The sequence below is a fragment of the Adiantum capillus-veneris genome, chromosome 9 (genome assembly GCF_014529385.1).
Source record: "Adiantum capillus-veneris isolate H3 chromosome 9, ASM1452938v2, whole genome shotgun sequence".
NCBI lineage: Eukaryota > Viridiplantae > Streptophyta > Polypodiopsida > Polypodiales > Pteridaceae > Adiantum > Adiantum capillus-veneris.
The window spans coordinates 122,732,801-122,876,979 of NC_140939.1; the positions used below are offsets into that span (position 1 = coordinate 122,732,801).

The 144,179-nt window shown below is 42.7% G+C and overlaps 2 protein-coding genes across 2 annotated transcripts; both read right to left on the reverse strand.

Moving 5' to 3' along the window:
• Positions 1-23,757: 23,757 nt before the first annotated feature.
• Positions 23,758-83,117, reverse strand: LOC147451110 (P-loop containing nucleoside triphosphate hydrolases superfamily protein). The gene is made up of 11 exons (XM_086520077.1): positions 82,801-83,117; positions 43,703-43,936; positions 43,365-43,625; positions 43,210-43,289; positions 43,026-43,131; positions 42,728-42,841; positions 42,527-42,625; positions 42,355-42,444; positions 25,092-25,198; positions 24,875-25,018; positions 23,758-24,794 (listed from the first exon to the last, which is right to left on the reverse strand). Exons 1-11 carry the CDS (start codon positions 83,065-83,067, stop codon positions 24,377-24,379), a joined length of 1,920 nt encoding a protein of 639 aa, XP_086376203.1. The 5' UTR covers positions 83,068-83,117; the 3' UTR covers positions 23,758-24,376.
• Positions 83,118-126,548: 43,431 nt separating this feature from the next.
• Positions 126,549-128,835, reverse strand: LOC147451111 (protein RER1A-like). The gene is made up of 3 exons (XM_086520079.1): positions 128,256-128,835; positions 127,086-127,266; positions 126,549-126,921 (listed from the first exon to the last, which is right to left on the reverse strand). The coding sequence occupies exons 1-3, from the start codon at positions 128,609-128,611 to the stop codon at positions 126,868-126,870; spliced, it is 591 nt and encodes a 196-aa protein (XP_086376205.1). The 5' UTR covers positions 128,612-128,835; the 3' UTR covers positions 126,549-126,867.
• Between the last annotated feature and the right edge of the window lie 15,344 nt (positions 128,836-144,179).

The window sequence follows — 144,179 nt, forward strand, 5'->3', positions numbered from 1 at the left end:
CTTAGCCTTCTTTGTATATAGACAGTGATCGAACTCACTACGTTTGTAGCCTTGAGAAAGCATAAACTTGTGGAACTTATGGTACCATGCCCTCGGTGATTGTTTTAAGCCATAAAGACTCTTTAACAATTGGCATACCAAATCTTCCTTGCCCTTCTCAACAAACCCTTCTGGCTGCTGCATGTAAATTTCCACATCTAAATCACCATGCAAGAACGCTGTCTTGACATCCATTTGGTACAACACCAAATCTAATATGGCAACCAATGCAAGAAAGCATCTCAATGTAGTCATCTTGACCACCGGAGAGAAGACTTCATCAAAGTCAATGCCTTGTTCTTGCTTAAAGCCCTTGGCAACAAGCCTTGCTTTGTACTTTGGCTGACTATCATGAGCGGTGATCTTATACCTGTAAACCCATTTACAAGGTAGAGCCTCTTTGCCCTGTGGTAATTTAACTAGCTTCCATGTCTAGTTTTTATGCAGAGCTGTCATCTCTGACTGCATGGCCAATTGCCAATTCCCGGAGTCCTTCATTTGCACTGCTTCCTTATAACATGAAGGCTCATTGCAATCAGTCAACATGACATAGTTCATAGATGGAACAAACCTATTAGGAGGTCGCGTGATACGTCCAGATCTACGCACAATAGGTGGCTCATGCTCAGCCACAACCTGTGGTTCCAATCTATCCTGTCCTTGCTCCTCTTGAGCCCTGACATTTTGTCTTGCACGTGCAGGTCCATCTTCTTAGAAGACAACTCTTCTAATCTCATCAACCCTCTCTGGTTTAGAATGATATTTGGATTCATTAAAGTGAACATCATTGCTGCGGACAACCTTTCTGGATTCGGGATCCCAAAGTCTGTACCCCATCTCACCAGAATTACCATAGCCTAGAAAGATGCACTTTCTACTCTTTGGCTCAAGTTTGTTCCTAAATTCCTTTGGAACGTGAGTATATGCCTCACAGCCAAAGACTCTGAGATGCTTGTATGAGGGCATTTTTCCTGACCATACCATCTCTGGCACTGAATCCTTCTGCAAAACCTTGCTAGGAGTCTATTTACAAGATGAACAGTTGTTGATACAGCTTCAGCCCAAAACCCATTTGGCAGCTGTGCATTAGACAACATACTTCTGACCTTCTCTTGTATGGTCCTATTCATCTTCTCAGCAACACCATTTTGAGGAGGATTGTAAGGAGCAGTAAGTTCACATTTTATACCTTTTGACTCACAAAAGTCCTGAAAGGCCTTTGAAACATACTCTCCACCATTGTCAGTGCGTAAGCATTTAAGCTTCTTGCCACTCTGATTCTCCACAAGTGTCACAAACGTTTTGAAAACACTAAACGCTTCATCCTTGTGCTTGAGAAAGTAAACCCATACTTTCCGCGAGTAATCATCTATAAATGTCATAAAGTAAGAAGCTCCCCCTAGAGATAGGTTAGGCATAGGTCCACACAAATCACTATGAACAAGTGCCAACTGCGTATCTCTTCTACTGCTTCTATGTTTATGTGGCTGCTGTGTTTGCTTACCATACAGACAATGTTCACAGAATTCAAAATCAATAAATGAAAATCCAGGCAAATAACCAGAACGAGACAAGATTTCCATTCCCTTCTTGGACATATGTCCAAACCGGCTATGCCACAAAGAAACGTTCGGCTGCTCGGTTACATTGATTACATTTTTAGAGACATTTGATACATAAATCATGTAAAGTCCTCCAGACTTTACTCCATGTGCTACTATCATAGAACCCTTGGATATCTTCCACATGTTCTGTCCAAAAGTGGTGACGTAGCCAGCATCATCAAGTAAACTTGTGCTGATCAAGCTCTTTGTAATTGCGGGAACATGTCTCACATTCTTCAGCGTGAAAGAAGAGCCATTCTGAAACTTCAATTGAACATCTCCAACACCTAAGATCTCACATGTCTGCCCATTGCCTAGCCGAACATGATCTTTAGTGGTCACATAAGAGGTAAACCACTCCTTGTTTGGAGACACATGAAGTGATGCCCCTGAGTCTATAATCCAGTCACTCAATGCATTTCCATCAGATGCTGTAAGAAGAGCTGAGTCCATTGTATTCTTCAAGAAGTAGATGTCTCCTGACACTAGACTGCCATCCTCTGCAACAGTGTTTGTCACATTTATTTCTTGAATCTTCACTGAGGACTTGTTCTTCTCACCATGGTCTTCAACTTTCTCTTTGCCTTTTTCTGCTTTCCATTCTCTGCAGTCTCTTTTCATGTGACCCTTCTTGCCACAATGGTAGCATTCTATGTCACTCTTGCCTTTAGCACTGCAGGACTTGCTACGAGAATGATTCCTCTTTCCACCTTTGTACTTTTCTTTGGTCCTTCCCCTGACAACTAAGGTTGTTCCTTTGCCTTTGTCCATTGTCTTTCTATTGGTTTCTTCAGTAAGCAGACTTCCTTCTACACCTGCTATGTTCAAACCATCTGGAGGTGCAGAATTACTCAAAGCTGTGCGAAAAGTGTCCCAACTTTCCGGCAATGTGATCAACAGGAACATAGCTCTAGCAGGTTCATCAAACTTGACACCTTAAGCTGACAATTGACTGTAGATTGTGTTGAATTCATTCAGATGATTGGACATAGGTGTCCCTTCTTTCATCTTCAAGTCAACAAGCTTCTTAAGCCAGTATACCTGTGAAGCTGCACTCTGCTTCTCATAAAGATCACTCAGCTTTAACCATGCTTGATAAGCCGACATCTCGTCTGCTACATTGAAGTAAACGCTTTCTGCCAAAGTCAGCATAATGGTAGAAAGTGCCAATTCATCCATTTCGCTCCATTCATCTTCGTCCATATCTTCTGGTTTTATCCCCTTGAGCTTTATAGGTTTTATCTGCTTCTTTTGTACCAACACGTGCCAAATCTGCTTCTTCCACAATGGGAAATTGGTTCCATCCAGCTTCTTGATATTGTAAAGAGCAGTGTCCTGTGATCCAGCCATAGGTACGCTTCACAGTAGTTTACTTTCCTGGGAAAAATTTAGCAGAGTTTCCCCTGTAAAGTGACCTCTGAACCAATATCAACCTGTCAAATGAACCAAGAAAGCTTCAAATTCTGCATAAATTTTTACAAAGTCTCCTTTGTAAAATGGCTCTCGTGTACTCAAAAAACAGACCAAAAAACAGCTCAAAAAACCACTATCTCTCTAACACTGTAAGCTGTGGGTAAACCTGTCCTGCACCTGTACTGTCTCTCACTCTCCTGTCACTATCCTGTAAGCATAGACTACAACAATGCCTCAACGGCAGTAAAGCAAAGATGCAATCCCAACTGTCTAACTCACAGTCAATACATCCTAGCTGCCTATCTAAGGGTGCTCGAGGGATCGCTCCAAGACCTGTATCACCGAAAGGATCTCAACATTCGAGAATCCCCCAGCTCAATAAAACCTCACTCGACCCTCAACAAAGGCTGCAGTAAATCTGACAGTACATAGACTTCCCACAAAGTCATACATCCACAAATTTCCCACTATATGATGTAACCGCTACGGCGGTTGTTTGCTGCGTGATGTAACCGCTACGGCGGTTGTTTGCTGCGTGACTCACAGCCAGCAAACCCTCAACAGACATACATCATCTCTGACAATACATCCCATGTGGAAGTACTTGCAATGTCAGGATGAAATCTGGAATATCAAGCACCAAACACAAGCTACCTGATGAACTAGTGAATGTCGCCTACAGTCTGTGTGTAGATGCGCCCGTGTCCTATGTGACACGCCTCCAAGAACTGTGAGCCGTCCTTCGATGTGTAGACAGCCACAAATCAACACTCTAGGAGTGCCGATATCCTCAGCACCTGTAGTCGTAGGCCGAAACCCCAAATTTGCAGAGTCGGATCTGCACCCGCTGAGACCGCGTAGTCAAAAATGGCCTGCGCAGAACTTTGTCGAAGCCGAACGGTGGCCGAGATGACCTCAGAATGAAATTCTGAGAACACCAAGCCCTTTGGCCTTACCCACAGGATTTGGGGCCGTGTCTTCGCCTGTCGAATCTCACTCCAATCTGAGCAGGTGACTCTGGCTACCTGCAGTGCTGCCCCGAGCCTCGATATGAGCTCTGATACCAGTTGAAGGAGTACGAACGGAAGTGTGACGTGAGAGAGAGTGCGAGAAGAAGAGCACGACGATATGGTGAACTCGCTCTACTGTAATGTGTAGAGCATAGTGAGTTCTTATTAGGTTTTTACAAAAGAATATGTGTACATACCTGGCGGCCCGCCCACTTACCTGGGCGACCACATTGGGCTTTATACCCCAACAGATTTACCTGATTCAAATGGAGATAGTTTGGTGGCGCTAGTGCCATTATCGCTAGCATTGATGCTCTTGGATGGGGTAGTCACAAGCGTGCAAAAACTGACTCAAGAGCTATAGAGGCGAAGAGGGGTTGTGGCACATAGGAGGGCAAAAGGGGAGAGAGGCTTGTCAGGTTAAGGAAGGTAGTGGGGATATTGAGAGAAAGATGTGATATCTCCACAGGGTAGCGATAATGGGGAAGCTCAAGACTAATGAATCAAAAGCCATGGTAGCCAACCTAAAATGATGATGTAGGGATACCTTAGAATAGATTTAGATTCCACTTTTAAATAAGTTGCAAGCTGGGCGGAAATAGACAAGGGGGGGGGGGGGGGATAGAGGTGTTTATGGACAATTATAGATAGCTAAACTATTGTGTTTTTTTGCTATGCCAATTCCTTTTATGATTTGCCTTTATATCAATCATGTTGGGCTCTGCTCTGTTTTAGGATTGCTTGAAGATTTTTCCTCGGAGTTTGAGATTCCCCTCCTATAACAAAGTATGTATATTGGAAAGAGTGGCTGACAAAGAAGCTTATAGATTCTTAGATGACTTCCCTCAATATAATAAGTTGGCAATCACTAAAGATTAACATAAGATACCCTTTTCCACTAAATGGGATATTTATGCCTATAGAGTTATGCCTTTAAAAAAACAATCCCTAAGCAAGAAGCCTTTGCATCGAACAACCCTAATAACCTTTCTCAAGACCCAATTCTTGTGACATACTGTTGAAAATTGCATTGTCAATATTAGCATGATAGGACCACATTGCATAGCCTTACATAGATACCTCTTTTTAGCCCATGCACTACACCCACTCATAGCCAACTTTTTAGCCTTACATAGATACCTCTTTTTAGCCCATGCACCACACCCACTCATAGCCAACTTTCATCAAAGAGGACTTCAAACAGGAGAGAGGAGGAAAACAAGATAAGTAATTGAATATCTCTTGGATGAATTCATGGTAGTTCATAAAAAATCCGCACCTACCATCTACAAGCACATGGATAGGTTGAGAGCACAAACAAGATCTTGTGTACATAACTTACCAAAATTGTAAGTGAATCAAGAGTGGATTGGGACCAAAAGCTACATCTAGCTTTATTGGCTTATTGAGTTGCATACAACAGTTGCACAACACCATTCAGCATGTTCTTTGGGCTTAATGCTATCCTGCCTTGGTATTAAAATTTCAACTCTATGTGCTACTAAGGAATAAGAGTGGACGAGACATGAATTATAAGAGGATATATCAGCTGGAATAGATGGATGAAATATAACTTAGAGATATATCAAGCATATACACTCAAAACATGACGCATGTAGGAATTCCAAGATCAACATGTGAAAAGCAAAGATTTATTAATAGGTGATTAGGTCATGGTGTATATATTGAAGCAACATGCAAAAAGATTTAAAAAAGAAGGAAATTGGACCCTTTGTGATTCAATCCATATCACCAAGTAGCACCATCAAACTTTCTACATTAGTGGGAGAAGAGATGCCTAATTGTATTAATGATTGCAGACTTAAGAAGTACCACCTTCCCTTTATAATAGAGATGATTGAAAAAGAACATGGTATGAAAGCATGGAAGGCAAAACATTAATGCAAATTTTGAGAAGCTCAAAAAGAATCCAAACTTTTCATTCTTAAATGAAAATCTTATTTTCAAGCATAGCATCAACAACTACAAAACTCAACCTTGTCACCAACACAAATTAATGCAATTCAAGCCACAAACGATTGGCTAGGAGGAGAAGACGTCAAAATCAATGTCCAACTACGAGATTGAATATTAAAAAGAGCATTAGTGGACACAAGATCCAATCGTAAATTTCATGAACCATTTTACTTATTGCCAAACGACTCCAAAACCTCTCAACTATGTGTAACTAAATCTACAAGTATTCAACAAGGACATCATAGTGAGTCTAGGATGTGCGCATGCCAACATAATTGTTGATGTCCATGATTGCTTGCATCAATTTCACATAATGAACGACCACAACATCATCAAATAAATCATTTTAAGAGTACTATGGATGCAAATGTTCCATGCTACAACAAATTGGTCCAATGATACTTTACAATTTTTTCACAATGGTCAACAATAGGAAGTACCATTGGCTAGTAGATCATGTATGGTCAGTACTCTAGGTGAAATCCAAATCTAAAGACTCTGGAATTGTACATCCCCCACAAACCACATGCATACAAAGAACCTAGAAAATTTAGATTTCTAAATCATTACTTCAAGACTCGCCTATTCTAAGGTTTCCACCACCCTAGGAGAGGTGGGTCTCCTTATAAAGTAAAATTATCAGGTCATTTACATCATATATAAGAAGTGTCTATTTTTAGCAGCTTTTTCCACCTCTGATGAGCTATTGATGTAAAGATTAATGTAGGCCTCTTAAAAATGAGATTTCAACATCTTTGTCATGTTTGTCCAAAACTAGTAAGTTTTGAGGAGCTTATGCCTATCTAGATGCGATCGTCACGTCTAAATCTACCACATCCTGAGTTTTCTTGAAAATAGTTGTTTGCTCCAAAAACTTTTAAATATAGTAGGTGTGTGCTTCTGCTGCATTAAATTGTCATCCTCAAGCTTGTATTTCAAAAGCAATTTTTAGAATCGAATTCTGATAAGCTAAGCTCACCTAAGTCAATTAATTCTTATCCTAATGCTAATAGACTTAATTCATAATTCAAAGGTATATATGTGTATGCATGTGCATGTGCATGTGTATGCATGTCCATGGATGTCATAAGATGACCCATAGCCATGGACCCATCTATTTTGGAAAGAATGGCTCTAAGCATGGGATTACATGAGGTGTAGCACGCAAAGTTGACATAGAAATCTTAGGGAATGGACACTTTTTACGTTTCTTGGGAAGTAAGTGAACCTAGGACACCTCTACAACTTAGAATAGCAATTGGGGGTGCCTAGGGAAGAAGGGGGCCAGCCTGGAATCAATGGGGAAGCTTAAGTGCAACCCCAGCTTACCAAAAGGCTATAAAAAGGACCCTTCTCTTACTCATTTGGACACACTCCTAGGAGAAGAAGACTCTCATGTTGTTGCTAGGAATCGATAACTCAAAGCATAAATTGGCAATGGGATCTATTGTTTTTCTTATGCTACCATCACTCTCGTCTCTCGTTCATTTGGAATACTTTCCAAATGCTACTATACTATCCTACTCTTATTTACTTATACTCAGCTAGAATCATCAAAGATTATACCTACACTATGATAATTCCTCTACATTATACTCCATGAAAGTAATGATGAACTTATTGCTCTATTTCACAACCGCTTGTGAATGACCATATATTCAAAATCTCGTTAGTGTAATCTAGATGCATGTAAACTAAACTAATCTCATTCAAATTCTTTGTTCAACTAAAGTAATGGAAGTGCTTGCAAGAAATTTATGTAATCAAAATCTATGATTAGTGTAAGTTGCATTAATGGATGGTATGGATATGAATGTCCTTTAGGCTTTACAAAATCAATTTTTTGCCTTCCATAAATTTAAATTATTGGAAAGGAAGTGTAAATTGATGTAATTATCATTGCCTAAACCTTATGATCGAATGGTTCTTATCAAAGTAGTTCTTATATAATTTCAAATTAAATAAGTAGTGGTTAGATAGCCCCAAAAAAGGACCATGCTAGCGAGAATCACAATGATGAGGCTAGCATTAGGCAAGAAGCTGACAAGGGAAAAATAATCGCAACAAAGTATTAGGATGAGAATGGGGTCTACAAGGGCCTCTTTATTTGACAGTTTAAGAACTTCAACCTTTAGTATTAAGAAAGTAATCAAAGGAAAACTTTTAAATTCAAACAGGCAAAACGGCTAGTTTATTTGAATTCAAAGTCCCCCCCCCCCTCCCCCCCCCCCCCCCCCCCCCCCAAAAAAAAAAATGGAATTTTAAATCTAGCGGGTAAAACCATATTATGTAGCATATCTATGGAAAGATATCGACGCGTAGATTGCGGATCTATGATCTCCGCTCAAATCAAAGATCATACGTAGGACTTATGGAAGGCCAAAAATCATAAAATTATTCACCTCCTTTTTGGGGGGGAAAGTGCATCCTTTGACCACTCTTACACATCTCTTATGCACCCACCATTCTTGCACAAATGGCGTACACCTATTCATCAAAATGTTAATCACCTCCATAAGCTCATGCCAAGTAAAGAGGCCCTCCTCACCCCATCCTCTTCCTAATGGGACATGCTGCCAAACTCACCAGGCACTGGTGTGCAATAGAGTAGGTAAGAATAATCTAATTAAGTATTGCATGCATTTTGTAGATGATGAGTAGGACAAGAAAGGAGAAAACAATTCTCAATTGGAACTAAACCCATTTCAAATTGCGGCATATGTTTTCATAATTTCCTTTTATAGGAAAGGCCTATTTGAAAAACAGATTGTTTGTTTGTAGGAAAGAATCGTTTACCTAGTAGGAAAACTCTCAAACCTTACTTTATTCCAAATCCTATATTGATATATTCAAAGCTCCCTTTGATATCCAGGGAGGAGGGCTTAGCAAAGTGAACACTAAAGAAGTGCATATGGGTGTTGGGTGCACCATATCTTGCGGGTTTGTGCCCAAGTTGCAAGATAAGTCCTATGGATTTGTACCCATTGTAGGACAATCTTGCGGGTTTGTGCCTAGATTGAATACAATTCGATTGTATGGCCAGCCAAAGACACCGGGGATAATAAACTCTTGCCAAGAGGAGTGAACTCTTGGGGTTTGGAAATATTATTGAATAAGGATCGTAAGTTCTTTTTCTTCTAGGAAAGAATATTTTTGTGCCAATTATGATAATGTTTTAAGGAATCTATGACAAGAATCATAAGAAAGGAACTTTGTGTTTTGAATAACCAAGTGGTACTAATTAAAAAAACAAGAATAAAATGTGAGTGTGGGGGTAGAAAGTAGGAACTAGCTCAGGTTGCCATGTATATGGATGGGTGATCTCAATTGGTCGAGGAACTCTCCGCTCCCCTTTGTTTAAGAAAACCAAAATTAGACATCATTGCACCGAGAGCCAAGAAAGTCTCAAATGTCCATGCCTCTAAAAGCTACGTGAAAAAAAACATTTGAGCTTCTCTAATTTGGAAGGTGAGATCTAGGAACGCTTAAATGCTCGTGCTAGTTCATGCTTCCCCTACAAGACAAGGTTAGGAAACCTATTTTATGGCTCATAATTGAGTTACCTTATGATGAGAGCCTATCCATTGAAATCATATCTATGAGCCTATGTAGGAAAAGAAAAAAACTCAAGAGGCTCAAAGATGGGAAAAAAAATAGGCTACCAGAAAGCTAAGGGCAAGGCTAAGGAGGTTGATGAGTGGCAAGAGCAAAGAAATCTGGCAGCCAAGATCATAGAGGATCTAGCTAAGAAGATACCAAAGCAACTAGAGTGCTCAAATGCTAGAACCATCCAAAGGTTCTCGCCGTAGCTTTTAGAAGCTCATGGGAGAAAGACCACAGAAAGTGTATCTGGAAATGAGGAAGCTGAGAAGGGAACTGAAGAGTCAGTCAAAGCCACAATGGTGTGTTTGGAAGAGGAGGTAAAAAGACTTAGACGAGACTTGGTCAAAGTTGAGAAAACAAACGTGGGGACGGGAAATGCTCAGAGGAAATTCAATAGCCCACCAAGGGGTCAATTAGCCACTAGACGCAGAAGGACAATAGAGGCATGACATTGCGAAGACAGTCAATCGGAGAGTAGCTCCTCCAGTTTAGAAATCAGCTCGGACAATGAGCAAGATGACATTTATGTTTAGGTATGCGAGAGGATTCAAATGCTAACCATAGAGTTAGAGAATATTAGGTGGAAGGCCACGAAGTTTATCAAAAAACAAAAGGAAAAAACATTAGAAGCAATGGATGTGGATTTGTTTGACATTGAAGATGATGAAGTGCCAGTAATCCAAATAGATTATAAGATAAGGAAACAATGGGAACCATTATCAAGTGTTATATTGGATGGTGGGACAAGAATAAATATAGTGGGAGAACATGTCAAATAGAAGATGGGCCGTCAGAAAATGAAGCCAACACCATTCAAAATAAGGATGGCTGACCAGAGATTTATCCAAGCCCCTGGATTAGTGGAAAACATGCATATCAAAGTTGGAAAAGAGAAGTTCAAAACCAGCTTTGTGGTATTGGGACATTCAAGGAGCATATAGTATGCTATTGGGTCGACCGTGGCTTAGGAGTGCGAGAGACATTCATGACTACACTGGCCAAACATTGACCATTCAGAGACCTAATATTCTTATTCAGGTGAAGACCAAAAACACGAGAAGCTGGATGAAAGCTATGATACCACAAGAGATGTGTAGGAAGTATGGGATGAAGAAGATCGAGTGGGTGCTCGCATCAATGAGCATATATTTTGCAGAAAAAGATTGATCTGAATGCGATGCTGATGGATAGAGATAGAGCAGAAAGACAAAGGTAACAATATCCATAAAACTTCACTGAGTCCACCTAGGAGAGAGACTAATGACTTTGGAGCAAAGGACACTAGTCGAATCAACACAGGCAATTGAAGACTTTAGATCAGAGGAGGGTAAAAGGCAGACGAGTGTAGAGAGTTCTAATCGAAGTAGTGAACGGGTGGACATGGAAGCATGTTTCGTTGAAATGGGCGACCATGCCTTTATTCCTTCACCTCTTACGTGTCTTGAGACCTGCCCTTGAGATCTCTCTCTTGCATTGCCTGCATCACTTCTGCCATCTTCAACTATGTTTGTGCCACCTTCACCCTCACCAACCACTACTGCACATCCTGACACACCCACCTACTCTTGGTTTGCATCGCCATCATCTTCAAGAAATTTTTTATTTCCACATAGAGTTTCTCTTGCAGACCTCGACCATGGGGAAAAAGGGATAGCTATTGTCATAGGCTATGCAGGCCACGATATATGACCATGCATTAAAAATTGTAGAACTACTTCAACCTCTCGAGGAGAAATTTTTTGTACCTCATTAGAACATTGAAACTTCAGGCCCCACCTCAGATGATTCAGAACACATAATGGAAGAAGACTCCATATAAGAGGAAGCACTGACATTTCAGGGAAGCTTGAGATTAGTTGCAAAAAAGCGAGTTGGAAAGAAAGTGGTGGATTTAGAATAGCCATCCATGTGGATTTAGAGTAGCCATCCATGTGGATATCAATTATTTTAGATTCACATCTGGAATTTTGGAATACGACAAAATTCAAAGAAAGGGAAGGAGGAATGTAGACGGTGAAAACCTACCTTACTCGAGCAGCACAAGTCCATAATCAAACCACTTAGTCGGATCTGGCAATTACTAAATGTATTTATCATCATAATTGTACAGTATGATGTCAATCAGAGCCCATTCCGTGTACCTATAAATGGGACCCACTACATTTTGGGGTTGTCATTCTATAGTTAATGACTCAATAGTCATTCTAGAGTCTAGAGTCAACCCTTGTTATCGATGAGCAATTGCTCTTAGAAATCATTGCCCCCTCTTGTGTAGCTTCATCTGATGCCAACTATGCTATTTTCAGTATATGAATACATCAGTTCTAGTCTCTTGTTCAATTTTTGTCTTTGCATTATCATTCCAGTTTCTATCTGATTCTTGTGTTATCTAAAGTCTGATATGAATTAATCGTTAACTCCAAGTCTTCAACTTGGAATAGCTATCAAAAGTGACTAGCTCATTCCAGTTTCATATCTCTCTCTCTCTCTCTCTCTCTCTCTCTCTCTCTCTCTCTCTCTCTCTCTCTCTCTCTCTCTCTCTCTCTCTCTCTCTGTCTCTCTCTCTCTCTCTCTCTCTCTCTCTCACCAATGGTGGGCAATAATAACAACCTTATTGACACTTAAGAGAGAGGTTTCACGTTGTAGCAAGCAGAGATTGTTCAAGCCTGTATTTTCTCTTTGCCAAAAATTGGGAAATTGGGTCTACGTTAGCCCAAGAAAGGCTCTATGCTACCCCAACCATCTTCCTCTACATCTACCTTCTCGTACTCTTCATGAAGGCTCCTCTACCTCTATCTTGCTATGTTAAAGCAACAAGCCTACAAATCTAAAATGTTAACCCTGTTAAGTGTTTCAAGCTCTCTCTCTCTCTCTCTCTCTCTCTCTCTCTCTCTCTCTCTCTCTCTCTCTCTCTCTCTCTCTCTCTCTCTCTCTCTCTCTCTCTACCATGCAAAGAGTCAAGAGGATGGAGTAATATCCAGCATTGAGAGTAGGTTGAGATTCCCTCTTGTTTCTGAGTATTTTGTGTGTGATTTCATTTTGCATGTGAACATCTTGCATAATGTATGAGTGCGTGATTTATATATCTATACGGTCGATTGCAACTAAGCTAAACTTAAGCAAACCAATGTTTCCTTCTTCCCTTGCCTACAACCAATTTCTACCCAAGGAGAGCCAAAAGATAAGTGGGATCTCCACATGCTCCCTAAAGAGGTCGTTAGAGGGCCATTCCAGACACCATCCCAATTATGTAGAGTAACATAAAATTTAAACTTTGAACCACTGCAAACTAAGATGTTCTAGTTTAGAATCAAGGAGAATCCAATGAAGGAGGGTCTCAAGGTATAGTGTTTCCAAACCCACATTTTCCCATAGCTTAACCACCAATGGAAATGCAACAAGTAGAAGAGCAAGAAAACCAGCCCCAAAAAAAATGAAAATGAAAGATGCAAGGTGCTAGTCACCAAAGACTTTGAATCTAGCATGAAGAACCTATAAAGTAAACTAATTTCCAAGAGGAGAAACTAAATTTTTTATCAGAGGAGCAAACAAATGAAGATGCCCCTTAGAAGGTTCTATAGATGATAGTACCATATACAAAGACAATGATAAGCATGCATATGGCTAGGCATTTTCCTATTCATGGATTATTCTACATCTTTGTTTGCATCAATGAGAGACTATAAAGGATGCAATTGGTATGCCATATGTTAGTTTCTATTTTCCTCACACTAAAATGCAAATATATCTTTGTGGCCACCACCAAAGTAGAGGCCTTGCCTAACTAAATGATAGATTTCAAGCATATCATACCATGAAGACATGTAGTTTTCAAACAAAAAGCTCTTCATGATACTATATTTTGACTCACAAGCTTGTAGTCCCAAGTCTCCAAATGTGGTAAGCAACCTTAGTATTTTATATTGTTTGTATAAGCTTATTAATACCTAATCATGGAGGTCTGATATTCAACTGGCGGATAAGATACATTAGGCCTACTTTCCCATGAGAAAGGAAAAATTCCTACAAAAAACAACACGCTTTTTTGGCAACAATATCAATCTTACCAAGAGCGATCTGGAATGGATTCTAAACCCCTTTGATGATACATTGCAGTAATTTCCCAAAATTCCTATGCAAACTATACACATAAAGTATGTGATTAAGTTTTGGCATTTCGTGCTCTTAACAAACCTCATTTCAACAACTATCTCATTATACATATAAATGCATCCAACAACATGGATAGAGCCAAAGCAACATGCATCATCAAATGTGACTAGAGAAATCAAATGCTGATCTAATGACTCTTACAAAACAAATAAACCGATGCCCATTTGCATATTCAAGCCCCATTTTTTTTAAATATTTGACTCGTTTATCATGGTTACTAAAAAAAAATCTATTAATAAAATATATACCTATACGGATCCAAAAACTCCTAGTGTCCCACCTATGAAAGGAAAGCAAACTTGGCTTACATAGCTATTATTACCTATTTAACAAAAGCCAATATACTCACAATAAGTTGTTTGCATTGCATAGGAGGACACCACTTAATGTTTCTACATTCTTTATACCTATATGGATCCAAAAACTCCTAGTGTCCCACCTATGAAAGGAAAGCAAACTTGGATTACATAGCTATTATTACCAATTTAACAAAATCCAATATACTCACAATAAGTTGTTTGCATTGCATAGGAGGACACCACTTAATGTTTCTACATTCTTTATCATCAAGACAACAACGTGAAACTCAAAAGAATAAGAAAACCAGTGCTTCGTTAAAGGAACCTACTCAAAAAGCCAACCATAAGGCATCATTTGCACCAATAGGCCTTAGCAGCATACTAACGTCATGTGGCCATTCTCATTCTAATCCCTTGATAGTCCCTATAGCCATCTCTATATGTGCAAGCTAGCGAGTCCTTGATGTTGAAGGATGATCTCATTGCCCTCTTGGACCAGACCAGTGTGGGTGGCAAAGAGGAATTATAAGAAATTGTGCACCCATGCTTCCATGATGAGCCCTCGAAAACCCCTTTTGCTGCTAGATATTGTAATCTATTTTCCTCCAATGCTTCTTTAATAGTCTCTAGTGTTGTGCAAATAGTTACGGTGTCTTTTTAGGGCAACATTCAATTACGAGTAATGTTTCCTTGTAGCAAAGAAGAATGGAAAGCCGATCTACGGGCTTCAAAGTTGACAAATGGCAAAATCAATTCAACACCACTATTACTCACTCAACATGAATCCATCCTTATAAAATAGGCATGCAAGGAACCATGTAATTTTGGGTACCAAAAGATCTTCTGAAAAACAACCCTAAGTCGATTTGGGTGCCTAAGCAAAAATTGATCAAAAAATGAAAATCACGACGACCAACTCCACAACCTCGACCAAACAAAGCAATCAAACATCGCAGAAGAAGTCCCGAACCTCGCAGATCTCACCTTCCCGCAGCAGATCCTCGCCGCACGGTCAGATTCCGTAAGGTTTACAGATTCAGCCTGGAGAACGCAGATTTCAGCATCTGCGCTTTCAGCGCGTCGTCGTCGCATGGTCGCCATCGACATCGTCATTGACATAGAGTCAAAATTCACCAGATACCAGATTTGCAGATTTCAGTCCGTCTCGTCGTCCTCCTCATCGTCGTCGACATCGTCGGCAACATCCACGACAGACTAAGTAGGTGTGTGTGCTAAAGAAATAGTTTGCAAAAGTGCAACCAACCAAGTCGGTATACAAGTGGTTGCCCAAAGCTATTCCAAAATCACAGACAATCAGATAAAGTGGCCTACAATTTGGTACCAAAACTTCAACAACCACCACAACAATAACCAATTTCTCTCTCAACAGACTAACCCAATGGAAATAGATGGTTGTTTGCCAAGGACGGTCAAGGAACAGGCACATTTGCTACATGATCTACTCTTCAAGAGAGTTAACCAACAAGATGCTTCAACATCGGTAACCCTTGAGCCATCCGCTCAAGACTCTCCTATTCAACCGCATTGTGTTTTGAATTGTGGTAGAGCCAATCATGGTTGTGCATAGATACAAGTTGGTTTCTCATGCACTGCACTACCTAGGCTATACCCTGTCATCTCGAAGGACTTCAATTAGCAGGTGGGGAAGCATTTTGAATGCGGACCTACGAAAATGATATCTATCGGCTAGAAAAAGGGCAATGTTTGAAGTAGTTGTGCGTTAATGTGTGAATTTTTTGCCAAATCCATGAAAGATTCCCTCATAAGTAAAGAGAATGGGGATATTGTGATATGATAGCCTCATAGGTGTGTGTAAAAAGTATAAATATTGTCAAAAAAGCCAAAAATACTGCAATATTCACTCTTTTTACATGTTTTTTTGGTGTGATCAAAATGGAGAAATCCACAAAAATATGGCCAAGTATAGTGTTCATGTGTGCATAGCTGACATTAGGATTGATTTTTTTATTAGGCTCGTATTTTTCTTTTAAATTTTTTATTAAAAAGGGTCAAAAATAGAAAATAAATAGTAAACAGGCTCAAATGAAGAAATGAAAGATACTGATGATCAAGAAGAAGAGGCAAATGATCATGTCAAATATTGTTCAAATCTGATGACGGTGACGAAAAGCTTGAATTGGGCGCGCAAAGCCTCATTTGGGGAAATTCTGAAAAATAGGGTACTCGATGTCCAAGCAAGGAAATTTGTGAAATGAAAGTTCACTTCACAATCTAGTAGGACTAAGTGGGGAGTTTGAGAGAAAGTGAGTCGAGAAGCCCATGTAGGCCAAAAATAGTCTCATTTGTACGTTGCCTGTTTAGAGAGAGCACTCAAAGCCCTCTTCGAGCGCGTTTTTTGCTACTTCTAGCGGCCACCACACTGCACAATCTCGTACAAGGCATGAGGGACAAGTTGCTAACCTACTAATGAGCATGTTTAAATGTACTTTTAAGGTTGGGGTAGTCCAAAAAAACCCTAGGTTAGTGGAACCTTCCTAGGAGAGAACGAGATGAAGAATGATTGTAGCGGCCATATCAATGCACCAAACCCAACAACCAAACTTGAAAGGGGGAAAGGAGACATAGCAAGAACCTATAGAAAATTCCCAAAGACCCAAATGACCATTCGAGTCGGGACTGGGAGGGGGGGGGGGGGGGGGGGGGGGGGGGGGGGGGAGGAGGGGGGGGGGTTGTCTATAGATAATAAGCTTAAATTTTCATCGGACTCGGTTGCAAGTTCTGACTTTACAAAAGGCTTCCCCTTAGGTGTCATAAGCAATGTACCTAGGTGGAACCAAAAGAAAAGCTTGATTGGGGCCCCAAACACAAGAAATCAGCTTAGACAAGTATAAAGCATCATGTTTTAGCTATGGCCTCAAAACTACTCAGAAGGAGACCAAATTTGATAGGGAAACTCCTCATGACATATGGGACACTAGCACAAGCTTGGATGCAAGAGAAGTAGCCACCAGAAGTGTTGGGAGAAAAACCGCCAAAGTTATAAGACTAAGTAAGAGACCAAAATCAATGCAAATTAGGGCTAGAAGTTACTTACTAGACCTATAGGATACATGTATATCACTAAATGTTGAATTGGACCAACATTTGCAAAAAGAGATAATAAACGTGCTTATTATTCCAGGCCCAAAATCCACCCCACTTGGAATTTTCTCACCATGCACCTTGTCTACATATTGTATCAAGGCCCTAAAGCCCCTCACACATCAAAAATCACCCTTGCCATGCTCACATCATCAAAAAACACACAAAAGCTTCCAAGTTCCACAATTTAGCCCAAGGGAACCACTTCATGATCCATATTTGTACAAATCACATTCAAGGGAAGTGAACACCATGTACAACCACTATGTCAAAAAAATGCAAAAAATAGACAAAAATACCACAATTTTATGTAGTAATGTCAAATGAGCCCATATTTGCAAATTCTTGCCATCATCAATTCCAACATGTCATCACAAGCCTATACATCCATTTTGGGACAATTTGGACACTCCAAAAACTTGCACCAACACTTAATCGTTTTCAGAAGCCTTCTGGTCAAAAAGTGATCTTAACCATACCTTTTTGCATCCAAATTTCTCCAAATAACCAAATCCTATATATTTTCAATGCCTACAACCCATGTGCACAACAAAAGTCCAAATTTGAAGCCAAAATCATGCCCTAGATAATAAGCGCGCTTATTATCCCCGATGCAAAATTTTGCTAGTTTGACTAGTGATTGTATTTTGTTTTTATGGGTCAAAGTAGTAATAGTTAGGTTCAACTTTGTACTTGATTTGCTACATCTCAATTAGGGCTTCATAAGACAATATCCACTCTGAAATGCACCTAATGCCAGTTGTTGGTGCAATGGCTCCAAGATCAATGCAGAACCTGCCAGCAACCCCAATGAAGAAGACTCAAAATCGAAAGCTTTTAGAGCTCCCACAATACAATCTAGAAGAAGAATCCATCAAGGAAGCTAAGAAGACATTTGCAAGGGATCTACCAGAGAGAAACCATGTGGCCACCTTCTATCGATGTTTTAGAAGTGCAGAAAACCAAGCAGTGGAACTACAAATGATGCCAAAAGAAATCTACAATGTGGCTCAGACAACCAAACTCAGAGAAGCCCACCAAAGGCTTGGACTTTTATCATTCTACCAGATGGAACAATGCAGAGTTGATCTGCAAAGAGCATATGAACTGCTGAGTTCTATTCAAGAGGATGGCATGGCCAAAATGTCCACCTCTATCGGCCACAAAGCCCCCAAAAAGCTGCCTTGATTATTCTGTTCACTCTTTCCAGCATTACTTAACTCCAAATGTAGATATTTTCCCAACCCACAACCCAAACTAAGAACTATTTTGCATCCTTGGGAATGTAGAGATACTCGAAAAGTACAACAAACTCCGCTCTATGGGCATCCAAAAATCATACATATAGCAAAAATACTTCAAAGTCTTTAGTCAAACATGTCCCCCCTTTTGTTGATGAGGTCAAACATAGCATTTTCCAGATCAGGCGGCTGAGCATCCGTGTTATTAGGACCTTGAATCCATGAAGCTTAGAGGACACAATTAAGATCAAATTCTAATGTTGGTTGTGAGGTGATATCAAATGGCAACGATGTGATGATTTTTAAAATATAGGTTGGTGGATCTCTGATGATTATTATTTCTTTGATAGGCAATTGAAGAGTCCCCTTTTCTTTTGGTATCTCTATGAAAGACATGGTTTTACATTGAAAACAAATAGACTAAGCACTTTTTGACCAAAATAAGAGTGACAATTGCAATAAACTAAGAGACAGAGAAATGGAGGCCAATATAAAATTCTCATTTTTATTCAAAATAGAAAAAATCAAAGATTCTTGTCATTACAAGAGAGTGAAGACACGAATGTCTTCAATGTCACGGTTCTTGCAAACACGAGGCTTTGAGGGGTGGAAAATAATAATGCGATGTTGGGGAGTAATTTTTTGGGGGGACTCTTTGGAGGAGTTGGTGACTTCGGAACTTACATGCTGATGAGCATGAACATGAGCTATAGAGATGAAACTATCAGTGAGGTTGACCCTGAAAACTTTTTCTACGTGCTGAAATGCTTTTCTTGAACAAACCATGAGTAAAGGAGTCTCACCATCATTCTCATCCTCACCCTTGTTAGATTGCTCCTTTGAGCAGTTCATCTTTGATGCTCGCATCTTTTTGGACTCGCCACCTGCACCATAAAGAGGCACGTCAATAAAAATCATTCAATGCATGTAGGGAGCCAAGTCTTGTAGCCAAAGCAACTTACCATCAGCATGTTTTTTTTCTCTTTGACTTCTTCACCATATCATAAAGGATCCCCTGGGAATTGGGATCTCTTCACAATGAACTGGCATGCATTGTAGTGCTTCCACCCCTTATTGTGCTACAAAATCTGTCATCTTAACATCAACATCTTCTATTGGTTCAGTTTCCTTTGGTTTTGGTTCACCTTCTGTTTCTTCAGAGGGCTCCACCTCAGCAGCTGGGGTTTTGTCAATTGCCACATGCAAGCCTTCCTCGCAAAGCCAGAGTTTTATCACTTGCCAAGGATGAGCCTTCCCTGCTAGCTAGAGTTGATTGATCATCAAATTGCATATTTGTGTCCATGGTGTAGCTTCTAATGCTGCTAGGTCAATTAGTTCTTTCTGCACACCACTTGAAAAAATGTGACTTGAGCAGTTCATGTAGCTTATGATGCTGCCAAGTCAATTAGTTCTTTCTGCAGCACACTTGACAAGTAAATATTAGTCCATGTCAAAGAAGTACCAAGGATACACTCTAAGTACCTATGAGAGTACCAAGGCAAGCTCAAAGTACCAATCACACATGAAAAGTACTTTGCAAGAAAGGCATATGTACTTTCCCAATGTAAAAAACATGCATGGTACTTTGCAAAAAAAAAGACATGTACTTTTACAATGTACAAACACATGCATGGTACTTTGGAAACAAGGCATATGTACTTTCAAAGTATCAACTTATGAAAGGTACTTGGCGTATTATTTTTCAATGTACCTATGTTAGTTATTATAAAACCTACCAAGTAATACAATATGTACAAAGTGCCTATGTGGGTACTCTTGGTTGTACCTTGAATTTGCACTACCATATAAAAAGCTACCATATTATTTAGCTTCACGAAGTACCTTCAATCCTAGTCTAATGCTAGACTTTGTGATTTCCACCACCATCACGAAGCTTTGTGGACCATAAACTTGCATTGGTACTTACAAGAAGTACCATGATCTATTCAATCACAATAAAATGGTGTATTTTGAGAGTTGTACCTATTTGCTACCATTTATAATCTCTATGAAGCACCATCAATGTGTCATTGGTAGCTACAAATAGTACCATGGTGTATATAATCACAATCACATGGTGGAATTTGATAGTTCTACCTCATTTCTACCATCCCTAGGCTTTGTGAAGCACATATACAACTCCACTGGTACTTATATAAAGTATCATGACATATTTAATCCTTGTTAAATGGCAGACTTTGAGTAGTTCTATCTACTTGTGCCTTGTTAAGTACCAAAAATACTCCATTGGCACTTGTGAAAAGTACCATGCAAAACATAATCAAAGCCAAGTGCTGAATATTGAGAATTGTACTAGTCAGCTACTATCCCGAAACTCTAACCACCCAGAAAGTTCACATGGTACTTACACAAAGTACCATGTCATGTATAGTGTTAGGCATATTATGGGTTTCAATGAAAGTTCTACCTGTTTTCTACCACTTCAAAACTCAATGAATCACTAGTAGGAGCACATAGGTACTTTGAAAGTGCCTGTGGTAGGTAGTTTCAACTTTATAGGAACTATGATTTTTTGAACTCTCATAGGCTACAAAATGTAGTACCTAGAATCCATGGATTGTTATAAATAGACATAGAAACTACCATGCAAAGTATGCCGATTAGGTATTTCCTACATATTTAAGTACATAACTAACATGTACAAATCCTCTATCCTTTAAAATACCTACAGTGCTTAGTCATACTAAAAAACACTATGAAAGTTACATGTGCACTTAAAAACTTAAATGCAAGGTTTAGTCTCAATACACAATGTCTCGATCTTGATGCATAGTTCTATACGGTCAATGTCGTCTCTAATCTTCGAGATTCTTGCATCAACCCCAAGAGTTGTCAATGCACTTGAGAGAGAAATGATATTTGCATTAATTACCATCACCTCAGAATCATATGCACCACATGCTCCCTCCATGTTGTCTTTCAATGTTTGAAGCTTATTCAATTTCCCTTAAAGCACTGCTGCAGTCGAAGGTGTTCTGATAAATTCTCAATTACTACTCCAACACTTCTAGTAATTGCTCTCATTGAAACTGGTTCAGCTGGTGTTGTTTCAGACCCTTCTGGTTTCACACTGACTGGACATTGAGCTACAAAGTATCCATAATTCCCACAAGTGTAGCAGCTGAATTTCTCCTTCTTTGTCGGTGTTGGTACCAAGCTCGCATTCTTTTTTATGGAGGAGGCTCATTCAATTGCTTGGTAAGCTCTTTTATCATCTCGACATAGATTCTGATTTATAGCTTACCTTGCTTAATCTTATCCAGCTCACATAGGATATCTTCATTACCTCTATTATCAGTATACTCCATACAAAATGCCTTAATTAGCTTGTTGTATGTCTTGAGCTTGCAGGCTAGGCAATGATAATACCACTTCCTTGCTATGTCCTTCAAGGTCTATGGAAAGTATTCTCCCTATGCATCCTCATTGATGTCCTTGAATTGTGTGTATTGCTCGAATGCCTATATGGGGGCATCATTATCATCTTTCTTTCCACCCTTGAATATAGGAAAGCAATCTTCAAGTCATTGGAGATTATGTGGTTCATGGTCCAGGTGTGAATTTTTCCTTTTGGCTCGACTTTTTGTCTCTAGTTCTATACTTGTTGTAATGATCAGTGTCATCATCCCACCTATCGTTGTACTAATCAGCTGTCTGTGTGTCTATGCTCGCCTCAATCTTACTCTCGGATTTGATATGCATTGTTTTTCGACCTCTGCTCCCATATGTCAGATCTTTCCCTTTTCCCTTATTTTCTTTTTGAGACCGAGAACATCTCTCAACTCTAGAGAGAGAGAGAGAGTCACCCTCACCTTATGAGGCTTGAGAGGGAGAGCAAGACACAGAGCCAGAGAGTGTGCACTCCCCCGCATCACCCTCATCTTCTGAGGCGTGAGAGGGAGAGTAAGACAGAGCTAGACAGTGTACACTCCCCCGCATCACCCTTGCCTTCTAAGGCTCCGCGATGAGAGAGAGAGAGAGAGAGAGAGAGAGAGAGATGTTGCTTCGAGAAGAGCATTTGACTAATGTTGCACATTAGCACCAAGCGTCACTACTACAAATCGTGACTAAATTCAAGAGAGATACAAGAAGATTAAGGAGTGTTACCATTTGCTTGACTTGGCAATATATTCAAGAAGATCATATCACCACCATTGATACATTTAGAGATACCCCTAGGATGGGCATAGTAGGATAAGACACATGCACATTCATTACGGCAAGAGCACTTCATGTAGTGTTTGCATGATGGGGTCACCTACAGATCAACTTATGACACTTAATAGCATTGGTGGTATGTGGCACAAAATAGCCCTCATTACAATAAATAGGGACCCAAGCTCCCAAAAGGACCCTTGCTTGAAGGAACCACATACCCGCTTGTCAGCTCTTGTTGAAGGTTCCTACATCGTCATTTAATTCCATTTCGTTCTAGTCCTCTAGCCACCAAACCAAGTAGCATCTCAAGATTGACATAAAACATTCCTTTTTCCAATTGAGAGATGGGGAGGAAAGTAAAAAAGGCCTACACCATACAGCAATGTAGACGGGCATGAAGGCATCTTCAATGCTGCTCTACGACCATGCGAAAGCACCTGAGGCATGTTCATGCACACTTTCGTGCTAGCTTAACATGCAATTATGAACTCTAAAAAGCAGCTCCATGGCTTATGTATGTACACTCACTATTGAAATTCTACTCTTAACTGTACTACATTTGACAATACCTAGTAACTAATCAAAAGCCAACAAAGTTGCATAACCTTTACAGACAAAATAAAGCACACATGCATCTTGGTGTATTCATAGTTCAAAACCACTATGCAACCCTACAAGGGAATCCTCATTTCCACAAGCATGTTCCCCACTATGCAGGTGCTGGCGACACCTCCGCTTGCACAACTCTAGCAGGCAGTGGTTGTGCGGGACAAACCGAAGTATTTTAGGTGTTTCTACATCTACCAAGAGTTATAATAATTTTTTGTCTATAGAGCTGTGAATGCCATTTCCCACTCCTATCAATTCTAGACAAGAAACTCTATATAGCCCATATGAAGAGTTAATCAGCTTAAGACAAATCTACCAGCCTCTCCCTTTCTTGCTTGCTGGCCATGATTAACAATATGGGCAAACAGCTGACCATCACATAGACATACTTAGCGGTTTATATGTTGCAATCAAACACCGAGAGAGAGAGAGAGAGAGAGAGAGAGAGAGAGAGAGAGAGAGAGAGAGAGAGAGAGAGAGAGAGATCTGGCTGCTGAGTACAGCTTGATAGGGTTATGTAGAAATCACTAGACTTCTACAGCAGGGGAAGATTTAGACTTATACAGCAGGGGAAGATGTAGAAATCACTAGACTTCTACAGCAGGGGAAGATTTAGACTTCTACAGCAGGGGAAGATTTAGTATAAACACACTTCCTTAAGCTTACACCAGTAACAACGGACCAATTACATCTGACACCTGTCAACAAAAACTTCAAACTGACACCATATAGGCCTGCCATGTATGACCTTCGCTTCCTTGCACCCGAGGAAGAAAATAGAGCAATTCCCAAGGTCTCTAAAACACTCATAGCTCCTCCACCATCAATATTTGAACCACTTGGAAATTCTCTTTTAGTGAGACTCCATAGATTGTCAGCCTTGATTTTGCTCAACCACAGTATTTCAGCTGCTAATGACTCTGTATTTCCGGCTGACAAAAAGGGGTGACCGCTTAGCGGCAAAGCCCATGCTTTGATTCACCAAATGGGGTGATGGTGGAAGGTTAAGGCGCCAGTACTGTGTCTACGAGTATTGGAAGTTGGCTCAAATCAGTAATTCGTTTGTTTTCCTCGTCAAGGCAGCTCAAATCAGTTGCTAGCACCTTTCATTCTTTTCCACGGCCTTTTCCTTTTTTCTGCTTTGCATGGGAACCATGTTTCCTGGCCCCATCTTTTCCCTTCACATGCGAGAATTTTCTTACACCTGCACCCTGTGTAGACTTGTGTTCCTTCAATGGTTTTCCTGCTCTTTCATGATCTTCATCACTGCATAAGTCAGTGGCCAGATCATTCTCACTCAGTTGACCCCTTTTAATCTTTCGTAGCAGACGATACTCTCTCTCCATTTCCAAGTCGTCTTCTAAAGTTTGCGAGGCCTTCCGTTTCTTGCCAGTCTCCCGCTTCTCCTTCCTGTTAGAATCTTTGCCATTCTGCTTTTGCTGATGACTGTGCCGCAAAGGCCCAGCCGTTACTTCCTGCTTTTTAGCCAATTTCTTCTGGCGCTGCTTTTCACGGATCTTATCCCTGGAATATAAAAAATTATGTTTACACAAGTCTTATACAGTAACAAAGTGCAAGAAAGCACAATGCTTAGTAAACAATACCTGTATTTAATCGATGCCAAATCAATTCCCTCTATAGGCTCAAAATCTGCACTTGAAAGTGTGCCTCGTTTTAACTCTGGCATCGCTGGAAGCTGCAGTAGGCCATATCCCATGGCCACCTTACCAGCTTCTAATTCCTTCAACCTACAGAAAAAGCTCGCTCAAATAAGAGGATCTGGTAAACCATAATGTGAAATAAAACATCCCAAAAATCCACCTGAATATATATGCGCATTGATGCTCCCTGTAGGCCCGTATATACGAAACAAATGCTTTTAAGCCCTTCTCCATAACATCGCGATCCTTCATAGCAGCTGTGCGCAACTGGAATAGAAGATGGTCATTAGTAAAGCTTCCAAATAATTAAAAAAACAAAGTAAGAGTCAAGTGATGGGCAAAATACCTTTATAGATAGCTTGGATTTTATAAAAACAAATTTATCACATGTAAACAACATGACAGAATGGGAAGACTGGATGACTGGTTGCCGTTCCTGACTTCTCTATTTATCCTACTGTCCAACCCATTTTATTTGCTGAAACAAGGTTTGGTACAAACAGAAAACCTGTGTGAAAGTGGCACAACAGAAAGACACAGTATGCACAAAGTTGCCCGCCATGGTCGGTCGGTTTGAGGTGTCTACCATTCAGAAGCTGCTCAGAGCCCTCCCCGTCTCCCCTTCCTCAGGTTGCGACGAGCATTTTCCTCGCTCGCCTTCCACTGTAGTTTTTGGTCTCTGGCTCATTTATTTGTATCAAGTTTTACATCTCCTTCATTGTGCATGCTTACAAGCTTATTAGTTGTAGGCGGCAGCACTGAGACACAGAGAGAAAAATGAAATGAAATGTTATATTAACATCTTCTGACGGCCATATTGACCCATGAGACCTGAGAGTTACAGCATGAGATGACTCATATCGGTCGCTGCATGATCGTGGCTTCCAAGTTTTCATTTCTATCTTCAATATCAAAATGCGCTTGTTCATGAGCGCGAATTTCGCCTTGCTAGCCATTGGTGTGAGTGGGGAAGATATTCTCCTTTTCCGGTTGAGAGAGAGAGAGAGAGAGAGAGAGAGAGAGAGAGAGAGACCCTTAAAAACAGTAAAGAAACACAAGCAAATTCCATAAAAAAGAGCAACACTTTTGAAAACCTAAAAAACAGTGCAAAACCCCAAAAGACAACAAAAACCAATTTGGAAACCCTAAAAAACAGCGAAAAAAAGTTTCAAAAATCTTAAAAACAGCAAAAAACTTGACAAAACCCTAAAAAACAGTTTTGAAACCCTAAAAACGGAAAAAAGGGTGGAGAAACCCTATGAGAGAGAGAAGAAGAAGAAGAAGAAGAGAGTTTTAACGTCGTAGGAAACTATCCCAAGAGACCTTAAAGATCTAGCCGACAAGGAGTTGAACTCAAGACGTGTTATTCAAGAGGGAAATGGCATAATCAATCTACCACACAGCCTTACTAACCACATCTAAAAGCCAAAGTCAGCCTATGTACAATACGTTTGTACAGTACAGATCTGTATGTATGGATAGGATCCGTACGGATGTTTTTAATTTTTTCGTGCACTATTTTAGTTGCACAACCTCTTCTCGGAATACTTCGTAATGACTGAGTGGCGACTGATTTTTTGCCCTTGCATGAAGCTCCTGTGCAGAGACTCAAAGAGCATAGGACACTCAGAGAGACAATGTCCTCATAGACGGCATCATCATCTTCATCGTCCTCTGATGATGATGATGATGATGAGCTTTGAGTGCAGTTTGCAGTATTTATTAAAGTCAGGACTTCAGACTTCAGTCTTGGATTATCATTATGTATTTTCTTTTTATGCTCTTAGTTTTATGAGACCAAGACATCAGACATCTCACACTGTTTGGTTGTAGACATTGGCCAGCTTTGTGTTTTCATTGTTTGGTGTGGACTCTAGTATTTGGCATTTGTAATGGTCTATTGTTGATTTGGTTAGTCTTTATTCGAAGTTTTGGTGAATGCATAAGTAAATGTATGAAGTACTCTCAGCTTTAGGCTTAGTGAAAAAGAGTACAAATTTTTATGTACCTAAAAACTCAATCCAATCTGTACTACGTACCTAACCACCTTGCTGAGCACTCATCCTGGGTTATCACTATAAAACTCTTCCGCTGCACATTACATTTTCTCTCTCTAGACTCTACTGATTGTCTGTCTCTAAACCTGAATTTCGGATAATCTCTCTCTACTGCAGATTTTCTCTCTAGAATCTGCAATTTTTCTCTCTCTAGAATTTGCTGATTTTCTCTTTTGTTAAATGAGTCTTCTCTCTTTAAAACTGAATTTAAAATAGCATTGAAAAACAACATTTTCATCTCTTTTTCGGGAAAAAGCAGGGGGGGGGGGAGGGTGCTGTTTTTGGAGAGCCCTACTTTTTGGGTGCTTGCTATTGTTGTAGGTCCTTTCGGCATAACTTGCACACAAAGAACTCACAGATTGATGACGTAGGATTACATGAGCACCATCTCTCTAATTTCAACCCTTCGACTCCTTGTACGATTAGGAGTCAACTAATGAGAAATACCCAAATAAGGGCGTTGATAGTGGTAGTTTAGGGCCACCAACTGTGTATAGGGCATCCTACTCAGATCCTACTCGGACATCCTCTCCATGTTCCCCCATCCGTTTGAGCGACCCGGCCTCCCGTGGTGATCCAGTGAAGGTCCCCATATCTCGGTTCCATAGAGCAATGCTGAAGCCACCAAGGTGTCAAAGAGCCAGAGCTTCGTCCGGGGCTCCTGAAACTGAACCTGCGAACACATCCTCTCCAATCTACCCAATGCTGCGTGGGCTCTAGTAAGTCTGGTCTCTGCTGCTCTTCTGAGTGAGAATGCAGGTCCACTAAAAACCACTCCAAGGTAAGTGTAAGCGTTTGTGTACTCCACAGTCTCCTGGCCGTATGTGAATGTAGGTGCTGACCTCCTGATCCACTGTGGGGTGGTATTAAACACCATAACCTTGGTTTTTCCCAAGTTGACAGACAAACCACTTTCGTGGGCAAACGTATGCAAAGCATCCAATTGACGTTGCATTCCCTCTGGGGATTCGGAGATCAACACTTATGTCATCAGCATATAACAAAAGTGGAATCCATGTCCCTGCCAACTGAGCACCTTTATCCCCATCGCTGTCAATGTAGTCAGAAACCTCATCCACATACACACCGAAAAGAGTAGGAGAGAGCGGGCAGCCCTGCTTCACCCCAATAGTGGAGTGAACCAGTGTAGAAAGTCCCTCCGGGGTGCGTACATGCCCTACTACTGATCTGTACAATGCCATGATCCCCCAAATGAGTTCTGTGGGTACTCCCATTTCCTGTAATCTGCGCATCAGTCTAGCTCTAGGTACCGTGCCGAAAGTTTTGCGGAAGTCCACAAAGCTACAATAGATCCGTCTCCCATGAGATCTGCCTTCTTCGATGATGGCCCTGAGTGTTAGGATATGGTCAAGAGTAGAGAAGCCTCTCTTGAATCCTGCCTGTCCAGTTGCACGTATTCCTTCCCTCTCTGCCCATCTGCTCAGCTGTTGCTCCAGAATGGATGCATACAACCGTGCCAGTGTGTGCCCAATCATACTAGTGCGATAATTCCCAGGTTCCATGGGGTCTCCTGATTTGAAGATAGGTACGATCGTAGATAGGCTCCAAGTGTCCGGTAGGCCCTCACACATGGCCCGGTTAAACATAACTGCTAGAAGCTCTGCTAGTAGGTCTTTGGCATGCATGAAATGCTCAGCGACTAGGCCATCATGATCATATGCTCTCCCAATCTTCATCCTGTCAATAGCTTTCTTCACCATCTCAACGGTGAAAAAGACACATGCGTGTGGGCATGGATCGGGGGGGTTGGGGAGGGGCGGCTGTCCAGGTACTGTGTACAAAGATGATGCGTATTGCCCCCAGGTCTCTGTGAAGGAAATAGCAGGGGGGGGGGGGGGGGGGGGGGGGGGGGGGGGGGACTGCTAATGAAAGAGTCGCCACGCCTCAAGCAAGTCCTGACTCAAGAATAGCTCATATAGATCCTGCTCGAGTCGAGCCAAAAAAGCCCTCTTCTTCCGCCGCACCAGGCGTCGGAAGTCAATCTGTGACTCTCTGTGAGTGACGTCCCCCAACAGCACCTCCCTCTGAAGTCTAGCTCTAGTCTGGCGGCACTCCTCATCGTACCCGCTGTTCTCAGGCATGCTCCCTGATCGGCGGCTCTGCTCAGGCTGGGTGTGTGGGTATGCTTTTGCTGCTGCCTCATGTAATGTCCGTGTCAATATAGTAGTTAGCTCCTCCAGAGGTCTCCCCGAGTCCTCAGTGCATAGGCGTCTATAGATTCCATCCATGTATACCGAATCTGTCTCCCGTGTGAATGTGTAGCGAGTAGGGGCCGCTACTCGTGGCCTGTGTGCTACACTGAACTGGAAGGAGATGGTCATCAACACAGAGCATGATCCACTGCCACCCCGACCGGTCTGGGCTCAACTGTGAGATCCTGGATACTAGAGATGAGATTCCGTTGTGCCATGACATAGTCCACTGTGCTGGCTCCATGTCTGTGTGGGAAGCATGTAAAACCTCCCGCAGCCAGAAATCTCTGTAGGCCATTCAAGATGGCCAATCCATGTGCAATGCCCATGTCTATCAGGTGTCGCCCATACTCAGTATATTCCACATCGTGTGATAGTCTGGAAAGGCCCGTCTCTACAACATCTAGCTCTCTTAGCATCTCCTCTGAAGTATCATAAAACACTGCCTGGTGATGGGCAGTCCTAGCATTGAAGTCCCCTAGGATGATAATGTCACCGTCCCTAGAGAACTCCCATATGTCATCATCCAAAATAGAGAAAGGGGACTGTCCTCTAGGTGATGCATAAACCAATGTACTCGGGGGAAAGTAGCAAATAGCTAGATAGAGGTATCTGCCCGTCTCTGCTTTCAGTCTCACCCACATGTACCTAGCCTGCTCGTCCCTGCGGGCTATATGTATCAGTGGCTGCAGATCCTCTCTAAATAACATTGCCACTCCCCCCGAGCCCCGCCCTCTGTGCTCTGAGCGTGTCTCCTGTCTGTAGGCTGTCTCCCACCTGTATCCACTGATGTGACGCATGGATTGCCTAGGGGCTTGGTGTGTCTCAGAGTAAAAGATGATGTCTCTTCCAGTAAAGCTATCCTCAAAGGCACCCACATCAAGACGCATAGATCCATTGCAGTTCCACGCAGCTACTTTGAGTGTGGTCCCATAAGTCTCGCACCGTCATGTGGAGCGTCGCTCTAGTATTACCACTTTTCCGTCTCGGTAAGAAGCGATCTTGCCTTTTTCCCTTGCCGCTCTAATCTCCGGCATTACTTCGTGCATATGAGCGATCTGCGAGAGGGTGAGATCATCCCCGAGAAAGATGCCAGTCTCTTTAAAAGTTGGTCTTTTCTTCAAGAATGACTTCTTTGCTTCCATGGAGGGAAAACGGAGGATGAGTGCTCTTTCTTTTGAGTTCTCCACTGCTTCCATTTTTCTTTATGTTGCCCACTCTCCATGCCCTTGTGTGCGTCGGCTCATGAATCCCCATCAAGGCTGTGAGTTCTTTTACTTCTTCGTCCACATTGCCTATCTTTAAGACCGCAAATTCTCACATGTAAAGCGTGCACCCTTCTCCTCTGCTCCTCCTCTAGTGTCTGATTAATGATGTTGTTGGGTGTGGGCGTGGGCGTTATCTCCTTGCCTTTTCCTTTCTTGGCCACCTTGATCCATTTCTCGGCTTCGTCCGCCTTCTGTTGAGTTTTGGTAAGAACATCCACCCAAGAAGTCGTCATTTCTTTGTGCTGCTCTTCTCCCTCTTTGATGGCCCGTACTTGCTCCTTGATCGTGTTGATTTCTTCGATTACTAAGGGTTGCAGTTCGCCCTCCTCCAGTGTGTTTCTTGATCGTGCTTCGGCGAGCTCTTTCTTTAGTGACACGATCTCTTCCTCTTGGGTCGTCACTCGGTCTTCCATTAGAGCCAAGGCATCAGTACCACGGGCCATTATCCGAGCAGAGCTGGCAGCCCCCCAACTTGTGGTGGAGGCGCTCACCAGATCAGTCTCCTTCATAAACCGCACATGGGCACTTCCTAGAGACAGATATGCTCGCATAGCACTTGAATCCTCTCGACAGTTAGCCATACAAGGAGATACAACATGTTGGTATGGCGAGATGACATCATGGTTTCAGGCACATGGGTTCAGCATAGACAGGCTGCCACCATTCCACTACTCATTGGATGCACCATCTCTCACTCTTACACAGTCATAGATCACCAAGCTCATCCGCCAAGACCTGACCCAGCTAGACACCAGGAGGACATGGATACAACCAGCACAGGAATTGGGCACGAAGATGGCTTTTTACAGAGACCTCCTCCAGCTTACGGAAGATGGTTTTGTGGCGAGACCCAGATACATGGATGCCCACTTGTCTCATGGGATACGATGTGCTATTGGCCAGTTACGCACATCTTCTCACCAGTTGCGGATTGAGACTAGGAGATACAACGGAGTACCAGCAAAGGACAGGACATGCCCCTTGTGTAACATGGAACCTGAAACAGAGCTACACTATACATGCCACTGCCCCGTCTACTACGAGATACGAGGCCGCTTCCATTGCTTGTTCAGAGAGGGTTTTGGACCACTCTCAAGAGTCATGGGATACGAAGATCAGAGATGTCTGGGTTTGTTCTTGCTCGAGCTGCGCAGACACAGAGATAGCCTGATGAATGGCGAGGCTAGCCAGTCTCAAAGACGGATCACAGACTTCTTCAGAGCAGACACGAGACAGCCGCAAGAGCCACTCCCACAGCAGAGCTCCCCCTCGTCTCACACCAGAGGCACATTGATTGACCGAGCGATTGAATTGGGGAAATCCAGGCGCCCGCGACTGCGAAGAACTACACAGCATCGACGGAGGCTACGACAGAAAATTCGGAGCACGCTGGCCAGGCATGCACGACGCCCGGTCAGACTACTAACCATGGAGGAAATTGATGAGATTCGCCAACGACCGATGCTAGATCTCTTGTGATTCAGCTATCCCCACAAGCCGCCCATTTTTCTGATTAGTTTTTGCTTGACTCACATCGACCAACTTAGGACCCCATAGTATATATCTTTGTTTTGTATTGTTGTTAGGTTATTTTGTTACTCTGACTTTGTATCAGATCCACCACTTTGTAACTTTCAGGTCTCATAGGTCATTATGGCCTTTTGAAGACGTTAATATAACATTTCATTTCATCTCTCTCTCTCTCTCTCTCTCTCTCTCTCTCTCTCTCTCTCTCTCTCTCTCTCTCTCTCTCTCTCTCTCTCTCTCTCTCTCTCTCTCTCTCTCTCTCTCTATAGAGGTGATTTGGGGGATTATGGCTTTGTATAGATCAGTGGTGGGACATGTACGCACTCCGGAAGGGGTATCTGATTTAGTTCACTCTACTATTGGAGTGAAACAGGGCTGCCCATCGTCTCCTACTCTATTTAGTATGTATGTTGATGAGGTGTCCGATTACATTGACAAAGAGGGTGACAAAGGTGCCCAGCTGGCAGGGACGTGGATCCCATTGTTGCTATATGCTGATGATATTGTGCTGATATCTGACTCACCAGAAGGTATGCAACGACATTTGGATGCACTACGCAGTTTTGCAGAGGATAGTGGACTGTGTGTAAACCCAAGGTTATGGCGTTTAACACCATACCGCAATGGGTCAGGAGATCAGTACCTACTTTCAAATATGGTCAAATGCATACACCTACCTGGGGGTAGTCGTTATTGGGCCGAGATTTTCTTTGAGAAGAGCAGAAGAGACTAGACTAACTAGAGCTGGTGCGGCTCTAGGAGGAATGGAAAGGATGTGTTCGCAGGTTCAGTTCCAGGAACCTAGGACAAAGTTATGGCTCTTTGATACTTTGGTTGCCTCTACTTTGTTATATGGGGTGCAAGTTTGGGGACCTTCCATAGGCCAGGATGGTTGGAGGCGTACGGAGAAGCCCTTGGTATCTATGATCTCTCTCAGCTGATTAGAGCCAAGGTTTCCGTACCACATGATATCATTCGAGCGGAATTAGCTGCCCCCCCTATGGAGATTGAGGCGCTTACCAGATCAGTCTCCTTTGTACACAGTCTCTTAACGTCACAAGTTGTTGACGTGGGTACTGATACCAAATGAGTTGGGGGTTTTAACCCTAAACAATGATGAACTTGCAGATATGGTCGAGGGGCCTAAATCCTAGAAGAAAAGTCAACACTCAAAATTGTGTGAAGACTGACGTGGTAGCATTGTATGGACTTGCCCACATTTTGCGAAAACAGATGCTGACGTAGCAACGCTGTACGAACATCCTAGGTTTTGCGCTGCTAGCTTTTGGCGCCAATTTTTGAACACCAGTGCTTTTAGGGGTTTAAATAAGAACCTGGGGTCTCCTTCTGGCATTCCAAATTGCAAAGAAACAAAGGAGCTGTCACAAGACGAGCATCACGTGCCAATAGAAAAGAACACACTGAACAGACTTTTAACACTTCAATAACAACTGAACTGCAAGAGAGAGACGACACGCAACACGAAGTGGCGGAATTCCAGTATTGGCCCCAAACCTTGGCGCCCCTTTCGGTATTTCTTTAGATTGCATCAACACAGTACAAGCCGGTACTCCAAACTTTGCACCTTCTCCAGGAAGCATGCCAAAGAATGAGCCCTTAGCACATATTTAAAGGCCCTTGGCCTATGAAAAGCAGTTTACATAAAAAGCCTTCAAACTCAAAAGCTTCTGGTCCAAAATCAATACCAAAAAGCTACCAGCGCGATTTGTGGAATTCCGTACAACTGCCACGTCATCAATCAGCGCAAAACGCGGAGCGTCCGTACAGTTGCCACGTCATCAATTTTTTTTTTTTGTGTGTGTGTGTGTGTGTGTGTGTGTGTGTGTCCTGCTTTATTTTAATCCCTTTATGTCATTGGGGTCCCATCGGAGGGGGGTCCCCATAAGTTGGTAGGACTTCTTCTTTTGCTACTTGTTCTTCTTAGGGTTTAGGCCCCTCAGCCGGCATCTGTAAGTTGGCTTCATTCTTCAGGGTTTTGACATGTCAGCAGTTTGTGACATCTCCCCTTCTTGAAAGAAAGTAATCGTCCGAACTTCGCGATTACAATATATCTGCAAAACAACTCAAGTTACCTCAAAAATTTCCGAGGGTCATTCCGAGGGACATTCCGAGGGACAATCAATTTGCTCTTTTTGTTAAGGAGTTTGCTTCTCCTTTCGGCTCTTTTGATCAAGGAGTTGGCTTCTCCTTTCATCCAGAACGGAACTCTTGATATTCCGGCGTAGTAAAATTAGCCATCACACCCAGATCGCACTGATCTTCCACAGGTGTCTTGATGCACTAAAATTACATACCCAGGCAATCTCATCCAATTAGGAATATTCAGTGGTTGGCACATCACAATGCAACACAAATGCTCACATATGCATGTTACAAGACATAGAAACATAAAGTCGTCGATGAACACTCCTCCTGCATAACCTAACAAGGTCCGGGCCGGGAGATATTCAACGACTCCCTCATCGCTCCTCCCGCATAACGTAAAAAGGTCTGGGCCGGGAGATATAGAGGCCTTTTACAACAAAACGCCCCCCAGACCGCAGCCTGCGTCGTTTGGAGGTGCTGAGAGTAACCACTGCTCAGACTTCTTAATGCTCCTCCCGCATAACCATCCAGGTCCGGGCCGGGAGTCGCATTGGCCTGCATCGTTCTGAGGTTCAAACAATACCAAAACAGTATTTCTCACTTCTCCACCCGGGAGTAAAATCACCAATCAATGAAACCAGTATTAAAACCAGAGTCAAACAATTCAAATCGGCACCAAGACAGATTCAAAACAGATACCATCCATTTCAAACAAATTTCAAACAAGAACAGCAAACAAGTTCTCAAACAGAACTCAAACAAAATTCAAACTTAAACAGCAATCTCGTCGAGCTCGAAAAGTCGACTGACGTTCCATCCTAAAAACTGTAAAAATTAGGGTTAGGTTCATACCATAAGGTCGTAGCCGAGCACAGCATGGTCCATCAACTCGTGGACAAATAGTGTTTCTTTGGCGGCCATGGTAGTCCCAAGATAGCAATCGCACTAGACCTCCAAGGTCATCTGCTCGTGAAGAGACATTCACAAAGAGAAGTCAAAAAATTTCAAGTTATAATCTATTAGGGTTTCCATGGCAAGCATTTCAAGATACCCCACTCTGCTAGAAGTTGTACTCCGAAGGAAGATGCAGACATCAACATCTGCATGGCACTGCCTCTGAGAAAAACAGCAACTCGAAACAAATCTTGGATCCTTCTCTTGCAAGTGATCTTTATGGCTTATGCCCTGTAAGACATGAGCAATGAAGACGGGAGCGCGCCCGATGCACGATGAAGTAAGGGAGGAGTGGCTAATAAGTCCGGGGTCCCAACACGAGGCTAAAATTTCCATGAACTTTGGAAGTGCGATCTTGCTTTGTCTGCTCTTTGGTAGGACCAGTATGCTTTTAGAAAAGCACACGCCTGATGCTCTGATACCACTGTCACAAGACGGGCACCACATGCCAATAGAAAAGAACAAACTGAACAGACTTTTAACACTTCGATAACAACTGAACTGAAAGAGAGAGCCAACAAGCGACACGGAGTGGCGGAATTTCACCCCAGAGAGTATTGGCCCCAAACCTTGGCGCCCCTTTCGGTATTTCTTTATATTGCAACAACACAATACAAGCCAGTACTCCAGACTCTGCACCTTCTCCAGGAAGCATGCCAAAGAATGAGCCCTTAGCACATATTTAAAGGCCCTTGGCCTATGAAAAGCAGTTTATATAAAAAGCCTTCAAACTCAAAAGCTTCTGGTCCAAAAACAATGCCAAAAAGCTGCCAGCGCGATTTGCGGAATTCCGTACAACTGCCACGTCATCAATCAGCGCAAAATGCGGAGTGTCCGTACAACTGCCACGTCATCAGTTTTGAGTGTGTGTGTGTGTGTGTGTGTGTGTGTGTGTTGCTTTATTTTAATCCCTTTATGTCATTGGGGCCCCATCGGACGGGGTCCCCATAAGTTGGTAGGACTTCTTCTTCTACTACTTGTTCTTCTTAGGGTTTAGGCCTCTTGGCCGGCATCTGTAAGTTGGCTCCATTCTTCAAGGCTTTGATACATCAGCAGTTTGTGACACGAGCCCCTAGACTGTGTACCTTGTTGAAGCAATACGAAGAAATACGGAAAGGGGCTCCAAGGTTTTGGACCCAGAGCACTATGGAAGTGGAGCTCCGCCACTCTGCGTCTCGTGTGGACGCTCTCTCTCTCTCTCTCTCTCTCTCTCTCTCTCTCTCTCTCTCTCTCAAATTGTTTTCAAGTGCTAAAGTTTATTCCAGTCTGTTCTTTTCAGTTGGCACGTGGTTCCCTCCCGTTACAATGGTATTAGAGAGTCAATCGTTTGTTGTTTGACAAGCAAACCGGTCCTACATGAATCAAACAACTCCAATGACTAAATTGTAACAAAGTAGAGAGAGAAAGAGAGAGAGAGATGAAAGAAATGATTTATAAACGTCTTCATAAGGCCAAAATGACCTATGAGACCAATCCGTTACAAACTTGTGAATCTGGTACCATGTCTGAGTACAAAAAAAGAGATACTAAAATGAGAGAGAGAGAGAGAGAGAGAGAGAGAGAGAGAGAGAGAGAGAGAGAGAGAGAGAAAATGATATGAAATGAAATGTTATATTAACGTCTTCAAAAGGCCAAAATGACCTATGAGACCAATCTGTTACAAAATGGTGAATCTAATACCATGTCAGGGTACAAAAGAACTGATACTACTACTAGAATCCTTCCTCATTTGCACTCTGGATATCGAGAGATTATGGCTCGAATCCTCTGTTGTAGTCTCCGTCGATGCTGTGTAGCCCCTCTCCTCAATCGTGGTCGTCTGGATCTCCGTAGCTCCAGTGCTCGGTCGATGAGAGAGCCAGTAGTGGTCGAATGAGTGTGGGCCGAGGCTCTGCAATGATGACAGCTCGTCTGCCTGTCCCATATCTAGTGAAAAGAAATCTGTAATCTATCTCTGGGACTCTCTATCTCTCCCCAGTAAAGTGTCTAGAGAGAGAGAGAGAGAGAGAGAGAGAGAGTGTGTCACCAGCGTGTGACTACTATCTATCCTTTTTGTTGATTTCTTTCTTATTATTTATTCATTTTCACTTTTTGGAAACACCCCTCGAGAAATCTAACTACCCTGCATTGCATAGCTAGTGTGGAACTATTCAGAGGGAGTCCAGGCCTAAGGGCAAGAGAGCACTAAGGTTGAACAAGGACTATGGTTAGCCAAAGTGGGGTCATTGACTAGCCAAAGTGGAATCCTTTGCTGTAGAGGCTACATTTCAGTTCTTGGTGTGGCTGCAGTGTACAAAGAGGGTCAGATGACCTAGAAAGATACAATGGCAGCATCTCCTAAAATTTAGGAAACTGCTATTTTGGGACCTTAAAATGTGTTCGCATCATTATCTCCGGAATGACAAGGGGAACATTTTATTACTCTGCCGTGACGTCAATTGGGCAACCGGTCGGGACATTTTTAGGCGGCAATCCCGAAACGGGAAATAGGCTGTAAATGTGCCAAGTGGCACATTTCTGTCCACTTTCCTCATGCAGGAAGAAGTGGCGCTGAATTTAGAGGGGGAAAGGCTCATTTTTCAGTTTTGTCACAGGTTGAGAGCTTCAATGGAGTGCTTGCTTACCTCTTATGTCCAGTGCGGTGCCAGGAGTGATGCCCTGCACGCTACGCACTGCCCTCTCTCTCACCTATGGCAGTATGTTATGCCCCTCTAGTGGGCTTTTCAATTGACCAATGTACAGTTGTGTGGGTTCATGCGCGATTGCCGAGGCAAGAGCCTCTTGCACAGGTACTAGATTAGCTAGCGGCTAATCCCCCACAGGTATAGGTGATTCGGAGAGGTTTCACGTGCGAAATCTTGTCCGAATCAAAAGGCAAGTAGCCCTACAGGTTCGGGAGCTCGAGGACTTGCTACGGATGCGACCGGACGCAAAATGGAGCCCGAAACAGTGAATTACAGCCTGCTGTGTATTTTTGCAGGTTTAGGGTTTTGGCCCTAAACGGACCCTAATACCCCCAGGAGGTTGGGGGACGCGAGGGGACCGCTGTACACATGATCTGGCGCATTTTCGGGGCAGAAAACAGAGAATTCAGCGTGCTGCAGATTCTCGCCAGGTTTTGTAAAGTGTCCGAATGCGTCGGGAAAGTCATCCAATGTGTGGGGATACTGACTATGAAGGGTCCTAGTACAGTTATGCTGCCGAAATCGGGCCAGAACAGTTGAAATTCAGCCAAGACTGTGTGGGGCAGCTTGTAGGGAACCACAGCGTTTATTCCCTCTTTTAAAGAATAAAGAAATACCGAAAGGGACGCCTAACTAGGGGCCAATCTGGTGTCGGTCTTCTCATACAGGTGCAGTCTAGCAACCTGTATCCCTTTCCCCTTTGTTGTGTCTTGAAAGTACAGGTAAAGTGGGCGACAAATTAAATGGGTGAAAGCAAATAAGGTTGAAGTCTTAAGGTCTACCGCCCTTTTTGGATTGAACAGGCCGGTTCATGGTTCCATCCCCGGGATTAAATCACTTTTTCCCATAGAAGTGAGCCTTGGTCAGTTTGGGCTTGAAGACTAGACCCGCAAGTTGGATCCAAATAAGAGCCCAACAACACGGGAATCAGAGTGGAAAAACAGTGCAATTCACAGCACGTTTTTGGGTGTTGACATGGTATAACCGGCCAGTATGCAGAAGAGGGCGGTACTAATTCAATTACCTGTTAAATTTACACAGAGCACTGAGAACAAAAGAGAGCACAGATGCGTCCAGCGACTAGATCGTCACTATGCACACAAAGACCAACACCCTGTAAATCCCAAAGGCCCCTTTCGGTATTTCTTATTCAATTGAAAATAGACGATCTGAACACTTAGATCAAACTTTCACCAAGCTGTCCAAACCTGTCAAGGGCTGAAATCGTAGGTTTCCGATCTAGCTTCGGCAACATAACGGCGCCAAAACCCCTGTAGGTCAAAAGTACACCTCTAGGACAAATTCCCTTGCATTTTAGAAGCTTTCCAATGAGCTGTAGTCGAAATTCAGCATGCTGTAATTTAATGTTTGGCCATTGACATGTGCCCAAACTCTTGTATGACCATCCCAAGGTCTCCCCGAAGGCTTCCCTGGTGTTAATTTGCAGTTTAGGTGCAAAACCCTAAACCTACAGAAAAACACAGCAGGCTACAATTCTCTATCTTGGATCGTTTTGAGTGGAGCGAACACATCTACGCGTGTCCCAAGAGCTCCACTCACAATGGGACAGTCCCCCTATGATTTAAACGAGTTTTCACGCGAGAAAACTGACTAGATTCGCAATCTTTCGCAATGGAACTGTGCGTACCTATGGGGGATTAGCTAATCCAATTCCAGTTCAGAAGGCTCTTGCCTTGCAAACACGCATAAAACCCACAGAATTGTACATGATCATCTGAGTAGCCCAACTAGTGCGGCATTAACGAGAGAAAATCATCGCGCTACATGAGACAAGAGAGAAGGCAAGCTTTCCATTAAAGCTTCAAAACCTGAAAATCAACTTGAAAACTGAAAATCGGCCTCCTCTCTCTTCTTTGGGCCCTCCTAGCTAGGAGAGACTTCTGGGAGTCTGTGTTGGCTTGCAGACTGCTTTCCTACTACCATGTGTCCATTTTGCCTCTCTGGTTTAATTTCCTAGTACCCACCAACTTATAAAGTTGTGACTCGTCGTAGGTGCTTCTCTGCGTAACAACAGAGTAGACCACCAGATCTGTGCATTTCCTTTCAAGTAAGATGTCACCCCTTGGAGTGTTCCGAGAATCGACCTCCTTAGAAGGCGAGATCAAACTGCTGTATAAACACAGGGTTCGATGGGTGTCTTGGTAGCCTGAACACGTGTCAAACCTGACGACTTGACCCCCTTCCTTGAACTCCTTGGTCTTCTTGCTCATCTATTCACTATTAGAAGAGGAAGAGCTCTCCTCCTCTTAATTGTTAGATGGCCTTCCATACCTTCTAGACTTTTTCACAAATCTGCTTTTCTTGATTTTTCTCCGCTTCTTCCGCCTTTTCTCATCCTCACTCGAACGAGAGGACGACGAATTATCGTAACTCTCTCAAAGATGAAGAAAATTCCGGGTCATCCTCGGAACAAACACGCTTCTTGGATATGCTTGCCACCTCAAAAGTCGACTTCCAACACAAATAACCGGGAAAATCTGCCGATTCTCTCTTCTTGCGATAGTGCTTCAAGCCCTTCATTATCTAGTTCATCTTCTTTTCAAGAGCTCTCTCCAGCTCTTTCTGTGAGTACAGTTTTCGCTTTTTTGCACTTGTCTATCCTTTCAGCCTTCTTCCTGACCAAGAGAAGGGTCTATGGTCTCATGCCATCTCGAGTGAATCTCATCAATCGGGTAATTCTTTACGTGTTTCGCAAATCTTGGGTCTCTGGAGTACTTGATCAATCTTTTCACATACATGTAAACTTGCAGTTGACGTTTCCACTCTACTTTGGCTAACTTCCTCGCCAAAAATTTGCCCAAATCTTCACTGTTTCCTTCAGTCCCGTGCCGGATTTCAACTTTTCTTCGCCTCCCCGCTAAGAGATGTTTTCTCTGTCAAATTCTCAGCGAGAACCCATGTGTGTTGCAGAAAGAGATCGAATACTCCGTAGAAGAAGAATCTGTATGAGCTCTGATACCACTATTACAAGCTTGGACACTCTAAGCGAGAATCAATAGCAACACACGAAACAAAAATTGCAAAATCACTAAACTTTGACGAGAGAGAGGGAGGGAGTCGACACGGCACAGCGGAGTTCCACGCCCAGACACACTGGCCACCAAGACTAGCGCCCCTTCCGGTATTTCTTTATTATTGCTCATTGCAAAGTACAACTCCCGAGGGTTCTCTGCTCTCAGACTCTTCGTCCAGATGAGCCTTGGGGTCCTTTTAAAATTAGAAGGGATGCCCAAAAGGAGAGCCCCAAAGCACTTCTCTCAAAAGCATTAAACCCCAAAAGCATCTGCTCACCAAAAGCTAGAGAGGAAACTACGAAAAACAGCCAGCATAATTTGTGAAAATCCATAGCCTGCCACATGGCAACCTCAACGCAATTCATGGAAAATCCGTGTCCTGCCGCGTCATCATCCGTACAGACTTCCACGTCAGCATGTCAGCGCGTTTTACGGAAACCAGCCTCACACTTCAAGCTTTGGGATATTTTAGGGTTAGGCCCCTTGGCCGGTGCTCGAAAGTTCTTTAAGTTGGTTGGTCCAGTTTCTCTTGTCCACTCGGTCATTTTCTCTTTCAATTGAGTATGCCACGTCATCATTTTTTGTGTGTTTTTTTTGAGTTCGTAGATTTTTTGTGTCGGGTATTTTCTCCAACCCAAAGTTGGCTCGCTATATCAGTGCCGCCTCAGTCCACTCTCTGGCCATCTTGTATCATTCTGCCTCTAGAGTTCTCTCTCTTGTCCCCGTGTTCGGGTTTCTCTTCCGCTGCACACTCTATCTCTTGAAGGCCTTTCTTGACTTACATAGCTTGAGCTACCTTCACTTTTCTGAGGTCAGCATCCAATTATATGGGGCTACCAGATAGGCCCCTTCCATCTTCATGAATGCAATTTTGTTTTCTACAGCCCCATATTGAATCATGAGAGAGTGTGCATGCCATAAATGAACGATAAGTAAGTCTAGGAACTTTAACTTCAAAAAAAGGCTATGCCCATCGATAAAAGCTCATTCATTCCTTGCTTTCCAGGTCTTTTTAATTAATATACCCTGACCAACCTACCAATATGGAAAATAGTAAGCCTTTAATGCTATGCTTTGTCCATAAGGATCAGGATGTAACGCAGTAAGGATGAAAAAGACTTCAAGAAAGGCTTTTGGTTTGACAGCAACACGAAAGTACCTGAGTGTAGTGTACATGCTCGCATGCATATATATTTTGACAAGAAAGCAGGGAGAGGCACTTCACGATTGGCAACACACCAAATGATTGTTTCGAAATAAATTTGTGCACCAGCAAGGCTTATGACACACGGACTACATATAAAGCCTTGTGATCCTAGAGTATCTCCCCTGTCAAGGTAATAAGGTAGTAAACAGGTTCACATCTCTAGCATTCATCTACCCATGTTGCCACCGTGTGTGTATTCATGTATCCAATGTTATCAACTATATGTCATTCTAAAGATGCAACTGGCCAATAATTTGGTGAGTTTAAGCATGCTTTGCTAATACTCGTGTTGCATTCAATGAAACAACACTATGTAGTAAAACAACTTTGAAATATGAAAGACTCAATGAAAGCTTAGCTTATCTGCCTCACCAATGGAACAACATTTTGAGCTGCGGAAAACTTCTCTCTTTGATCAATAGGAACCCGTCTTATCTTCAAAAACTCGATGTAGGCATCCTCCTGTCCACAGTAACCATCTTGTGAACAATCAGACTACATATGGACCATTGTTTGCAGTACTCATGAGGGCAATAGCAAGGACCTTGGGTAGAAGGAAAACAAGAGCATTGCCTGATCGACCCATTCGTGCTGTGCGACCCACCCTGTGTACAAACACATTGGGATCTTGAGGAGGATCGTACTGCATTGAATATGACGATGATAAATAAGACTAACCCAGTCTTTAGATTTACGTAGTAGGAACCTTGAAAATGACCAACAGAAAAGGACAGAATTTTCCTGCCTGTAAAATCCAGTCAACGTTTGGAATGTCAAGTCCACGTGCAGCCACATCTGTACAAAGCAAAACTCCAGCTTGCATGCTTGTGAATTGAGCTAGGGCTTTCTCTCGCACTGACTACAACCACCACCATGTCAGAAAACAAATTTGCCTGGTGTATATCTAAGTGCATGGCCATGTGCAAGGAAGTGTATGAGCTTGCAACCCCACACTCACACACACAAAACAGCACGCAAGCACATCTTTACCATGCGTATGGCATACACACCAGCAGTGTAGCACGCCAACCCACTAGAATTACCTGCTGCATTTTTCCATGAAGAGATATCATTGAAACATTCTTCAAACATTTCAAAGTTGGAAGTACAGTTCCCCAGTAATCCACACAAGCACAAGTCATAAAGTATCTGCGGCAGCACAGATATTTTAACTGCTGCTAAACTCAAGCAAAAAAATGCATCAAAAGAAGCTAAGAAACAGCTTACACGATTGTCTTGGCATCGGAATAATCTTGTAAGAACTGTGCAAGTTGGGTCGGTTTCTCATTTCCTTCGCACTCCAAAAACTGCAAAAGTTCACTGACTGTCTATCAAATACCTTTGCTGATGTGGAATACTCTTTCTTAAATAAATATCAATACTTTTATAGTTAGACTTGAAGGTGTCTTCGAGCAAGCAAATCCTTGATCAGCATTTGTTTCCGACAGAGACTTCACTTCTGTCTTGACCTCAACACGAATTGGATTTCGCAGTCCTGCTTTCGCAAGCTCTCCTACTGCTTCTGTTTGTGTTGCTGAAAAAAGGCCTGTCCTACGCTGTTTGGGCAAATGAGAGATAATGGAAGTTAACTGCAGCTGAAACCCCATGTCTAACAAGCGATCAGCTTCGTCGAGGATGAGAACCTGTTTTAATTACCCAAGTCGAGGCATCTGTGAATGTTCAGCCCATTCAGGAGAATCAAGGTAGCAACAAAGCTTACCTCCAGCTGTTTAAAATCTAAAGAAGCGCGGGCAATTATGTCGTGTATACGCCCAGGCGTACCAATAATAATGTTTACACCAGTTTCATTCACATTCTTCGCATCAGCAGTAACATTTGTTCCTCCTACAAGAAGCATGGCTCTGATGTTGGGCAATGTCCTGACAAGGGGCTCTGCAACATGATAGATTTGAGAAGCCAACTCACGTGTCGGTGAAATTATCACAGCACCTACCTGTACGAGGCAGGGAATGGTCAATAGCTCCCCCTCAAAAGTTGCCTGACACAACCCCCAATACATCCTAACCTACTTGGATACAAGTTACAATTCAAAAAAAAAGATAATAAATGAAGCGAAACTAATCCTCTGAGAAATTAGCGGATGATTCCATAAAATTTAATTTGCAATTATTCATTTTTTTCCAAAAGCCGCTATATCAAGCCGGCTTTCACCAATCAGCAGTCGTCAGACACAACCAAAGGAACTCTCAAACATTAAACACGTCAGATCATCAATCAAGCACAATACATCACATCCCACAAAAAGGCAGAGTATTGACATGTTGCTATCCAAAAGGCGACATACAACCATATTGATGATGCACTCAATGACTGCCACCATCCTATTTTGACTAGGACTAATGCATTGTCTATCAAGGCCGTTACAATGATCCTAGATGCCAAGATGCTGTTACAATGATCCTAGATGCTGAGATGCTGACGGGAACTTGATGCTTGGTACTGATGGTACTTGATACTGATGCTTGGTACTTGCTGTAGGTACTTAGTACTGCAACGATGCTAGTGGACTTGGCCGAAATCAGTGACGACGGAATGCTGGAAACTGGAAAACGCTGATGTTGGTGTGGAGGCTTGAAAAACGCTGATGTGGAGGCCGAAAACGCTGGGGTTCTCAGCTTCCGCTGCACCTGACATTGGTATCAAAGCTTTGTCATGCTTCGGCTTCGCGAACTCAAGGGAAGAACCGCCAAGAACCCAAATAACCTCTCTCAGTTTTTGTTCTCAAAGAATCTTCGTGGCGCCATCCTAGACTTATTAGCCATTCCCACCCTTAGTCCATCGCGCATCGGGCACACATCGTCTTCATCGCCATGTCTTTGAATGAAGATCGACATCAGGTACGCGAAAATTCAGATCTTGAGTACCAAGATTTGCTTGCCTCCTATGCGGATATGAAAGGAGTTGGAGCAAGGATCCCTAACCCTCTTCTACATTCGCATTCGCATTCGTGTAAGAGCGCGTGTGCGGAAGCGTAAGAGAGGAGAGGAAAGAGAAACAATAGACCACAAACGCAAGATATGGTGAAGAGGGGGCAATCAGTCCCCCCATGACTACCATGAGCAGAAGACCCAATACAATGATCAGAAGATGGAAGTGGGTACCCCCCTGGCCCCATAAATAGGTGCCCAAGGGGAGGTAGGGCAATGCTAGATAAAAATCCCCCACGACCCAACAAGAAAAAGAAATATATATGAGGGCGCCCAGACAAGGTGGGCGGCCGGCCCCAAACTCGGGCGCCCGGACCATGTACAACCTAGACTATGGGTGGCCAGCCCGGAGACATACTAGTCGTACATGTATGCCCTAGACCTCTATGAAGTAGCAAAGTGATGTAAATCTAACACCCCCTCTCAACACCGAATGTTGAACAAACCGCATGAAGCCGAAGATGTGAGACAAATGATGAAGATGTCTGCTGCAATGTCCACTGAAAGACAATACTCCAGCGAACTCCGCAAGTGTAGCAGCAGTCTGGGGTGTCCCAACTTCCAAGAGATCTCCATGGTAAAGTGTCGTCACAAGCAGTGTAGAAAATTGTTGTACTCCGCCGATACAAGGTGAAGATACTGCGTGAAGATCTCGAGCTGAGTGTGAAAACAACTCCTTGTCGTAAAAGAAGTGCCAATAGACCTGCAAGTGTCCTGCCCAAGAGGATCTGTGGTGTCTATAGTCAAACCGTCTCGAGAAAATGGGAAAGCCTAGGAATCGTCATAAAAATGCACGGAAGCCTGTCGATGCATAAACCTGCAACCCTGTGTGGCCAAGTGGCTTAAGTTGTGTAAAACTCTAGGAAGGCCAGATGAAGCAATCTGCGCCGCAAAAGTCCTCTGAAACAAGGAAAGCCAGACTAAACAGTCTGCACTGTAGAAGCTACCGTAAGCTGCAGCAGTCACCGTTAGACGGCACGGACCACCACCGGATCGTGTCCTTTCAGTAGGTAGGGTAATCCAAGATGAGGGGAAAGCCAGACTCAATAGTCTGTGCTGTGAAGGGCCTCTAAGAAGAGGTGTGGTCAGACCAGGCTATCTGCACCGTAATCATCCTGTATGAAGAAGGGAACCCAGACTGAGAAGTCTGCGTTGTGAAGATCCTCTAAGAAGAGGAAAGGCCAGACCAATCTGTCTGTGTCGTCTTGCCTGTATCTCCTGCCTCCAATCCTTCAGTGTCAACCAAAACAGAATCCGCGCCAACAATGCCATCAAACTGCAACTCGATGTGGCTCTCAATGTTAATGAGTTGGGAGTGGCCTACAGCCCAGGTCGGGGTCCAATCCTTCGGTGTCAACCAAAATAGAATCCGCGCCAACAATGCCACCAAACCGCAACTCGGGGTGGCTCTCAATGTGAATGAGCTGGGAGTGGCCTACTGCCCCAGGTCCGTGGATAAGTCTATTGCAAAGTTACCGAGGGTGAGTGTAAGCAACTCTGAAGGTAGCAATCCAAAGGATCAGGAGTGTAGAAGAGCAACTGCACTACCATCCAAGCCAAGCTCCGGGTGTGTAGTCGCAAGATGCCTGATCTCCCGCATCTCGCGGGTAAACTCTCCAAGAGAGTCCAAAGCATTGAAGTCCCACTCCAGTCTGTAGATCCAAGCTATGAACTTGTCCAAGAAGAGATCCTCTCCCTAAGTCCATGTAGATGCTCATGTGTAAGCAAGTGATAAGACGTGTCGAGGTCAAAAGGTAAGTGTCTGTCCACCCAAGATGATGATGTCTTCTCTGGGAATGTCGAAATCCCATATGCCATGAGCATGGCCATATCTTGTGTGAGCTCCTCTGATGAGTGCATAGGTGTGTCCATAGCAAACCACAAGTCACCACCCCCTCTGGAGTGCACAACTGCCGAATGATGGCTGGAATGAATGGATCTCCCAAGAATCGTACACCCGTAGATGATCAAGCCGATGTCGAAGATACCATGTATTGCAACATTCACTAAGAGACCGCACGGACCACCACCGGATGGTGTCCTGGCAAGAGGTAACTTTATCCTCTCTAAAAAACACAAGCCATGTGGCTGCTGTCCACCCAAAAACGCAACTACAAGGTGATGAAAACGCTGCTGTCCAGCGACTTTCAGAGTGCTCGTACGCTCCCGGCGAGGTCCGGAGCGGTGCAGAGGGTGTAGGGAGGGTGGGTTATCAATGTCACAACAGAGAAAACAGCAGGTGTATATGGCTGAAATATGTAGATCTGAGGAGGATTGTCGACGGCAATGCACCGGATGCGAAGCCGTGTGGGAAAGCGAGATCGGAATGGGCATAGCGCTCTCCCGTCCTCTGCTGGCAAACGCTTGCAGCCTGACAAAAAACGCCAGATCTGGTTGAAAACACAAATAGAAGAGAGGGATCTGATCTTGGGAGGAGTATCTGATGCGGAGATGCGCCTTGGATCATAGAGAGTCTAAAGTTGTTGATACCATGTGAGAGTACGCGTGCGCGGAAGCGTGAGAGAGAGAGAGAGAGAGAGAGAGAGAGAGAGAGAGAGAGAGAGAGAGAGAGAGAGAGAGAGAGAGAGAGAGAGACCACAAACGGAAGATATGGTGAAGAGGAAGCGATCAGCCCCCCATGACTACCATGAGCAGAAGACCCAATACAATGATCAGATGATAGAAGTGGGTACCCCCAGGCCCCATAAATAGGTGCCCAAGGGGAGGTAGGGCAATGCCAAATAAAAAATCCCCTACAACCCAACAAGAAAAAGAAATATATGTAAGGGCGCCCGGACAAGGTGGGCAGCATGCCCCAAACTCGGGCGCTCGGACCAGGTACAACCTAGACTATGGGTGGCCAGCCAGGAGACGTACTAGCCGTACATGTATGCCCTAGACCTGTGTGAAGCAGCAGAGTGGAGTAAATCTAACAATTCGCATGTAGCGTACATCCACTTCCCTCAACAAGCAACGCTTACCTCCGAGCACCCTTACCTTTCATCTTCACCCGCAATATTTTCACGACAGGGCTATTCGAGTGATAGTACTTGCTCGCAAGGTAGAGTCAGCATCAAGGCTAGTATTTTGTGACAATAGTAAGGCTACCTAGTAGCTCGATTGGTCGGTGTTTACATCGCAGCAGTACCTACATCCGCACTATCCACAAGTTTGGAGGATTTTTCATCGGCTTCTGCATCCACAAGCATGAGAAGCATTCAGCATTAGCACGACAAAGAGTATCCACAGGTAGAAGTTCGGCAGTTGTGCCTCACCTTTAACAAGGGGGATGTCACATGCGCACTGCACTTGCGCTACGTGGAGAAGCTACTGCTACAGTCTAGCGTCAGCCGTAGTCTAGCTTAGGACCTAGCTTGGCACTTTGTGAGCCTCTAGCAAGACGTGCATGTTCAAGCAGGTCATACTTGCATACCCTCTCTTGCATAGTACAATCATTTTGACATATAGGCATGTGAGCGTGTGAACCGCCTCTTAAGCATTAATAATGAGTGACTTTAAGGCATGTTTTGTCAAGATCCTGGGGCTGAAGAGAAGGCTACTCGACCCAGCTTATTGGGGCTATTTAGGCAGCCATGGCAGGTGCTTGGAAAGGCAAGAAGCAGAAGAAGGAAGTACCAGCAAGTAGCACCCGCAGTACTCAGTACCAACGGAAGTTCAGAACCCCAGCATTTTCAGCCTCTCATCAGCATTTTTTAAGCCTCTACATCAGCGTTTTTCAAGCCTCCACACCAGCATTTCCAATTCCAGTCTCAGCATTAGCATCAGCGTTTTCCAATTTCCATGATCCAAAACAAGAAAATTACAGCCTGCTGTGTTTCTTTGCAGGTTTAGGGTTTTGCACCTAAACTGCAAGATAACAACAAGGGAGCCTCGGGAAAGCCTTGGGGTGCTTATACAAGGCTTTGGGCACCTAACAGTGATCAAAACAGGAAAATTACAGCATGCTGAAAATGACTTGCAGCTCACCAGAAAGCTCTTAAAGTGCAAGGGAAACCGTCCTAGACATGTACTTTTGATCTATAGGGGTTTTGGCGTCGTTATGCTGGTTGAAAACCTACAATTACATCCCTTGACACGTTTGGACAGCTTGGTGAGAGTTAGGTGAAAGTGTTCCGGTCGTTTATTCATAAGAAATACCGAAAAAGGGTGCCAGTCTTTGGGGCCTATAAGGTGTCGTTGTCTACTTGGAGCGCTCTAGCTACCAAGTTGTGAGTTGTTTTTAAGTGGTGAATTCTTGTTACGGATTTATTTGTGAAGTTCCTTTGTGTCATGCAGTACAGGGAAAGTTATACTGTTTATTTACCGGCGAAAGTTAAAGTTTACCGCCCTTTAGTAGGGCTACAGACCGGTTTCATGGTTCTATCGCCAAGTTTTTGCAAGTTCTGTCACAAGATGGGTACCACGTGCCAATAGAAAAGAACAGACTGAACAAACTTTTAGCACTTCATTAACAATTGAACTAAGAGAGAGCGACAACACGCGACACGGAGTGGTGGAATTCCACCCCCAAAGAGTATTGGCCCCAAACCTTGGAGCCCCTTTCGGTATTTCTTTATATTGCATCAACACAGTACAAGCCCGTACTCCAGACTCTGCACCTTCTCCAGGAAGCATGCCAAAGAATGAGCCCTAGCCTCATATATAAAGGCCCTAGGCCCCAAAAGAAGTTTTTCATGAAAAGCCTTTTAACTCAAAAGCTCCTTGTCCAAAAGCAATGCCAAAAAGCTGCCAGCGTAATTTACGGAAATCCGTATAACCTGCCACGTCATCAGCCAACGCAAAACGCGAAAATCCGTAGAGCTTGCCACGTCATCAACCAGCGCAGTTTTCGAAAATCTGCCACGTCATCAACAACTACGCAATTTCTTGTGTGTGTGTGTGTGTGTGTGTGTGTGTGTGTGTGTGGGTGTGAGTCTTGCTTTATATCCTTTTATGTCACTTGGAGCCCCATCGGACGGGGTCCCCATAAGTTGGTAGGACTTCTTCTTTTGTTACTTGTTCTTCTTAGGGTTTAGGCCCCTTGGCCGGCATCTGCAAGTTGACTCCATTCTTCAAGACTTTGACACGTCAACTATTTGTTACATATCCCCTTCTTGAAAGAGAGTAATCGTCCGCGATTACAGCATATCTGCAAAACAACTCAAGTTACCTCAAAAATTTCCGAGGGACAATCAGTTCGCTCTTTTTGTTAAGGAGTTAGCTTCTCCTTTCGCTCTTTTGATCAAAGAGTTAGCCTCCTTTCGTCCAAATCACAACTCTTGATATTCCAGCGTAGTAATATTAGCCATCACACCCAGACCGTACTAATCTTCCACAGGTATTTTGATGCACTAAAATTACATACCCAGGCAATCTCATCCAATTAGGAATATTCAATAATTGGCACATCACAATGCAACACAAATGCTTACATATGCATGTTACAAGACACAACAAACAACGCCGTTGAGCACTCCCCCGAGACAAACGGTCTACGGTATGAAGCTACTCAACCACTACCTCGTCACTCTATAACCGGCCCGTACAACGTAGAGGGCGGTACTATTTCAATTACCTGTTAACTTTACACAGAGCACTGAGAAGGGAAGAGAACACAGTTGCGTCCAGCGACTAGAATGTCACTGCGCACACGAGACCGACACCCTGTAGGCCCCAAAGACTAGCGCCCCTTTCGGTATTTCTTTATTCAAATTAAGGTAGACGATCCGACCACTTAGCACAAGCTTTCACAACGCTGTCCAAACCTGGCGAGGGCTGAAAACGCAGGTTTTTGACCGGATTTCAACAGCATAACGGCGCAAAAACCCCTGTAGGTCAAAAACACCTGTCTAGGACGGATTCCCTCGATATCTGGAAGCTTTCTGGTGAGCAGTCACAGAAATTCAGCGGGCTGTAATTCTCTGTTTTTCACTGCCGGGAGCCCAAAAGCCTGTACACGCATCCCAAGGCTCTCACGAGGCTCCCCCGATGTTCCCTTGCAGTTTCGGTGCGAAACCCTAAACCTGCAGAAAAACACAGCAGGCTGTAATTCCCTGTTTCGGATCGTTTTTAGCGGAGCAAACACGCCTACGCGTGTCCCAAGGGCTCCCGCATGCAATGGGACAGTTCCCCTGTGAATTGGACGAGTTTTCACGCGAGAAAACTCTCCAAACTCGCAATCTTTCGTGATGGAACTGTGCGTACCTGTGGGGGATTAGCAATTAGCTAATCCGGTTCCTGTTCAGAAGGCTCTTGCCTTGGCAAACGCGCATAAACCCCCAGAACTGTACATAGGTCAAATGAGAAGCCCACTAGTGGGGCATAACGTACTATACGTAGGGGAGAAAGAGAGCAGTATGTAGCGTGCGGGGCATCACTCCCGTCACCATACTGTGCATAGAGGGCAAGGTAAGCATTCCATAGCTTCTGTACCTACTACAATCCACCTGAGGCTGAAAATGGCGCCCCCTTTGTTGATATGCAGCTCGTTTTTGCCTCCCAGAGTGGCAGAATCGCTCACAGGCTGACACATCGCCCAGTTTCCGAGTTTGGGCTTTCCCTGCTAAAAATATCTCAACTGGTGCGTCAGTTGACTTGGCAACAGAGCAATAAAATGTTCCCCTTGTCATTCCAGAGCTAGTGACGCAAACACATTTTCCGGTCAAAAATAGCAGTTCCCTAAATTTTAGGAGATGCTTCCATGGCGTCCCTATCGGTCTCCTGACCATCATTGAAGACTACCATTTGACCAACATCTACAATGTGGATTAATTTACTGGCCCTAGGAAGTGTTATGGCACCTTTGTGAGCCTGTGTGCAGGCCGTGCATGTCGAGGCACTTAGAGTAGTTGCATGATAATGTGGAAATCGGCTTTTCCATGATAATCCTGTATAGTCACTGGAAGTGCACCAATGAGCGGTACCACTTTCTGAGTTTGCCCCGTGGCTAGCTCAGCTTCAATTTCTCCACCCTCTGCATCATAATCAAAGTGCATCTGCTTCAAGAATTCTGGATGGATGAAGTTCTCCATAGCTACGGGATCAAAGCAAAAAAGGGCTTTCAAGCCGTTGACTTTTTCCATAAGCTCTACATAATTCATTAAAACTCTCGAGGTGTATACCATAAATATCGGGTCCTAGTCCAATAGCAGGTCTAGCCTTCTTGGCCGGAGCTGGCCCCGGGGATCTGTCTGACGTGGGAGCAGAAGGTTGCACTGAGGATGTTGAGGCTCGCTCAGGACATGTATTGAACGTATGCCCTGTTTGGAAACATTCGAAGCATCGGCCTTCTTGTAAGTTGTAACAAAGCGTCTCGTTGACGTTGTGTCAGACGAGGCCATTGAGGTTGGTTTTCACGGGATTCCCGAGAATTTGTTCGTTGTTGCCGAGAGTTTTGGTTAGTGGCCGGAGTGTTACCATATACATGTGGTAGTGATGTGTGTGAACACACTAGGACCGCCGGGGCATTTTTTCCCTCTTTAGGAGGTTTTTTCCCCCGTGCATTGTATATACGCCCATCACTTTAGGGCTATCTATCTTTCCATTGCACACTAAGTAACACACTCTCTATTGTGTGCCTTGAGCTTCCTTCGTCTTCTCCAAGCCGTGTGTGTTTCTCTGCAACCCTAATTCCAACAATTGGTATCAGAGCAAGTCACGTCCTCCCGGGCTTCGTCGCCAGCTGCTCCAGCACACGCCTGCTCACTTTCTCCGATTTCAGTGAGCTTTGGCGAGCGTTCGCAGGTCGACAAATATTTTGGGTAAGCTCAAAGAGCTTGGTCTGCTCAGAATTTTGATTTGGGCTCATTTCGGCCTCCGTTTCCACTACGGGCAGTACTGCACAGGCTATTTCGTCATTTTGTGCAGATTTTCTGTCAGTGCCGTTTTCTGCATAACAGGTGCCTTATAGTCTTCTACGGTTTGTGCTATATAGCACAAGTTGTTCCCGCTCCATTTCTCCTATTTTCGGGCAGTTTTCACATCAGGTGCAGCATTTACCATGGTTGACAACAACAACACAGATGTGTTCAAGATGTTTGCTGCTGAGGACAGGTTGGATGGGGACAACTACCCTATGTGGGCTTATATGATGCAACATGTTCTTGTGTCAAAAGGTGTCTGGAACATTGTGCAGGGCATTGATGTACGTCCTGGTTCTGAAGATGTAGGCGATATTGAGGATGTTGCAGGTCTTGCTGCAAGGATTGCAGCTGTTAGAGTTGTTTTGCCTACGGCAGAACAAGCTCGTTGGGATGTTAAGGATGCGCAGGCTCATGCATTGATTGCGTTGTCTGTGAAGCGCACCATTATTCCTCACATCCGTTCAGCAAAATCTGCAAAACAGGCTTGGGATATTCTAGCAGGTCTTTATGCAAGCCGCAATGAGGCTAAAATTACTTTGCTGCGTAAAGAGCTAGAGTCGAAGATTATGCATGAGGAAGATGATATGGACACTTTCCTTGCTAGTGTCAAGGATATCAATGAGCAACTCATTTCTGCAGGTGAAGTCATTTCGGACAGTTCCCTTGTGCAGACTGTTCTTGATGCCTTACCAGATTCCTACCAGACTTTTGCTAGTACTTGGAGACTGATGACCCAAGGAAATCCTGAAGTTGTCAAGTTTGATGCATTATGCACATTGCTGTTGCAAGAGTCACTTTCTAGAAAAAACAGGACTAGGCAGCGTGCAGTTGAACAGGCTTTTATTGCTTCTCAAAGAAAGGGTGGTAACAGTAATGCAGCCACTTCTTATGGTTCTGCTGCGAGTGGCAAAAATTCTGTTCCTAATGCTTCTGCTGGCAGCACTTCGTCTGGCAATTCTGGTGATAAGGGAAAAAAGAAGATGCGTTGCCATTATTGTAAAGCCAATGATCACTTGATCAAGTCGTGTCCTAAGTTGAAGGCCAAAGAGGCTAAGAAGAAAGAGGGTGGTTCCACTGCAAATGCTGGTCCACTACAAATGCAGCCATTGTTGAGTCTTCTGTGAAAGGAGATTGTGATGCTGATGTTGATGCAGAATGGGCTTTTAGCGCAGAGTGCACTTACAATCCTGCTGTCCATGATGCATGCTTGTCAGTTGCTGCAGATTCACATGTGTGGTATTTCGACAGTGGTGCTACAAAGCACATTACCTCACATCGTGAATTGTTTACCTCTCTCGAGTCTGTCCCCATGGGAATTCAGTCACTTGTGCCAACAACGCCTCTTATCCAGTTCAAGGAGTTGGAAAGATTGTGCTCACTGCTGCTAATGGCAGTTCCTTCACACTTGTTGATGCACTTTATGTACCTGGGATCAAGAAGAATCTCTTGTCTGTATCCGCACTTGCTAGACTTGGACTTGTAGTCAAATTTGTGGATGACAGATGTACAGTTCATGATCTCAGTTTTGGTGATGAAATTGTTGCATCTGGGCTTTTGTGCCGTGGGCTGTATAGCTCACTTTGTATGACAAGTGTGGACAAAATTTTGCAAATGCTGTTGCAGATTCAAGGGCTATTTCAGATGCAAAACTTTGGCATGCACATTTTGGTCATCTGAATTTTGCCAGTTTGCTGCGTTTGCAGAAATCTGATATGGTTGCTTCTTTGCCGCCTCTTGAAGCACCTGTCAAACATGTTTGTGAAGGCTGTATTCTGGGTAAAATGCAGCGTTCTAAGTTTCCAAAGGATGGTTCAGTTAGGGCCACATGCAGGTTGCAGCTGGTGCATAGTGATGTTTGTGGGCCCATGCAAACTCCGTCCTTGGGCAATTACCTGTACTTCGTGACTTTCATTGATGATTACTCCAGGCATGCATGGGTATTTCCGCTTAAAGCGAAGTCCGAAGTTTTTATGTGCTTCAAACAATTTTTGGCTATGGCTGAAAATGTCTCAAAATGTACTATGGGCACCCTTCGTTCCGATCGAGGGGGGGAGTATATGTCTCATGAATTTAATGCATTTCTGGCTAGTCGTGGGATAAAACACCAATGTACAGTGCCTTATACACCTCAGCAAAATGGTGTTGCTGAGAGGAAAAACAGGTCACTAACGGAAATGGCACGATGTATGGTCAAAAGTCAAGCTTTGCCGCATTCTTTTTGGCTTGAGGCCATCATGTGTGCCACTTATGTACTTAACAGGTGTCCTACGAAAGCTTTGCAGTCTATTACTCCATATGAAGCATGGCATGATAGAAAGCCTTCTATTGAGCACATGCGTGTTTTTGGCTGTTTGGCATATGCTTTGGTGCCACAAGTGCAGCGCAGAAAATTGGATGATAAGGCTGTCAAATGTATTTTTGTTGGTTATAGTGCTGAAAGCAAAGGTTACAGGTTGTATCATCCGCAAACAAAACGTATTCTGGTTTCACGGGATGTAGTGTTTGTGGAAGATTCTGTTCAGCCCTTGCTGTCATGTACTAGAGACAGTAATGTAAGCTCACAGGACATTTATGACACTTTGTTGCCTCTTTTCAGTGGTGGAAATACGAATGTAAGTTCCAATGAGGCAAATGTACAGCCTATGGGGGTTTTTGAAAATGTTTTAGAAAAGCCTATTACTGATGCAGATGTACATGATGTACTTGATGAGGAAAGGGTTGAAAATGAGCAGGCTAGAGGTATGCCAAAATGGCTGGTGCACACTTTGCGTGACAGTAAATTGGATGCACCTTTATCTAGTCGTGCTCGTTCAGGCTCTCGCCATGCATCTTATGCATCAGATTGTTATGCTTTGGCTATGTCTAGTTTACATGATGTTGAGGAGCCTCTGTCTTTTGATGAAGCACAGAATTCAGAAAATTGGATTGCTGCCATGAAATCAGAATATGATGCACTTATAGAGAATGACACATGGACTTTATGTGATTTGCCTCCTGGCAAAAAGGCCATTGGTACGAAGTGGGTTTACAAGTTCAAACGCAAGCCGAATGGTGAGATCGATCGCCATAAGGCTCGACTTGTTGCAAAGGGTTATGCACAACAAAAAGGCATAGATTATGAAGAGACTTTTGCTCCCACTTGTCGTATGACTACTGTGCATTTTCTATGTGCATTGGCAGCTCATTTTGGTTGGGATGTACATCAATCAGACATTGTTACTGCTTTCTTGAATGGTGACATATTTGAGGAAGTTTATGTAACGCAGCCTCGCGGTTTTGTCATAAAAGGACAAGAGGACAAAGTGTGCAAATGTAAGAAGGCTTTGTATGGGTTGAAGCAATCTCCTCGTGCTTGGTATGAGAAAGCTGACACTCATTTGGTTAAACGAGGCTTTCGTAACAGTCCAACAGAAAGCACATTGTATGTAAAGCGTGAGGATGATGTATTTCTCATTGTGGTTCTTTATGTGGATGATTTGCTGATCACTGGACCAAATGAGAGACATATTGCTGAATTTAAGGCTGATTTGAATGCTACTTTCAAGATGAAAGATTTGGGGCTGTTGCATCATTACTTGGGTATACAGTTTAAGCAGTGTGATGGTGGTATTGCCTTGTGTCAGAAAAGTTACATAGAGACATTGCTATGTAAGTTTGGACTTGAGGATTGCAAACCTATTGCCACTCCCATGGAAACAGGTTTGAAGTTGAGTCTACATGATGCTGGCGATCCTGCTGATGTCACTCTTTACCAAACTGTTGTTGGCTGCCTCATTTATGTATGCAACACGAGGCCAGATATTCAGTTTGCAGTCAGGTCAGCAGATTTATGCATAGCCCAGGGTCTAAGCATTGGCAGGCTGTCAAGAGGATTTTCCGCTACCTTAGTGGCACTTTACATCTTGGCTTGTTTTATCCCAAGGGGGGATCATTGCCGCCAGACTTACATGCTTTTTCGGACTCAGATTGGGCTGGTTGTTTTGACACGCGAGTGTCCACAAGTGGTTTTTGTTTCATGCTTGGCAGTTCATGTATATCATGGTTGAGCAAGAAGCAACCTACTGTGGCCACTTCGAGTTGTGAGGCTGAGTACAGGGCAGTCTTCACAGCTACGGTTGAGTGTGTATGACTCAGACGCCTTATGGCTGACTTGGGTGTTGGACAGGACACTGCCAACACTATCTACACTGACAGTCAGAGCGCATTGGCAGTTGCGAGGAACCCAGTTTTTCATGCTCGCACAAAGCACATTGAGGTGCATTACCACTATGTCAGGGAGAGGCTCTCAGCAGGAGAGATCATCTTGGCTTATGTGCCAACACAGGACAACCTTGCAGATCTTTTCACAAAGGCATTGTCTCGTGAGAAGCTTGAAGCTTTCCGCAAAGCTTTGGGCTTACTCCCCTTTGTGGACTGATCCTGTCCTCAGGGCATGGCACTTCCCTTTACTCATGTGCCAGCTCTCGTTCACCGCATCACTCCAGGGGGGATTTGTTACCATATACATGCGGTAGTGATGTGTGTGAACACACTAGGACCGCCGGGGCATTTTTTCCCTCTTTAGGAGGTTTTTTCCCCCGTGCATTGTATATACGCCCATCACTCTAGGGCTATCTATCTTTCCATTGCACACTAAGTAACACACTCTCTATTGTGTGCCTTGAGCTTCCTTCGTCTTCTCCAAGCTGTGTGTGTTTCTCTGCAACCCTAATTCCAACACGGAGGTTCTTCTGTGGTAAACTCCAACTTTCCTTTCATGAGCTTGTAGCCACCGCGGCATGGTCCATAAGCTCTTGCATGGTAGAGACTTGCTTGGAGAGACAATATTCCTGCAATGGTGATGGTAGTCCAATGGTGTAGCGCTCGCACTGGTCCTCCAAGGGAATGAACTTAAAGGAGGACACTGGAAGGTACACGTTGAGAAACCTTTGGTTATAGTCGTCCATGGTTTCGGTGGCAAGCATTTTCAAGTTGCCCGACACTGCCAAAATCCGGACTTCAAACATCAAAGTCATATAACTACGTGCAAAAACTGTCTTGAAAGCTTGCCAGGTCCTTGGAGCATGCGGTTGTGTCGCGATTGAACTCCACCATTGCATAGCATTATCTTTAAGAAATCCCGCTACTCGAGAAATCTTGGATTCTTCTGTATAGTTCCCCAAAGCATAGATGTTGTCGAATTGCTATAGAACCTGCAATGCTTTCTTGCGATCTTTCACCCCGGAAAAAGTGAAAAATTTGACTGTCATGCCACCATCTTTGAAATCTTTGGGTTGGTTAGGCGCATATCCTCGGTATGGATAATAAGGGTATCCATATGGGCTCCAACCATTGTAGCCTGGTGGCGGTGGTGGTGGCGGTGGGGGCAATGGCGGTAACAAAGGCGGTTGCACTAGATCAGGGTCAGTTGGCTGCACCATATTCCTGAAGACTCCCCCGATTGGAACAGACGGTTGAGAAGGTTGCGGTTGGAAGCTCTCGTACTTTCTGGTGGCGGAGGAGGAGGTACAACCTTGGGCATCAGAGGGGGTAACATGTAGCTCAAAAATTGTTAAAAACTTTGCAGCATCGGAAGATTCTGTTGAGGATGCCGCAAAAGCATGTCATGAAGCTCGTTGAGCAGAAACTGCAAATATTCTGCCGAATCCATGAATCCCAAGTCTTGGGTTCTTTATGGCTTATGCCCTATAGGACACAGCGATGAAGACGGGAGCACGCCGGTGAGCGATGAAGGGTGGGAGTGGCTAATAAGCCCGGGGTCGGAGGCCGAAGATACCTCAAATAAAATTCCAATAGCTCTGTCTGCTCTTTTGTAGGACCGGTATGCTTTCAGAAAAGCACACGCCCGATGCTCTGATACCACTGTCACAAGATGGGCACCACGTGCCAATAGAAAAGAACAGACTGAACAGACTTTTAGCACTTCATTAACAACTGAACTGAGAGAACGACGACACACGACACGGAGTGGCGGATTTCCACCCCCACAGAGTATTGGCCCCAAACCTTGGCGCCCCTTTCGGTATTTCTTTATATTGCATCAACACAGTACAAGCCGGTACTCCAAACTCTGCACCTTCTCCAGGAAGTGTTGGGATCGGAGAGCACACACACAGAGAGCCAGCACGAAGAAGGAGATAGACACAGTGTGTGGCGGGGCGGTACTCACACTACAATGTGTAGTTATGAGTATAGTTCTTATGAATGAGTAAAAGAATGGTTGTACATGGGCGGCTGAACAACAGGCAGCCGGGCACACGAGCCTTTAACCCAACAATCTCCCACTTAAAGGTAGTGTGCCTTTAAAGTGGCCAAAGTACAGCAAAAGAAGTCAAGCCATACCCATCAACGATCTGCAGTGTGCAAACCACTGTGAGGCTAACGACTTCGTGAGTAGGTCAGCAGGGTTATCGTCAGTGTGTACCTTGACAAGCTCTATGCGCTTGTCCTCTAGCACCTCTCTATGAAGTGATACCTCACCTCAATGTGCTTTGTCTTCGCATGGAAGACAGGATTCCGTGCCAACGCTATGGCACTCTGGCTATCACAATGTAGCATCGGAGCATCACCAGCCATACCAAGATCTCCCACTAGTCGTGAGAGCCATATGGCCTCCTTGGCAGCCATATATTCAGCCTCTGTAGTGCTCAAAGCAACGCATGGCTGTAAACGTGATGCCCACGAAACCGGTCCACTTGCAACTGTGAACACATAGCCACTAGTAGACTTCCTCGAGTCCACTGACCCTGCATAGTCTGAATCTATATATCCGCAAACAGACATATCCTTCTCACCATAACATAGGGACAACTTTGAAGTCCCTCTCAAGTATCTGAGAATACCTCTCACTGCATCCCAATGACGCTTGCCTGGGTTAGACATGTACCTGCTAACCACACCAACTGCATGAGCAAGATCTGGACGCGTAGCCACCATGGCATACATCAAGGAACCAACAGCTGACGCATAGGGAATCTGAGACATCTCTGCAGTCTCCAAATCTGTCTGAGGGCAGTCATCATGGCTGAGTTTTACATATGGAGGCAACGGGGTACTAATGGCCTTCCCCCCTTCCATATGAAAACGTTCAAGCACCCTGTCAATGTACTCTTTCTGACTAAGAAAGAGCACCTTGCGAGAACGATCACGAGTGATCCGCATACCCAAAATATGACTGGCATCCCCAAGATCCTTCATGGCAAAGGTCTCATGTAGCCTATGTTTCAAGGCATCCACATTAGAAATACACTTCCCTACGATCAGCATGTCATCCACATACAAAACCAAAACAATAAGACTACCATCTGCAGCCTTGCGAGTATAGAGGCATGGATTCTCATAACTGCGTACGTAACCCAATGAACTCATGAATGCATCAAACTTACGATACCATTCACGAGGTGATTGCTTCAGCCCATACAAGGTCTTAAGAAGCCGGCATACCATCTTCTTTGAACCATGAATAACAAACCCACTTGGTTTCTCCATGTACAAATCCTCGTGCAAGTCCGGATGTAAGAAAGCTATTTTCACATCCATTTGCTTCAACTCCATGTCTTCTGTAGCTACCAAAGCAAACAACATACGCAAAGTAGACATCTTCACCACTGGGGAGAAGATCTCATCAAAATCAATGCCCTTCTGTTGCTTGAATCCTTTAGCCACAAGCCTTGCTTTGTACCTAGGCTTTGCATCCATTGAACATAATTTTATCTTGTAAACCCACTTGCATAGTAGTGCCTTCTTACCCTTTGGCAAAGGAGTAAGCTCCCACGTATCATTTTGGATCAACGAATCCATCTCTGACTACATAGCCTGCTCCCACTTGAGCTTGTTAACACTAGACATGGCCTCATCATAACATGATGGCTCCCCGCAATCAGTCAACAATACATAATCCATAGAAGGCACAAAACGCTGAGGCTGTCTTGCACGCCGCTCTGAACGCCTCAAAAACTGTGCAGGAGGTGCATCTGGCTGTCCCACATCTACATGATCTCCCAACAAGGGTTGATCTCCCACCTGAGGGTCAATGGGCTGCCCACGAGCAGCCATGGGACGATCATAACGATGACCATCCTCCTCAAATATCACACGCCGAACCTCAACCATTCGCGGTGATGCTCTATACATAGAGTCCTCATGAAAAACAACATCATGGCTGCGCACAATCTTCCTGTCAATAGGATCCCACAATCGATAACCCATCTCACCAGAGCTACCATAACCCAAGAAGATACATCTCTTGCTCTTTGGATCCAATTTGCTGCGTTTTGCCTTAGGTACATGAACATAAGCTTCACAGCCAAAAACACGAAGGTGACCATACGAAGGTGGCAAACCTGTCCATACCTCTTCAGGCACTTTGAAGCCCAAAGGAACACTAGGTGAACGATTTATCAAATGCACAGAAGTGGCAACTGCTTCAACCCAAAATCCATCTGACAAACCAGCCATAGAAAGCATACTACGGACTTTCTCCTGTATAGTCCTGTTCATGCGCTCTGCCACACCATTTTGAGGAGGTGTATAGGGAGCACTAAGCTCACGCTGTATACCCTTCTCAACACATAATGTAGTGAAAGCATGAGACATAAATTCACCCCCATTGTCCGTACGTAAGCACTTCAACTTACAACCTGATTGGTTCTCAACAAGAGCCAACCATTGCTTAAATATATCAAACACCATCATATCCTTCTTACGAATGGGGTATGCCCATACCTTCTTGCTAGCATCATCAATGAACGTAACAAAGTACATAGCACCTCCAAGAGAAGCATTGGGCATCGGCCCACATACATCACTATGCACCAAAGCTAGCTTTTCCAAAGATCTGTGTGGAACACTCTTCTTATGAGAAGACCGAGCATGTCGGCAATGCTCACAAAACTCAAAACCACCAAAATCTGAAACGGGAATGTAATCCGCATGTGCCAACAACTTCAAACCTTTCAGTGACATATGCCCCAAACGTTGATGCCATAAAGAAGCAGGAGGTTGCTCAGTGATCCCCACAATGTGATCAGCCACACTAGCTACAGAAAGGGAATACAACGTATTCCTCTTAGCACCTTTAACCAAAACAAGGCTGCCCTTGATGAGCTTCCAACCTCCGTCACCAAAAGATACATTGAAACCAAGTGAATCCAACTGCCCCACACTAATCAAGCTTTTTGCAAGAGCCGGCATATGACGCACACCCTGCAAGACAAACGTAGTAGAGTTTGGCATAGCCAAATGAATATCCCCAATGCCATGAATCTGCATAGAACGCCCATCGGCAATCCTGACAGTACCTGTGCTCGAAGCATCATATTCATGAAACCACGACCTATGAGGCGTAACATGAAAAGAAGCACCACTGTCAATGACCCAATCCATAGGCATACTACTCTCATGAGTGAGAAGAAAAGCATCATCAAAATAGGATGCGAGCAACACATCACCAAGCTCTTCACTAGTAGCACTAGTCGGAGCACATACATGGTCATCTTGAGAGCTACACTCTCCCTTTGTTGCATTTAACTCCTCAATCTTGACATTGGACTTAGGCTTGTCCTTAGCATCATGGTCTTTCTTCTTACCATCTTCATTTTCCCTTTTCCACTTGTAGCAATCCTTTTTGAAATGGCCTTTTCTACCACAATGAAAACATTCCACATCCTTTTTACTTGTGCCTGCATGGGACTTGCTTCTAGATTTACCCCTGTTGGACTTATACTTGTCCATATTCCTGCCTCTGACAACCATTGCACTAGAAGACTTACTACCTGCATTATTCTTTCGATTAATCTCTTCCGTGAGAAGACTAGACTCCACATTAGTACTTGTCAACTCATCCGCAGGAACCGAGTTACTTATGGCTGTCCTAAATGTGTCCCATGACTCAGACAACGTGACAAGTAAAAACATAGCTTTTACATTGTCCTCAAACATAATTTTCTGCGTAGCAAGTTGGCTGAAAATTGTATTGAACTCATTCAAATGCGCATTCATGGAAGCACCTTCCTCCATTCGCAAATCAATAAGCTTTTTAATCCAATACACCATAGAAGCAGCCGAATGCTTATCATACATATCGCAAATCCGTTGCCATAGCTCATAAGCTCCACCCTGTGGATCTTTCACATTGTAATAAACAGACTTTGAAAGGGAAAGCCTAATGGTAGACCTGCACATCTCATCCAACTCCTCCCGATCATCCCTCTCCATGTTCTCTGGCTTAACTCCCTGCAACTTTAGAGGTCGAATCTGTTTCTTCTGCACCAAGACATCCCAAATCTGATCTTTCCAATATGAAAAGTTAGCACCATCCAACTTCTCAATATTGAAAACTGTGTCCTCTTTAGTGCCCATTACAACAAGAATGCAACAATCAGAAACCTGTAACCAACCAACAAACTGCCACAACAAAGTAGTGCTGCAAATCGGACAACACCTGCTGCTCAATCAAAGAGCAAACGCATAGAGTATAAATCAGCCCATAATATGGTCAAAAAACGTACGTAGAAATCCACAAACAAATGCATAAACCTGTGACACCTGTAACTCAACCGGCCTAGGCAAACCGTGCCACAAAATGCATCGACAATGAGCTATCATAGAGGCATAAACATACTCCATGTCTGAATAACCACAATAGAGACATAAGCTGACCAAGCTTACACAAATCCGTGAGCATAAATGGATCCAAGTGAGCATATAACCAATGCACAAGCTCAACGAATTCCAATCTCTACTGTCAACCAAGTACATGTCCGTACTCAAACCGCAACACTGCAAGCAAGAGCAAACCCGCTCTATGTATAAGTGAACCAAATCTCCACAATATCATGCATAAAGAGTGTCTGTCAAATTGCCATATCCACATCCATCAACATACATAGATGATGTAAACCTGTAGCTCAAGAACACGTATAAACAGACTGCCCAGAAGAGTAGAAGCTCCCACTCAAACCACAACCATATACATGGCTGTCCCACAGTCAAAATACATGTTTTGTAACCACACAAGAAACCTATATCCAAAGCTCCCTGTAACCTATACCTGTACCTGCACCTATACCTGTAGTCAAAGAAGACAATGCCGCCAAACTCCCACTCTATCTGTGGGTATGAGGCCACTCCAAGAAGAGGCTACACACTCTCAAATGAGCTGTGGGCTCACGTAAGTGGACGACACTGCAGCAATGGCACCTGTAATGGCTATGGAAGCTCTGCAGCAGCAGAAAACTACCAAAGAGAGCTGAAAAACGCAGCTCCTAGTCTGTAGCTCGGATGGGATTTCTGATGGCACGAATGGCTCCGAAAGGGTGGTTAAACCCCAGGACACCTGATGAAAATACTCGCGGAGTGTTGAACCTTCCAATGTCAATCTCGGGAAAAACCTTCTGCTCTTTAGAAATGCGCGCGTGTGCGAGACCGAAAAACGGCAATGAAACAGCAGCAATTTTCAGCACACTCAACAATGATGATGAAGCTCTCAATGCTCTCACTACCAAGCTTTGATACCACTTGTTGGGATCGGAGAGCACACACACAGAGAGCCCGCACGAAGAAGGAGATAGACACGGTGTGTGGCGGGGCGGTACTCACACTACAATGTGTAGTTATGAGTATAGTTCTTATGAATGAGTAAAAGAATGGTTGTACATGGGCGGCTGAACAACGAGCAGCCGGGCACACGGGCCTTTAACCCAATAGGAAGCATGCCAGAGAATGAGCCCTAGCCTCATATTTAAAGGCCCTAGGCCCCAAAAGCAGTTTTTCATGAAAAGCCTTTTAACTCAAAAGCTCCTGGCCCAAAAGCAATGCCAAAAAGCTGCCAGCGTAATTTACGGAAATCCGTACAGCCTGCCACGTCATCAGTCAGCGCAAAACGCAAAAATTTGTACAACCTGCCACGTCATCAGACAGTGCAATTTTCAAAAATCTGCCATGTCATCAACAGCTACACAATTTCTTTTGTGTGTGTGTGTGTGGGTCCTACTTTATTTCCTTTTATGTCACTTGGCGCCTCATCGGACAGGGTCCCCATAAGTTGGTAGGACTTCTTCTTTTGTTACTTGTTCTTCTTAGGGTTTAGGCCCCTCGGTCGGCATCTGCAAGTTGACTCCATTCTTCAGAGCTTTGACACGTCAACGGTTTGTTACAAGTTCCACCAGTGTCAGAGCAGGCAAAGCCACTTTCTCATGTAGTAGAGCTTGTTGAGGCTCATGGGTAGATCCCAAATATGTCCCAGCAGGAGAGAAAGCATTGGCAAATCCTTTCTGTCCATGAACAAGTGGCTAGGATGCCAATTCCTCAAGCTATACCGGTTCAACCGGCCAACCTTCAGCCTCCAAATGTTGGTCTAGGTGGATGGAAGAAAGTGAGCTAGTAGAGTCACTAAATGTATTACTGTCACAAACTGGTGACGTGGCAAGCTCCTGGACACGTAGAGAAATACGTCGACAGGCTGACGTGGCAACAACCCAGCAGAAAACTTGTTGGAAAACGCGCTGACAAGTTGACGTGGCAGGCAATGCGGACCTCCGCAATTTCCGCTGACATGCTGACGTGACAGTGTACGGACACCCGTAATTTGCGTTGGTTGCTTTTGGCTGGCAGATTTTGACTAAAGAGCTTTTGGGCATAATGCTATTGAGTTGAGAAGCTTTTGAGTTATTTTTAACTAATTTTGGGGCTCCGCTTTTGGGCATCCCTTGTAAGAATAAATAAGTTTGTTGGGCCCTCATTACTCAAAGCATCTGGATGCAAAATTTGAGTTCCCGCAGACTCCCTTGTACTTTGCACACAGATTAATATAAAAAGAAATACCGAAAGGAGCGACAGTCTTTGGCGCCAATACCTCTTGGCAAGGAACTAACTACGCCGGACCGTGTCGTCTTTTCTGAACTGTTTTGAAGTGAATCTTTGTTGTGTTGCAGTAGAATCTAGACTTGGGGTGTCCAAGTTTGTTACAGTGGTATCAGAGCACGGCCGATGTCACGTGACACATCCAACCCTATGTGTCCGTGGACAAGCTACAGCACGACAAGGGTTCCATCAATCCAGTCAGTCTAGATTAGCAAGTGTTCTGGCACTTTTGTGAGTCTGTTCGCAAACCGTGCATGTCCGGTCACTTAGTGTAGATGCATATCCTTTGGTGCACACAGCATAATCATAAGCATTCCCATCAGAATCCTTCAAGGGAATTTTCCAGTGCATTTAGCCTATTTTCCCTATTTTTGACATTTTTCACTTATTATTTTTAAGTGACTTTTGTTGGAAAGTAGGTAGGGCAAATTGAGTAAGTTTGTATATAAGCAAACCTAGACTAGCACTATTTGGCAAAAGAGGCAACAGGAGCCCAAGCTCAACATGCAACTTCTCAGCAAGACCCCCTTGGTGGTTTCCTCCTCCAAGCAAAGAAGACTTCCCCTAGCATTTTTCCTCAAGCTCCATCGCCACAGATTTCCCCCTTGGCTAGCGTTTCCTCAGCAAGATACTCATCCCCAAGAAGTCCTCAGCACTAGCGTTTTTCAGCAAGCATCCTCGCCAGACATCCACAGTCCTAGCGTTTTCTATTCCCTGCATCATCGCCACAGGTTGCATCCATTGGCATGGCGTTTTTCAGCAGATGAAAGACCAGCACATTTCAGCCCTCATAGCAGCAGATTTTCAGCGACAAAGACCAGCAAAGGCAGCGTTTTCTCTTGAGTTTTCAGCCGCAGCAGAATTCAGCCTATCAGCGTTTTTGGACAGCAGATAAAGAGTAGCAGATTTCAGCCTTAGATCGGTCTCGCCATCCCCGTCGTCAACATCGACCTAGCCTAGACTTGCATCGGTCACATGCATTCAGTTTGTGCAATCAATAGTAGACCACTCTCGCCGACGAGTGTGGGGCCTTCAGAGGAGGGTTTTACGTCTCTAGTGTCGTATTTCTCTTCTCTCTCAATCTCATACACTTGCACGCACAGTGTCCATTCACTTTGTTGTGATCATTGCACTCTCTCATTAAGAACGGAATGCTCTCCCTTCCATAAGAATAAAAGGAACCTTGAGCACAGTTCGGAGCACTCATCTTGAACAAAGTTCAAACATTCATTCCGCTGCACCTAACATTGGTGTCAGAGCTTTGGCAGTGTTTTGTATCACTCAAGAAAAAAACCACAAGAACCACTAAAAAATTTTTGCTTGTTGAGGTCGCACAAGCCCAAGTTCACTTGGGCGTATCGATTCCTAATCGTGTTTTTGAAGAGTGACAGGAATCCCAAGAAAGAAGGGCATGTCCAGCCTCCCCTTGTGCCTCTTTTCACTCATTGCGAGCGGACAGTGCACTTAGCGGCAGGCCAATCGACGTGAGGTGGTGTTACGTGACACATCCAACCCTATGTGTCCGTGGACAAGCTACAGTATGATCAGGGTTCAATCAGTCCAGTCAGTCTAGATTTAGAAGTGATCTGGCACTTTTGTGAGTCTATTCATAGACCGTGCATGTCCGGACACTTAGATTAGATGCATATCCTCTGAATGCACACAGCATGATCATCAGTATTCCCATCAGATTCCATCAGGGGAATTTTCAAGTGCATTTAGCCTATTTTACCTATTTTTGGCATTTTTCACTTATTAATTTAAGTGAGGGCAATTTGGGTAAGAAAATATATAAGCAAACCAAAGCTAGCACTATTTGGCAGAAGAGGCAACAGGAGCTAAGCTCAGCAGGCAACTTCTCAACAAGAACTTGGTGGTGCTCCCCTCCAAGCAAGGACCTTCCCCTAGCGTTTTCTTCAACAACATTCACTAGCGTTTTCAGCATCTGCAACATCGCCATCACCTTCCACAGCCTGGCGTTTTTGCATCAAGGCACCGTCGCCAAGGAACCCCTGCAGCTAGCGTTTTTGCATCCCTAACATTTTTGCAACCTACAGCGTTAGCAGAATTTCAGCCTTGACAGACCTCAGCATGCAGCGATTTTCAGCAATGAAATAGTTGCACATTCAACCCTCGAAGAGTGGCAGATTCAGCCCCGGAAAGACCATCAGTTTTCAGCCTTAAGAACCTCAGTTTTCAGCCCTAAACCTGCAGATTTTCAGCGTCAAAGACCCACCGAAAACAGCCCCCAAATCAGCGTTTTTTGCTCGGTCGCAGATTTCAGCCCATAGCGTTTTTGGACAGCAGTAGAAAGACTGCAGATTTCAGCCCTTAGGTCGGTCTCGTCGTCACCGTCGTCATCGCCGACATAGCCTAGACTGGCATCAGTCACATGCATTCCATTTGTACCAAATTGTGCAATCATAAGTAGACCACTCTCGCCGACAAGAGTGGGGCCTTCGGAGGAAGGTTTTACATCTCTGGTGTCATCTCTCTCTTCTCTCTCTATCTCTCAGTCTCATACACTTGCAGGCACAGTGTCCATTCACTTTGTTTGTGATCATAGCATTCTCTCATTAAGAACGGAAGGCTCTCCCTTCCATAAGGACAAAAGGAACCTTGAGCACAGTTCAGAGCACTCATCTTAAGCAAAGCGCAAACATTCATTCCGTTGCACCTAACATTGGTATCAGAGCTTTGGCAGTGTTCTGTATCACTCAAGGAAAGAACCACAAGAATCACAAGAATCTTTTTTTTGCTTGTTGCGGTCGCACGAATCCAAGTTCGCTTGGGCGTGTCGATTCCTAATCGTGTTTTTGAAGAGTGACAGGAATCCCCGGAAAGAAGGGCTTGTCCAGCCTCCCCTTGTCTCTCTTTTCACTCATTGAGAGCGGACCGTGCACTTAGCGGCCGGCCAATCGACGTGAGGTGGGAAAAAGCAACCTTGGTGTGAGCGCAAAGCCACCAAGGGGTGCGCCACGGAAAGAAGTAGAACTCGGGTGAAGAGAAGATCCTTCTCAAACGCGGTTTGCAAGCGAAAGAAAACCTCAAGAACCTCAAGACCCTCAAGAACCTCAAGACCTTGAAGCACCCAAGAACCCAAGACCCTCAAGAACCCAAGCTCTTCGTGAACTTAAGAACCAAAGATCATAGTGCATGGTCGTCACCCGAAGCGGAATGGATACTTCACATACAGATGATGAGCATGAGAGAGGCGACGAAGAATTTTCCCCACCAAGAGATTTTTCCGACCCTCCCCCTTCGCCATCTACGCAACAAAGTGTACCAAACCCTATGGAGGCAATGGTCAAGCAGATGATGGACATGATGGCCAAACAAGAAGAGACTCGCATGAACATGATGGCCCAACAACAAGAAGCGAATCGAATTGCGTTGGCACAACAAGAAGCACATCGCATTGCTATAGAACGCGAGCGCGACGAACGAAAAGAAAGAAAAGAACAAAGAAAGGAGGAAGCGACAGCACGAAGCGCGGCCTTGGAGGCCGAGCGTGCAGCTCAAAGAGTAGCCTTGGAGACCTGTTACTCCCATTCTGGGAAAGCTTCGTCTACACATTCAGAGCTATGTGGATGCAGAAGAATTTCATATTATGCCGCTTGAGGGCTGTGATGTGTTATTGGGTATCCCATGGTGTTACAGGCTGCATGCTATGGTGGATACTTACAACAAAAAGATTACCCTTGTACATAGAGGAAAGACTCATGTCCTTGATGTAAAGCTTAAAGGCAAGTCTGTTCCAGTTGTTTCTGCTTCTGCTATTTCATCTGTAATAAAGAATCATCTTTCTACGTACTCGATCTTTGCAAAAGAAGTACCTCAAGTTGTATCTAACTTGTCTACCTTAGATAAAGACAGGTCAACTTTTTTGAGTGGTTTCAGTGATTGTTTTTCGGACTCTTTGCCAGGGGAGTTACCTCCTGAGAGACCTGAGGATCATACTATAGATCTTGTGCCAGGTTCTAGTCCATCGAATAGACCACCATACAGGGTTAGCGCAGCCCAGCAGAAAGAGATTATGGGTCAGGTCAACGAGCTTTTAGAGAAGGGGCTGATTCAGCCCAGTTCATCCCCTTTTTGTTCGCCTGTACTCTTAGTGCAGAAGAAGGATGGTTCATGGCGCATGTGCATTGACTATCGCGCCTTGAATAAGAATACCATCAAGAACAGGTTCCCCATACCGAGGATAGATGACATTCTTGATCGGCTTGAGGGAGCGTCATTGTTTACAAGAATAGACCTAAAGAGCGGGTACCATCAGATACGCATTAGGCCAAAAGATGTCCATAAGACTGCGTTCAGGACAACATTTGGTCTCTATGAGTTTCTTGTCATGCCATTTGGTCTCACAAATGCTCTTGCCACGTTTAATAGAATGATGGACAGAATTTTTAGACCACATAGAAACTTCGTGGGTACCTTCTTTGATGACATGATTGTCTATTCGAAGTCCGAAGAGGAGCATAGGGATCACTTGACTACAGTTTTCAATGAGTTACGTAAGAACAGGCTACTCATTAATGCGAAGAAGAGTGAATTCTTTTTGCAAGAAATTCACTTCCTTGGGCACATTGTTTCAAAGGATGGCTAAAGTGGAAGCAATTAGGTCATGGCCAGACTTGAAGTCCGTACATGACATTCGAAGCTTTCTAGGCTTATGTTCCTACTATAGGAGGTTCATCCGAAATTTTGCTGAGATTGCTTCTCCACTCCATGCACTACAAGGAAAAGGAGTTACTTTCAAGTGGACAGCCAAGGAAATTTTAGCGTTCAAACACTTGAAAGAGAAGCTAACTTCAGATCCGGTAATCATTTTGCTAGATCTTTCAAAACCTTTTGTGGTTCAGTGTGATGCGTGTGGCCATAGTCTTGGTGCAGTTCTAATGCAGAATGGCCGAGTAGTCGCATATGAGAGCAGAATTCTTTTGAAAACTGAAAGGAACTTGCAAGTTTATGAGAAAGAATTGTTGGCAGTAATTCATGCTCTCACTAGTTGGAAACACTATCTGCTAGGGGCTGATTTTGTTGTCCAAACGGATCATCAAACCTTGCGATATTTTCTCACACAAACGAAGTTGTCTGAGAAGCACATGCGATGGGCAAACATCTTGTCAATGTTCCATTTTCAGATTGTGCATGTGCAAGGGAAAAAGAACGTGGTGGCTGATGCGTTGTCACGAAAGCCCCAAATTTCAACAGTGTCAATTCCGTACCATTGTGAACTAGACGAAATGAAGACACGATATGCTGAAGATTCAGATTTTGCAAGGATCTATGATCAGCTTGTTGATGGGCAACATCATGAGCACTATATGCTTAAGAATGACTTTCTCATGATGCATGGAAAGTTATGTGTTACTAAACAGTTATGGCCAAAGATTTTGATGGAAAGTCATGCTCCACCTTATGTTGGGCATCGTGGAATTGATGCGACAGTGAAAGGGGTTGAGGCATTCTTCTATTGGCCAGCTTTGCGTCAAGATGTTGACACATTTGTAAGATCATGCTTAGTATGCCAAAAAGTCAAATTTGACAGACAAAAGCAACCGGGATTGTTGCAGCCATTGCCGATCCCAGATAGGCCATGGGAAAGCATAGCAATGGACTTTATCTTTGATCTTCCAAGGACGCAAACAAGCAATGATGGGATTTGGACTATTATTTGTAGGTTCAGTAAGCAGGCCTATTTCATTCCTGTGAGGAAGAAGATAAAGCCAGAACACATGGTCAAGATATTTATGAGAAATATCTTTAAATACCACGGGATGCCTCAGTCAATTGTCAGTTACAGGGATCCACGTATGACGCGTCTTTTCTGGAAGGCATTGTTTGAGAACATGGGCACTACGCTAAAGTTCTCTTCTTCCTTTCATCCGCAAACTGATGGACAATCAGAAGAGGCAAATTCTACTGTTCTGGACCTGCTCAAATGTTATGTGTCACAGCACAAGGCAACTTGGGAACACCATCTTCCATTGGTTGAATATGCTTACAATAACACTGTGCATACGTCAACAGGTAAGGCACCATTTGAGATAGTGGAAGGAGGGAAGAAAGTCCCGCCCATTTTGCAGACTAAGGACAAGATTTTTGAGGCAGACAAGTATGTGCAAGATATGGAGGAAACATATAGAAAGATAAAGATTGCTCTTGAGAAGACTCGGACTAAACAAAAGAAAGCTGTTGATCAACACCGTCGTGAACTTGTATTTTCACTTGGTGATTGGGTGCTTTTGCGCTTTGAAAAGGCCAGGTTAAGGAAAAGGAAAGGCAAGGAACGCTTGTTTCCTAAGCTCAGTATGCGATATTATGGTCCTTTTCAGATTTCAGAAAAGATCAGCGATGTAGCTTACAGATTAAAGCTATCAGAAGGCTGGAAAATACATAATGCTTTTCATGTCAGCCTTCTAAGACCCTTTGTTGGTGATGTGCCAGAGAATATGCTTAATGAGGAACAACCCGAAGTGGAAGAATTGGATAAAATCCTTGTTCCTGAACAAATATTGGCACATAAAGAAAGAAAGGTTAGAGGAAAGGTTGCAAGACGCTATTTGGTGAAGTTCAAGAACTATCCATCCTTGGATGCCAAATGGATGGAAGAGTCTGAATTGGTTGATTCACCTCAGCTATTGGAATTGTATCTTGAAGCCTTTCAGATGGAACCCACAGTGACTTGATGCAGCCTTTTTGGAGCAAGGCAAGAGCATGGTTCATGATGCTCAAGAGAGTAGTTAAGCAATTGTATCTACTCTTTCCATACAGAATTTACCTAGAGAAGTTTGTGCTCAAGAGTACACTAGAAGACTTCTATGCTTGATATATGTGTTGTAGCAGGTTGGTGGGATTGTTTAATCGTCCAACGCTACATTTCCGGAAGCATGTATATCTTGGATTCCCATCATAGAATATATGTGATATCAGAAGATATCCGCATGTATTATTGGCATGCAAGCGAGGTCGCTTGCAGTATTTCAAGGGTGGGGTGTGTCACCAGGATGTGTATTTTTCCTGTTGCCTTTCGTAAATAAGTACTAGATATTTTTATTTATTTTATTTTTACTTGTTTTCCCCGGAACCCTTGAAAAGGTGCAAGTGGACATTGCATGGCCAGTGTGAAACGGCTGCAGCCAAATGGGTTTCTCACATCGGGGATCTAGGTCGGTCAGACAGGGACTGCCCGGGCCAGTTAGCACTGAATTCTGATGAGTATGGAAGCTCGTGTACGCCAAACTGGAATTTGGGCCACTCGTCAAGTCACTGCAACTTTATAAGTTGAAAGGGGCCAGTAAATTAACCCACATTGTAGATGTTGGTCAAATGGTAGTCTTCAATGATGGTCAGGAGACCGATAGGGACGCCATGGAAGCATCTCCTAAAATTTAGGGAACTGCTATTTTTGACCGAAAAATGTGTTCGCGTCATTAGCTCTGGAATGACAAGGGGAACATTTTATTGCTCTGCTGCCAAGTCAACTGACGCACCAGTTGAGATATTTTTAGCAGGGAAAGCCCAAACTCGGAAACTGGGCGACGTGTCAGCCTGTGAGCGATTCTGCCACTCTGGGAGGGTAAAAAGAGCTGCATATCAACAAAGGGGGCACCATTTTCAGCCTCAGGTGGATTGTAGCAGGTATAGAAGCTATGGAATGCTTACCTTGCCCTCTATGCACAGTATGGTGACGGGAGTGATGCCCCGCACGCTACATACTGCTCTCTTTCTTCCCTACGTACAGTATGTTATGCCCCACTAGTGGGCTTCTCATTTGACCTATGTACAGTTCTGGGGGTTTATGCGCGTTTGCCAAGGCAAGACCCTTCTGAACAGGAACCGGATTAGCTAATTGCTAATCCCCCACAGATACGCACAGTTCCATCACGAAAGATTGCGAGTTTGGAGAGTTTTCTCGCGTGAAAACTCATCCAATTCACTGGGGAACTGTCCCATTGCGTGCGGGAGCCCTTGGGACACGCGTAGGCGTGTTCGCTCCGCTAAAAACGATCCGAAACAGGGAATTACAGCCTGCTGTGTTTTTCTGCAGGTTTAGGGTTTCGCACCTAAACTGCAAGGGAACATCGGGGGAGCCTCGTGAGAGCCTTGGGATGCGTGTACAAGCTTTTGGGCTCCCGGCAGTGAAAAACAGAGAATTACAGCCCGCTGAATTTCTGTGACAGCTCACCAGAAAGCTTCCAGATATCGAGGGAATCCGTCCTAGACAGGTGTTTTTGACCTACAGGGGTTTTTGCGCCGTTATGCTGTCGAAGTCCGGTCGAAAACCTGCGTTTTCAGCCCTCGCCAGGTTTGGACAGCTTTGTGAAAGCTTGTGCTAAGTGGTCGGATCGTCTACCTTAATTTGACTAAAGAAATACCGAAAGGGGCGCCAGTCTTTGGGGCCTACAGGGTGTCGGTCTCGTGTGCGCAGTGACATTCTAGTCGCTGGACGCAATTGTGTTCTCTTCCCTTCTCAGTGCTCTGTGTAAAGTTAACAGGTAATTGAAATAGTACCGCCCTCTACATTGTACGGGCCGGTTATAGTAGCAGATTTCAGCCTTAGATCGGTCTCGCCATCCCCGTCGTCGACATCGACCTAGCCTAGACTTGCATCAGTCACATGCATTCAGTTTGTACCAGTTTGTGCAATCAATAGTAGACCACTCTCGCAGACAAGAGTGGGGCCTTTGGAGGAGGGTTTTACAACGTCTCTGGTGTCGTATTTCTCTTCTCTCTCCATCTCTCGGTCTCATACACTTGCACGCACAGTGTCCATTCACTTTGTTGTGATCATTGCACTCTCATTAAGAACGGAAGGCTCTCCCTTCCATAAGAATAAAAGGAACCTTGAGCACAATTTGGAGCACTCATCTTGAGCAAAGTTCACCATTCATTCCACTGCACCTTACAGCCGATTTCTCTTCTACCGGGAAATCTGATCCTTTTCTCGCGACACTTATGGATTTCACTCAGTCGACTTCTTTTGCATCTGCTGATGCGGGAGGAGATCACGAAGAAGATTTTGATGACTTAACAGAAGAAGAGTACTGGCCACCTCGGCCTACTCTGTACGAACTTCAAGAGATGGAACATCGACTGCAGGTTGACGAGTGCACAACGCAGATGATTATATTTGCGAAGGACCCTCAGTTTGCAAAATTTTTGCCTCGGCAATCCATCGCAGAAGTGCACACCGAGTGGCAGAAAGCCACAGAACCACCCATTAAACCGGCAATCAAGAAACCTCCTCCTCCTAGGATGTTTACAAATCAAGAATTACAGGAGGTGGTTCAGACAAAGATCAATCAGCTTTTGGACGCAAACAATCAATCCAAAAAGCAAGTGAAAAAGCACAAGAAGGGGATTGACTACCCTCATTATTTGGGCCGTCAATCTTGTTTTGCGTTTGCAAGGAAGCAGAAGAAGCGTGTACAATTTGAAGGACTACCAAGTTCTTCTTCTTCTTCCTCTTCTTCTGACAGTTCTTCTAGCTCTTCTGACTCGAGTGAGGAGGACAGAAAAGGCAAAAAGCAAAGCTTCGGAAAGGGCAAGAAAAAGGCAAAGAAACCCAGATTTCGCCCAGTTTCTCACAATTCTACAGAGGAGTCATCCTCTGACAGTTTGGACTCCGACAACCATATGTTTTATGCAAAGAAGAAGCATTTTTACGGAGCTAACCAATATGACTTCGTTGAAGACAAAAGCAAGAAAGTAAAAGAATTCAAAGAAGGTGGACGGTCGATTAAATTTAAACCCTTGTCTGGGTTCCGAGATGCTCTAAGGGCTTTGGCCTTCATTCAACAGTTTGACGTGGCCTTCTCTGGAGGACACTACTCAGAGCACTCCAAGATTAGGAGGGCTACATCTTTCTTCAAAGGAAATGCTCGAACATGGTGGGGTCCACTCTTCTTCTGAAAAAGGAAGCTCCAGTTAAATGGTTGAAATTCAAAAGGCTCTTTATTTCTTCTTGGCTGACTCGAGAGTACGGACGAGATATACGAACCGCTTGGAATCATCTTCGGATGACTAAGGGAGATTCTTTGGACACTTATTGCGAGAGATTTTGAAACTCTTTTCTACCAACCTCTTCATTTGAGAAGGTCTCTTTTAAGGAACAGATTGAGCGGTTTTGCTACAGACTCCCTACAGAGATCCGAGACTACTACCTGGAACAGAAGTCAAATTCTATCCAAGAATTGATGAGTCATGTGAAACGGAGTTTCGCAATACATTCGAGAAATTTGACTTACCCCACTGATGAGATCTTGACTCAAAGAACCCAACAGACTTCTTACAATGAAAGTAGAAAGAGACAGTTCCCAAGAAAAGAAAGATAAGGATACACGACCTCGGCTCACTCTTCAAGAGAGGGCCAATTACATCAAAGAAGGAAAGTGTTTTGATTGCGGGGAACATGGACACATCTCCACAAAGTGCCCTAAAAAGACACAACAAGAATAAAGTGAAGACAGACCAGAGAGTTCGAGAGCAGCAAAGGAACGTGGCAGAAAAGGCAAGATAAAAGCACGCCTGGTACTAGATTGCATGGGTACTGACCCAAGCATGATTGATGAAAGTACATAACTTTGCCGAGCTTGGGGAAAAGTGAGATCAAGAAGACCTGATTTTCTTCGATGGAGGAGCCAAGGCCAGCTTCATTTCACCTGAATTGGCCGCGCGGCTCGAGATTACACCAGACAGGATGGGACCACCAGCAAAGGCAGTTCTAGCGGCACCCGAATTGGACATAGCAATTACACCTGTCATTGGCAAACTTCGGTTGCATTGTCAGCGGTATTTCGGGCACGAGGACTTTTACATAATGCCCCTGGAAGGTTGTGACGTCCTGCTAGGAGTCCCTTGGTACCATAAGAACAACGCCATGGTCGATTATAGGGCAAAGAAAGCAACATTGACGAATGAAAAGGGCAGAAAAATTTTACTTGATGTAAAACTGAAGGGCGACTCCGTCCCTTTTGTATCAGCTTCGGCCATTTCCAAATTAATGAAATCCAGTCTCTTTGTTTACTCGATCTACTTGAAAGAGTTAAATGACATGTCTGAACTTGATAGAGAACGCCAATATTTTCTCCACACTCATGCCGATTGCTTCTCTGAGGGCCTACCAGGCGAGTTGCCTTCATCTCGACCCGAGATCATACCATTGATCTAATACCTGGAAGCACACCACCGAACCGGCCACCTTACCGTGTTAGCCGAGCCCTAAATCAAGAGATTATGAACCAAGTGAAAGACCTTCTGGAAAAGGGTCTTATCCAGCCGAGTACTTCACCCTACTGCTCTTCGGTGTTGTTGGTTTTAAAGAAAGACGGATCTTGGAGAATGGGGTGTTGTTGGTTTTAAAGAAAGACAGATCTTGGAGAATGTGCATTGATTACAGAGCTCTCAATAAATCACCATCAAGACAGATTTCTGATTCTAAGGATCGATGATATTCTTGACCGATTACGAGGATTCTCTTGTTTTAGTAGGATTGATTTGAAAAGCGGATAGCATCAAATTCGAATCGCGGCGGGAGATGTCTACAAGACGGCCTTTCGGACGAGCTTTGGTTTATATGAATTTTTGGTGATGCCTTTTGGCCTTACCAATGCTCCAGCGGCTTTCAACCAAATGATGGATAGGATTTTCAAAGAGTATAGATCATTTGTCAGCACTTTCTTTGATGACATTATAGTCTTCTTCAAGGATAGACACCATCTGCCTACAGGTCTTACAAGCATTGCGAGATCACAAGTTAGTTATCAATGCCAAAAGGAGTGAATTTTTCTTGCCGGAGATACACTTTTTGGGACACATCGTCTCCGCAGCAGGAGTACAGATGGACCCGGCCAAGATTGAGACTATACGTGATTGGCCCGATTTGAAGAATGTTCATGAAGTTAGAAGCTTCTTGGGCTTATGTTCTTACTACCGGCGGTTCATTGAAAGTTTGCAAAGGTAGCTTTCTCTTTGCACATTCTGATACAGAAAGGAGTCCCTTTCTCTTGGGGACACACAGAGGTGACTGCCTTTCAGATATTGAAAGAGAAATTGACTACTGGACCAGTATTGACTTTGTCGGATTTGCAAAAGTCATTTGAAGTATATTGTGATGCTTGTGGTCGTAGTCTAGGAGCGGTCTTAATGCAAGAAGGCCATGTGATTCCCTATGAAAGCCGATTGTTTTCAAGGCCAAAATTGACAGCACAGATCTATGAGGAAGAGCTTTTGGCAGTGATCCACGCTCTTACTCAGTGGCGACATTACTTACTCGGAGCCGATGTTACAATCTTCACTGATCATCAGAGTTTACGCTACTTCTTGTCACAAAAGCAGCTTTCGGAAAAGTAGATGCGGCGGGCTAATATCTTGTCACAACTTCACTTCCAGATTGTCCATGTTCAAAGACAACAGAACTTGGTGACAGATGCTTTGTCTCGAAAGCCACTAGTCCTGGTTATTTCCACGATTCATAATAGAAGCTTCAAGGACATGGTTCATCAATACGCTACAAATCCAGATTTTTCAGAAGTATTCACTTGAATACAGAATGGGGAGGTAGTAGCAGGATATTCCATATGGGATGGCTACTTGATGAAGAAAACGATGTTGTGCGTTACACAGCCGTTGAGGACAAAGGTTCTGACTAGATGCCAATGTCCACCTTTTACCGGTCACCGCGGCATCGACACCACCTTGAAAGGTATGGAGCGTTACTTCTTTTGGCCAAACTCAAGAAAGATGTGGACAACTTTGTACGTAGTTGCTTGGTATGCCAAAAGGTCAAGTTTGACAGGTATAAAGCACAAGGATTCTTACAACCTTTACCCATTCCCACCCACCCCTGGAAAAGTATTGCTATGGATTTCATTTTTTATCTCCCGAAGACACAGAGTGGGCATGATGGCATTTGGATTGTCATCGACAGATTTAGCAAGCAAGCTCACTTCATTCCAGTAAAGAAAACAATCAAGCTGGATCATTTAGCGAGACTGTTTATTGCACAGATTTTCAGATTACATGGCATGCCTAAGACAATAGTCTCTGACAGAGATCCCCGATTCACAAGTTTGTTTTGGAAGGTTATTTGGAAGAACATTGGCATACGGTTGCACTTCTCTCATCATTCCACACGCAGACAGATGGGCAATCTAAGATTGCAAATTCAGTTGTATTAGAATTATTGAAGTCTTACATTTCTGATCAGAAGAGTCAATGGGAAAAAAAATTGCTCTTGATGCTACAATAACACGATCCACTGTTCGACGGGGAAGGCACCATTTGAGATCATTGAAGGTGCTCCGAAGGTTCCACCCTTCCTTAGCACAAAAGATAAGATTTTTGAAGCCGACCAGTACACGAGGGACTTGGACACAGCTTTTGCCAAGGTCCAAGAGGCTTTAGCGAAATCTCAAGAACGACACAAGAAGGCAACACACATTGGCACCGTCGCGATTTGAAATTAAAGGAAGATCATTGGATGCTCTTACGTTTTGAGAAGGCACGCCTAAGAAAGAAAAAGGGAAAGGAGCGGCTTTTTCCAAAGCTTAGCATGAGGTATTATGGCCCTTTCCAGATAAAAGAAAAGATAAATGATGTCTCCTTTAGACTGAAGCTGCCCGATACTTGGAAGATTCACAATGCTTTTCACGTGAGTCTATTAAAGCCTTTTGAAGGCGGTGTGCCCAATGATGGGGAGCCAGATGAGTAACCTGAAGTGGAGCAGCATAGTCTACTCCGATAGAACCCCGATTTCAGCATGGGTGAATCTAGTGCATCGGGCTTGCACAAGAGGGGAGTCACTCCGCTCCTTTGTCAATGGATTACCTCGATTTTGATATAGAGTCACTGACGTCCCCTTGGGTTTCAAAGATACTGCTGGGCTGACAGTATGCTACTAAATGACTTTATGAACTGGAATTCCTAAAAATGAAAATGATACAGATTGATTCGTACTTGACTTGTTTGAGTGCATGAACTGAAAGACGAAATGATTGCAGCATTTCGGTCTCATAAATCTCTATAAACATGACTGCAATAAGGATTAGTTAATTGGGCATCTGTGAGGTCCCGACTGAATCTAGATGCGATTACTAAATACGTTGCCGATTAATGATGGTCTGAGATTTGGAATGAATTTGAATGTGATTTGTCATGTAATGTCCTATGATGTCAAATGATGTCCTGTGATGTCCGGTCATGTGACTATCGATTGGTACATGTGCTAGATGTGTTGTGTCTAGTGCGTCGGTACTAACAGTCAGTGTCTAGTAAGACAGTTTATGGCCTTTGTCTGTTTTGCAGGGGTAATCGAGGGCGACTACAATTCTTTCAAGAGGGGGGTATGTCACAAACTGGTGACCTGGCAGGTCCCCCGGACACACACACACACCTTGCTGATATGATTGCCCGTGAAATGCGCCGACAGGCTGACGTGGCAAGAAGTGTACGGAATTCCGCAGATCACGCTGACAGGCTGACATGACAGCAGTACGGAATTCCGCTTTTTGCGCTAACATGATGACGTGGCAAAACTGTACGGAATTCCGTAAATTGCGCTCGCTGACTTTTGCTAGCAGCTCTTGGATTAAAGTTGCTTTTGAGTTTAAGAGCTTTTGAGTTTAGATTTTGGGGCTTTGCTTTTGGGCATCCCTTGTAACAATAAATATGTATGTTGGGCCCTCATTACTCAAAGCATCTGGACGCAGAGTCTGAGTGTGAGTCCCAAAAGACTTCCTTGTACTTTGCACCAAGATTAATATAAAAAGAAATACCGAAAGGGGCGCCAATCTTTGGGGCCAATACCTCTAGGCACGGAACTACGCCGGGCCGTGTCGTCTTTTGTGAATTGTTTTAAAGTGAATCTCTCTTGTGTCGCGGTAGAATCTAGACTTGGGGTGTCCAAGTTTGTTACAGTAGTTGCCCAAGGGAGAATGGTTTTGACTCTGAGTTTCTTCTTGGAGTACTGGGAGGTGCATGTCAAGACTTTTGTAGTGCCTACCAACACATTTTGCACACAGAAGAGATGACTGACAACAAGTTTCTTGTAGACCGTAGGTTGAAGGTTCTGACTTTTTGTCATATAAATTCTCAAGTTTTGTAGAAAATAAGATTATGATAATTGCCTTATCTTTTTAGGCTTCTTGTTTTAAGTATTATATTGATTTTTCTAATAAATAAAAAAACCTTGTTTCTTAACCGTTTCCACCGAGGTCAAAACTTCTGTTGTTTCCGTTTCGGGTTGTCACTATGTAACCAAGGACGCTAATAGTGACAACTTGAAAGAAGCCACTAGCAAAAACGCATCCCAAAATTCTAATTGCAAACCTAAAGGATGTTTTTCTTCTTGAACCTCAAATGATTCCATGTAGACAAAAGCTGGCCTCAACCAAAGGGAAGTAAACAACGGTTAGGATCTCACGAATGTCCTAGGAGCTTGTCCGCAGGTACCACCATTGCTCAGCTTTCCCCTTTAGGAAGAGTTTGCTTTTCTAACCTTGAAGGCTTCAATGAAGATGCCTCCAAAAAAGGCTCTGTCAAACTTTTGTATCAATGCAAGGCTTTTTGGCTTATCCTTGGGTCCTTGAGAAGTGATAGAATTGACACTATGGCCTCCTTCTTTGTAGTCTTTCTAACCCTTCAAAGTAATCGATCATAAGGATTCGGTCATAAAAGTGTGTTGTCCTCATTGCCAAAGATAGTGACAAAAAATGGCAACATACCCCAATCATGCATACCATTGATTCCAAGAGGATCCCTACATACGAGGCAACATGCCATACATACCTCCCATGTAACCTGGAAAAACTGCTCCACAAGGTCCGAATATGCATGTACGCATCCCAAACTTGCCTACAAGATACTTGGCGGCCATCTCAAAAAGGTCGAATTCCTACCAAAAAAGCCTGGGTGGGGTGGCATATATCCCTGTATGTGATACATTTGTTAGTGCTACTGCAACCGCCACCAATGGCAAAAAAAGTGGATCCCTTCTTGTTGCTGAAAGACGTTGCTGCTTCACCTTAGGCTTGGTTCAGACAAACCAGGTGGCAACGTCAGCATTTTATTTTGCCTCCGATCTTCAAATTCCCAAGGGATGCAAGAAGGATTTTATTTTAAAACTGTCATTGTAATCAACCAATCAGCTGGAACATGATGGTAGGCTTCGCTCCGATCGATTGGTTGCTCGCACTTTGAACTGCACTCTCTGTGTCTGCTAGTTCTCATTTGGGGTTTGGGCGCGGGGGAGTGGGAGTGGGAAGAGGAGGCTGGGGGGGAGGGGGTGGGGCGCATAACACATGGTGCGTCCAGAAGCAAAGCTGTTTCTGCCACCAGATCGTCTGAACCTAAGGCTTCCCACTTCTTTCCTGTTGACTATGTTCATCACCTTGATCTGCAAATACTTTTCATAATGAGGATCCTCGGAATCAACTTCACCAGCCTGCTCCACATCAGGGTGCGTTGGTGATATAAGGGTCCCCATTCTTAATTAAATTCCCCAACATTGAACATGCGAGAGACCAAGGCAAGCTTAGCTTGCATGTAAAGACCTCATGTCTTTGCATGTAAAGACCTCATGTCTGTGCATGTAAAGACCTCATGTCTTTGCAATATTTTAAGTGGCAACTCAGATGAGACACAACATCAAAATTAAAGATAGTTGTCTAATTCTAATATCAGATTTAACATCAGACTTGTTACATTTAAAGGTACTTGACTTTAAAGATAGTCGTCAAATTCTAATCAGATTTAACAGCGGACTTGTTACACTTAGAGGTACTTGACTCTAAGTTGTACTCCCACTACAATACGTGTCTAAAGCTTTCAATTGAATTTTGTCAATATCAAAGTAAAAAGTGACTAATGTCTATTTTCTGTCATTAAAATCAGCAATTTAAATGTGTGACAAATATTCAATATAACTATCTTAATCTTGATACTACTAATTCCACTCAGAGCCAGCGAGCTAAAGCTGTATCAACCCTCCAACATAACTCAATGAGAGACACAATGCATATTTCTTTGTATCAAGCTACTGTGTGACAAAAGTGCTTGATACAGGATTAGTTTTACAGAAGTCACACCGACTAGAGCAGCGTCTTTCTTTGAAAAAGTCACACTAAGGAGCAAGGCCAGACCTGGTGAGGACCAAGAGAATGTGAGCTTCGGCGCAAAATCTCGATAAGTGGAACAAGAAATGCAAGGGTTTTTCCTGAGCCGGTAGCAGCATCAACAGCGACATCCTTATGGGTACAAAGAAGTGGGATGGTCGCAGCCTGCACTGGTGTAGCCAGCCCAAACCCTAGCTCATCCAGAACCTGTAACGTGTCCTTGGAAAGCGCGGGTTGAAGCTCCGAAAAGAGCACCCTGTTTAGCACCCTCTTCCCGTCACTCCCTCCCCGCATGTTTTCTCTCGTGCCCTGTTGAACGCCACTGCACTTGCAATAGACAACCACAAAATAGTTTTAATTATTGGTGGCCTGTGTTCATTAATAGATTTTGGCCTGCCCAAAGGATATGGGCTAGTGTTGAGTACACTTTTTCATGCTAACTATAAAAAATTAAAAAAATTTGACCTGAAACAAGTGAAAAAATCACAAGGCCTCCAGACATAGTAGAAATTTCGTTTTGACATGCAATTTTTCAAGCCCCCTTTCATATGTTGTGTAATGCGGTCAACTTATATAATTTGCCATATATAACGTTAACTCAAGGGTATTAACACAAAAAGATGATGGGCAATTTTGAGATTCTAGCAGTCAAATGACATGAGGTTTTTTTTAAGCACTTGTTTTGATAGCCAAAATAGCTCTTGATGAAAAAAATAGGTGTCTTTTTTAGGCCTTGATTTGAGTTTAGATCCCACTTTAAAAGCTCTACATCTCTAAGGTTTTTTTTTTTTTAAAACATAAGCTCAGAGAATTGAATTAAAATAGCATCCCTAAGCTCTACCTCCTTAAGCTTTAGAGCCTTATTCTCTAGACCCCACTTTAAAAATTCTACATCTTTAAACTCTAGAGTCCCGTTTACAAATTTAAAACTTTAGATCCCTAACTTGTAAATCACTTTAAAAGCGCTAAAGTTCTAAGCCCTAAAACTCTAACGCCTTGGGGTGACCTTCCCCTACTTGTGAGTCCATGTAACTTTTTCACTTTCTTTAATTCAAAATTTTACCTTCTTTAAAAAAAACTCTAGGTCCTCATAGGAGACCTTACTTTAAAAGTTCTACATCTTAAGTTCTAAACTTAGCTTTAAAATCTCTAAAAATAAAAATAAAACATCTCTAGAGATTAAGCCTCCAAAGGATAGACCTATTCCTTAAAGTTTGAACTAGCAAAAATGACAACGGTAGTCTTTTACCTTAAGTTTCAACGGTGTGAGAACTTCTTAAAATGAAAAGGCGGGGGAAAGTACTTCTCAAAATGAAAAGGTGACTCTTGGGATTTTTGGAGCCAACCAATAGATAAGCTTTATCATTTAACCTCCAAAGCTTTCAACGTTTCATGCTTTTAAGGAAAGCGTAAAATCTTTTCCTTGGTAAATAAATGAGCGTTCATTTCATATTTCAAAACTCAAGACATGTCCATCATTAGATTTACACGATCTTCATTTAAATGAGTGCCCACTATCTTATTTCAACCAATCAACATTTTTGACCTATCAAAAAATGATTGAATATACAACTCAACCTTTTTTCTTTTTTAGTCAGCAAAAAGAGAAGGCATCTCTATAGCCCTTTCCTTTTGGGCAAGCCAAAAAAGGTCCTTGGTCTCTAAGTTAGTGGTCATTTATAATGGAATGATTCCGTTTCTCTCTCTCTCATACACACAAGTGTGACAGTTGATTGTCACTTTGTAACTTCCTTTCCTATTCTCTACCCCATGCCCATTTTCGCTCCTCTCTCCGTACTCATTCAACACCGCTTTGTCATTGACTCTCTCTCTCTCTCTCTCTCTCTCTCTCTCTCTCTCTCTCTCTCTCTCTCTCTCTCTCTCTCTCTCTCTCTCTCTCTCTCTCTCTCTCTCTCTCTCGCACGGACTTCCATGGCAGCCCTCTCCGCTTTCGCCTTTTTCGAGAACCCTGAATGTGGTAGTGTGAATAGTGATATAGCCTTGAGTGCTATACAGTGGTTTGCTTTATGGAAGCACACATGAAGAGTTTTGATGTACATGGCAAAAGAGGTGAAGGAGAAGAGATGATGAAGCAAAATTTGCAAAAGTGTGAGTAGGGTGCTTCCCATGGAAGCTCTATGTGGGCTATTTAAGACAGAAGTGTATTGTGCGCTACCACTGTGAAGGTGCAGCAACAAGACATGGCAATAGAGGTGAAGGAGAAGAGATAATGAAGCGAAATTTGCAAAAGTGTTAATGGGGAGCTTCCCTTGGAAGCTTATTGTGAGCTATTCAAGACAGAATCGTATCGTGCACTAACACTATGAAGGTATGGCCACAAGACATGAGCTTTGGATAGCTTTCACACGGATGTGGAAAGAAACCTCCTTGGTTTTCTAGGCAAAGAATCCCTAAACCTTTTGTCTCTTGAATGCAAGTGTTTTTGCTCTTGTTCTGCTCGTTTCAAAGTAGTTTGGAGTTCTATCATTTGAAGCTTGGGCCCTACCTTCCTAGTGTATGTGGTTGTATGAATCTGTCAAATAAGCTAATGCCTTGAAGTTCGGATTGGAGCTCCTCTCGATGATGATAAGGGCCTTTGTATTTGCTTCCTTTTTACAGTCCCTTCATGCATGGCCTGGCCTCATGACTGGGAAGAACCTTGCTCAAGTTGGCTCGCTTTTATTTGTTTATGATACTGTCTTTGTCAAAAATGCATATGGCATAGATCATGAGTACCAGCTCTGCAAACCATCACTTTGGATATCAATGCAGTATAAAAACAAAACAGTCTTACCCTATTTACAGACTTGGAAGGTGTAGACAATGATCAGTACCTACCATCAATAGCAATGCTAGATGATTCAAATCCTTGTATATGTCCCCTCATAGTTGTTTCCCATAATTCGAGGATAGAGGAGACTCTTATAGAGATGGGCCAATTGTAATGGAACTATTTCTTTGTCTTTGATTAACTTGGTGTGTTTCCTCTATTTGAGGCTTATATTGGAGGACACATACTTTGTTCTTGTATAATTGACAGAGAAAATGGTACATTTGAATCATTTTTAGCACATGGCCCACACCATGTGTAAGGCACCAAAGAAAGATGTAATTTTAGTGTCTTTGGTGGAGACTTGAAGAAATGTTAAATGATGGCTATTTGAAAGGCCTTCTTGTGCAACTTTGTTTTAAATTATAATATGGTATTTCATGCGCAGGTTTTCTAGCCATCTGGTTGCCATGCACATGGAAGTTTGATATACACAAGGTAAGGCAAGATTTGATGCACACAAACATACGAGTTGTCACAAGCTCATGGTTATGATGCAACATGACGTTGGTTGGGGAAGATCTTGAAATTTATTATCCGACATGTTGATTTTTAGCATTGGAATTATGAATACATGTATTCTATGCAAGAGAATATCTCTTTTGTGCCCAATTATCATGTTCTTGCGACAACATGATTAGAGGTATGTAGCAAATTCTTTGGAAAAGCACGTGCAAGGTTAAAGTTGTACTAGATTGAGGGTCTACTTGTGTCTCATCTTCTTAGCCATAACTTAGGTTCCTCTTGATTCGAAGATGTATAATCTCTTGAAAGTCGCGATCAAATACTGCAAAGGATCGCATAAACCTCTCTATTAGCATCATGCTTCATTGAATATGAAGTAAATAGTAGTACAATAAGACAAAAGGCCTCAGGCCTCAAGATGGTAGATGGAGTAGAAATTAGATGAGACTGAGGACAAATATAGCCCTAGCTTGTGTACAAAAAATACTCATGTAGCATTGGGCAAGAAAAGTGGGCCTACACACATGATACCTTTCAAAATGAAGGGTCGTCTAGTTTATGTATGCTAATGTAAATTTTTTAAAGCTAAGTTGTCTGAGTTGTCTCTATCGAGACTAGTTATGTTTGTGCAATGGCCATTATGGGAATGAGAAGCACGTTTAGTGCCTTTTATTTTTATGAGACCATTGTTCAGTCATTTGGTAATGAGATCTCCTCTTCCCCTTTTTTCATACAATTCCTCTTTCTCTTTCAATATTTAGTGATTGAATTAAGCGTATTTAAGGTCAAGAAGCTTTTAGGTATCGACTTGGAATCTTGAAGTCATGTTCACTCTATTGAGAAAGGTGGGAATTTTGTGTATATTTGCATTGAAAATACTAATCCAAGCTGCCAATATGAACATTCACTTGCACTTTCTTGGGGGTTTATGATGCCTTGAAGATGAAATACTTGAAACTATGATATCCACTCTCTTTGAAGGGGAAGATGGACCAACAATTGAGGAATCCTCTTGTAAGTTAACAATAGCCTTACAAATTAGAAAGGCATTCATTGCTTTTTTAGAGCAAAGCTTGTAGCTTCTTGCTCATGGGGGGCTTGCAAATGAGGACAACACCATTGCATGTATTGGAACCGTTGTTATTGAACCAGGGGACTTCAACATGGTGGCCATTGTCCATCACTTGAAGATCTAGGAATCAAAGGGCACAATGGACTCCTCTTCTAGCAAGCTATCATCACCTGAGTTGTAGCTCATATGAGGAGAGTATTCGACTTGGGCAATGCAATCACCCTTTTTTCCTTTTCCTTTCTTCCCTCCCATAATTAGTTAACCTTTTGTGCTCGTTCAGTTCAAATGGATGGGAGGATCTCCCTTAGATTCCACTTGATGAAACCAAAAACATCATGTTTCCCACCTACTAATACTACATTTTGGCTCTTTTCAATTTCTAATTGTGTGAATCTTCATAGATTCCCACATCCTTGGCTTAGGATATATAGAACACTAAAAGACTCACAATCTCGGTAATGGGTAAGGTATGCATTTACGATAGCCAAGTTGCACACAATCGTTCATGCTTCACCGTCTCACCTCGGCCTTTAAAAAGACTATTTTTCTCCCAATTCTCATCCCAACTTCATGGGGCACTGCCAACACCGCCCAACCCTCTTCTTTTGCCTCCTATTTGGCATGCCATCTAACTGCCTTATCACCTTGTGTTGTTCATCTCGTTGCTCGCCACCTACCTATTTCATTTGATCTTCCTTCGTTGCATTTGCGACTTGATCAAATACGGTATCATTGTAAATTCCCCCCAATCAATCTCTTTTGCAAAATCATAGGGACATACCTGAGACCTTGCGTAGTTATAGACCGTTGTTTAGGCACTCACATTTGTTTAGCTAAAGTCATCTTCTTTCTCAGGTCTTTTTGGTTCCATGCATACATATATGTTGAAATTAGGGTTGCAGAGAAACGCACATAGCTTGGAGAAGACGAAGGAAGCTCATGGCACACAATAGAAAGTGTGTTACTTAGTATGCAATGGAAAGATAGATAGCCCTAGAGTGATGGGCGTATATACAATGCTCGGGGGAAAAAACCTCCTAAAGAGGGAAAAAAAGCCCCGGCGGTCCTGGTGTGTTCACACACATCACTACCACATGTATATGGTAACAATCCCCCCCTAGAGTGATGCGGTGAACGAGAGCTGGCACATCAGTAAAGGAAAGTGCCATGCCCTGAGGACATCATCAGTCCACAAAGGGGAGTAAGCCCAAAGCTTTGCGGAAAGCTTCAAGCTTCTCATGAGACAACGCCTTCGTGAAAAGATCTGCAAGGTTGCCCTGTGTTGGCACATAAGCCAAGCTGATCTCTCGTGCTGAGAGCCTCTCCCTGACATAGTCGTAATGCACCTCAATGTGCTTTGTGCGAGCATGAAAAATTGGGTTCCTTGCAACTGCCAATGCGCTCTGACTATCAGTGTAGATAGTGTTGGCAGTGTCCTGTCCAACACCCAAATCAACCATAAGGCGTCTGAGCCATACACACTCAACCGTAGTTGTGAAGACTGCCCTGTACTCGGCCTCACAACTCGAAGTGGCCACAGTAGGTTGCTTCTTGCTCAACCATGATATACATGAACTACCAAGCATGAAACAAAAACTACATGTGGACACTCGTGTGTCAAAACAACCAGCCCAATCTGAGTCCGAAAAAGCATGTAAGTTTGGCGGCAATGATGCCCCCTTGGGATAAAACAAGCCAAGATGTAAAGTGCCACTAAGGTAGCGAAAAATCCTCTTGACAGCCTGCCAATGCTTAGACCCTGGGCTATGCATAAATTTGCTGACCTGTGAGATTGCAAACTGAATATCTGGCCTCGTGGTGCATACATAAATGAGGCAGCCAACAACAGTTTGGTAAAGAGTGACATGATCAGGATCGCCAGCATCATTGAGACTCAACTTCAAACCTGTTTCCATGGGAGTGGCAATAGGTTTGCAATCCTCAAGTCCAAACTTACATAGCAATGTCTCTATGTAACTTTTCTGACACAAGGCAATACCACCATCACGCTGCTTAAACTGTATACCCAAGTAATGATGCAACAAGCCCAAATCTTTCATCTTGAAAGTAGCATTCAAATCAGCCTTAAATTCAGCAATATGTCTCTCATTTGGTCCAATGATCAGCAAATCATCGACATAAAGAACCACAATGAGAAGTACATCATCCTCACGCTTTACATAAAATGTGCTTTCTGTTGGACTTTTACGAAAGCCTCGTTTGACCAAATGCGTGTCAGCTTTCTCATACCAAGCACGAGGAGATTGCTTCAACCCATACAAAGCCTTCTTACATCTGCACACTTTGTCCTCTTGTCCTTTTATGACAAAACCGCGAGGCTGCGTTACATAAACTTCCTCAAATATGTCGCCATTCAAGAAAGCAGTAACAATGTCTGATTGGTGTACATCCCAACCAAAATGAGCTACCAATGCACATAGAAAACGCACAGTAGTCATATGACAAGTTGGAGCAAAGGTCTCTTCATAATCTATGCCTTTTTGCTGTGCATAACCCTTTGCAACAAGTCGAGCCTTATGGCGATCGATCTCACCATCCGGCTTGAGTTTCAACTTGTAAACCCACTTCGTACCAATGGCCTTTTTGCCAGGAGGAAAATCACATAAAGTCCATGTGTCATTTTCTATGAGTGCATCGTATTCTGATTGCATTGTAGCCATCCAATTTTCTGAATTTTGTGCTTCATCAAAAGACAAAGGCTACTCAACATCATGTAAGCTAGACACAAAGCATAACAATCTGATGCATAAGATGCATGGCGAGAGCCTAAACGAGTACGACTAGACAAAGGTACATCCAATTTACTGTCACGCAAAGTGTGCATCAGCCATTTTGACATACCTCTAGCCTACTCATTTTCAGCCCTTTCCTCATCAAGTACATCATGTACATCTGCATCAGTAATAGGCTGATCTATAACATTTTCAGAAAACCCCATAGGCTGTACATTTGCCTCATTAAAAATTAGATTCGTATTTCCGCCACTGAAAAGAGGCAACAAAGTGTCATAAATGTCCTGTGAGCTTACATTACTGTCTCTAGTACATGACAAGAAGGGCTGAACAGAATCTTCCACAAACACTACATCCCGTGAAACCAGAATACGCTTTGTTTGCGGATGATATAACCTGTAACCTTTGCTTTCAGCACTATAGCCAACAAAATTACATTTGACAGCCTTATCATCCAATTTTCTGCGCTGCACTTGTGGCACCAAAGCATATGCCAAACAGCCAAAAACACGCATGTGCTCAATAGAAGGCTTTCTATCATGCCATGCTTCATATGGAGTAATAGACTGCAAAGCTTTCGTAGGACACCTGTTTAGTACATAAGTGGCACACATGATGGCTTCAAGCCAAAAAGAATGCGGCAAAGCTTGACTTTTGACCATACATCGTGCCATTTTCGTAAGTGACCTGTTTTTCCTCTCAGCAACACCATTTTGCTGAGGTGTATAAGACACTGTACATTGGTGTTTTATCCCACGACTAGCCAGAAATGCATTAAATTCATGAGACATATACTCCCCCCCTCGATCGGAACGGAGGGTGCCCATAGTACATTTCAAGACATTTTTAGCCATAGCAAAAAATTGTTTGAAGCACATAAAAACTTTGGACTTCGCTTTAAGCGGAAATACCCATGCATGCTTGGAGTAATCATCAATGAAAGTCACGAAGTAAAGGTAATTGCCCAAGGACGGAATTTGCATGGGCCCACAAACATCACTATGCACAAGCTGCAACCTGCATGTGGCCCGAACTGAATCATCCTTTGGAAACTTAGAACGCGGCTTCTTACCCAAAATACAGCCTTCACAAACATGTTTGACAGGTGCTTCAAGATGCGGCAAAGAAGCAACCATATCAGATTTCTGCAAACGCAACAAACTGTCAAAATTCAAATGACCAAAACGTGCATGCCAAAGTTTTGCATCTGAAATAGCCCTTGAATCTGCTACAACATTTGCAAAATATTGTCCACACTTGTCATACAAAGTGAGCTTATACAGCCCACAACACAAAAGGCCAGATGCAACAATTTCATCACCACAACTGAGATCATGAATTGTACATCTGTCATCCACAAATTTGACTACAAGTCCAAGTCTAGCAAGTGCAGATACAGACAAAAGATTCTTCTTGATCCAAGGTACATAAAGTGCATCAACAAGTGTGAAAGAACTGCCATTAGCAGCAGTAAGCACAATCTTTCCAACTCCCTAAACTGGATAAGAGGCATTGTTGGCACAAGTGACTGAATTCCCATGAGGGACAGACTCGAGAGAGGTAAACAATTCACGATGTGAGGTAATGTGCTTTGTAGCACCACTATCGAAATACCAGACATGTGAATCTGTAGCAACTGACAAGCATGCATCATGGACAACAGGATTGTAAGTGCACTCTGCGCTAAAAGCCCATTCTGCATCAACATCAGCAACACAGTCTCCTTTCACAAAAAACTCAACAATGGCTGCATTTGTAGTGGAACCATCATATGCAGTGGAACCACCCTCTTCCTTCTTAGCCTCTTTGGCCTTCAACTTAGGACATGACTTGATCAAGTGATCATTAGCTTTACAATAATGGAAACACATCTTCTTTTTGCCCTTATCACCAGAATTTCCAGACGAATTGCAACCAGCAGAAGCATTAGGAATAGAAGTTTTGCCACTCGCAGCTTGCCATTAGAAGTTTTGCCACTCGTAGCAAAACCATAAAAAGCCTGTTCAACTGCACACTACCTAGTTCTGTTTTTTCTGGAAAGTGACTCTTGCAACAACAATGTGCATAATGCATCAAACTTGACAACTTCAGGATTTCCTTGGGTCATCAGTCTCCAAGTACTAGCAAAAGTCTGGTAGGAATCTGGTAAGGCATCAAGAACAGTCTGCACAAGGGAACTGTCTGAAATGACTTCACCTGCAGAAATAAGCTGCTCATTGATATCCTTGACACTAGCAAGGAAAGTGTCCATATCATCTTCCTCATGCATAATCTTTGACTCCAACTCTTTACGCAGTAAAGCAATTTTAGCCTCATTGCGGCTTGCATAAAGACCAGCCAAAATATCCCAAGCCTGTTTTGCAGATTCTGCTGAACGAATGTGAGGAACAATGGTGCGCTTCACAAACAAAGCAATCAATGCATGAGCATGCGCATCCTTTACATCCCAACGAACTTGTTCTGTCGTAGGCAAAACAACTCTAATAGCAGCAATCCTTGCATCAATACCTGCAACATCCTCAACGTCGCCTACATCCTTAGAACCAGGACGTACATCAATGCCCTGCACAATGTTCCAGACGCCCTTTGACACAAGAACATGTTGCATCATATAAGCCCACATAGGGTAGTTGTCCCCATCCAACCTATCCTCAGGAGCAAACATCTTGAACACATATGTGTTGTTGTCAGCCATGGTAAATGCTGCACCTGATGTGAAAACTGTCCAAAAATAGGAGAAACGGAGCGAGAACAACGCGTCCTATATAGCACAAACCGTAGAAGACTATGAGGCACCTGTTATGCAGAAAACAGCATTGACAAAAATTCTGCACAAAATGACAAAATAGCCTGTCCTGTGCAATATTGTCTGTAGTGGAAACGGGGGCTGAAATGAGCCCGAATCAAAAATCTCAGCAGATTGAGCTCTACGAGCCGTCCCAAATTTTTTTTCGACTTGCGAGCGCTTGCCAAAGCTCACTGAAATCGGAGAAAGTTAGCAGGTGTGTGCTGGAGCAGCTGGCGACTAAGCCCGGGAGGATGCAACCTGCTTTGATACCAATTGTTGAATTAGGGTTGCAGAGAAACACGCACAGCTTGGAGAAGACGAAGGAAGCTCAAGGCACACAATAGAGAGTGTGTTACTTAGTATGCAATGGAAAGATAGATAGCCCTAGAGTGATGGGCATATATACAATGCTCGGGGGGAAAAACCTCCTAAAGAGGGAAAAAATGCCTCGGCAGTCCTAGTGTGTTCACACACATCACTACCACATGTATATGGTAACAAAAATGTCTCGAAACGTACTATGGGTACCCTCCATTCCAGTCGAGGGGGGGAGTATATGTCTCATGAATTTAATGCATTTCTGGCTAGTCATGGGATAAAACACCAATATCTAGTGCCTTATACACCTCAGCAAAATGGTGTTGTTGAGAGGAAAAACAGGTCACTGACGGAAATGGCACGATGTATGGTCAAAAGTCAAGCTTTGCCGCATTGTTTTTGGCTTGAGGCCATCATGTGTGTGCCACTTATGTACTTAACAGGTGTCCTACGAAAGCTTTGCAATCTATTACTCCATATAAAGCATGGCATAATAGAAAGCCTTCTATTGAGTACATGCGTGTTTTTGGTTGTTTGGCATATGCTTTGGTGCCACAAACACAACGCAGAAAATTGCATGATAAGGCTGTCAAATGTATTTTTGTTGGTTATAATGCTGAAAGCAAAGGTTACAGGTTGTATCATCCGCAAACAAAACGTATTTTGGTTTCACGGGATGTAGTGTTTGTGGAAGATTCTGTTTAGCCCTTGCTATCATGTAACAGTAATGTAAGCTCACAGGACATTTATGACACTTTGTTGCCTCTTTTCAGTGGTGGAAATACGAATATAATTTCCAATGAGGCAAATGTACAGCCTATGGGGGTTTCTAAAAATGTTACAGATCGGCCTATTACTGATGCATATGTACATGATGTACTTGATGAGGAAAGGGCTGAAAATGAGCAGGCTAGAGGTATGCCAAAATGGCTGGTGCACACTTTGCGTGACAGTAAATTGGATGCATCTTTGTCTAGTCGTACTCGTTCAGGCTCTCGCCATGCATCTTATGCATCAGATTGTTATACTTTGGCTGTGTCTAGCTTACATGATGTTGAGGAGCCTCTGTCTTTTGATGAAGCACAAAATTCAGAAAATTGGATGGCTGCCATACAATCAAAATATGATGCACTTATAGAAAATGACACATGGACTTTATGTGATTTGCCTCCTGGCAAAAAGGCCATTGGTACGAAGTGGGTTTACAAGTTGAAATGCAAGCCGGATGGTGAGATCGATCGCCATAAGGCTCGACTTGTTGCAAAGGGTTATGCACAGCAAAAAGCAATAGATTATGAAGAGACTTTTGCTCCCACTTATCGTATGACTACTACGCATTTTCTATGTGCATTGGTAGCTCATTTTGGTTGGGATGTACATCAATCAGACATTGTTACTGCTTTCTTGAATGGTGACATATTTGAGGAAGTTTATGTAACGCAGCCTCGCGGTTTTGTCATAAAAAGACAAGAGGACAAAGTGTGCAGATGTAAGAAGGCTTTGTATGGGTTGAAGCAATCTCCTCGTGCTTGGTATGAGAAAGCTGACACTTATTTGGTTAAACGAGGCTTTCGTAACAATCCAACAGAAAGCACATTGTATGTAAAGCGTGAGGGTGATGTACTTCTCATTGTGGTTCTTTATGTCGATGATTTGCTGATCACTGGACCAAATGAGAGACATATTGTTGAATTTAAGGCTGATTTGAATGCTACTTTCAAGATGAAAGATTTGGGGCTATTGCATCATTACTTGGGTATACAGTTTAAGCCGTGTGATGGTGGTATTACCTTGTGTCAGAAAAGTTACATAGAGACATTGCTATGTAAGTTTGGACTTGAGGATTGCAAACCTATTGCCACTCGCATGGAAACAGGTTTGAAATTGAGTCTACATGATGCTGGCGATCCTGCTGATGTCACTCTTTACCAAATTGCTGTTGTTGGTTGCCTCATTTATGTATGCAACACGAGGCCAGATATTCAGTTTGCAGTCTCATAGGTCAGCAGATTTATGCATAGCCTAGGGTCTAAGCATTGGTAGGCTGTCAAGAGGATTTTCTGCTACCTTAGTGGCACTTTACATATTGGCTTGTTTTATCCCAAGGAGGCATCATTGCCGCCATACTTACATGCTTTTTTGGACTCAAATTGGACTGGTTGTTTTGACACGCGAGTGTCCACATGTGGTTTTTGTTTCATGCTTGGTAGTTCATGTATATCATGGTTGAGCAAGAAGCAACCTACTGTGGCCACTTCGAGTTGTGAGGCACTTGTTATGCAGAAAATGGAACTGACATAAATTCTGCACAAAATGACGAAATAGCCTGTGAAGTACTGCCTGTAGTGGAAACGGAGGCCGAAATGAGCCCGAATCAAAAAATCTGAGCAGACTGAGCTCTACGAGTCATCTTGAAATTTTTGTCGACCTGCGAACGCCTGTCAAAGCTCACTGAAATCGGAGAAAGTGAGCAGGTGTGTGCTGGAGAAGCTGGCGACTAAGCCTGGGAGGACGCAACGTGCTCTGATACCAATTGTTGGAATTAGGGTTGCAGAGTGATGCACACAGCTTAGAGAAGACGAAGGAAGCTCAAGGCACACAATAGAAAGTGTTACACTTAGTATGCAATGGAAAGATAGATAGCCCTAGATTGATGGGCGTATATACAATGCTCGGGGGAAAAAACCTCCTAAAGAGGGAAAAAATGCCCCGGCGATCCTAGTGTGTTCACACACATCACTACCACATGTATATGGTAACAATATAATGGCAAACCTTGTGATTTTATCACTTGTTTAGGCACATACTTGAGGCCTTACGTAGTTGTAGACCATTGTTTAGGCACTCACATTTATTTAACTGAAGTCATCTTCTTTTTCAGGTCTTTCTTGTTCCATGCATAAATTTAATATTTAATGTCAAGCCTCGTGATTTTATTTATTGTTTAGGCACATACTTGAGGCCTTATGTAGCTTTAAAACATTGTTTAGGCACTCACATTTGTTTAGCTAAAGTCATCTTCTTTTGAGTTCTTTTTTGTTCCATGCATAAATCTAATAGCAAGCCTCGTGATCTTATCACTTTTTGATGCTCACTAAACAAGAATTTCTAATTTTTGTTATGAAAACAAAGGTGATTGGTCTCTTTAATTAGTGGGCATTTATAATGGAATGATGCATCTCTCTCTCTCTCTCTCTCTCTCTCTCTCTCACACACACACACACACACACACACACACACACACACACACCCCTATGCATTTGTTGAATACCTGTGGTGATTGGGTCGTGTAACTACCTGCCTCAAGCCTTGGACCATTCGAGTATTTAGATCATGAGGGATGCTCCACTCAGTGAAAATGAGCGGGCTCAACCTTTGGGATCTGTTATAAATATAGGTGAGGATTGCTTTGGCCCCTCACTTAGCCATTTTTTGTGTGGTATGTGTCTGGGAAAGTTAGGTTGAGCACTTTCTCTCTCTATTGTGTGCCTTGTCTGGTGGTTTGCTTTACCTACATGGAGTTGGTCAAACAAAGTGGGGCCTCACAAGTTGGTCCCTCAACATGCTTTGGTTTATACATTTAAGTTGCCAATACCTTAAACAATTTTTTTTGATTAAAAGATGTTACTTTTCTCACTGTGGTGCAAATAGTTCTCTGTTAATGTGGCTGATTTTGTTGTCGGGGCTGATCGTTAGTTAATTCGCAAACATGTGAAAATAATATAAAAAAAGGAGGGTTTGAGGTTTTTGCTACTAGTTGTTTTTTAGTACTGGCAATGTTTGGCATGAGGCACTGCAGCTTGTCAAGATGTGTTAAACCATGGGATTGATTGAGCATGTTGTTTAAGCTCCTTCTCATATCGTTATAAAAAGTTCTTTTAGTAAAATCTATTTTGTGTAATGGTCTCAGTGGTCCATTAGTAACTCTAGAATGTGCTAACCATTTCAATCTTACCTTTCAAATATTTTTTAAAACAAAATTATGTAGGCTCTCATGGTTTAGCCTAGTTTGATTTTTCAAATCTCGGTTTGTTTAGAAGGCAGCCTGACTGTTGGGCTTTTTCTGAAAAGAGCCCGTGAAATGTTTTTTTGGGCATGATAGTACTCAATGTATCTTGCTGACAGAGATTCAAAAAAGATTTATAAACATACATTTTTTATATTTGCAATACAATTATCTATGTGACTCAAAAAAATTGGGGGGAGGAAATAGTTGGATCGGAAGGGGTGGTGGCCTTTCGATCATAACTTATCCTATGTAAATAAATTACTGAAAAGACCCTAAGAAATTGGGTAATCAAATAACCCTATTTAAAACCTATTGATCTCACTTGGTGATGGGAATGGGATCGTGCTAGCTAGGGAGGATGAAAGATAAACATCGTGCACACAAGTGTGTTTGTTGGCTAGATTATTACTCAAGCGAATTAGGTTCCAAGATCAATTAACTTGGACTCATAAACAAGGTCTTGAGTATTTTCTAAGCCATCACAACCTCACCATAAACAAGGGAGATGTAATGCAAAATAGACGTGTTTATTTGTTCATGAAATGACTTGAAGTAGCTCTACAACCTTGCACCACTGCAATCCACTCTTCTCTCCTTGACTCATATTCTGGGATAAAGCTCACACTTTACAATCCTCCCCTTGAGGTTTGGACTAGGAAGAAGCTGACACCTCTAGCACAATCCAATCCAGGAGCAAAAGAACATCTCCAATCTAGGAGACCATCCCCAATTCAAGAGACAAACTATCTCTAATCCAAGAGATACTCAAACACCTCCCCTCAAACAGATGTGTAAAATCGAGACCAAGCTATCTCCAAACATATACAATTGAAGGGGAAAGGCAAAACAAAAAGCTAGAGAATGCTATCGTAGACTAGAAGGCTATTTCCGCCTTCTTCTTCTGGTACTTCTTTGTCGTGGTTGTTCTTCATATCATTTTGTTGGTTTTGATCTTCATTGGTCCATTTTGTCAAGGATGCGGCCTTCATGTATAATAGTGCAAAGTACTCATGCATTGTAAATATGGTGTGCATCATGTGCGTGCCAATGTGGGTGCTCATCATGTGCGGGAAGGTCTTACCATTCTTTTTTATGGCAGTGTCTAATCTCGTGCCCACTGTGCTTTTGTACACAAATAGTACATACATTTCAAGGTGAGTTTTGTACAAATGTGATTTATACATATTGGAGTGTGCTTTGGTTTGAGCTTTTGAAGGAGCTTTCTAGCTTTGGGGAGTTTGTCAAAGTGAAGCACCTCTTCACCTTAAGAAAGCAAAGTCACTCTTCACGACGATGAACCTTTCTTTGCTTCAGGAGACTCTTTCCAAAGGTGGCTCTTTTCCTCCTTTTGAGTTCTTGATCACTTGCTGCCGGTTTGCCCCCTTGAGTAACTCAAGCTTGCAGTGGGAATGGCCTCTTACAAAAAAATCATGAAACTTTTGTTGCATGTTTAAAATAGCTCTTTGAAGCAAATTAAAAAAAAATGGTGTCAGGTCAAGCACGACGGTGGCCCCGAGCAGAGCTTGTGTGTGTGTGTGTGTGTGAGATGGCCCATCGAGATATGCACCAGTTGGTGGGGACGACGCTGGGTGACAAGTGTGGCCAAAAGAGGCGGGCTTGGGCCAAGGAGATAAGCCAGAGTGTGGGGCCCGCGATGGCGAGAACAGTAAAGCCTTGGCCGATGGGTGGTGAGGCCTTAGCAAGGTTGTGGTGAGCGCTCAGGCGTTGTGTGTGATTTTTCTAAAAAGAACCAAAATACTCCTTACAACTTAGTCTATTATGCAATTAGCTTTATATCTTTTTAGAAAGACAAAAAACATATTCCATGACTTCTTTTTCACATGGATTTGATAGTAGTTTGAGGTTAAAATGGTTGTAAGTTGGACATGGATAACAACTGATAGGGGTTGTCAATATGTTTTCAAGGCTAGCAAATCTGTTGTCTTGTTTACATGGATGTAGGTGAGGAATCTACCTTTCTTAGGATCTTTTTTGGCTTAGCTGTTGTCCATCATTGATATACCTAAACCTTTTTCACACTAAAGACAATCACTTCAAACTATCTTATGTACAAAAATACTAGAATCATGCCTCATTCTCACATCGGTGTACAAAAATGAATCAAAGACTGAGTCGTTTTTGTGCTACTCCTTGTCCCTTGTCTAAAGCCAACTATCTTTTGAACTATTATGTTCTTTTGTGCATAAGTATTAGCTTAGAAATAGCAACAAACACACACACACACACACACACACACACACACACACACACACACACACACACACACACACACACACACACACAAGTCTGACAATTTCTTCACTTGTACATTATAATTCCGTGGAGTTTGACCGAACTCCCATTTTCTTGATTTCTACCACTCATGTTTATTGATGGCCTCCTCTTGAGTCTCAATAGCCTCTCCCCCCTTTGACTGTCAATACCTTTCATGCCCTTCTTTCACTGCCTTGTGCCCACTCCCTCTCTTTGATCTCCTCACCCATTCAACACCGCTTTGTCATCCACTGCTTTGATAATCTCTCTCTCTCTCTCTCTCTCTCTCTCTCTCTCTCTCTCTCTCTCTCTCTCTCTCTCTCTCTCTCTCTCTCTCTCTTCCCCCTTCCTAAAGCTGCACGAGCTTCCATGACAATCCTCTCTACCATTGCCATTTTCTAGAACCATGAATGTAGTCTTTATACATGCCCATTGCCTCCCCAACTACAATCCAAGCAAGCACCTGCCAAATGCAAGCATTGAATCTCTTCAAGATTTTCCAAAGACAACATAGAGACACATGCACCCACACACTCACACCACGCATTCACAGAGACACCTACATGATGGGTTACTTTTTGGGAACACACGTGAAGAGATTTGTTGGACATGACATCAGAGGCAAAGGAGAAGACCAGATGAAGCGAACTTTGCAAAAGCTGTGAGTAGGGTGCCCATTAACACTTTTGATGTATCTTAGGCAAAAGAATATTATGCTCTACCACTATGAACTTGTGGCCATGGCCTACAAGACATAGGATTTGGATGGTTGAACTCTGGCTCTAAGATCTCCTCTTCATGCATGAAAGCTTAAATAAGGAAAGAAACCTCCAAGCAGAGAATCCCTAAACCCTCTATCACCTGAGCGTAGGTGTTTTTTCTCTTGTTCTACTCATTTCAAAATGGCTTTGAGTTCTACCATTTCATTCTTGGTCCTACCTTTCTACTATATGTGGGGTGTAAGGACCTTGCCAAATGGACCGCTGAAGGGTTCGGGGTTGAAATTGGAGCTCCTTTAGGTGTTGATAGGGTCCTACATTTTTGCTGCCTTCTTGTAGTCCCTTTGTGCTCAACTTAGCCTCACAATTGGGAGGAACCTTGATCTGGTTGGCTCTCTTTTAATTGTTTGTGATATAGTCCGTCAAAAGTGCATCTGGTTACCCGCTCTATGAACAACCACTTTGGCTATTGATGCAATAGGAAATAAAACACTTTACCCTATTCACACACTTGCAATGTGTAGAAAATGGTTGATAGAGTGTAATGCTTGATGATTCAAATCCTTATATCTGTCCATTCATAGTTGCGTCCCACAATTCAACTATAAAAGAGATCATATAGAGATGGGCTAGTTGTAATGGAGCTAGTTTTTTGTCTTTGATTAGCTTGCCTTTTTTCCTTTATTTGAGGCTTACATTGGAGGACAAATACATGATTCTTGTACAATCAACATAGAAAATGTTACATTTGAATCATTTTTAGCAGATGTCCCATACCATTTGTAAGGCACTAGAGAAAGATGTAGTTCTAGTGTCGTTGTGGTGGAGACTTGAAGAAATATTAAAGTCAAGTCTTTGTTGATGGCTATATAAGGGCTCTCAAATTTTAACGTGGTAAATCATGCACAGGTTTCCTATCATCTAGTTTCCATGCACATGGAAGTTTGATATACACAATGCAAGGCAATATTTGATGCATGCAAACAAATGGGTGTCACAAGCTCATGGTTGGCTTGCTAGAAGACCTTAAAAGTTTTAATGGCATGTTGATTTGAAGCATTGGATTCATGAAAACAAGTATCTTATGTCTCTTGTGAGCCCATTTTTTATGTTTTTGGAGGGTGACTTGTTATAACTTACAACAAATTACAAGTATGGAGCGAGTATGGGAAAGTTGTTTGGAAAGCACATTGCAAGGTTAAAGTTGTGATGGATTGAGAGGCTCTACTTGTGGCCCATCTTCTTAGCCAAAACTTAGGTCCCTCTTGATTCCAAGAGGTATAGTCTCTTTTAAGTATTAATCAAATATTGCAAAGGATGGCATACCCATTGCATCATGTTTCATAGAATAGGAAGTAAATGAAACTACAATGAGACTATAGGCCTCATGCCTCAAGACAGTAGATGGGGTAGAAATAAGATAAATCAAGGGAAAATGTACCCGTAGATTGCATACAAGTATTGCTCATGTAGCATTAGGAAAGCATATCATCCACGTACAACATTAGAATTATGAGGGAATCATCATTCAACCTCCTTGTACAAGCAATGATCCTCTTGACTCCATAAGCTTGGGATTGGATGTACTTATCAAACTTGATGTACCGGTTCCTTGAGCCTTGCTTTAGTCCATACATAGCTTTGTTGAGACTACACACCAGTTTTGCCCTTGTTGGTTCTCAAGCTTTATCTCAAAATCTTCTGGCTGCATCATGTAGACATCTTCTTTGAGATCCCCATGAAGAAGCGTCGTCTTCACATCCATTTGGACCAATTCCATGCCTTCTATGACTATTAGACCAAGCACAAGACGCGGTGTAGTCATCTTGATTACTAGGAAAAATATCTCATGAAAATCTACACCTTTCTTCTGCTTGAATCCTTTAGCAACCAATCTAGCCTTATATGTAGACTCGGGATCTGCTACCGTGTACTTCTTCTTGTACACCCATTTGCAAGGCAATGCTTGTTTACCTATGGTAACTATGTCAATTCCCAAGTCTTATTGGCTAAGATCAAGTTATACTTAGATTACATAGCCTACTCCCACTTCATGCTATGTTCCATCTAAATAGCTTCTTTTAAAACAAGTGGGCTCATCCCGCAATCAGTAAATAGTCCAATCCTGGCTTGAAATGCTCAAGTGCACGAGATACACGAGTAGATCTTCTAAGTGCCTGACTGCTAGATTTTGCTCTCTCTGGAGCAACATTTGTCAATGTACTAGTGGAAGGTACATCGCTAGCATGTCCAACATTCTGCGTAACTCGTGGTCAGGCAACATCCTCAAACCTTACTTTGCGATATTCAATCTCTCTCATTCATCCTTTTTGCCATACTGTTTTTGTTACCATATACATGTGGTAGTGATGTGTGTGAACACACTAGGACCGTCGAGGCATTTTTTCCCTCTTTGGGAGTTTTTTCCCCCGTGCATTGTATATACGCCCATCACTCTAGGGCTATCTATCTTTCCATTGCACACTAAGTAATACACTCTTTTTTGTGTGCCTTGAGCTTCCTTCGTCTTCTAAAAGCTGTGTGTGTTTTCCTGCAACCCTAATTCCAATAATTGGTATCAGAGTAGGTTGCGTTTTCCTGAGCTCAATCGCCAGCAGCTCCAACACACGCTTGCTCACTTTCCCCCATTTGAGTGAGCTTTGGAGAGCATTCGTAGGCCAACATCTGCTCAAATTTTTTATTTGGACTCATATCGGCCTTTGTTTCCACTACTGGCAGTACTGCATAGGCTATTTCGTCATTTTGTGTAGAATTTTTGTCAGTGCCATTTTTTGCATAACTGGTCCCTTATAGTCTTCTATGATTTGTGCTATATAACACGTGTTGTTCCCACTTCATTTCTCCTCTTTTTGGGCAGTTTTCACATCAGGTGCAACATTTACCATGACTGACAACAACACCGATGTGTTCAAGATGTTTGTTGCTGAGCACAGATTGGATGGGGACAATTACCCTATGTGGGCTTACATGATGCAACATGTTCTTGTGTCAAAGAATGTTTGGAATATTGTGCAGGGCATGGATGTACGTTCTGGTTTTGAGGATGTAGGTGATGTTGAGGATGTGGCAGATCTTGCTGCAAGGATTGTTGCTGTTAGAGTTGTTTTACCTACGAAAAATAACAAGCTCGTTGGGATATAAAGGATGTGTAGGCTCATGCATTGATTGTGTTTTCTATGAAGTGCACCATTACTCCTCACATTTGTTCAGTGAAATTTGCAAAACAGGCTTGGGATATTTTGGATGGTCTTTATGCAAGCCGCAATGAGGCAAAAATTGCATTGCTGGGTAAAGAGCCGGAGCTGAAGATTATGCATGAGGAAGATGATATGGACACTTTCCTTGATGGTGTCAAGGATATCAATGAGCAACTTATTTCTGCAAGTGAAGTCATTTCAGACAGTTCCCTTGTGCAAACTATTCTTGATGCCTTGCCAGACTCTTACCAGAATTTTGCTAGTACTTGGAGACTCATGACCCAAGGAAATCCTGAAGTTGTCAAGTCTGACGCATTGTGCACATTGATGTTGCAAGAGTCACTTTCTAGATAAAACAGGACTAGACAATGTGTAGTTGAACAGGCTTTTATTGCTGCTCAAAGAAAGGGTGGTAACAGCAATGAAACCACTTCTTATGGTTCTTCTACGACTAGAAAATCACATGTTCCTAATGCTGTTGTTGGCAACAATTCATCTGGAAATTCTAGTGATAAGGGCAAAAAGAAGATGCATTGCCATTATTGTAAAGCGAATGATCACTTGATCAAGCACTATCCTAACTTGAAGGTCAAAGAGGCTAAGAAGAAAAAGGGTGGTTCCACTGCAAATGCTGGTTCCACTACAAATGCACCTATTGTTGACTCTTCTGTGAAAGGAGACTATAATGCTGACATTGATGCAGAATGGGATTTTAGTGCAGAGTGTACCTATAATATTGTTGTCCATGATGCATGCATTTCAATTGTTGCTACAAATTTACATGTGTGGTATTTTGACAGTGCTACAAAGCACATTACCACACATCGTGATTTGTTCACCTCTCCCTCATGGGAATTCAGTTACTTGTGCCAACAATGCCTCTTATCCGGTTCAGGGAGTTGGAAAGATTGTGCTTATTGTTGCAAATGGCAGTTCTTTCACACTTGTTGATGCACTTTATGTACCTGGGATCAAGAAGAATCTTTTGTCTGTATCTACACTTGCTAGACTTGGTCTTGTAGTCAAATTTGTGGATGACAGATGTACTGTACATGATCTCAGTTTCGGTGATGAAATTGTTGCATCTAGCATTTTATGCCGTGGGCTGTATAAGCTCACTTTGTATGACAAGTGTGGCAAAATTTTGCAAATTCAGTTTTGGATTCAAATGCTATTTCAGATGCAAAACTTTGGTATGCACGTTTTAGTCATCTGAATTTTGCCAGTTTGCTGCGTTTGTAGAAATTTGATATGGTTGCTTCTTTGCCACCTCTTGAAGCACCTGTCAAACACATTCGTGAAGGCTGTATTTTGGGTAAGATGCAGCGTTCTGAGTTTCCAGGTTCAATTAGGGCCACATGCTGGTTGTAGCTTGTGCATAGTGATGTTTGTGGGCCCATGCAAACTCCGTCCTTAGGCAATTACCTTTACTTCGTGACTTTCATTGATGATTGGTCCAGGCATGCATGGGTATTTCCGCTTAAAGCAAAGTCCGAAGTATTTATGTACTTCAAACAATTTCTGGCTATGGTTGAAAATGTCTCAAAATGTACTATGGGCACCCTCCGTCACGATCGAGGGGGGGAGTATATGTCTCATGAATTTAATGCATTTTGGATAGTCGTGGGATAAAACACCAGTGTACAGTGCCGTATATGCCTCAACAAAATGGTGTTGCTGAGTGGAAAAACATGTCTCTTACGGAAATGGCACGATGTATGGTCAAGAGTCAAGCTTTACCACATTTGTTTTGGCTCAAAGCTGTCATGTGTGTCACTTATATACCCAACAGGTGTCCTACAAAAGCGTTGCAGTCTATGACTCCGTATGAAGCATGGCATGATAGAAAGCCATCTATTGAGCACATGCGTGTTTTTGGTTGTTTGGCTTATGGTTCAGTGCCACAAGCATAGCGCATAAAATTGGATGATAAGGTTGTCAAATGTATTTTTGTTGGTTATAGTGTTGAAATCAAAGGTTACAGGTTGTACCATCCGTAAACAAAGCGTTTTTTGGTCTCACATGATGTTGTGTTTGTGGAAGATTCTGTTCATCCTTTGCTGTCATGTACCAGAGATAGTAATGTAAGCTCACAGGACATTTATGACAGCTTATTGCCTCTTTTCAGTGTGGTAGAAGTTTGAATGTAAATTCAAATGAGGCAAATGTACAGCTTATGGAGGTTTTTAAAAATATTACAGATCAACCTATTACTGGTCCAGATGTACATGATGTACTTGATGAGGAAAGGGCTGAAAATGAGCAGGTTAGAGGTATGCCAAAATGGCTGGTGCACACTTTGGGTGACAGTAAATTGGATGCATCTTTGTCTAGTCGTACTCGTTCAGGCTCTCGCCATGCATCTTATGCATCAGATTGTTATACTTTGGCTGTGTCTAGCTTACATGATGTTGAGGAGCCTCTGTCTTTTGATGAAGCACAAAATTCAGAAAATTGGATGGCTGCCATACAATCAAAATATGATGCACTTATAGAAAATGACACATGGACTTTATGTGATTTGCCTCCTGGCAAAAAGGCCATTGGTACGAAGTGGGTTTACAAGTTGAAATGCAAGCCGGATGGTGAGATCGATCGCCATAAGGCTCGACTTGTTGCAAAGGGTTATGCACAGCAAAAAGCAATAGATTATGAAGAGACTTTTGCTCCCACTTATCGTATGACTACTACGCATTTTCTATGTGCATTGGTAGCTCATTTTGGTTGGGATGTACATCAATCAGACATTGTTACTGCTTTCTTGAATGGTGACATATTTGAGGAAGTTTATGTAACGCAGCCTCGCGGTTTTGTCATAAAAAGACAAGAGGACAAAGTGTGCAGATGTAAGAAGGCTTTGTATGGGTTGAAGCAATCTCCTCGTGCTTGGTATGAGAAAGCTGACACTTATTTGGTTAAACGAGGCTTTCGTAACAATCCAACAGAAAGCACATTGTATGTAAAGCGTGAGGGTGATGTACTTCTCATTGTGGTTCTTTATGTCGATGATTTGTTGATCACTGGTCCCAATGAGGCACATATTACTAAATTTAAGGCTGATTTGAATGCTACTTTCAAGATGAAAGATTTGGGGCTGTTGCATCATTACTTGGGCATACAATTTAAGCAGTGCGATGGTGGTATTGCCTTGTGTTAGAAAAGTTACATAGAGACATAAGTTTGGACTTGAGGATTGCAAACCTATTGCCACTCCCATGGAAAAAGGTTTGAAGTTGAGTCTACATGATGCTGGTGATCCTGATGATGTCACTCTTTACCAAATTGCTCTTGGCTGCCTCATTTATGTATGCAATACGAGGCCGGATATTCAGTTTGCAGTCTCACAGGTCAATAGATTTATGCATAGCCCAGGGTCTAAGCATTGGCAGCTACTTGAGTGGCACTTTTCATCTTGGCTTGTTTTACCCCAAGGGGGATCATTGCCGCGAGATTACATGCTTTTTCGGACTCAGATTGGTCTGGTTGTTATGACACACGAGTGTCCACAAGTGGTTTTTGTTTCATGCTTGGCAGTTCATGTTTTTCATGGTTGAGCAAGAAGCAACCTACTATGGCCACTTCTAGTTGTGAGGCTGAGTATAGAGCAGTCTTCACAACTACGATTAAGTGTGTATGGCTCAGACGCCTTATGAATGATTGGGGTGTTGGAAAAGACATTGCCAACATCATCTACAATAACAATTAGAACGCATTGGCAGTTGCGAGGAACCCAGTTTTTCATGCTCGCACAAAGCACATTGTGGTGCATTACCACTATGTCAAGGAGAGGCTCTCAATAGGAGAGATCAGCTTGGCTTATGTGCCAACACAGAACAACCTTGCAGATCTTTTCACAAAGACAAGCTTTTCGCAAAGCTTTGGGCTTGCTCCCCTTTGTGGACCGATCCTGTCCTTAGGGCATGGCACTTCCCTTTACTCTTCGTGCCAGCCCTCATTCACCGCATCACTCCTAGGGGGGATTTGTTACCATATACATGAGGTAGTGATGTGTGTGAATACACTAGGACCACCGGGGTATTTTTTCCCTCTTTAGGAGTTTTTTTCCCCCGTGCGTTGTATATACACCCATCACTCTAGGGCTATCTATCTTTCCATTGCACACTAAGTAATACACTCTTTGTTGTGTGCCTTGAGCTTCCTTCGTCTTCTCCAAGCTGTGTGTGTTTTCCTGCAACCCTAATTCCAATAGTTTTGAGTAGGTGTGTAAGGTGCGGCGAACTGTCTTCTAATGCTTCGTTTATTGTAGAAGTCTTTGAACTTAGAGGAGATATACTCGCCTCGATTGTTAGCTCACAAAGCTTTAAGCTTTCTACTTGACTGGTTTTCTATCATTGCTAAGAACTTCTAAAAGACCCTAAAGACTTCGCTCTTTTGCTTCAAGAGATAAACCCACACCTTCCTAGTAGAGTCATCTATGAATGTTAGGAAGTATAGTGCCCCCCCCCCCCCAAGAGACTTAACAAGCTTAGGGCCACATAAGTCGCTATGAACAAGATCTAGAGGGCTTCCTAACTCCTTGTCTAAAGCGCTGAAGTCAACCTAGTATGTTTTCCATAAATGTAATGCTCACATAAAGAAAAATCAGAGTAATCTAGCATGGGGATATAACCATAAGGTTGTAGTACCTTCATTTCTTTCTGACTCATATGTCCCAATCGGCTATGCCACAACTCTGTAGACGGAAGCTCGGCTACACAAATAGAGTTCTCTTGATTGAAGAGACATAGAGTGATTACAATGAGACAGACTTCTGATCTTTAAGCATGACCATATTTCCTTTCTTGATCATCCAAGAACCATGTGTGAAAACAGTAGTGTAACCCAAATTGTCTAATTGCCCTACATACATCACTCTTTGTCAATTTGGGTACACGTATGGCACTGTGTGCAGCATAAACTTGGTGCATTACGCATACAAAGTTTTATGGACCCAATACCGCATATATCAAGCTCATAAGAATTACCCAGCTTCAGTGTACCATGTGTAGTAGTATGTGTGGAGAGCCACTCCTTATGAGGAGTCACATGAAAGCTAGCACCAGAGTCCACTAGTTCTAGGGCAGAACACTCGTCAAGAGCTAACAATGCATCAGGACTCACATCTGATGTGAAGATCAATACATTCGATGTCTTCGTCAGATCAAGAATAGTCTCAACAGATGGAGACTCAACAACATTAAGTTCTTCTATCTTCACGATGCTTTTAGTTGTGTCAGACTTCACTTTTTATTTGCCCTTTTCACACTGTAAAGCACGTAAATCCTTCTTTGAGTGTCCCTTTTTATGGCAGTGATAAAATTCAATGTTTTTCATGACTCTTGCTACAATTGTTCCTGCAATCTTGAGAACAACCGTGACTATGACCATGCTGCCTTGTCTTGTCACTGTTGCTACTAGCCATATAGGCATCACCATGCCCACTTGCATCAAGAGACTGGCATCAATCTCCTCAGTGAGCAACATGCTAGTAATGTTGCCGAACACTAGCTTCTCTCCAAGTGTTGAGTTACATATGGCTGCATTAAATATATCCTATGAAGATGGCAATGAACATAGCAAGAAGATGGCCTTCATCTCATCATCAAAGTTAAGATCTTTGAAAATAAGATACAAAAAAACATTGTTGAGCTCATTCAAATGAGAGCTAACATTGTTGCCTTCTTTTATGTTCATGCACATAAATTTCTTCATGAGAAAGACCTTGTTTGAGGAACTTTTACCATCCAATGTTGCACATTAGGAATCCCATAATCTTTGGTATTGGTCTTATCCATTATTTTGAAGTAAATGGATTCACCAAGGTGTAAATGAGTGGTCGCCATGTCACACTCATTCAAATCTTTCCACTGATCACCAGTGTATGCATTCTCTTTTCTATAACGCAATGGCGCAATCAAACCCTTATTGATCAACACATTGCGCATACACTGCTTCCAAATTGCAAAGTTTGTGCCATCAAACTTCTTAATGTAGTACTCATCCTTGTCCGCAGCATTACTAGCAACCATATTTCAAGAGAACGTGACCAAATGACTTATGGCAAAATTTATGGAAGAATTTTGACAGAGTTTCCCTTGTAACAAGAGCAAAATCTCAAAACAATATGCAACAAAATTACTTTGTGAACAATCAAGTGTTCCAAGGATGTGTATGGATGACTCGTGAGAAAGATATGATATAGTTTCCTCTATTTGAGGAGCAAAATCTCAACCCAAAACGAATGTGAAACAACGTACAAACAAAATCAAATGCTCTCAGAGCATGTACTGGCATAAAATGGTAGCATAAAACATTGACAAAGCACGGATGACCACCAACTCAACATCAAAAGCACCTATACCCATCTATACATATTCTATGGTGAGGCCATGAATAGAGATCTCCATCAATCTAATCCACCTCACACTAGGTAACCCGGCCCCCAATGCTCGGCTTCATATCCTCACACAACAACCCTCACAAAAGGTCATGCAGCCTCAATGACTAGCCACAGACTCAAAAAGGGCTCTTTTGGACCGAGTCTCAAAAATGGTTGGGTAACTGCCAAAATATCAAGCCAAATCGGCTCCACAAGCAACGTACAATGGTGATAATCGCAAATCAACATACATGTAACATTATCACTACTAATGTAGCAGGACTTGCACACAAACATGCACCAAAAGAGTGCAGGCAGTCTAAACTAATACCTCTTCCTATGGGGAGTGAAAACTGCTCTCAATAGAGCTCAAAAGCACTTAAAATTTCTAAACGCATAACAGACTTAGGTAACTGATGTTGAAAACCTCCCACGAAATAGTGTGAACCTATCAAAATCTGGTGAAATAGCTCCCACCAAAGCCGAAATCTGTAAAGTGTAGCCAACTAGGCTATAGAGCTCTCTCGCTTCGTACAACATATCCTGGAACTGGAGTACATAGAGGGGTTTAGAGCCCTGCAAAAAAGACCAGCGTAACCTCCAAAACAATAGCATGCAGTGGCCCAGCATAGACCAGGTGGCTCCACAATAATCAATAGCCTTTTGACGACACCTGCACGACACCCTTGGTTTTCATGTGATGTGGGTGTTTACGATGAGCCTTTTTTTTATATTGTCCTCAATGAGTGGATCCTCTTCCTGTGGCTTTGGGTATGATGGAGCTAATGGTTACATTTTCTAGTGGGTGATTATCCCCTATGGGACCCTCCCCCTTGAATGGGGTGAGTGGTTGCTTAGATAAGTATTTGGTTAACTCTTTCCCCAATAGTGCTAACTTTGAGATCATGCTCTTTTTCACCCCCTTCACTTTTTGAGTCAAATTTGAGAAGTCTCCCTTCCCTCCCAATGTGCCAACTGGCTCAACTTTCTTTTGTATGGCCTACTGAATGTCTTTATTACTGGCCATTTGTCTCCCTCTCACTATGTTAAGCTGACAAGTTTGCCTTTGGTGCACCGACTAGCCTCCCCTCTACATCTATCCCCGTGGTGTGATGACTCTTCCCAACACATAATGAAAAGCTACTCGTGGATTTTGGCATGGCCTGACTTAACATTCCTCACTCAAATTCCTTTTAATATTGTCACCTATGAGTCGGATGGCTCCTCAACATGGATATAGGATATTTTGAATTGGGTTGTGGTGGTGCACCTTTCTTGCCATACATGGCTACATGTTGACAGGCACTTATCTAAACGTATATTTGTCTCTTCCCCAAATAACTTGTACTATTTTTCCTCTTCCCCATATACCTTGTACTTTTGTGTATATCTCACCTTGCCTAGTAGTGATATGATGCTGGATAAATAGAGATGGACCTGCATGATATCTACTTGGATTGTTGATTAGCTGCTTGGCACAATAGCTAGCATGCTGACTAGATCTCGGCTCGGTGCTTTGGATCGTGCCTCGCTCAATCTCTATATAGAGCCATGGTGGTTGTCTATACATTGTGAGTTGGATGCCTCAAAAATTGTTTGACCAAGGCTTTGTCTTTAAGAGATACATGGTATGAACAAAGTGAAGAAAATCTCATGAGAACAATAGCCATTAATGTCTTTAGAGAAGATTGTACTCCAGTAGGAGTTTTAAGGCTTTGCCAGCCAATAGAAAATAGTGTAGATGTCGTACGTAGTATTTCCTAGATGTTTTTCATGGTTTTTGCATATTTCTAAGGGTTATGGATAATCCCATACGAGCAGTCCGTTTAGAGGTAGTATGCTCATGGTTTGAGGCTTAAAGAAGTGTTTTTCCTTATGCCATTGCCATGATTTCCACTCAAACTCAGACTCACGTCTAGGTAGGCACCATCTGTCCATCCGTTCCAGGGCTCTACTAATCAATATCCTTTCAGTCCCATCCAGGTTGTACTGGAGAACCATTTGGTTTTTTCTTTTCCACCAATTATTGCTATAATCCCAAAAATTTTCTAGACCTCGGATGACTTTGTTATTGGTCTTTCTAGAAGCTTCCCTCCAAAATGGGTTCGGAGAGATGCGTCTCACCTTAGCCAGCCACGGGACCAATGAGATGCAGAGTTGTGAAAATACCTTGTAAGTTCTCCCCACCCCAAAGTCTCCGTCGCTCTTTTGCATTTCCTAACAAGCTTGCCCATCGCACCCCCAAGCTTCAGGCGAACCCACCCCGGGGCAAGCAATTTGTCATGTACCTTGAGCCCTTTCCCCTGACCAGCTTGCGAGTAAAGCTTGGTGTTGTCCATCATGGCATTGACCATTGTAGCCCAATATTGGTCTTGCTTCGCAAATGCGACCACAAACTTAGCAAATTGGGCCTTCACATTGGATACTAGCATTAAGAATCCCAAGATCACCTTGCTTGATCGGTCTTGCAATTGTTTCCCAACTAGCCCACTGTCAGGGCGTCGAGTCTTTGGTGTTGTTCTTCCATAGGAATCTTTTTACATGTTTAAAAAACTCTTTCCAATTGCATTTGGCCAGCTTCAGTAGTGGGCCATTGAAAGCTATATACGGGAGCATGAATGACATATTTCCATCTGTGCATCTTGCTCTTATCTTCTCCATGACCCAAGTGAATTTTTGCTTGTGGTTAACATCCACCCCTAGCGGAGCTCCAAGGTGGAAAAATATCTTCCCTCTTGACACTATCTCCCCGAACCCATACGAAATTGATAAAACGAATGAGTCGCTCTTTGAGAGAGAGATCAATCTTGATTTTTTGATGCTACACTTTGACCCTAATGCTATGGCATACATTTGCACAATACCCAGAGCCTTCCTGATCACTCAAAGGCAAGCTTTGAGGAATAGTAACAAGTCATCCGCAAAAAGCTTAGCTATCAATTGGTTGTTGTTAGGGAGAGATAGCCCTTGAATCTCCCCTTTCGCAGCACTATCCTTCAGTAAGGTCACGAAAGGATGAGATCCAATGGCAAATAAATGAGGGGCAAGAGGGCACCTCTGTTTCATAAATCACTTGACCTCAAATGCTCCCACAATTTTCTCATTGAATAGTAGCTTCGATTGGCTACTAGCACCAAGGTGCTCACCAACGTGCACATCTGAGGCCCAAAGCCTAGAGATTTCATGACATATTCAATAAATGACCATGTGATCCTGTCATAGGATTTGTCTAAATCCAACTAGCACAAGATACACTCTTGCTTAGCAAAAGCGGCATACTCTATGCCCACCATTGCAAAATGTTATCATATATTGATCTTCCCTTTATAAATCCATGATGGGGTGGGGTGACAACTTTGTCTAGAAGGGAGAAAGCCTGAGGGAGACCGTTTTTGGCAACGATTTTGTAGGCTATCAACATCATGGTGATGGGCCTCTAGTGTTTTAGTTGGGAACAACACACTTGTTTTGGGATCGGTTTGATGAGGCCCCTTTTAATACTTGAGTCCAAGACGCCATCAATCAATGCTTGGTTGGCCATTATCGTGATAGGGGACTTCAGTTCCTCCCAAAATTCTTTGAAAATTTGAGCCATCATGTCGTCCCACCTAGGGGATCCCTCTTTGCCTAGGGCTTGTTGGAGCGCAAGAGAGCATTCCTTCTCGGTGAACTCCTTCTCCAGGAGGTTGGAGTCCAACACGGAAATTGTTTTTTGGACACTTCCAAGAAGAATATCTCTGGCTTCATCCACTTCTGGGGAATGGGCCTCAGGGTTTCCTATGATCTATCGTAGGTGATCCAACATCAGATGAGCCATTTTTTTCTGGGTCCTTAACCTCATTATCTTCTCCATCAGTGAGTGAGTGGACTATACCCCGATTTCTCTAGACTTTGAGGGCTCTGTAAAAGTGAGTTTGATTAGCCTCCTCCGACTGGAGGAAGGATTCTCTGGACAATATTCTGGCCTTCTTCACTACTTCCAGTTGATAGTCGGTCAAGTATCCCTTGGCTGCTAGCCACCTTCTATGCTCCGCTTCTGTGTCAGAACCTTCTTGTTTTTCTGAATTTAGTAGTGTAATGAAATTGATATTTTATTGTTTAGTGCAACTGACAGGTGGAAAAGGCTAAGGGTTATGCGAAAGGATCCCAAAAGGATATTATATTTTATGTATAATTTATTATTCAAGTGCTCTTTTATGAGCTTTGGCCATTTATGACGGCCGGCCAGTTTGTACTCACTTTGACCATTCAAGAAATCTATAAATCAAAGTGCAAGAGGTAAATGGTCACTCTTGCACGGGGGGAGATTGCACCCAGTGTTCGTGTCTTTCTTCTCTCCTCTCCTCCCTTTTTTCTCGCCGCACCGCCTAGAGCGAAGTGCTACGTCGGCACGGCGAGAGAGAAGAGAGGAGAGGAGAGAAGAAAGACATGAACACTAGGTTATGTAATGGAATTGATATTTTATTGTTTAGTGTAGCTGACATGTGGAAAAGACTAAGGGTTATGCAAAATGATCTCAAAAGGATTTTATATTTTATGTATAATTTATTATTCAAGTGCTCTTCTATGAGCTTTGGCCATTTATGACCGGCCGGCTAGCTTGTACTCACTTTGACCATTCAAGAGATCTATAAATGAAATAAGTGTAAGAGAAAAATGGTCACTCCTTCACGGGGGGAGATTGCACCCAGTGTTCGTGTATTTCTTCTCTCCTCTCCTCCCTTCTCTCTCACCGTGCCGACGTAGCATTCCGCTCTAGGCGGTGCGTTTACATGTGCTCTTTTGCTCTCTCCCATTCTCTGCCTCTCTCTGATCATGTTGTGTGCTCGATTATGGATTTGTGCGAGTCATCAGGTATGTAGATTTGTTCGTTTATGACTTGCCGTGTGCTATTTCGAGTATTTTGTAGGGCACACCGTGCCTCCATTTGTAGCAGTGGTATCAGAGCTAGCAATACAGTCCTATGAACACAATAAACATGGCCTTGAAGCAATTCATGATGACCAAATACTGAAGCTAAGTTTATGTGTTTACTCTATGTGTTTTATTAACCCTATTCTTGATCAAAAGTTATATGTTTGTTTTGTCTTTCCCAACCACTTAGATCATGATGTAATATAGAATTAGAACATGGTTAACCTAATTAAGATCCCGACTAAGGTAAATTAAAATAAAGCAGGGACAGAGATTGTAGAAAAAGGAGAATGCGGAAAAGAGGATATGTTTTTGTCATAAGGATCACCCAAAGGGACATTGCGAGAATCGTATTAGAAGGAGAGAAAGAAGAAGAAAAAATAAAGAAGTTTTGACACGGGAGGTTTCTAAGATTAATTAGATGAGTTTTCAAATGACAACCTCTCATCCGAGAAGAGGAAATTCGAGATCCTCAACAGAAGGGCAAAATAGAGAAATCTTCATGTTCAAAAAGATAAAGCCATCATTTTTTTAAAATTTGTTTGCATCCTCCAAACTACCGCGGGAGCCGACCTACGTTATCAATTCTTTTTGGCTCTCAGCATAACTTCACATCATGCTGGGCTAGGCTCGACCTCAACTTCGTTAAGGGCTGAACCAAAACGAGACGGTCCCAACATGCACTTCAAGATTAGTGGCAAACCCAACAATGCCCATCACTTCTACAGCAACAGTTGGAATCTACTCGTCGGCCAGCATGTAGTTGTAGCATCACCTCCTACTCAAATGACTCATTGTTATGTTTTCAAACTTAGTCACATTACGAGTTGTTAATCCCAATATGTTTATTCAATCTAAATTGTTGAATCCAAACGTTTATCTTGAATTGCATTTTATTACTGACTTTCTTTAACATGTTCATTTACTAATGATTCACACAGAGCTGGATAGAACATCAAAGTGACAGAACACTACGGTACATTCCTTGTACCCTTATACAGACTAACCGAGCCTTTTACATTATTGTCTAGCTCTCTCTCCTATCGTACCCTGACACACCTCCTAATCACATTCAGACAAGAACACATAAGTACACAAACTTCGCTTACATGGCTTGCTTTTCAATTTGATTTCTACGTGTATTTCCAGAGTATTTGATTTTAGTAGAAAATTAAAGAGACACGTTAGTAAATTAATTAAAAAACTTATGAGATGATTTTTAGAGCTAGGATACATTGTGATAAAGCTATGATCACAATATATTTATGAGATATTCACTTTTGCTAATTACTATGCCCAAAATTCTCTGTTTTAAGCATAACAATAAAGAGAAAAAAAATTAAATTAGCGTGGGAACTTAGAATACATTTTTGGGAAGCAATGATAAAATTTTCTTGCGTGAGTAATTGCAAATATATATCTAATAAGAGTATTTAAAACTTCTATTGCACAATCCGTCAGTTTAATATTTTGGTTTGATAAATGGTCAATTAATTTGCTTTCTTGTGAGTTGCTTTCTTTCTAGATGCCTCTCAGAGACACCTCATATAGTTTTGCACCATAGAAGTATACCCTTTGACATTTTCAAAGACAGGACACCTCTACTTATCTGCATTATTTGTTGAGCTTTGAAATCTAACATCTCTAACATTGTGACTTATACTTGCATTATATCACATTTTTATTGAGATTGTTTCATATTCAGTTGTATAGCTACTCCTATAAACAACACTTTGTAACTGCCTTGCTACACACATGCACTTCAATTTGGTGTCAAACAGGTGGTAAATATTTTCTCTTTTATGTCTTTTCTAGTCCATTGGTTACAAGCACATAGATTTGTTGGTTTAGGCAGTGTGTAAATGCTCATCTAGGTGTAGATTCGCCGATTTTGGCAACACCAGTTGTCCGTGTAGATTTAGGTAGCACACCGACAAAATGCAGATGCACAAAAGTAAATGCAGATCCGTCGATTTAGGTAGCATTAGTAGAGATTCACCGACTTAGGTAGCACGTTTTATTGGTGTAGATTCGCCGATTTAGGCAACGCTGATCACATAATCATGCTGTAGTGGCTGGCCACCACTATCCCTAGCATGCTTTTGTTACCCGCGTATACAAAATGAAGGATATTTGGATTTGGATTTGAAATGGGTACATGTTGGCAGATGTTTGGATTTGGATTTGGAATCCATATATGATGATTTTCTACCGCGATAGTGTTGAACTTGAGATTGATGAGAATTGATTATTGAATGATGAGTGTGAGAAATGATATCCTGATTCATCAAGGTATGACATAGATTGCTTCTTCTAGTGATATGGGACACTAGGATAGGTAGTATGTGGATGATGGCAGGCATAAGCAATGTTGTTTCGTTTCATAAATTTTTCATTTTACAACGTGCTATTTCTAACACAAAATACTACTCACTATTTTTGACAAGTATGGTTTGCAGATTTTTATCTTCGCAACAGAGGACAAGTGCTTTATAACGGAGAGGTATGTAATGGAATTGATATTTTATTGTTTAGTGCAGCTGACAAGTGGAAAAGGCTAAGGGTTATGCGAAAGGATCTCAAAAGAATATTATATTTTATGTATAATTTATTATTCAAGTGCTCTTTTATGAGCTTTGGCCATTTATGACCGACCGGCCAGTTTGTACTCACTTTGACCATTCAAGAAATCTATAAATCAAATACGTGCAAGATGAAAATGGTCACTCTTGCACGGGGGAAGATTGCACCCAATGTTCGTGTCTTTCTTATCTCCTCTCCTCCCTTCTCTCTTGGCATGCCAACGTAGCACTCCGCTCTAGGCGGTGCGTCTGCACATGCTCTTTTGGTCTCTCCTACTCTCTATCTCTCTCTGTTCGTGTTGTGCTCGATTATGGATTTGTACGAGTCATCAGGTATGTAGATTTGTCTATTTATGGCTTCTTGTGTGCTATTTCGAGTATTTTTCAAGGCACATCGTGCCTCCATTTGTAGCAAGTAGCTTTACTTTGTCCTAGAGTTGCTTCATGCGCCCCTCGCGGTAATTTCTTTCTCTGGGGCCTGCAATTTTGATTGCTTTTTGAATATTCTTGACAAAGATTTCCCAAGCCCTAGGGCTTGCCTCATGCACATCTTTACATCATTGCTTTCAAGGCCAAGCTTCTAAACAGGGGGTCTTTGAACAGGTGGGCCCCTGTCGAAAGCAGCCTCTTTGAGCCGTATAGAAAATGCGCTTCTTCTTTGGTTTTTTTTTTTTAATTTCACGCTTAATGGTAAGTGATCCGACAAGCACTGTGAGGTTACCACCTTCATCTCGAGCAATGATGGTGGAAGTCACTTGGCTTGATGAGAGCAGTAGCAATGATCCAATCTAGATGCCGTACCAGCATATTGCAGACTGGTGTACGTGGACCTGGGCATGTCATTCCAAGATCCCACCTCCCACATGTCTACCATAGCCCACTGCTCACACATGCTTAGCCATTTGGATCTTTCAGATCCAACTAGTATGGACGATTTCCTTTCTCTTCTCCACCACTAGAATCTCTTCCCCTTCAACATGGATCTCTTCTAGTTGCTTCTAAAGCTTTGCTCTTTCCTTCGTCGAGCAGGGTCCATATATATTGACAATGGTAATAAATTGATATGCCCTCGATCTGCCCATTTGATCTCAACTCCTAGAGCTCTCTTAGAGGGGTGATTGAACACAACCTTAGGCTCTAGGTCCCTGTCAACAATAGCGAGGACGCCATTGTACCCATCAACACCTTCCCCATAGAAGATGAGCTTCTTCCCTAATTCTTGCTTTGTTCTTCTTGTGGCATCCAGGGATGCACTTGAAAAGCCCAATAGTTAATGTCTTTGCCCTTCCTAACTTCCTCCTAGAGGCGCCCTTCTTTTGGGTCTTGAGCCCTTTCACGTTCCAAGAATGAAGAGCAAACTCTTCCATTACTGAGAGAGGGTACAAACTCCTCCACCTCGAGGTACGCTTATTTTGTGCCCTCTTTCGTACTGTCCTCCTCCATTGGTCCTTTCCCATTCCCGTTTGTTATCAACAACAGGTTTTTGGTTGGCATCACGAAGAACCTCAAAAAGATTATCATAGAGGAAAGGGGTTTTAGGGATGTCTGGCGGGGCTTCCTTCGTTTGCCCAATAGCCCACACGTGGGATTTGAACTGCTTACATGAAATGTTGGAGACTTGCTGCCATCCTTCGTATGTCCTTCTAAACGTGGGTGATAGAACAATCCTCTGGACCATTGGGGATGTTGGTTTTTTTTTGGGCGACTAACATGAAACAGTATCGTGGAGTGGCCTTTATGTTTTTTGAATGGGCTTTGATGGCCTTCTCTGAATTTTTTGAGGTTTCCTTATTTGAACAGGTTTTTGGTTGGCATCACGAAGAACCTCAAAAAGATTATCATAGAGGAAAGGGGTTTTAGGGATGTCTGGTGCTAGCCCCCCTACTTCCGACCTGTCCATGCTTCACTCCCTCTTTTTCTACAACTCAAATCCTTAATAAAATTGTGCTCCCACCCACTTTGACACTCAAAGCCTGCTTGGTCTATCTCCCTTTATCTCCAAACTTAATAGCCTCTCAACTCATAGCAAAATTCGTATAACGACAAAAAAATAAGGAATGTGATAGAAGCTTCTTCTCACCCAGTAGTAGGGTGGCACGGTTTTGGGCCAATTTCTTTAAGTGAGATATGTTGGAGATGCTTTCCTTGAGCTAGAAGATGAAAATGAGAGGGGGGAAAGGAAGTGGAGAGCTATTTCCTCTCTCTCTCTCTCTCTCTCTCTCTCCTTTAATTTCCACATGTGTAGATATTTTCCCCCTCTCCGTCAACAAGGTTGTGTGCGCAGGTATGCAGTAGGATGGGGTTGATGGGGTGTGTGTGTTGGTTTGAGAGAAAGGGGGGGGGGGGGGGGGGGGGGGGGGGGCGGGAGAGAGAGGTGTTTTGTCTTGCATTTTGACATGCCGCCCTACAAACTGCGTATACGACAATCATGGGTGGAGCGTGGCGACATGCAGGGACTCAGGGAGTTGCAGGTATCCAACTAATTTGTCACGACTTTGACGATAGGAGATATTGCATGGTGCGCATAAGTATGGGTGGATGACGTGTTATGCAAGGTCATATTAGAGAGTGTCAAAGATAAGGAGTACAACCGGGGAGCGGGGGCAGGGGGAAGGGAAACGGCGGCAACAAGGTGCAAAGAGGATACGCAAGAAGGGATAAAACTTTAATTTTTTAGAATCTTGGTGAGATTTAGTCTCTCATACGTATGGAAAACTGCAGTGTTATGAAAAACTTCCATAATATATCATTCTAAGGAGCATGGGTTATATCCTTTCTGGCTTTCTAATACAAACCTTAGTGAAGAAGGGAGTTACCTATACATTTATATATTTGACATTGAATGGAAATTTCCTTTGATATTTTAGCTTCTAGAAAAATGACTCACATGCATCCATTTCATTGAATTGTGTTTGAACATTGACTGAAATTCTTTGATATCTTTTAATTTGTAAAAGAGTCTTTTCATCGAAGTGCATTGTGGGTCCATTTCATTAAATTGTTTTAGAATGCTAATGTGACCTTTCACCTCCTTGTTTGGATATATGGTCCATTTCCCTAATTGTTTTAGAATGCCAATGCGACCTTTCTCTTTGTTTGAAGGAAACTCACTCTTCACTTTCACAATTTTCAACAAGCAACATAATGTATCCCTTGATGCAATAGAAGTGTCTCTTTTATGCAAGAAAAGTCTATTCCACTAAGAATGATACTTTTCTTGAACGAAAGTAAATAGCATTTGTGTTTGTTTTTTCCAAACCCACAATAGTAGTGAGTGTATATATATATTACAAAAACAAAAAGTTACAACAACACTCATGCTCCAACCGAGCCATGACATTTACCAATGACCGATCCACAACAACTTCTCTACCATACATCAATCGACAAAGGGAGCCACCTTAAGACCTTAAACAGCAAAAGGATCCATGACTACCCTGGGGTTGCCACCAAGGAGATAGCTCTACCACGGCACACCCTTGTACACCAAGTTAGGTAGGGAACCAAGTGCAGAAATATACAAATCATATTTTCTTCTTATATTGTTTAAGCTGGCTAACAGTACTAGTGCTGGTCTTCTTACCCGTGACCTTAACAATATGGTTGATCAGGTCTATTTTTACGTCCTGAGCACCACTTGCAACAAGCTCAGGCTCACAAGACTCCTTGGTCATCCCCGTCTCAATGTCCGGTTATCAAACGGCTCTGGTTTATCCTGTATCTCCACCACATCGGGCTCTCAATCTCTTGGCTTGCCTCACCTGAGGTACCGACCAACATAGTTGGTTGCTCTTGTATCTCCACAGGGGAGCAATCCATCTTTTTAGCCAGCTCTTCGCCTATCCCAGCCTGTTCACTGATCTTAACCTCCATCCTAGTGATATCTATAGCAGGCTTGTCCTCTCTAAGGACCCGCATCCACATTGTCCTGGACCGTTGAAAGGGGTTGGCCATCTCTCTATTGATCATTGCCGCCTCGATGTAGTTTCTTGCAAAATGACCAATTCTGCGTCATTTGTAGCAAGCATTGAGGAAGGAGGAAAACGCTAACTCTGTTCAAAAGGCACCAAACTCTCCCATAATGAGGTCTACAAATTTGGGAACATGTTGGCTCATGTTTCATAGCACACACACTTTAACATCCAATCCATATATAGACTTCTACAGACTCGGGATGAACAGGGCTTGCGGCGCAACATAGAGCGATAGTGAGAACATGTTCATGAAGCCAAATAGGCAGGCTCTTCGGTATTCTCCTCATTGGGGCATAATTTCGGGTACCACGGCATAACATATGCAAAGTAGGATGCCCCCGAGACCCCTCCTCTTATCAAAAGATCTTAAACAGCTTGCTAAGAGGTGCACGCCGCCACATAGAGGCCTTTTAAAGCAGCTAATCTCATTACGGTTGCCAAGCATACACGTTTTCGGCCCTTGGCATTGAAAACAAATTCCAAATCCTGCATTGAGCGCCTCTCCTGCTCTAGGGCATGTCGTTCACTCCCTCCCGCCATCATCGCATTGGCATCATTGGCTTGATCAAAAGCTCCCACGAACTGCGCGGTTCGCGTACAGCCCTGCACCTCAGATACGTTCCCTTTCCCAATGCAACGAAACTTAGATCCAGCTCAGCTCGCTCATCATCTCCGCAGATCTCTCAGCCATCGCTTGTCGGCGTGTAATCAGTCAAGTAAATAGCATTTGTTGAATAGGGTAGAGGAGCCAGTTTAGAGGCGCTGAAATCTTGGCGCCTCTAGCTCGAGCTACACAAAACCATTTTAGGTGGGGGAGGGTGCATCTGATCCGTCTTGACCTCGCGCATCTGCAGCAGCAAAAGACGGCAGCCCGATTGTTACTCCACAGCTCAAACGCGACACTGATTTCAAAATCCTTTGTAAAAAAAAAAGGACAAAATAGAACATTGTCTAGGGGGGGTAATTAGTGATGCGAGCGCCAGCAAGGATTGAACCATTGCTTTAGCGAACGAGGCTTCACCATGTCTACTCTAAACTTTCCCAACTTGGGCTGCTTGTGCTCCTAAATTGGAGCCTTGTGTTATTAAACAAATTGGGGTGGGTGGGGCCGGGGGGGAGGGGGGTTCCCCTTAAACAAGCACCCGGTTTTTTACTGGCTCCTCTACCCTAGATATGTTTCTACTCAACGTTTGAAATTTCTGTGAAGATTCGTTCGAAAGAAGTAGGTCTTTTGAGTCCATTTCGTGAAAAGGTGGGGGAGGTGATCTTCACACTAGTTGTTCTGCATAGCGTCTATCATGGTGAAACCTTCTCCCCATTTTGGTTATGCTAATATAAATAAAATATAAAAAAATCAAAAGAAACTTCTCGTAGGGTGCAGACTCTTAGATATTAGTTTTTTTTTTTTTTGCCGTAGTCTCTACAATAGAGAGTGTTAGATTAAATTATCAATAGACATACATTGCACAGAGCAAGTACGACATCTTGATCTCATTTACCATATGGTAAGGCCCACCATATGGTAAGGCCCAAGGGTCATCTAAAAGCTTTAATCTGGGCAAAAAGAAGAAGAAAAAGAAGCGGTGACTATCCTCTTGGCTTGTTTAGTATATACTATAAGGGTTGATGGCTCAGTGTATAAGACGGCGGATACATACAATGGGCATGATTCTAATTTTCATGTTTTTTTAAAACAAATATCCCACTTAATGTGGGAATTGCTCCATGCACAAGATGAACCATGGTGGCTAAAGGTAACCGAAAAGAATTAAAGAGTGTTCCAATTGCTAACAAGGGAGCCACCCCACCACAACCATAAAGACAACTACATAACACCATAAACCAAGCTGATAAGGATATAAGTTTCTTGTGAAAGCATAAACCAAAGAAACACATTCAAATCAACCAAGCCTCTACCTTTTTCTCCAAAAAAAAAAAGTTTCTCACATTATGTGAGAGTATTATGTCACTTAACGTGAAAAATTACATCATAACCTTATGCCAAACCAGCCATGAAGGACACCACACTATAAATTGCGATCACCAAATTCAGCTACAAGACAACCAGCTTACCACAAGAGAAGATACAAAGACACAGATCGGGATCCTCGATTTTTTCTTTTCTTCTTCTTTTTGATACTGTTGGTGTTTTTAGGCGACTCAAAGACACACACCAGGGGGCTAAGGAAGTCAATCGTTTGCCCTGGAGGATCGTCACCTGTATTAGTTAGCTCTTGGGTTTCACTGACCGATAAGGCCTCATGCGCACAACCATTTCACTTTTCCTCCTATTTTTTTGTAGTAAGTGGGCAAGAATCCTCAATGAATGCATCCTCAACCACATCCTTGATACTTACTTTCTCCGTTGGTATGCATGAATTCTCAACCAAAGGCTGCTTGAGTTCTTGATCAACCCGCTTCCACCTGGCTTTGATCACTGCTACACTAACAACTCAAGCATAGGATAGTTCCAAGCATAATGACCGATCTTGTGACATTTGTAGGATGTCATGGGGAATAAAATAAACACCAATTCTTGCTGAAAAGCTCCAAAGCATCCCATGTTCAGCCTCTACTATTTCTCAAAACAATAAACATAATACATTAATACCATTCAAAATGTGGATATCCACTTGTATGAAATATTTGATTCTCATGGATCTTTTGTTTTGTGTGAGTTCTTGAAAAGTGTACTTGATATTCTTTCTAGTACTCTTTTGGTAAACCAAGTATAAAGGTAGCATGGTTGCAGATGCTACGTAGAGAGTTAGGAATACAAGTTTCAGTGGGAGTGTTGAGATATTAGGCTCAACATATAGTTCCCATTGACTAAATCTTATATTTATTTATCATTGGCACAAGGTAGCTAAGGATCATTGCTAAGGATACTATAGTGACTTCATTGACATGGTTATTTTCTTACCAACTCACTTACTAGTGATCTAGAGTTGACCATTATATGTAATTCCTTCATTATGGTATATGCCCTACCTATGTTTTGGCTTATCCTTTTGAGGGGTGAAGAAGAAGAAGCAACTTTCAACTTCCATCTACATCAGTTGCTCAAAGAGAAGGAGCCTACACTCAAGCTCAATGCCGTCATCAACTCTCTCAAAGATGAGAATAGGAAAATTAAGCACCCAAGAGAGGCCATGGAAGTATAGCAAACAAAAAATCATCATAGGAAGTGATCTAAATACAAGAGATCAAACCATATTAGCAAGGACTGCTTCAAGGTAAGCCCTCGCAAGCCTTGTAGAACGAACAACCATTTGTTCATCACATTGTAATCAAAATGTAAAGTTAGTGTTGTGAAAAAGGAAGAAGACGCTTTTTATTGTTGCTACCATGATGATGACATACTTCAAAAGATATTACCAATGGCTTCAAAAAATATATATTCACCACCTATATAGTGCAAGGACGCTCTAAAGGGAAGAAAACTCAAAGGAAATAAGCAAAAGAAAAACACGACTGTATGAATATGCACTCAACCGTCTCTACTTTATATGGACACAAAAAGTCTTTTGACTTTCCACTGTCATGGTCTTTTCATTTCCTCAACTCACCCTTCACTTATGCACTCAAGATATGAGAGGTTTTTATTTTTCTGAGATTGGAAAGACCTAATTGAGACACTATTTTGCTAATACGTAAGTCTACACCTTGTTGGCATACATCTCAAGGGAAGGCTAGTTCACACAACAATTCTCTCTCAATACAACACCTTGTTGTCCAATTCACCAAGGAAGAATTTGCCCTACACGTTTGATGTGAATCTCCTCAAGAGGACAATTATAATAATCTACTTTGGACATTATAATCTAGCAGAATAATAAGAATTGTCTCAAGAGGAGGCAGTGTTGGGATGGGATAGTCCTTATCTCAAATCCCTATCTACTATGGTCACTCGTTAATTTATTAGTTTCCACTATCAACCTCAATGCACTCTACATCCAATAAAGCAATGATTTATGTCACATAATCTATCCTCATCAAGCCTTTCACAAGGCTAGAAATGTCTCATTTGTCAAGTTTCAATCACTGAAGTGTGTTTAGAGTAATCTGAGCATGTTGCTCTCTTTCTTTTTCCCTCTTGAGCTGAAGTAGATTGCTAGTTTAGTGTACACCCGGCATTGATGCGGACGAATTAGAAACCATTTCTTTGAAACTCGAACCCTCACCTAGAATCAAGGTAGTAACCATACATCCCTTCATAGCCATGCTCTCTCCTCCTTTTAAGACAAAAAACATGAAATAATTAGGCTTGCGTATCTGAAAATCTCTCTTTATATGGTGGTAGAGGCTACAACGATTTTTTTCATCAACCCATCAAAGCAAGTAGTCCCTTATACATATGTCAAACCAGTAGGAATTGGTAAATCAGTCACCCAGAATACCGACCCAAACACCATAGAGTTCTCCAAAATAGTCACATAGCGACAGTGACTCTTACTTAGCTGTCTACAAGTTAAGAATGCCCACATTTTCCCTTTTCCAAAATCTCAATCAAAACCTACAAAGGTTCTTTTGTGTAAGCAAGACTTTCCACCTTGTCACCATCCACCAAAGACAAGTCTCTTAAAGTAGTTCAAAAAACGACTTACTCTATGAGAGTTACAAGTCTAGAAGGTGGCTCACTTTCAATCTGCAGTTATACTCACAAGTCAATCAAAGTCCACGTACAAAATTGTGTGTGTGTGTGTGAGAGAGAGAGAGAGAGAGAGAGAGCCCTTATGCTAAGTGCCAGGGGCATGTGGTCAGGGTGCCAGGGGGGGAGTTCAAGACCCAGGTGCGAGTGGGGTGGTTGACACCATCAAACTGTTGTGGAACGTTGGCTCACTTCGAGATTCTTGCTCACTACAGCATAACAAAAATTCAGTATCTAAGCATTTTAGATCAATTAACTGTGGGAGCTTGTAAGTCCAGGACAAGAAATCTCTAAAAAAGCATTACTTATTCAAAGCTAGACCTGCACTTGCAGTGCCTTACCCTCAAAAAATCAAAGACCAAATCCTGTGCTTAAAACCTAAAGCTCCATTTACCTCCGATAAACAACCAAGTTCGCTATGCCTTCTCAAAGCTAGCAATTTGAGCCATTACCTACCGTAATCAATATTCTTCCCTTTATCAATAATTAGGTAAAGACCACATTGCTCACCCATATACTCTAAAAGTGAATGTAGCATATCGCCTAAAAAAGCCATCACAAGTATTGCCACATCCTTCCAAATTATGGATGGGCTCAACTCTCTTGTCAAACACCATAACTGAGAGATCCAAAGATGCAGATCCCTTAACAAAAGTTTAGCGCTCTTGCAAAAAAGAAGACCAACCCCCCCCCCATAACAGCAGTTTCTGTAACAAACTAACAATGACCTAAATTCCTGTGAGCGCATACAATTCCTGCTCAAACCTAAACAAAATGCTGTCTTTGCAAGCTTTCAAATTTGAGAGAGAGAGAGAGAGAGAGAGAGAGAGAGAGAGAGAGAGACTCTATTAACTAAGTGCCAGATTACAAAGGCGAGGCTTAAATCCCTCAAAAAATGTGCCACACTAGAAACAGAACAAATAACATAAAGTAGTAGTAGCACATGCTCCAAACAGGTTTTAACCCCTTGTAAAAGATGTGCTAGGGATACATTTTCACATAGGTGGGTTGGATTTGTTTTGAAAAAAATAAGCTTCTTGGCAGCATGTTAATCGTTTGTTTCCATAAGTCCCCGTCCACCAACCTGGTAGCAGTTAAGCAAATGACGACCAGGTGCTGAAAGACCTTGCTCAAATTTGAACTTTGAATCAATGCCTTGAAGAGCTGGCCCTGTCAGATGCAGGTTTCTTCCCAGTATACTTCTGCAAAAACAAATGGATAAGCTCAAGCATATCCAGAAGCATGCACACTCCACCTAAACCTTTCACATGTCCATGGTTGCATGAAACTGAAATAACTCAAGCAGACTTTGGACAAAGCCCTACAAAAAGCCTGCAGGAAAGACGAGAGAGATTGTCGAGCTTACCTGCTTGCCCATATTGAAGGGCACATATCTGAACTTGATCATATGCCGTATCTGCCGTTTCATTGTAAGAACAAACAGCACAATCCAATAGAGCAGTAGGATAGGCCAGAAAACGGGGACATCAAATATTGAGAAAAATGTCATCAAGAAAGCCACACAAAAAGCCTTTGTAAAGGCATACCTGAAAAATTAAGAAACCATAGCACAATTAAGGGACGCTTTCGAAATTCTATCACAGTCTACCATAGACATCGTTATAACCACCAAATCAGATAAATAAGATGCAGGGTTGCCTCCAACACACACACATCAGCCAAACTTTATGAAATCCAAGTATATAATCCAAACTAACAACAAAAAATAGAAAATCATCGCACAAGAATGGGCCAATTTCAAAGTTTCTATCGCATTCTAAATAGGCACAGTTATAACAACCATTTCAGATGTACACAATGCAAGGCTGATTGCAACACAACACAAATCAAACTTTGCAGAATCCCAGTATACTATCCAAACTGACAACACAGAAAGAGAATTAAATTTTTCCTTGATAATCTGGGATCTCCACATAGAGTTCACAATCCCCCAAAAATAATGTCAAACCTTGTAGAAAATTGGACCTGCGGTAACATATGCATATCATGAACTACAATGACTTCATAATTGCTAGAGTCATGTTCCTAGGATCATCAAGGGCCAAAACAAATCTCACATATGTAAAACGTTTCAGAAGGTCATGCTGTTAACTGAGGATATTTGGTTGGCTCGGGCAGATAGAACCAGACTGCAAGTCACTGGTGCCCTCACTTGACTTGTACATGTTGTGTATATGTTGAGAAAAGGTCGGTCTTTGAGATGTCACTGGCAGACACTAATCTTTAAATAAACAAAGTCCATTTAATGTATACACACCAAGCTGAACTGAGAAACAGCTCCTAACAACAGCAGGATGGCAATGATAATGCATTCCTCACGAACATGCTCATCCAGCTGTGGCAGCTGCTGCATGGCTGATAGCATCAAGAAAAGGAAATACAGGCAATGGAAGAGAGACAGATCGCAGAGGCAAAGGTATTTAGCACAACTAATGGCAAAATCAAACAACCAGATCTGTAAATGCAGGACAAAATAACTGCAAGATCAAGAAAGAGAAGAAAACAGTAGCCTTACCAGAATTTGAATTCAGGAAGTCTGCGTATGAAAGGCTTGAACTCATCAGAGCCTTTGGAGGGAAGCGTGGGGCCCTCGCTTTCAGGGTCGACTTGGGGGGAAAGGAAACCGATAAGAAGGTTAAGCAGATAGATCCCGAGGCCGTATGTGACGATGTAGAAACCCTGCAGATAGTAAACGCGAAGGCAGTAGATTAGGGAAACACAGCACGCACCCAGCCACCGCCAAGAAGCATGCGGGGTGGATTTGTCCAAATAATGCTGGAACTTCCGAGAGAACTCTGAACGCCATTGGACGAAGGGGCTTGAGGCACCTCCAGCTGCGCCTCCTGCGTCGTCTGTGAAGGCGGAATCCATGAGGGCACCTGTTGGGAGGAGACTGTAGAGCTTCTCGAGGCAAGCTTCCCAGATCTAAGGATATGGAGGGGAAGATCTAGCGTTGCACGATAGGGCAGCAAGAAAAACGCGCCTGAGATTAGGGTTTCCAGGTCTGAAGCAGGAAAGTTACGGCTCGTGAATTGCTCCTTCGAAGGAGGACGACCTCAAACTTGCTCATACACCATCTTTAAAATGTCCCCATTTTCATTTCGCTCGTGGTCCGAAAGACTTCCTCTTAACGTTGTAATACGGGTCAAAGGTTACACTTAGGTAGAACATCGAACTTGTAGTGCCGTGACATGTGTGTGTGTGTGTGTGAGTGTGTGTGTGTGTGTGAGTGAGAGAGAGAGAGAGAGAGAGAGAGATTTCATTTCGCTCGTGGTCCGAAAGACTTCCTCTTAACGTTGTAATACGGGTCAAAGGTTACACTTAGGTAGAACATCGAACTTGTACTGTCGTGACATGTGTGTGTGTGAGAGTGTGTGTGTGTGTGTGTGTGTGTGTGTGTGTGTGAGAGAGAGAGAGAGAGAGAGAGAGTTCTATAGTGCTCCCTGCACGTTCTACTATGAGACTTGTGTGCCCTACACGCGAGAAAGCTGTAGAAGACTTGCGCACTTTCTGCACTCGGCCATGCATGCTCTGCTGCATCTGCACAACCTGCACGATTGTTGTCCTGTGCACAATCTTCTTCCCATGCGCAATCAACATTCTCCAGATTCTTTACAACTTACTGCTCGACAGTGTGCAAGGACTTGACAGCGCAGAGTTCTACTCCAACCTATGGTCAAATTCTGTACAGCTTACTGCTCGACAGTGTGGAGGGATTTAGACAGTGCACAATTCTGCTCCAGCCTATGGTCGGGCTCCAGTGAAATTCTGCTGCAGTGAATTGGGTTTCACAAAAATCTATGTTAGCTGGTACACACTTCTATTCAAATTTCTGTAGAGCAAAGACTTGTTTATTTACAGTTTTGTGGTCTTTTACAGAGAAAGACTATCAAAACAAAAAGCGAAAAAAAGTGAGTTGATCGTTTAGTGTGTTCCAAGCAGTGATTTTTATTTAAAGTAGACCTTCGTTTGTAGAAAGTGCACTTTTGGTTGGTCATGGCAGAAGAAGCTGTATATAAGCATAGGAAACAGGTTGATATTTCCCCGATGGATGCTACAAATATCATTAAAGAGTGTTTGTCGAAAGATTTTGCAGATGCCCGGAATGCCTAGGAAGGTCAGCAACCAACTACTTAAGTGGTCATTCCAGTTCAATAGCTTATGGATCCGCTTGCACAATATGAGTTGAATGCGATTATTTTGTTTTTCCCTGGCAAGATGCTCTCGGCACAAGATGTAGGTCAATGGGTTGATTATTTGTTGAAAAGACAAGCTGTTCGAGGGGTGGATTTTGGTGCATGTGGGTTTTATCTGGCAGACATGGACGCTCGTTCGCATTTGTTGGAAATGTCGCCTTTGTTTTTCAACATGCAAATGACACATGTATTGCCATGGGCCCTTACTAAAGATTATCAAAGTTTGATATGACATAGGTGCCGATTTGGGTGGAAATAGTTAGATTTCCACAGACTTGGAAACATTTCATCTCTTTTGGTTGCTATGGGACGGGTGTCTAACCTCACTCATATCTTATTGCAGACATAGCGAGAACCACGAATATAATTGTCAATCCATGGGACGAAGCTAACTCGACTAGTGCATAGAGGCTACAAGAGGTTGTCAATCTCTTGGAAAACAACAAACAACTCGCATCTAACTCATGCTACACTCAAGTGACTGAAATCACCAAAAGCTAATCGCTCATCGACAAACAAATCACATCCATTACATCATCAAATGACATCCAAACGTAACGAAACTTCTAGGACATGTTTATAAGACCTAAGCACACATGCTTATGGTCTCAAATCTCACTTTAGGTCGTGCAAAAATCGCGATTATTAACAGCAGTGGATCTTTGACCTAGTCGTTTTCGACCCAGAATGCATCTAAATGCTTAGCAATGATGCCTCAATATCCCGCCTATGCTTAGTTTTTTATTTTGAATTGTAAATTCTTACTAATGATGAAATTAGTAGGCCGCGGGTAGGCGATGCCAAAAGCTACGAAATACCGTGAAATGCTTACGTCAATGCGTAGAGCTCTTACCTGCGGATCGCAATGCAACAGACGCGACTGCAATGTGACAATCGGAGAGGGAGTAGGAAGCGCGAGAAGGAGAGAAGTGAGCCCGTTAGCCCAGCTGTGTATTTTATTATCCAAAACTTAAAAGTTGGCTTTTATACCTTAGCCAAGGTCCAAAATGTCCGACCCCCAAGAACTTTAAGGCTCCACACTTATCGTATATGCAACCTAGGTACACTAATTGTCCTATGCTTTACATCTTGGAACTCTTAATGAGCCCATAACACGTTATAATTATCACAATGGCTACATAAATCGAGAAATTAAAATACATGGCTATTTGGGAAAAATATGACAAGTGTGTAACTCCAATCTTCACTGCTTCTTCATATTCATCTTCGATATGCATTCGTAAGGCTTCGATCTTTAGCAGCTTCTGTTAACTAATGTTGACTTAGTTAACATTCCCCGTTCCGATTTTAGTGCCCGTCCTCGAGCACTGTTGAAAAGTGTCTGTGGAGGTTGTGGAAGGTTTTTGATTGGGAGTTGATGGGCTGATTGTCTTCATTTGTCATTGAATTTGTTGATGAGGTTCAATTTGCTACAACATCTTCATTGGTCGAAATATGTCGGTTGTGAGTGATGATGTTGCATTTGTCCGCTGTAATAGCATAATGATGAGGCTGTTGTTTATTTATGAAAAGTATGTACAAGGGAAGTAGAATGATGAGGTTCTAAATTAGGGTCTAATACCTGGATGACCAAAGGGAAAAAACCCAGTGGGAAAAAAGTGGGATACGTGCATTATTGAGGTACTTATTAGCATGGAAAATATTAATAAAGTACTCAAGGGATTATTTGGTGATAGATATGGTATTAAAAAGGTAGCAAATGTGAGAGGATAGCATGATGAAACATTGATTTTTCTATTTTAGTCCACTCAAGGTGCATCGCTGAAAGCATAAAAGAGTGTCTAATGCATATGTCCAATGATGGGACATCGGCCTATTTATGCATACACAAAAATGCATGGAAAACAATATGTTGTGCAAGAAGGGCTTTGAGGGGTTCTTCAAAAAGATGGTGCAAGCTAGCACCCCTTTAAGAATGGTTTTTGTTGCTGAGGATATGTGCTCTCATCTTACTATGCATTGTGCGTGAGTGTTGGACTCTACGACACTCCACCAATTGTAAGTTAATAGACTTTGACTCTTATGGTCATCTCATCCAGCATGAGCGACATGACTTAGATATGCTCAACTCTTCCACCTTGAGAGTAAGCCTAATAACTACGACTCTTAACACATAATTTAATATGACTTGAAGCTTTGGGACTAATGCTTTGCTCATTTTATGGCTCAGCAACCCGACCCTGACTATGCCAAAGAGTGTTTTTTACACCCTAGCAACTTGACTTTTTACATTCTTGTGCTTACTACAAACATTTCTTCAGGTAAAAGTAAGCTTGAATCCTCAAAAAGAGGATTAGTGAAGGACCAAGTTGGCATTGAAGGTTTCTTTTGCCATACTTGTTTTATCTTCTTCAAATCTGCATTTTCATTGGTTGGGTTGTCCTTCTTTGACTTTGAAGACTCTATTATGTGTTTGATTGTCCAATTGGGCCTGTTAATATGAGTCTTTGATGTTGTTGTAGGCCTTTGTTCACCGTCGTCATCTGGCTTTTGACTCGGTTCATTGGAAGACTTAGGAGTCCAAATCGCTTGATGACCTTTGTATCTCTTTTGTTGACTTTGCTTCGCTCTAGATCTTGTTGAGTTCTTGAGATCTTCATGCAGGTCTAGTGTAGTTGCAGTTGGCTTGTGGTTGACTGGTAGCCAAATCTTTGTATAGCATGTGTAGAATCCTTGTCCGAGAGGAACATTCTTTGAGATTCGCCTTTGTTTCCTGTATCCTCTTGAGAGTTGTGGTAGACTTTAGCATCTTTCGATATTGTTCTGTTGTATACCTGCTTCTTAGGTATCCTAGGATACTATCGAGGTTGATACCTTGTGGGCCTTCTTTCTTGGGAGGGACTTGATATTGCTTCGTATGCCCTAACGTGTGATTTTGGTACCTATATCTATATGTTCCCTCTATAATACTTTTGTTCCTTTAAGCTCCATTGTGATGCTATCCATCCCATGTGTTTGTTTTTTTGTGTTGATTTCTTGTCTTTAATCCAAATCGAATCATTGACTTTAACTAAACTGCTCGGAACAAATAGTTGCTTGATTATCGTTTTCTTTCTTGAGTACTTTGGTTGAAATATCTTTGCTTTTTTGGGTGTCTCCTTAGAGGTTTCAGTTGGGTCAGCAATTGACTTGAAGTTTTGAAAGCCTGACTTGCTTAAAGAAGCTAATCCATGAGGGTTCTTTGATGTAGAGGCATATGCTGTCACACCTTCTTTGCTAATCGATGGAGGGTCCACTTTAGCTTTACCTTTGTCTGCAAGATTTATCTTCGATTCTTGTGATTTTTGCAACTCTGAATCTAGCATTGACAGTACTTGTAATGTTGTTGGCTACCTCTTGGAAAAGAGAGTATTAGCATTTTATCTTTTTTGTAGGCCTTGTGTTGGTCTAACCACCACTGATGTCCAATGATGACATCTGCAAGCATTTCCTTTGAAGGCTTCACCTGAAACTTCACCTGCTCGTTTTGATTTTGGATGCTAAGGGTAGCAACCATTCCTTCTTCACTTGTATGCATACCTAGCATTGTTTTGCTATCATGCTTGAATGGAGTGATTTGGAGGATCCTTTGGATGTTCTCTGCAATCATATTGAACTTTACTTCTTTATCCAGTAGAGCATTGCATCTGACACTTGCTCCTTTTATCATGCTGAGAACTATAGCTATTCTCATTGTTGGCCCTATTGAAGGATTTTGTCCTGCTTTTGCCATAGTTGATTCAGCTAGCAATGAGTGATTGATCTTTGGACTTCCTATTGTTTCTTGGTTGTCTGCAACCTTGGTCTTCTTTACTTCTGGCTTTGGTGGCATTCTCTGCTCGATAGCTTTCATGGTTGCTCTTTGCTCCATTTGATTTGCACTTGCTATTGCCTGATTTGCTTTAAGCTCTTCTGAAGTTCTGATTGATGGAGATGAATCATCTTCAATAAGCTCTACTTTAATATCAGTCTCCATTATAACTGTGCTTGAGGACTCTGTGATGTCATCCGTGGGTGACTAGTCTTGGTCTCCATTCTTTGTTGTCTGTGATGACTGTATCTTCATTGAATTCTGTATCTCTAACATCTTCTGGGCCATTGGCATTCCCATTATGATGTCGTCTGGCATATCCTTTGCTGTGATCACATGGAATTGAGATGTGATGATCCGTGAACTTACTTCAATGGTGGTGGAGATGATTCCCCAGCATTCTGGTCGTTTGTCTCCTGATATGCTCACAAATTTAGGAGCATCTTCTAGCTGTGGTTGGCCACATCTTTTCCAAGTGCAAAAGGACATGAGGTTCTTATCTAACTCAAAATATAGCTTTACTTCTCTTGATAGCTTTTCTTTGTTTTCACCAACAATGTTGCACTTGATTGTCTGTACAAGCTCAAAAGTCCAATATTCTATCTTTGGGCCCCAATAGTAAATAATCGCAATTATTTGCTTTTCTCAGTCTCTACACTTTTTAGGCTTGTTTTGCCAAGTAATCATCTTGTTGTGGTCTCTGGACAAGTTTGGTTGAGTTTGAATAAGATTTGTTTAAGTTATCTGCAGACTCTAATTCCAAGAATCTGGCTTAAGTCTCAATTTTGTGATCCAAATTTCACCAAATTTGATTTGTGGAGTCTACTTGATATGGTTGACCTACTCAGTTGTGAAAAAATTCTCAATTCTAGAGCAAATGTAAATGATCGTGATTATTTACTACTGAGTTTTTTTCCCCCAACTTTTTGCCAAAATGTTGATACCAACTGGTTAAGCAACTAAACTTAAGCTCCCTAGCCAAGTTTCACCAAGTTTGGATAATCCCTGCTCACATTTGTTAACAGTTCTCTGTCTGCAGACTAATTTTACAAATTTGGCCACAATTTTCACTTCAATGATCCAAATCTTACCAAATTTGATTTGTGGGATTAATATAACATGGTAAAACTTGTGGTATGCTTAGCTGGTCAAAAAAAGTTGAAAAATAGGACAAAAGTAAATAATCGTGATTATTTACTTATGGTAAATTTTTGCATATTTTTTGTCATCTGAGCATATACACTTGTTTAACACTTCAATATAAGCCTCTGAGTCAAGTTTCACTCAATTTGAACAAGATTTACCAAGTCACACTCAAGTCCTCAACATTCAGTACATATTTTAGTCTTCATCAAGTTTTGGCCTATTTTGTGATCCAAACTCTATGAGCCTTCACAAAAGATATTTTAATCATGCATAGAGTCAATGGTATCTACCTTGATCCATTTTGAGCCAAATGCAAAAAATGCGATTATTGACTTTTGACATAAATTGAACACTTTAAAAAAAAAATCACTGGTCAATCTTTTTATAATATGTTTTAATCCTTTGAGTCAAGTCAAAACTTAATTTGAACAAGATTCATCAAGTCAGACACAATTTCTCAACAATCAGTACAGATTTTAGTTTTTGCCAAGTTTTTGGTATGTTTTGTGATCCAAACTCTATGAGCCTTCACAAAAGATGTTTGTAATCATTCATAGAGTGTGTGGTATCAACCTTGATCCATTTTGAGCCAAATGTAAAAAATACGATTATTTACTTTTGAACACTTTTTTCAAATTTTTCATTGGACGGTCTTTTTATGACCTGTTTTAAGCCTTTGAGTCAAATCAAAGCTTAAACTGAATAAGATTCATCAAGTCGGACACAATTTCTCGACAATTAGTACGGATTTCAGTTTTTGCCAAGTTTTGTGATCCAAACTCTATGAGCCTTCACAAAAGATGTTTGTAATCATGCATAGAGTCTGTGGTATCAACCTTGATCCATTCTGAGCCAAGTGCAAAAAAATGTGATTATTTACTTTTGACCTAAAATGGGCACTTTTTGCAATTTTTCACTGGACAGTCTTTTTATGACTTGTTTTAAGCCTTTAAGTCAAGTCAAAACTTAATTTGAACAACATTCATCAAGTTAAACACAATTTCTTGACAATCAGTATATATTTCATGTTTGTGATCCAAACTCTATGAGCCTTCACAAAAGATGTTTGTAATCATGCATAGAGTCTCTGGTATCAACCTTGATCATTTTTGAGCTAAAAGTAAATAATCGTGATTATTTACTTTTGGCCTAAAATGAAAACTTTTTTCAACTGTTTCAGTGGACAGTCTTTTTATGATCTATTTTAAGCCTCTGAGTCAAATAAAAACTTAATTTGGCCTAAAATGTCAAGAAGAAGTAAATAATCTGAGTTTTTGCAAACCCTTAAAAATTTACCTCAAATACGTCCTTTAGCTTACACACTGGTTCATACAACTTTTAAAGCATAATCTATAGCCGGAGTCAGTGGTTGACAATCTTTTGGTGCTGTTTCCAGCCATAGACTTAAAATTCTACAACTTCACATAAACAACTCACAATCGATTCTTCTAGAGTGAGCAATGTTCTGAGATCCCACCTCAAATTCTACTTACCCTACTAGATTCTACTGCAATGGGGCTGTAGAAAGTGTTCACAAACACTCGTTTTCTTGTTTTTTATGGTTTATTGAGCATTGATCTTAAGACTTGTCTTGTCCATCAATCATTCTCAAAATCCTAACCTAATCCTACAATCCTCCAATCCTACAAGGTACTTAGCTAATACAATCTACTCCCAAGCTACCTCTACACAGCAAAAGACGACACTCTTAAGCTATGCGGTTTTTAAGAGAAAGTTTAACTCTAGGTGAACCTAAAGGAAGTTAATGGACAACTACACAAGACGCTCGTGTTTTCCCTAGTTTAGGTCTATTCGTCTCGCCGGCAGCGGCGCCAAATGTGGGACGGGTGTCTAACCTCACTCCTATCAGCAAGAATCACGAATATAGTGTCAATCCATGGGATGAAGCTAACTCGACTAGTGCATAGAGGTTACAAGAGGTTGTTAATCTCTTGGAAAACAACAAACAACTCGCATCTAACTCACGCTATACTCAAGTGACTGAAATCACCAAAAGCTAATTGCTCATTGGCAAACAAATCACATCCGTTACAGTATCAAATGACATCCAAACATAACGAAAATTCTAGGACATGTTTATAAGACCTAACCACACATGCTTATGGTCTCAAATCTCACTTTAGATCGTGCAAAAATCACGATTATTAGCAGTAGTGGATTTTTGACCTAGTCATTTTCAACCCAGAATGCATCTAAATGCTTAGCAATGATGCCCCAATACCTCGCCTATGCCTAATTTGATTTTGAACTATAAATTCCTACTTATGATGAAATTAGGCCATGGCTAGGCGACACCAAAAGCTACGAAATACCATGAAATGCTTACGTCAATGCGTAGAGCTCTTACCTGCGAGCGCAACGCAAGAGACGTGACTGCAATGTGACAATCGAGGAGGGAGTAAGAAGCGCGAGAAGGAGAGAAGTGAGCGCCATTAGCTCATGCTGTGTATTTTATTATCCAAAACTCAATAAAATCTTTAGCTTTCATACCTTAGCCAAGGTCTAAAATGTGTAATTCCGACGCCCAAGAACTTTAAGGCTCCACACTTATCAACCTAGGTACACTAACTGTCCTATGCTTTACATCTTGGAACTCTTACTGAGCCCGTAACATGTTACAATTATCACAATGGCTAAATAAATCGGAAAATTACAATACATGGCCATTTTGGAAAAATGTGTAACTCCAATCTTCACTGCTTCTTCATATTCATCTTTGATATGCATTCATAAGGCTTCGATCTTTAGCAGCTTTTGTTAACTAACGTTGACTCAGTTAACAGAGCTGCTAACTTGGGTTAAGTGATATGCCCCCCAAACTTGGATACTAATTCCAACAGATTCTGTGTGCTGTGGGACACGGATAAGTCAATGCCATCAGGAATTACGGTTGACTCTAGTTATCCAATGGTAGGCAAAAGGCCATTTAAACTCAAATGGAGAAAGTTTGCAAGTGCATGTTTTAGGTGTGGCAAATTTGGCTATATGCAGTGTGAATTCCAAGAGTCTTTGTTAAAATTGCCACCCTCTACTGTTCCATCATCTAGAACTTATGTTGCCTCTCCCCCCTCTTCGTCTGTGAGGCCAAAGATGGGGGATTCTAATGGAAGCATGCATGTCAAACAGGGTAAGGACCAAATTATGTTGCCTCTCCCCCCTCTTCGTCTGTGAGGCCAAAGATGGGGGATTCTAATGGAAGCATGCATGTCAAACAGGGTAAGGACCAAATTAAGAGCGTACCTAATGCGCATCTTGCTATAAAGAAGGTAAAACCAAAATGGGAGATTCCGTTGATGGTTGGCAAACTCCAAAGAAGATACCAAAACCTTGTGTTGTGCCTGTCTCAAGAAATTATGTACTTGCTTTGGATGGGAGAAGTAGTGGAACTTCTGCATCTCCATCTCATGATCATAAGTCGCTAGTTGAAGCGTGGGATAGAGGGGTTCACTCATATAAAGATGCTCTTGGGCGGATATCTGTGTTGTTGCCGTTGCATCAAAATCCCCTGCAAGGAATGCCTACAAAATTTGCTTTTTTTTTCATAAAATCTAAAAACTAACTTTACCAAATGATTTTCTCATGTTAAACTGATCATTTAATATGGGGAGATAAAAGGGAAACAAGAGTTAGAATATAGATATGTGCTTGTAGAGACATATCTCAACCATGGGCCTAAATGAGAGACAATGTTATCTCTAACTAGAGGCCAAAAGGGAGATAGTCTACCAAAGAGCTAGTGCCATAAGTGCTTTAAGTTCACCTCACCATGGGACCAAGAGGAGAGATGACTGCATCTCATTAAGGGTCCATAATGGAGACAGCTTAACAAAGATCAAAGTGCACTTATTGAAGCTGTAAAAGACCTTAGGGTTGGCTTCATTATAGCCTCCAAAGGTAAGTGTTAAAAGCCTTAAGATATAGTCTTTAATTTTTAGCCTTAGTCAATTAATGTCCAAGCAGACAAGGGGGCATCTTTCTTAAGTAGGGCTGTGCTTAAGCAGGGGGCCTGCCTGCTTACCAAGTTCAAAGAACTAGCTACAAAGGAGGGGGCAAGCCCTACAAAGGAGCGAGGTAGATAGTGTGTGTGCACCTCACCAAGGGCCCATACTCTCATGAGAGGAAAGGGGCCACATGTCAGGTGTAGAGGCACACTGCTCAAGCAAGTAGAGGTTGTGCTTAAGCAAGGGGGGTGCTAGCTTAGCCTCACAAGAGGGAAAGAAGGACACTTGTCATGAGGCTACACACCTTTCCCCAAAGGGAGTCAAGGTCCCATTGGCTAGAGGGCTACATGGTCCAATGAGCTTCAAGGGAAGCCTAGGAAAGGGGGTTGACCAAGCTCTCTCTCTCTCTCTCTCTCTCTCTCTCTCTCTCTCTCTCTCTCTCTCTCTCTCTCTTGTTAATTATATAAGGGTAAGTGAAGCTGGGATTTATTATCGGTTTTGTTGATCCCACTATGTGAGATATGGTGCACACCTCGGGAGCTTTGGACTTAATAATGGAGTCATTTTAGACTTGCCTACGGCTTTACTATTATTGAGTCATAAGAAGTCCGAAAGGAGCTAGCCCTCGGCAACTCTGCTATGTTAGACTTACTCCACTACTCTCTATAATTAACCACTTCGAGCCGTGGGTGTAGATACTTAAGAGTCGATTTTCAAAGGCTAAGAGGAGTGGCAACTAAAGTTTTGAATTACCAGAGCATATACATAGAATTTTGTTAACATGGCTGGCAATTACCAAGAGAGTAGAATGGACATTGATAGCTTTGATTTTACACGTGAACGTGCTACTAATGATGCATATACATGTGGTGGTGATGTGTGTGAACACACTAGGACCGCCGGGGCATTTTTCCCCTCTTTAGGAGGTTTTTCCCCCCGTGCATTCTATATAGGCCCATCACTCTATCTATCTTTCCATTGCACACTAAGTAATACACTCTCTATTGTGTGCCTTGAGCTTCCTCCAAGCTGTGTGCGTTTGTTAACCCTCACGGCTCACGGACACCCTATCACCTACGAGACGGACGTTGTAACCTACGGTGGACATTGTATTATTTATTTGGTAGAGTCAGGTACCGGGCTTGTCGGTCCAATAGGAAAAGGGTAAGAGTGATCGCCGATGAGAGGCGCACTTTAACTGGGACATTCAAGGGATTAGTTGGCTAAGCATGGGCGCCCAAGTGTGAATGGGGTGAGCTCATATAAAAGCCAACTAAACCTAAAATTCACTCATTCTCTCATTTGTGCAATAGAAGAGTGCTCTTGCTCCATCTCCATCTCCATCTTCTTCTTCTTCACCTCCTTGTGTGTGTGTGTGAATGTGTGTGTGTGTGTGAGAGAGAGAGAGAGAGAAGAGAGAGAGTGCGATCGAGCATTGCGGCGGCACGACGGCGGTGAAGCAGTTGAGCGCGGTGTAGCGGCGTCTCCTTCTTCTTCGCGGCGAGAAATCCTCCACGGCAGTAGCATAGAGCGGTGAGTGACACACCATTGCCCTCTTTTGAGCTTACTAGTTAAGCTAGTTGTGTGCTTGGAGCCGTCTGTGGCTCGCACACAGTGTTAGGCAAGTCCCTTACTTCGACAGTGCGGCAAGGAGCACACATTTTTGGCGCCGTTGCCGGGGAATCGCCCTGCACTAAGCCCAAGAGGCACTTTGTGCTTCTCCTATGAGTTGTTTGTAGTAGGAAAGAAGAGGAAGAGGAAGAGAAATGAGTTATTTTTCTGCAAGTTGTTAATTTCTGTATTGTCTGCAAGTTCTGTGATTTCTGCATAATGTTGTGTTTTCTGTTTGCACACAGTCTTTGCACAATTAGTAGTCGTTAGCTTATTCGCAGTGAATGAATAAGTAGGAAGGCAGTTAGCAATTTCTGTTTGCACATAGTCTGTACACAGTTTTCTGTCAAGGTTTGCCTGCACACAGTCTTTGCACAGTAAGGTAGTGAGAGAGGAAGTAGGTGGACAGTTAGCCCACTGTCAGTAAGCAGTTAGCAGAGTGGTTAACAGATTAGTTAGTAGATTAGTTAGTGGTTAGCAGCACTGTTAGTAAGTAGATAAGATAGTGAGCTGTCTGTGAGCTGTTGACAGAGAGGTTAGGTAGGTGTTGACAGTGTGTGTGGCCAAGAAAGGGTCACCTAAACCGTGCGCGGTCTTCGCCTTTATAATTTTTTTAATAAAAAAAAACCGAAAATATTTAAGCGTGAGTGACTGGGGGGCTACACTAAAATTTTGATCAAGATCGGGATCATTTCCCCAAGCCCAAGCCCAGGCTTCAATCCTCTGTATTATGATATATACTAGACTCACTCTTATATATATACCCTACCCCCTCAAGAGGGAATGAGAGCATGTGGGGCAAGTCCTCCACTCTCCTCCCTTCTCTTCCCACTTGCACCCTTAGACTTTCTAATTTGGGCCTAGTTCCCTACTAGAAATTGACGGTTTTAGGGATTCCGAGGGCATAAAGTGACCAAACCGAGGGTTGTAAAGCACGGCACGTCCCTCTAACCGAGACGCTCGTTTTGAGCTATCATACGTTCTATTCTATAGCTGGGTCAGAAAAAAAGGACCAAAAAATCAAAAAATAAATAAATAAGAAAAGACTTGGGTTGCAAAACACCCAAAATTACTAGGTGAGCAACCTTCACGGGCACTCACTGACACTTCTAGGGGATCCAAGTCATATGAACCTACGCTCTGGACGAGTGTTAGAGCACGAGCATATTGGTAGTGCCTCCATTTACGCGGGCACCCATTATTCCTCCACCCTAGGTTCTGGACCTTCGGCCGGGACTCAAGGTAGGGCGAACCAAGATCCTCATATCGCGTCTAGTGATTCTTCCTCTGACTACGAAGTCATGGAGGGGTATCCTACACCAAACCCTGATAGTTCAAGTCAAGACATGCATGCCATGAGCCCACGGCCCGGGTCCAGCGTGTTTAGCCGCTTAAAAGAGACCCTTAGTAGAGCTACTCACTCCGAACATGCGGTTAATGAAATAAATGAAGGGAGTGGGGAGGTAAATTCGTCATTCATGCCTAAAATAAACCCTATGCTTCTTGAGAGTGTGCATGTGAATGTTCGCTAGGACCGCAACCCCCTCATCCAAGAGTTACACCTATGAACCAAATAGGTTGCGAGTCGTCTAGTACTTATGTAGATTGAGAAGAGGACATAGACTCTAGTATCACCTATGGAATCGACATGCTTGAGGAGTGTCCCATGTACTATATGGAAGACCATTGTGGACAAATCAAACCGGTATCTCAAGCTACTGCGCTAGCAGCAAGAGGCCAAAACATTAATAGTTTTGCCAGGAGACCACCTCTTCAGTGCTACGAATGTGGTGGACCACATCGAGTAGCTGAGTGCCCCATTAGAATGCAAAAGAATGCTGCACTAATGCAAACAAGTCAAGGGAGTGCATTGGCAATGCCAATACTCACTTGTAATCGTTGTGGCATAGATCATTTGATCGCACAGTGTCCTAACAATCCAAACGCACCGAAAATCACACCATTGAACATAATAGAGATTGTTGATGGGACACCACCAACTATAAACATAGCACCAGTGAATGCACTCACACGGTCGATGCTCCAAAAGCAAAATTACATCCTCGAAGAGAGAGATGCTGCATCCATTGGCCGAGCGAGAAAGAAGAAAACATGAAGAAAGAAATCCCTTAATGCTTCTAGCTCAAAACCTAGTTCAAAGACTAACATAGGGATAGGAGAGGATCCCGTGTATATGAATGACCCTGAGGATGACTCAGATTCGATAGAGACCACGGAGACCAAAATTGTTACTACAAAGGAAAAAGCCAGTGAGGAGGATCACGAGAGGGAATTACGACGAACACCAAAAGAGTATTCAAAGTTAAACCACCCAGTTGCGAACCCCCAAGATAAGCCACGAGAGATAAAAAATGAGGATTGCAAGAGAAAGATTGGAACCTATCCAAACCCAACAGTGGAAATTGAACGAGTCCAACCACTGAGGGGTTTGGTGGAAGAAACTCAACGAAAATTAGAACCTGAACCCAAACATATCCAGATGTCGGACACAGTGTTTCCCACATAAGTTCAACCTCACAAGAACTACAGGCCGTTAGCTATACCCAATATCATTCGGGAAGAGAGTGAGGGTAGGACTTCTGAAAGTGGACACACACCTTTCCTACTAGAGAGAATGTTCAATGAGGGAATGCCCGACCCCCTTGAGGAAGTGGAGATTCCATCTTCACCATTCTCTTGTCAGGGTCCTACGTCCCACAAGATGCCATTAAATGTTGCCAAGCTGATGGATTTCATGTCCTTAGAAACACGTACGACTATCATATCTAAGTTATACGGAGATCCATAATTATTCCTAGCACTGCGAGCGCTTCTCAATGGAGAATTACAGGCCGGATTACCACAGTTTGCACATATGAACAAACCTGACTCGATGATGAATGATGAGGAACATTTAGCACCACCATCTGACCTAGCGGGACATGAATCTGTAATTGAAATACCCGTTAACAAGTTGGGGCAATACTTTGAAGGTGATGAATCTAATGCTACTCTACCAATCACTACTAAAGGATTAACTGTAAAGGGGGTCCTTGACGGTGGTGCGGGAGTTAGCATGGTGACAAAGAGTTGTTGGGAGTCTATGGGGAGACCTCACCTTGAAGCCACAAGCGTAGTGGTAAAAATGGCTAATGGATCTATTGTTACGCCTATTGGAATGCTAAAGGATCTCAGGATCAAGGTCTTGGGACACAAGGTAAGGCAGACTTTCATTGTTATGGATTTTTCCAAGCATCCTATGTCATTTGAGATGATCTTAGGGCGTCCATTCATGAGGGAAGCAAAAATGGTGCATGACTGGTCCAAAAACCACGTCTACTTACAGTTCCAAGACTCTGTCATTCGAGTTGATCTTTTAAGTGGTCGAACGCATCCTCTAGGAAATAAATTCATCATTGATAATCGATCAGACACAACAATTCACTCAGCTCCATTACAGTATTGTTACACGTGTAACGAAGACACGGATATTGGGGAGAACTCTCCTTATATGGATATCCTACCCGGAATGGCTGAGTCAAACAATGTCGATTGGGTACACCTAGCGGCAACTATAGATACATGGGGAGCTAGAGGAACAACCTAGGTAACACCAGATGGGGAAGAGATACCACACATTGCACCAGTAAACATGTTAGGTGTAGCGCATGTAACATCCGATGATAAGAAAGAGGCACACCTATCTGAGAGTG

Bases quoted from the DNA above. Each gene is read 5' to 3' on its own strand.
- LOC147451111 (XM_086520079.1), bottom strand. From the start codon at position 128,611: ATGGATTCCGCCTTCACAGACGACGCAGGAGGCGCAGCTGGAGGTGCC. The intron at 127,267-128,255 runs GTAAGGCTACTG...TTAATTTTTCAG, and splicing joins CTTCCTGAATTCAAATTCTG to GTATGCCTTTACAAAGGCTT. The intron at 126,922-127,085 runs GTAAGCTCGACA...TTGTTTTTGCAG, and splicing joins CCTTCAATATGGGCAAGCAG to AAGTATACTGGGAAGAAACC.
- LOC147451110 (XM_086520077.1), bottom strand. From the start codon at position 83,067: ATGCGGGGAGGGAGTGACGGGAAGAGGGTGCTAAACAGGGTGCTCTTT. The intron at 43,937-82,800 runs GTCTGGCCTTGC...TGCCTCGTACAG, and splicing joins ATTCTCTTGGTCCTCACCAG to GTAGGTGCTGTGATAATTTC. The intron at 42,842-43,025 runs GTAATTCTAGTG...TGGTGGTTGTAG, and splicing joins TTCATGGAAAAATGCAGCAG to TCAGTGCGAGAGAAAGCCCT.